This window comes from Pararge aegeria, assembly GCF_905163445.1.
Source record: "Pararge aegeria chromosome W unlocalized genomic scaffold, ilParAegt1.1 SUPER_W_unloc_3, whole genome shotgun sequence".
Lineage (NCBI taxonomy): Eukaryota > Metazoa > Arthropoda > Insecta > Lepidoptera > Nymphalidae > Pararge > Pararge aegeria.
The window spans coordinates 242978-387156 of NW_024396989.1; the positions used below are offsets into that span (position 1 = coordinate 242978).

General features: G+C 35.7%; 8 protein-coding genes across 10 annotated transcripts; 5 read left to right on the forward strand and 3 right to left on the reverse strand.

Annotated features, from left to right (window-relative positions):
* Positions 1-14515: 14515 nt before the first annotated feature.
* Positions 14516-17472, forward strand: LOC120636822. Of its 2 annotated transcripts, none has more exons than XM_039908386.1 (4): positions 14516-14678; positions 16378-16593; positions 16679-16762; positions 17211-17472. In XM_039908386.1, the coding sequence occupies exons 2-4, from the start codon at positions 16510-16512 to the stop codon at positions 17376-17378; spliced, it is 336 nt and encodes a 111-aa protein (XP_039764320.1). In that variant the 5' UTR covers positions 14516-14678; positions 16378-16509; the 3' UTR covers positions 17379-17472. The 2 variants fall into 2 exon arrangements, with proteins under 2 accessions (XP_039764320.1, XP_039764321.1); XM_039908387.1 differs by lacking the exon at positions 14516-14678 and adding an exon at positions 15972-16243.
* A 5717-nt stretch (positions 17473-23189) lies between these two features.
* LOC120636821 (protein ALP1-like) lies at positions 23190-25967 on the forward strand. Of its 2 annotated transcripts, XM_039908385.1 has the most exons (3): positions 23190-23636; positions 24975-25189; positions 25454-25967. In XM_039908385.1, the coding sequence occupies exons 1-3, from the start codon at positions 23338-23340 to the stop codon at positions 25861-25863; spliced, it is 924 nt and encodes a 307-aa protein (XP_039764319.1). In that variant the 5' UTR covers positions 23190-23337; the 3' UTR covers positions 25864-25967. The 2 variants fall into 2 exon arrangements, with proteins under 2 accessions (XP_039764319.1, XP_039764318.1); XM_039908384.1 differs by having other exon boundaries at positions 24975-25967.
* Positions 25968-32733: 6766 nt separating this feature from the next.
* LOC120636824 lies at positions 32734-36875 on the forward strand. Its single transcript, XM_039908388.1, has 2 exons — positions 32734-32985; positions 36783-36875. Exons 1-2 carry the CDS (start codon positions 32764-32766, stop codon positions 36870-36872), a joined length of 312 nt encoding a protein of 103 aa, XP_039764322.1. The 5' UTR covers positions 32734-32763; the 3' UTR covers positions 36873-36875.
* Positions 36876-44255: 7380 nt separating this feature from the next.
* Positions 44256-46777, forward strand: LOC120636828. Its single transcript, XM_039908393.1, has 2 exons — positions 44256-44674; positions 45986-46777. Exons 1-2 carry the CDS (start codon positions 44500-44502, stop codon positions 46762-46764), a joined length of 954 nt encoding a protein of 317 aa, XP_039764327.1. The 5' UTR covers positions 44256-44499; the 3' UTR covers positions 46765-46777.
* On the reverse strand, positions 44668-47822 carry LOC120636827 (protein ANTAGONIST OF LIKE HETEROCHROMATIN PROTEIN 1-like). Its single transcript, XM_039908392.1, has 2 exons — positions 47405-47822; positions 44668-45707 (listed from the first exon to the last, which is right to left on the reverse strand). Exons 1-2 carry the CDS (start codon positions 47686-47688, stop codon positions 44789-44791), a joined length of 1203 nt encoding a protein of 400 aa, XP_039764326.1. The 5' UTR covers positions 47689-47822; the 3' UTR covers positions 44668-44788.
* A 17-nt stretch (positions 47823-47839) lies between these two features.
* LOC120636815 lies at positions 47840-53176 on the forward strand. Its single transcript, XM_039908377.1, has 2 exons — positions 47840-49361; positions 49632-53176. Exons 1-2 carry the CDS (start codon positions 47840-47842, stop codon positions 53174-53176), a joined length of 5067 nt encoding a protein of 1688 aa, XP_039764311.1.
* Positions 53177-55785: 2609 nt separating this feature from the next.
* LOC120636830 (ankyrin repeat and zinc finger domain-containing protein 1-like) lies at positions 55786-70238 on the reverse strand. The gene is made up of 11 exons (XM_039908394.1): positions 69835-70238; positions 68824-69033; positions 67843-68009; positions 66113-66388; positions 64111-64333; positions 62766-62904; positions 61189-61495; positions 60042-60202; positions 58155-58296; positions 57686-57838; positions 55786-56320 (listed from the first exon to the last, which is right to left on the reverse strand). Exons 1-11 carry the CDS (start codon positions 69956-69958, stop codon positions 56177-56179), a joined length of 2046 nt encoding a protein of 681 aa, XP_039764328.1. The 5' UTR covers positions 69959-70238; the 3' UTR covers positions 55786-56176.
* A 2378-nt stretch (positions 70239-72616) lies between these two features.
* Positions 72617-80592, reverse strand: LOC120636816. The gene is made up of 4 exons (XM_039908378.1): positions 80367-80592; positions 79984-80300; positions 73966-74113; positions 72617-72843 (listed from the first exon to the last, which is right to left on the reverse strand). Exons 1-4 carry the CDS (start codon positions 80590-80592, stop codon positions 72650-72652), a joined length of 885 nt encoding a protein of 294 aa, XP_039764312.1. The 3' UTR covers positions 72617-72649.
* Positions 80593-144179: the final 63587 nt, after the last annotated feature.

Genomic DNA, 144179 nt, shown 5'->3' on the forward strand with positions numbered 1-144179 from the left:
TGTAAGTGGATAAAAATCAATACAGGATTTGCGACACTAAAACGATTGCAGTAAGAAGTTTTACTAAGACCGAAAGTTTTGTTTCGATACGCGAAATCGACTACGACTGCGAGCGTGCAAATGTGCTAAGGGTAAAAAGTCTTTCCCCATCAAATAAATAAATGAAAATATCATAATAATGTACTCAAGACTCCCCAGTAAACTGGTTAAAAGTAAAAGTCTTTTAAACTATAATAAACCACATCCGAGCATGTTCACATTGAAAATGCCTGGTCTCCCCGTCCTCCCGTGTCAAACGGATGGTAACCCCTTTAGACCCTGACCTATTACCCCCATCTCTCCCATCCCCCTTAATTCTTAAATCTAGACAGATTACGAGTCTTAGAATAAGTTTCAGGCAAATCCGCGTAACTATTACGCACCAACGCCAACATTAATAATCAATCAAATCCAACATATTCATTAAAATTAATTTTGGTCAGAACATTTCAATTATAAGTATAGGTATTAAAGAAAATGTAGATAGAGCGAAAGTACAATCTCATGTTAAATGTTTTTAAGGAGAAGTAGAAAGCTTCTGAAATCCATTGGTTGATATTATAGTGTATTCTTAAATCTAAGAAAAAAAAAAAAAAAAAAAAAATGCATTGATAACCTCTTCCTTTATTTGAAGTCGGTTAGAACTATGAAAGAAGAAATAACCTACCCTACCCAGTAATGCGGAAGCCACTTAGGAAGAATAAGTTAAAAGTAGTTAATAATTAGTATATACAGTGGCGTGCATTGCATATATGCAAATAAGCAGTGCATACCCTACCCTCAGGGTCTTAAAGAGCCTTCAGATAGGACCATTAAAGTTAAAAAAACACTTAAGTAAAAAATATATGAAAGCGCCATCTAGTAATGAGCGGCCAAACTTCTAGGTCAATTGTCGCTAGACAGGCGTCAGCGCAACCAGCGCGCGCGAGGCGCATAGCGTACAAAATAAAATCTTTAGCGTATATCTCTAAAAGCGTATTTTAATTTTTAACCGTAAATGCTAAACATTTACCTTTTAAAACACGTAAAAATCTCATGTTATCTATTGCAGGGTAAATCAATTATTATGAATCACTCGACATATGACGCCCTCTACTGTTGCATAGAAATATCAAATAAAATAAGCACGCCCAAAGAAAGAATCGTTCTGCTAGATGTGTGCGTGCAAGTTAGTAGTGTGTGTCGTGTAATGTTATAATCGTGCGCTTGTACTTACAAGATTAGCATCGGTCTTGTGTGAACAGTTTCATTCATAAATTCTCTATTCTCTAATTACGTGTTTCATTTTTTCTATGAATAAAATGATTTGCTTGGTTTGTTATTGTTGTTAAAGGTCATTATTCTTTTTTTAGAATTAAAAACATTATTCACAAATGTAAATACCTTTTAGTGTCTTTTAAGAAAATTAAGGATCTAATATTATCGAATTAGTCTTTCGTTTTGAAAATAATCTATGAAACCAAACGCTGTCTCAATTTTGAAAAATGAATAATTTAGGTTTTCCAGGAATCATTGGAGAGTGAGAGAGTTAACAATAAATATGGTTTCTATTTATTGTTTACATATCAAAATAAAATAGCGTTCGTACCCATACTTACAAAAAATTAAAGACATATTTTGACTAATTTCGATTGCAATATTATCATTAGCATATTCGATCGCCATTATTGTTTACCTTCGAACAATGCTGTATGGCGTTGGTGATAAATAAACGGTTCAAGTGCATAAATTCAGTAACATATAAAAGTTTGAGTAGTGATAGTTTAATGTGTTAAGGTTAATTTATAGTTTATTCATTCATTTTATAATGAAAGCATATTCGTGCGGTCTTTGTTTGGGTTCAGTGTGCCTGGAAAAAGTACTTAGAGAAAACTTTAATTTCTATCCCTACTTATATCGTAAAATTAGAAATCATTCGCAAAGGAAGGAGTGTACCAATGTTACAAATATCCCAAAAAAAGGTGATAAAGTAACGCGTATATTTAATAATAAATATTACGAAAACTATTCTTGGCTAAGCGGCTTTGTACACACCAATCGATTAATTTGCTTTCCTTTTGTTTTATTGTCCAATATACGTAAAGTGTGGAATGATAAAGGATATTGTGATCTTAATAATTTTCATAAAAACGCTAAAAACATGATATGTTGGAAAAATATTATCATCATCAGTGTGCTTAGAAAATGCTGCCAGGGTATGTACTTTTATTCAATTAGCAGTAGATAGACGATAGTATTAAATCAATCAAAAATATAACTTTCGTAAAGTAATTTGATTATAAACCGACATACCTATCTAAAATCTAAATTTTAATTTTACTTTATGTTTGTGTTGAACACCTTGTGCATACCCTGGGTCCAAGGGCTATGCACGCCACTGAGTATATACCTTCAAAGAAGATAGCGGGCGTGTAGTTGTCCTGCGTAGTAGTCATACATAGCGCATGCCACGGATCGACCGAACCGTGCACGTACGCGACCCGACCGGCGGGTATGTTTAAACCACCGAACTCTTCATTAGTCCACTCAGCACACGCGTTCACAAACACAGAGTCAAATCTGTAACGAAGAGAAAATAATATTAAAAATTGTTCAATGTACATACTTGTTTCAGTGTTTATTTTATAACTTAAGCTTATTTAAGCGATTATTTATGAACTATTTATGAAATTTATAGCTAATAAATCTAATAGGTTGGGGAAAAAGTCTTTTCGCAGTATAGTAAATCTCTTTGGCTATACTATTTGTATCTGGCTGGTTTTGGTATCAAATTAGGAAAATGTGTGAAGATGAGTGAATCTAATGAAGAAATTCCTCTTTACCTTTTAAAATTTTACTACAAAAAAGGTAAAAATGCAACGCAAGCCGCGAAAAAAATGTGGGTTTAGCGTTTTCAATCCGGAAATTTTGATGTCAAAGATGCACCTCGCTCTGGTTAGGAGGAGCCCTATGACGGATATAATGGATGCCATTTTTGAAAAAGTGGACCAAGATGGGCAAATCAGTAGGTACAATGTAGCTGAAGAACTGGGAATTGACCACAAAACAGTTTAGGCACATTTGAAAAAAACTGGGTACATAAAAAAGTTGGATATTTGGGTACCTCACGAGCTCACTGAAAGAAACCTAATGAACCGTGTACTCATTGATTAAGTGATTCTTTATTACGATGTAATGAAACCGAACCATTTTTGAAGAAGCTGATTAGAAGTGGATCATGTACGACAAGAAAGTGCGAAAAAGGTCACGGTCAAAGGCCGATCAGGCTTCACAGACTGTGGCGAAACCCGGGTTAACTCGCAACAAGGTGACGCTGTGTGTGTAGTAGTAGGATTGGAAGGGCATTATTCATTATAAGCTGTTACCACCAGGCAGGACCATCAATTCTGAATTCTACTGCGAACAACTGATGAGATTAAAGCAAGAAGTTTAGAGAAAGCGGCCGGAATTAATCAACAGAAGAGGTGTGGTTTTTCATCATGATAACGCTAGACCTAACACATCTTTAGCCACTCAGCTAAAATTAAGATAGTTTGGCTGGGAGGTGGTAATGCATCCGCTGTATAGTCCTGACCTTACACCTTCAGATTTCCACCTGTTTCGGTCTCTTCAGAATTCTTTAGGCAGTGTCAGGTTAACATCACGAGAGGACTGCCAAAACTACTTGTGGTTTTTTGATTTCAGAAACCCCAAAATTTCTATAGCAATGGGATTATGTCCCTACCTACCTATACCTAATTTATGCAAAGGAAGAAAATAAATTCCAAAAACTTTTGAATGATGATAGTACTTCTAGAAAAAGAGGTAGTATTTAGATTTTATTACAACGTTCTACATAGATACTAGTTTGCGAAAAGACTATTATTCCCGCAACCCACTTTTCCGCAAATTTCTCCCTATATCACATTTCAATTTGTATGTCCACTTAAACTAACTTTATAACATTACTATCAGCAGGTGGATCAACTGAATTCCAAACTTTTTTCTCCAAAAGTGACAGATACTCTACATTCATAGCTTTTTGCCACCAGAGGAGTTTGATAACTTTATTTCCTACACATATGTTTGTGGCTTCTCAAAAATTCTGGTCTACATACCTATTTTATAATCGCCATATTTCGTCGGCGGTGTACCACGTGTACTGCGCATGGATCGGCAGCTGACAGACTCCTCTGTACTAGTCGCCACTTCCCCTCCAACTATAGCGCCGCCGACGTCTCGCGTCGTTTTTTCTCTCTTCCGCCTTTCCTCAGCAGAAGACTCGGCATCAGTAGAGGCCTGCTCTACCTCACTGTTGTTGCAGCAGTCATCGCCAGACTCACCATCTGTTAATTCATATAAAAATCATGTGATTTATTTATATTATATAAGACGAGAATTACGATATTCATCAATGTCAGCACATTTATTTTCAATAAAAAGTACATTAGGAATGTGCTTTTTACTATACAGAATAACCTTCCTTGGATTTATTTAATGGTTCTATAAATCGGTAACGCTGAATAACCGACAAAAATGCACAACTTTCTCTTAGCGTTCAATTTATTATGTAGACTAGACTGCGGGATTAATGAATAGGCAATGCATCCAAAAACAAAGGTTTCCTTTACAAATAGTGTGTCGGGACCACACTTCCTCAGTGTTGCTTCTGGTATTCAAATACATCTGCTGAGTACAATGCGGTAAGGTAAGCTGGTGAGCTGTTCCCTTCTTCTCTAGGAAACACTTAACACTGCCCCTATGGTAATTCAAAATCAAAACCAATGTTATCAAAACGCAGGCATTTTATATGTTACGCACTTACGTAATAATTATTTGATAAAGCAATCTTACACTTCACACATTTTCTTGAATAAATATCTAAAGTTTTGAAGAGAAAAATTATTAGTAGTAAGGGCGAGTAAGTACCTTGCATTTCCACAGCTGGAGTCTCTCATAGGGCTCCACACGTCACTATGGATGAGTTCCAAGGGTCGGCCAACACGTTTCGTAGATCTTTTCGGAGCCCGGGCCACAGGCTTTCCTTCCAGGCAGGCGCAAACTTGTTGAAATCTTCTTTGTCATCCTGAAATGAACATACCTTTAAGACAATGATACCCTAACCGTCTATGCCATAAATCAGTATTCATGTTAAGTATTATTAGACTTAACTAACTTTGCAATATTGACTTCCTGCGCTTGATGTAGGACAGTCATCGATTGCTCTTTTGCAAAACAAAACATTCATTCTATCAGTGACGTGCATATGTAAAGTATATGCAAATGTTTATTTAATTTTCATTTTCATTAATTCTTCATTTTATATCATCTGCATACCCTGTACATAGCCTCAATGCACGCTACTGCATTCTATATACACCCACATAGATTAGCAGATATAACAGGCTGGTGTTGTATACTACAACTGTCATGGACAAAACACCCATCTACATTCATGATCACAACCATGCCTCTTTCACATAATTTAATAACAGAAAACAAATTTTGCAGACAACTACGGAACGTATTAAACATTGTTTAAGGTTTTATCAAAGTTATTTATGCTGTTTACATGAATATCTGTGCTCTGTCTCTGGCTATTCTGCGCCATCCTTTTGGCAGGTCATCTTCCCACCTTTTTTGTGGCCGTCCTTTTTTCCTCTTGCCAACTCTAGGGTACCAAGATATAATTTCTTTAGTCCATATTTCTTTCGAGGATCTAACCACATGGCCAGTCCAGCGCCATTTTAGCCTCTTAATCTTTCTGGGGACATCCATTACTCCTGTGGCCTTCCTAATTTTCCTTATGCTCCACTTGTCTTTCAGCTTAATATTCAACATGCTCCTTTCCATTCTATGTTGGCATACTTTGAGCTTCTGTTGGTGAGCTTTTGTCAATCCCCAGGTTTGACATCCATAAGTGAGGATTGGGAGAATACACATGTTATATACCTTGGATTTGGTTGGCATTAGAATATCTTTGCTTTTTAGTACTTCTTTGAGTGACCAGTATCGAGCCCAGCTGTTGTTCACTCGCCTTTGCAATTCCTTGTCCATCTGCATGTTTGGTGAGATTATTTGTCCTAAATAGACATATTCGTCCACATATTCTATCTCTTGGTTGTTTACTTTTATAGTTTGTTTATGCCTATTTGTCATAACCTTCGTTTTGGAAGTGTTGATGGTGAGACCTGCTTTCCGGCTTACTGATGCTAGTTGGTTTAGCATTTCTTGTAGAGTGTCTGGGTCATCGGTAAATAGCACTAAGTCGTCTGCGAATCTCAGTTTGCATCCATTTATATTAATTCCCAACTCTTCCCACTGTAGATTTCTAAAAATTTCTTCTAGCACAGCTAAGAAGAGTTTAGGAGACAAAGGATCTCCTTGCCTTACTCCTTTCTTTATTTTGAACTCCTCTCCAATTCTTTCCAACTTCACTTTTGCTGTGCTGTTGCTGTATATATTTCTAATGAGTCTGATATATTTATTTTCTATTCCTTGACTGGCAAGGGCTTTATATATGTAGTTGTGAGAAAGGGAATCGAATGCCTTATTGTAGTCTATAAATGATATATAGTATGATTTACCATACTCATTATATTTTTCAACAACTTGTTTCACTACATGTATGTGGTCTACTGTTGAAAAATCAGCTCTAAAACCCGCCTGTTCTCTAGGCCGTTCTTCGTCTAACCTTTTAGTGAGCCGGTCTAAGATGATTTTAGAAAATATTTTATAAATTGTTGTCATTAGGCTTATTGGTCTATAGTTGTCCATATTGTCTCTGTCCCCTTTTTTGTGAACTAGCACTATAGTTGACCTGGTCCATTGTTCTGGAACAACTTCCTTGTCCAAGATGTTATTGAATAGGTTAGTCAGTGGGCCAAGCAAAATGTCTAATATCCCCTTTAGCAACTCGCCGGTCATTCCGTCCTCACCAGGGGCTTTATAGTTTTTTTGAGATAGAATGGCTTTCATGGTTTCGCCTTCTATGTGGGACATCCTCCACGTTTGGGCCCTGGGCCGATATTGATAACTTGTTGAGCTATAAAGATCCCTGAAGAAGTCGGTGGCGATTTTGCAGATCAATGCTCTTTTTGACGTTTCCATTTCCTTGTTTCCTTTGTTTTTACCCTTCATTTTTGGTATCCAAGAAGAATGATTTTTAAGTTTATTCATTGCTCTCTTGATTCCTTGATTGTTTTTTCGATTTCAAAATGAATTCTGTTGAGACGTGTCTTCTTCTTATGGTGTCTTATACTTGATGTGATCTTTTTACTAATTTTTTATATCTTTTTGATGTTCTTTTTTCTATCTGTTAACAATTTTGTTCTTTCGTTTATTAATATCCTTGCGTTATGTCCTATTCTGTCCTTATTTGTCCGTTTCATGTTATGTGTTAATTCAGTTCTTAGTTTGGTTAGTATTTTTTCAAGTTCATTGTATTTTTCTTGGATGGAATAGTTCGATTTAAGGTTGTCTAGTTGTTCTTTAGCTTTATTTCGTATATTTTCTGGGATTGGAATAGGTATTTGATCCGATATGTTTTTTATGCGTTTTCTTGTTTTCCGCTTGTTAGTTATTTTTAAGGTGGCTCTAACCATCCTATGATTTGTACTAAAATTGAGTTGATTTATAATGCTAACATCATTAAATAAATGGCTTGTTAGTTAATATAAAATCTATTTCATTTTTATGTTTCCCATCCGGTGAGATCCATGTCCATTTCCTGTTTATTTTTTTCTTGTAGTAGGTGTTCATTATTCTTAAATTTGATTCAAGAGCAAGATCGATTAATTTTTGTCCGTTTTTATTAAGCTTGCCTTGGCTATAGAGACCAATGACATTGTTTTCTCCTTCTTGCTGGCAACCTATTTGGCTGTTGAAATCTCCCATTACAATTTTGTTTTTGTTGCTTTCTTCAATGGTGTCCAGTAGCGATGCATAAAATAAATCTTTATCTTCTTCCTTGGCTTGTTCTGTGGGTGCATACACTTGTATAATAGACCATGGATCTTTTCCTTCTTGTAAAGCCAAATCTAAAACGGCAATTCTTTCTGATTTACTTCTAAATTGTATAATTGATTCTTTTAGTTCCTTTTTGACCATAAAACCTACTCCATGTAGTCCTTTAGTTTCCCCTTTATAGTAAAATATATAATCCTTATACTCTCGCACTTCTTCACCTAACCGTCGAATTTCGCTCAATCCTAATATATCCCAGTTTATTTTTTCTAGTGCATTCTCTTTTCCTTTTATGGCGTTCAATATACATTTGGGTAAAGGTTTAGGTTTAAATGAATTTTCAAATTTTTCTAATTTTCCTAATTTTTGTAAGCATTCCAGAGGGTGTTGGTCGGACATCCCAAGGTGACCAGCCTGATTGGGATCATTTATTGTTGTTTTGTTTTTTCTTCTGTTTCTGACTTTTTAGTTTTCCGTTTGCGGTTGGTGTTACTTAGTTGCTAATTCTTGCTGCTGGTTCCACTAAATGAGAGCGATCTCGCTTTGTCAAAATAGTGAACTCTGCCCATTTTAGTCTTGTTGATGTTCAGTTTCTCGTCATTAGGTAAGTTTGGCGATGTTGTAGGTGACCTTTTCCGTTTTTCTTTGTTTTCTTTTATTATTAGTCGATCGTAGGAGATAAACCCTTCTTTGCCTTTTTCTAGTTCTTCTTTTAGTTTATTCTTTAATTCTTTCCTTTTCAATAGTACTTCTTTGGGATAATCTTCTGTTACATATAATTTTCTGGAAGATGCTTTTTATTCCTTAGAAGTTCCATTTTCCGCCAGTACAATGTGAGTGACATGCATATAGGACGTGTTTTACCATCATTCTTTTTCCCTATTCTTTGAACGTTACTTATCTCCCACTTATCCCAAGCTTCTATCCCTGTCTTCTCACTAACAACGTTCAGGGTTGTAATGACACAATTTAGTAGGTCAGTTAAAGTAGTTTCGGTTTCTTTAACACTGGGATAATTACATTATTTTTCCTTGATTGTCTTTCCAAGTGCTGTGTTTTGGCTTTCAGTGTTTCTACCTCCAGTTTCAACCCAACTATGTCTTTCACAAGAGGTTTTAGTTTTTCATCCATGGTTACATTCATACATTGATTTATATTAGCCGTTTGTTGACTCATCTCCTCCTTCATTTTATTCCATAACAGTTGAAATTGGGGGTCCATTGCTAATTAAAAACTACCAAATTAGTAGTAGTTTATTTATATCCGAGCAATGGCAACACTACCTCTGGATGTCAAGTGTCATGTTATGTCTAATAAAAGTCGTTGGTTGTTGGTTTCCTATAGACTGATGCAAGTCATTCATACATAGACAAACTTTCACCTCGATGTCCATAGATGGCGCTACTTGTATTAATTAACATTATATTTGATAATATTCTAACACCCCCACTTTATCAAAATAACAACACTTTCAAAGTATTACATACAGTGGAGAGGTAAAGCTACACAAAAAAAACTTTTAAACTCAATATACAATAACAAATACAGTATACAGTCCTGCCTTGGCTATTCTAAATTAACAATTCCAAAATCTTTCATGAACTTATAATGTTTAACAGCTGGCAGACCTTTGGTTAGCAAGTCAGCAGGCATGTCAGCTGTCGACAAATATCTAGCTTCAATTATATCATTTCTTAAAACTTCTCTGATGAAATGATACCTGACATCAATATGTTTGGACCGTTTATGTGACTGATCATTATTTGCTAACTTTAATGCACTCTGACTGTCATTGTACATAATAATTTTTACACAAATGTACAGGAACCAATTATTTCAAACTCTAACTTCTGTAAATATATTGCTTCTCGACATGCTTCCGACAAAGACATATATTCTGCTTCACAACTACTAAGAGCAACAGTTCTTTGTTTCTTGCTCTCCCAAGAAATTACAGCGCCTGATTTAGTGAAACAGAAACCAGTATATGAGCGTCTGCCAGTATTGGGCAAGTGATGCACTTGCCCAATCAGCATCCACAAAACCTACAAGCTCTGCACTTTCTTTAGAATATTTTAAACAATAGGTTTTAGTCTGTGATAAATATTTCAGAATTCTTTTTGCACAATTCCAGTGTACATAAGAATAACAGTTGTTAAACTGGCTTAAATAACTGACTGAAAATGAAATATCAGGACGAGTTAGGACAGCTAAGTACATTAAACTTCCTATTAATTTTTGATAAGGTAGCTTTTGTTCACATACATTAGACTTATCAACATTCAATTTACATTCTATAGGAGTTTCTACTGACATTCAGACATATAAAATTTTTCAAGTAACTGATTAATATACTGTTCTTGATCTAAAGTAATTACATTGGTGCTTTTGTTAATGTTAACTCTCATGCCCAAATAATTTCTTACTTGACCTAAATTCTTTATTTTAAATTCTCTATTAAATTATCAAATTCAGACTTACAATTTGAATATACTAGAAAATCATCGACATACAGTCCAACTATAGTTTTCTTATTATCACTATGATTTTTAACAAATACACAGGGTTCTAATTTACATTTTCTAAATCCTGATTTACATAGTATCTCCTCAACCCTTTTATACCATGCTAGAGGTGATTGTTTTAATCCATAAACAGCTTTTCTCAACTTTAAAACTTTATTTGAAATATTTATGGGAAAACCTTCAGGTAAATGCATAAATATGCTTTCTTTTAGATGACCATTAAGGAAAACTGTTTTCACATCTAGATGAGTGATATCCATGCCTAACTGGACATTTATGGCAAACAACAAACGCAGGGTTGAATCACTGGACTGAAGGTTTCTTGGTAATCAATACCAGCCTTCTGGGTTAAACCCTTGGCTACAAGCAGCGCACGATATGACACTTTATTGTCTGAGTCAAACTTTTTTTTAAACACCCACTTACATTGCACTACACTCGCGTTGCTGGGAGTATCGACGACTTCCCATGCTTGATTGTCTTGGAATGACTGCAGCTCCTCTGCCATGGCCTGCAACCACATCAGTCGCTCTGGCCCACTGATGGCCTCTGCATATGCCAGTTCATCTTCTCCTGTAGCTGTAGCACACATGTTGACAATACCGTATCTATCTGGCTTTCTCCTCTGACGCTTCTCTGTTACTTCTGAAACTGGTGTAGTAGAGTATGCGTGTGGTATATCTGAAGCTTCTTCTGTACTCTGTGGAGCTGAACTAGTCTGTTCAGAGTTCAGGTTTTCTCCACAAGCTTCTGACTCTAAACTTTCTTCTTCTTCAACATCCAAATAATCAGATTCTGAAGAACTTGATTTGTTTAGGGGTTCAAGTTTCACCACAGATTCCTCTACCAACTCCCCCACTGAATCTGTGCTTTCTAGAGAAACAGTTACTGTCTCTTGACGCTTGGGTTTTTCTTGTATTATAACATCCCTACTTGTGGTGACTTTGTTCTTTACTGGGTCATATATTCGGCAACTTTTGACATTATCACTATAACCAACAAGTATATGTTTTCTTGATTTTCTGTCCCACTTGGCTCTTTTTTCTTTTGGTGTGTGCACCATCACTGGACTCCCATATACACGTAAATGTTGTAAATCTGGTTTCCTAGCAAACCACATCTCATATGGAGTCTTTTCAATACCTGAAGCTGTAGACCTGTTTTTGAGATATACTGCAGTATTTGCAGCTTCTGCCCAAAATTTTTTATCTAATTCTGCTTCAAAAAGTAGGCATCTAGCTCTCTCCACAATGGTGTGATTGCTTCTTTTACTGAGTCCATTCTGCTCTGGTGTGTAAGCATTTGATTTTTGATGAATTACCCCTTCATGTTTCAAAAAATCTCTAAAATCATTGAAGTATATGAAGGTCATTCTGGTGAAGTCATCAATAAATAGCAAAAAATATCTTGCACCACCAATGGATTTGCACTCCATCGGTCCACAGATGTCTGAGTGCACAATCTGCAAGATTTCTGTAGCTTGTTACCTTTCGTAAATGGTAATCTTGATTGTTTGCCTTCACAGCAAATTTGACAGCTAGACTTACTTGTCACAAATTTGTCTGAGTAATCCATTCCATTGACTAAACCTTGCTTCATCTTGTTCATAGCTGTACTGTTTAAGTGTCCAAGCCTTCTATGCCATGTTTGTCCATCTACTGTTGATGATGATAACAAACAAGTCTCATTTTGCAAGATTAACTTGTATACATTATTTACAAGTTCAGCTTCCGCAACTAGATTGCCTAATCTGTTTTGTATGAGGCATCGGTTGGGTTCAAACACAACACTATTTCCATTTCTTATCAATTCACTGACTGATAGCAGGTTAGTCGCAAGAGTCGGTACGCACAACACGTTCTTCACTGTAACCTTGTAACCGAAACTCGTCGTGACATCTACGTCGCCGGCACATGAAATAAATAAACTTGACGAATTCGTCCTATTTGTCAACCAACTTTCGTTTGTAGTTATATGTGTACTGGCTCCCGAGTCAACATACCAGTCACATTTAATCAAGTTACCGCTCAGAAAAACAACACTAAATGCATTTGTTTGCTTTTTCTTCTCTTTTTTTTCGTTTCTAAATGGACATTGATACATGAAATGTCCTGATTGTTTGCATTTGTAGCATGTTATTGTTTTATTATTTCTGTCATTTGAGTTTGACATTGACGTACTCGGTGCATAGATATTCGGAGTGAGTCCGCCATTTTTGCTATTGCTGCCAACTTTACCAAGTTTCTTTTTCTGCCAACTTCGAGCAATAAATGCTGAGTTGTCATTTCCATTCACTTCAACAGAGCCGCCATTTTCCATACCTAACAATTTTGTTTTTATGGAATCTGCCGTGATCTGGAACCCGGAATGCTCTATTGCCATGATCATTGGCATAAACTTATCTGGTAAACCAGCTAGTAATAATGACCCAACCCAATCATCGTTTATAATAAATCCAGTACCGCTTAATCGTTGCGAAGTTTCCACAATCTGCGTAACGTAACTATATTATTATAATATTTGCACATGTTTCTAGTCTGATGGAGATTAAATGACGTAACAAAGTTATTCTTCTTGAAAATCCGCGTCATCAAATAGAGCTTTGAGTTTTGACCATAACTCCTTTGTTGTCTTCGTCTCCTTTATGCGCACAAACAATGATGTGTCAATAGTCAGGATCAATTTTGCGCGTGTTCTGGCATCTGCTACTGCCTGTGCTGCATCTGTCGCCGCTGCTTCTTGCTTGAGGTATTTGTCAGTGTCCTCAAGAACTAGCAAGTTTTGTACGGCGAACGCCCAGTCATCATAATTTTCACGACCCTTGAGCTTTGGCACACTCGCAATAAGACTTGTACGCGTAAAATAAACTAACAAACTAACAATAACTCTTCTAAAAACGCAATAACTTTAATTTACTTTACAAAATCTGAGTAGCCCATAACCTAATAAAAGTCGTTGGTTGTTGGTTTCCTATAGACTGATTTAATGCAAGTCATTCATACATAGACAATAGACAAACTTTCACCTCGATGTCCATAGATGGCGCTACTTGTATTAATTAACATTATATATGGAGGGTAGAGGTAAGGAGGATCATCTGTGTATATGAAAGTGTCGTCAAAATGTATTAAATTAGGATGGCGCCACATTTGCATCAAGGTAACTCTTAAAAGAAGCGCCAAACCAAATATTGTTAGAGTAGGCTTGAAAAATAAACAAGGAAGTAAGGTTATATTTACCACAATATTTTGTACAACGTAAGTTGTTGAAATTCTCAATAATTAACTACTTTAGTCGATAATGACATTAAATTTTTTAACTCGGCATACTTCAATTCATCTACGATTGCTACATTCATACCATACCCTGTGCATCCACCAGCGCCATTGTGGAGGATTTTTGAACTGTTATTTAGCGCATACACTGGACACTTTCAACTTTTCTCCCATATAAGATGACTCTCCTTACCTTTACCCTCCATCATGGAGTACCTCTATACTCCATGCCCTCCATACAACAAATGAATAATGCAATAGCAATCGTCACAGATTATAGATACATAAAGTCAAAGACTACAAACGTAACTTTTTTATTAAAGAGAGGCGAGTAAAGGATACTAAACATACAGCCATCTCGCGAGTTTATTAGTAGTTAACTCTTTAACCGGCAGCACTCTTATAATTCAAGCACATTCAACTAAATGCAAATAATTGTATGGTTTATACCAAAACAGAAAAAATCGAATGTCGATTTACAAGGGTGATATATCGATTCAGTGAATCGACACAGTACTTCATATCGATTTAAAAAAACGATATTTTCTGCATGAAAAATCGATTCTTCGATTAATCGATCTCAGATCGCCATCCCTAGTATAGTGTACAATCTATGGATACTGCAGTGGTAAAAATATGAGTTTCGTAATAAACACGTTAATGTTCTATTTTCTATTTATTCCGTAGTGAATCAAAAGCAGACATTAAAATCGATTAGTGGTATACCTTATTAGTTTGCTTGTGAAATTATATTGTGTTAACAACATGGAGTACCAAGACCAGGCAGATTACAATAATATTATTGATAAATAATAAGCACCTTTGGCGAAGTTTTAAGCAGAGACGTTATGAGAGATGTTATTATACAACATCGTTGAAAACTTTGGGGGAGACCGTAAGTAAAATTTATTTGCCATATTTTAAAAACGTATTGTGATACACACACTCGTGAATTACATCAAACTCATTTGGACGCATCCATCTGTGTGTTTGTAGGTGTGCATGTGTTTGTATACGTATTTGTGTACAGTACTGTATATGATACATATTGCGCGCCTCTTTCTATAAGGCTATCGTTAGGGCGCAAAGCTAAAAATCTGCTTAAAACAAGCCTTATGTGTATGCTTAAAAGGTTCAGTTTAATTTGCAGGTAAATTGTAAGCTCTTACTAATATTTTCCCGGGATGCAAACCCTGCATTGATTTATTTGGCGACTGCGCAGTATTGATTATTGCCGGTCAGACCGAAACACAAACATCCTTTGTTCTGCCCAGGGTATGGAATGGAGGGTAGAGGTAAGGAGAGTCATCTGTGTATATGAAAAAGTGTCGTCAAATGTATTAAATTAGGATGGCGCCACATTTGCATCAGGGTAACTCTTAAAAGAAGCGCCAAATATAAATATTGTTAGAGTAGGCTTGAAAAATAAACAAGGAAGTATGGAGATACAAGGAAGTAAGGTTATATTTACCACAATATTTTGTACAACGTAAGTTGTTGAAATTCTCAATAATTAACTACTTTAGTCGATAATGACATTAAATTTTTTAACTCGGCATACTTCAATTCATCTACGATTGCTACATTCATACCATACCCTGTGCATCCACCAGCGCCATTGTGGAGGATTTTTGAACTGTTATTTAGCGCAACAACTGGACACTTTTTCAACTTTTCTCCCATATAAGATGACTCTCCTTACCTCTACCCTCCATACCCAGGGGGTAACAACTTTGTATGAAGCTATGACAGACTGTATGTGGAAACATTTAGAATGAAATGGTAGATATACAAGAGGAAAAGAGAAAAAAAACAGTGGTGCTACCATTAGAAAAAAAGTCGATGGAAATTTAATAATCGATTTCATTAATCATCATTATCGACTTCAGTGAATATATTTTTGTTAAAAATAATAGTAAAACAATCATATTTCAAAATTTTACTACTCAAAACTATAGTTTGATAAACGTCATGTGTTAATTTGTTTAAAATAGTTAAAAATCTTTTTTACATAATCAATTTCAATCGATGTTTTCTCGTATTGCCAGCAATCGGTACTGGAATTTAGAGTAGTGGCAATAAAACAAGTGAATGTCGGAACCGGATATTATGTTCACAAGTTTACATGAAAATTAGTTTTCGTTTGGAGCGAACGGCAATTTTTCATGTTTTCTTTGTAAAAAGTTTTTCTGTTCCGAAGTGTTTCTACTTTTCTCTCCCTGTTTGCTTGAGGAAACTCGCAGCAGTGCGATTGAGCCTAATAGAACAAGACGACGGACTAATTTTATTGTGAGACAGGACTCTTTTATTATTGTGAGAAAGGACTCTATTCTATTGTTGTTTAACATGGCAGATAAATATAGAAAGTGTGTGAAGTGTGGTGTATCTGCTGCGCAAGACCCTACACTTACTTTTCATTCTTTCCCGAGAGCTGGAAAGGCATCTAATTTAGCAAGATAGGTAATATAGTTTATGTAATTATCACTTCGCCGTTTTATTAAATGACTAAAATATTTCCTAAAAACACCATTAATTTCTTTAACTTCTAAAGTGGTTTTGCTATATTACTTACTAGTGTTGTTATTTTGTTTCAGGGTTCGGCTTTGGGCTGAATATTGTTTTGAAAATATTGCTGAAGTGGAGTTGAAAGACCATAGGTTAATTATAGAGGCCATAAGTTATTGTGTAGTAAGCATTTTGATCGCAGTGCCTTCACAAATGAGACGATGAAAAGGTTAAATCCTAATGCTGTTCCAAATTTGTTGTTCCCACCATTATTAGCTGAATTGTCACAAATGGAAGATTCAACGGTATGATATTTAAAACTTTTTTGTTAATTTTATAAATTTTTTATTTAAAAAAGGGTTGTAATTTTTTCTGCATTTTTTATTTCAGACAACTTCAGTGTCTACTGTGTCTTCATCTTTTATACAATATCTGCCTAACTCGCCTCTAAAAGTTCAAGCACAGCAATTGGACGTAAGTATCATGCATCATCTATAGACTAAAACAGTACACTGCTGGACTAAAGCCCTCAAGAGGGAAGGGTATGTCTATAATCACCATGCTGGGCAGACGGGTTAGTGATTGCATTACTACGAATAGTTTTGCCCGCAGCTTCACTCACATTCAAATAGATAAATGTAAATAAAATTCAGGTTTTTTTTCTACTGGAAGAAATCTTGTTTTCTTCATTTGTGACAATTTGCATTCAAAATTTTCATGATGATCACTTGAACAGTGAGTGTGAAAGTGTAACAATCAATCTGTCATAATCTTCACCAACATCATCATGCATGCAACTTTCAGGCATGTGGGTTCCTTCACAATGTTACTCTTCACCATCAACACAAGTGACATGTAATTGCTAAACAAAGTAAAATATACAAACTGTAATATAAATTAAATGGATATTTCTGTATTCCAGATTACTTTTGTGACTCAACCTGTCAATTTGAAGAACACAAAAATTAACAAACATTTTAAAAGGTGCAAGAAGTATATTAATAAAATATACAGACTGAAGAAGATGTTAAAAAAAGGCAAAAATTCTGCAGCAAGTAGAAAATCACTATTAGACTCTCTCAAAGAGTGAGTACTTAGAAAAATTAAATGAAAATTTAAAACCTGCATTTGGTGTGCTTTTACAAAGCCAAATGGTTAATACACCTAGAAAATTAAATGGTCGTTGCTGGACTTTAAATGAAAAAATCATAGCACTGGCTATGTATAAAAAATCCAGTGCATGCTTTAGATTGCTCAGAAGATTGTTTTGCTTGCCAAACCCTGGTACTTTAAAAAGTCTTTTAAATAAAGTAAATTTACCTTGTGGAATTGACAGTAAAGTTATGGCAAATTTAAAGGAAATTACACTAACACAGTCAAAAACTGATAATTTGTGTACATTAATGTTTGACGAGATGGCAATTCGAAAAAATTTGTTATATAATCCAAGAACAGACAAGATTGAAGGATACCAGGATCATGGTTCCCAAGGTAGAAGCCAACAAATAGCATCACATGCATTGGTTTTTATGTTGGTAGGATTAAGAAAAAGGTGGAAGCAACCAATAGCCCACTATTTCTCAGGAGAATCGGTAACAGCTGATAGACTTCAAGCAATTATTAAAGACTTGCGTAGATAAACACTAATATTTTATAACTACTCCCTTTACTAAACTTTGTAGTTATTCCATATACAGTAGAAGTAGGGGTGAGAAGTATGATCAGCAAAATTTCAATTACCTTCTAAAAGATACCTTGAACAATTACTGTAATATTTTAACATATTAACTTTAAATAATATTAAACCTATACATAATAACCCTACCTATAAGCAGAGGAACAGATGGTGGAAAGTACCTTTGTATTATTCTATGCAGATACCTGTTTTATATTTATTTAATCACATTTTTTTTTATTTTAGGTATTGGCAGAATGTTACTTAGACAATTTAAAAGTTGTAGCAACAGTGTGTGACATGGATGGAGTAAATGTAAGAGCCATAAATTCCCTAGGGTCCACACTAGGGACACCTTATTTTCAACTTCAAGGAAATGAAATTGTGACTATTATGGATCCCCCACATCTCCTCAAGTGTTTTAGGAACAACTTTTTAAAACACAATATTGAATGTCCAGAAAATTTTTCAATACATGGAACAACAGGTACTATCTAAATTTATATATTATGATTAAATTGTATTCTGCAATAGTAAATAAGACAATAAAAAGTAAATTGGTAGGTACTGCAATGTTGTTTTACGATTTCAGGACTGGCAAAATGGAAGCATATCCAAGACTTTTTTAAAGTGGACAATAAAAATCCCAATTTCGTATTCACACCTGCACTCACAGAACAACATATTAATCCAAATGGGAAGCAAAAAATGAAAGTGAAGTTAGCAGCACAAGTTTTAAGTCATTCGGTTGCTGCAGGATTGTTTGCTAAAGTGTCTTCAAGTAAGTTGCTTATATATTAATGTGTATCTTGAGTTGCTACAAATAGGACAAGTCCTACATATCATAACAAAAGACCTTGAATTAAAAAAAACCATAAATGCACACCCTTTAGCATGGTAAAGCAACAGTGAGCAGCAGCAGTGTCTACATTATTATAGATTTTGAACTTATATATTCAGTAGTTACTTTAGTTTATCAGATATTTATAACAACCGAAAATTGTATGACAATTTAGTAAAGGAAATAAGCAGGCATAGAAATTTACTTTTCCTTTGTTCAGATTAATTTATGCTTATTAAAATTAAATTATGGTTAGTTTGATATTTTATTTCATTTTGTATCTTTCAGATCACATTTCCCCTGATGCTGTAGTTACAGCAACACTCATCAGCAAAATAGATTCTATTTTTGATGCATTAAATGCTGAAAGTCCAGATTTAAAAAGAGGGAAGAAATTTTCATCAAATCTCAGTAAATCAAGTGGACATTTAGAGCTATTCTCAGAATTAAAAACATTTTTTAAGAATGTTAAATTTATTGGGGCTTGTGTGTACCCCTCCTTCGGCCAATGGGTGGATACGAACAATTGGGGCTGTAGAAAGGCTTTGGCATAATTTGCAAAAATTAAAAATACTGGCAATTTCTACCCGAAGACTAAACCAAGACCCTTTAGTAAATCTCTTTGGTTGTATACGGGGCCACTGTGGTTCCAATCCTAACCCAAATGTGCAACAATTTATTGCTGGTTTGAAAACCAGCATTGTAAATAGTTTAAAATATAAATGTAATAGTAAAAATTGTGAAGATGATGCTAACACACTATTAACTAATATGACCACATATTTAAAAACTAGAACGCCTGTACCAGTGTCATCACCTAATCAGTTGTATGATATTGATGTTACTGACATTAATGAGGACACAGAGGATAATGCGGAGAACTAGGCATGTGCCTATGTATGTGGATTTGTATTTAAAAAACTTAAAAATAATACATGTATTAGTTGCAAAGAAATTATGCTATCGAATTCTATAGAACCAGTGCACATATTTAATAGTTTTAAGGCATATAATGAAAGAAAGTCTAGCTTGAACTATGTTACTGCTGAGTTCATACAATGCGTTGAGTTATGTGCAACTTACATTAATGAATTTTTGAATATGAATTCACATACGGGAGAGTTAAAAAAAACATTAAATATAAAATTAAAGGACAGAATATCCTTCAGCTGGTTAGATGGATGCATGACTCATAAAGTTGAAAACACTACTCATATTCTTAATAGTGTGTTAGCAATATGCATTAAAAGGTTTTGTATTTTAAAAAACAGAACTTTTGCGGCAGAAGCTAGTAAAAATTCATTACTAAGAAAAATAACTATTTTAAAACATGTATAAAAATAATAAAAGATATAACCAAATCCTATGTTGTTTTTTCTTCACTCTATCTGCATACGAAAAAATAAGTAAAAAGAACTATTTTGCAAACTACGATGGCTGGAATAAAAATATGTAAAACACCGAATTATTATTCTACGGTGTTTTAAATATTTTTATTTCAGCCATCACAGTTCACAAACTTCCAAAATTTCATTCAATAATTTCCCGCCACAATTTTCGTTGTGTGGAACTATTAAATAAATAATAAATAAATAAATATACTACGACAATACACACACCGCCATCCAGTCCCAAAGTAAGCGTAGCTTGTGTTATGGGTACTAAGATAACTGATGAATATTTTTATGAATAATATACATAAATATTTATAATATACATATAAACACCCAGACACTGAAAAGCATTCATGTTCTTCACACAAACATTTACCAGTTGTGGGAATCGAACCCACGGCCTTGGACTCAGAAAGCAGGGTCGCTGCCCACTGCGCCAATCGGCCGTCAAACTATTAATAGATGGCGTGGCGGCGAATAGTCTGCACATTTTTGTATGTAGTTGTACTTCTTCTCCTTGGAGTAATATTGTTCTGTGGTTCTGCCTTAGTTTGAATCTGAAGTTACATTTAGGTATGTGATTTAACCCACATTTAATGTATTTTACAATCTATTATGATCTATTATGTACTGCAGTGTTTTAGAATGTTAGTGTCTTTTATACAATATTGATTGATTTAAAGGTAATGATGTTTGTTGAATATCTGCTATTTTTGTTTTCAATGTAAGGCCTTGCTTTTGATCTGTGTTAGTTTAGTTATACAGTTAAACTTGATTTAGATGGTACCATAATTATTGATATGTCTTAAGTGTAAAGTGATGCTGCTATCCTATTGTAGTATGTTAGGGTATGTTTCTTTCATTATTTCTTCTTCTTTGCCACTGTAATCTGAATATTTTTAAAGTTATAGTTCTTTACACCTAATGCACCAAAAATTATGAAAATCAAAATCTTATTATATGGCTATTTCTTGAGTGTGTGTGTATGTCACTGAACTCCTAGATGGCTGGACCAATTTGAATGAATTTTTTGGTATACTTATGTTTGGGTGGCACCTTGGATGGTTTAGATTCACAAATTAGCCTGACAGATGGCGCTGGGGTCCGCTAGTATATATATATATATATAAATATCTGCAGCTATTTCTTGAGTGTGTGTGTATGTCACTGAACTCCTAGATGGCTGGACCAATTTGAATGAATTTTTTGGTATACCTACGTTTGGGTGGCACCTTGGATGGTTTAGATTCACAAATTAGCCTGACAGATGGCGCTGGGGTCCGCTAGTATATATATATATATATAAATATCTGCACTTATAATAAAACTGTAATGGGTCGAATTCTGTACACTGTACTGCACATTCTGTAATTTTTTTTTGGAGGGTACTCTATAACCTATATTGAACCCTAAACTGTAATATTTTTCTGTATCTGTGCCGCGCATCATGCTGTAACTACTGAATGAATTCAAATGGAACTGCACAATTTGAGTTCATACTACAAAGTAGGACATAGGATACTTTTTTTATCCTAAAACTCAAATCTGAAAGTGAAAGCTTTTTACAATTTTATAACCATAACTCTGTCAAATGTAAATCAATTTAAATAATTGTTTTGTATAGGATAGGTTGACATTCAACTTTGATAGTGAAATTGTTTGACAATTTGTCACCATAACTCTGTAAAATGTAAATCAATTTAAATATTTCTTTTGTATTGGATAGGTTAATCAGTTTAGTTTTGCTCAAATTTTGTGTAGATATGATGAATATGATTAGAGATACAGGACAGATCTCCTCAGCGGGCAGCAGAAAACCCCTCATTTAAGGCATAACAATACTGAATACATGAAGTGTAACCACATTTACGATGACTTCAGCGCTAGGACTAAATAAAAACTGTTAGAAATTTTCATGGTAAACTATTAGCATACAAATCAACTAACAATGCGAGTTTGTTTCTTTTAACGATTACTATTCCTTGTAATTGATAGGAGCTGAGACTAATGGATAACAAATTATCTTTCATACTTCCAAAGACGGGCACCCATCCATTTACTGACTTGGGTCATCATAGCTTACCAACTGCTATCGACTAATATGTAGTGCTGCTTTTATGCCAAACATTATTAATGCAGTCATTTGTTATGGGGAATTCAAAGTATTCAATGTATAATTTAATCATTTTAATAATCCTCAGGCCGGGCATTTGCGATTTAAAATAGTGGGTGCCTACAGCTCCAAGAGCAACTGCGAATTTCTTTAAATATGTTGAAATAGTATCTGTACTTAATATCATAGTTTTGAATATTAGATCCTTCCAGTACAATTGAACAAGAAATTTGTTTGGTATCTGATTTACTGATGTAGGTATAGAGTATATAGCAGTATGCTGCATCTTGTATTTTTCGCGGACGTCAAATCTAGTATAATAAACCGTGGGGTTACGGTAGATCAGAATACATTTGTTGTCCTCTGCCTTCGGATGTTTTACGGGGCGTCCAAGGGAATATAACAGGGATTGACCAGCAGCATTCCCCTCGTACTTCTACCATCTGCTGTCATCATTAACCCCATCTTTATGCATCAGATGACATAAAGCAAGTTGCTTTGGAACTCCCTTCAAAACACCTATTTCAGCAGTGGTATTCAGTGGGCTAAATTGATGATGATGATGATGATGTTACCTATTTTTGTTATAGTTACTGCACCACTCTTAATGATCATATATATATAGCTCGATGGTCAGAGGGCGCCACATAGCAGGATGTGTGCCTACACCTGCCATGCCCTGCATTCACCTGATGGTTTACCGTTTACCATTGGGTGGACCCTCTGCTAGCATTTAATACTTCTTTAATTACAATATAGCTTAGTAACATAACAATTAATAGCATGAATGCATGAATGAAGCTTTATTTCTTAATTTTTGACTGTTGTCCTGTCTTTGTGAGTATCTTTGAAAGAGCTGAAGTTTCTTAAAGGGCCGAAACACATAACGCAAACTGCTTATTTTTGCGGCGCCGCAACGCCAAAATCGGCAGTTGCGTTGCCGCGTTGCGGCGTCGCGAAACAGGGCATTATGGTAGGGTAACCATTTTCTCGTGATTTTTGAGTGTGGATAGACGTCTCTCTGCGATGGATCGTAATAAACTTATTGCTTATTTGTTATTAAGAAGACATTATTCTATCTTAAAAATACGGCAAAGAAGATACTGGATACATCCATTAAGTAAGGGTATGAATCCAAATGGCGAGTTCTTTTCTAAAAAATACGAAGCATTAAAGATAGACGAAAAAAAATTTGTTGCCTACTTTAGAATGAGTATATCATCATTTGAAGAGCTATTAAGCGAGTTATCAAAATATATACAGAAGAAAAAAAATAAAGGAAGGAAACCAGTTACTGCTTTGGAAATGCTGGGCTTAACTTTAAGGTAAAACAAATAGGTTTCTTATTTTTTTTTATTGATGTTTATGGCACTCGGAATCAAATGTTTAGTTTTATTTGTACCCCTGGCTTTATACACCTGTGGTACTAGCGGGGTGTCGATAAAAATTTTGCATCACTAGTGTTCATGGTTTGGGGGTACCTAGTGGTACAAAGCCAGGTTCAAATGAAACAAGACAGAATCAAATTAAGCTTTTTGCATTATACAATTTTCTTACTTTAAGAATACTTTAATAGGCCTTAAAAAATGTAATGATCAATTTAAGAAAAATCAAACTCCTCATCTTGTGAAACATAGGAAGTAGCTGACGTTTCGTCCAGTAAAAATGGTGAATTTATTGGACGTTGTTGGTTTGATGATGAGGTAGTCCTCTGTTCAGTAATCGAACTTCCAGGAGTAGAAGTGTGGTAGCCACTCTGAACCGTATTATCGTATCTCATAGTTGAATATCCTTGATTATAACCCTGATGCTGATATTCTTGATTATAGCCGTGATGTGTATTTTGATGAATTGAAGGTTGAAGAATGTCCGTTAATATTTGAAGCACCCGACTTTGAAATATCAATGTTTGATTCTCATTTAACGATTGTAGAGATGGTAAAATCCCCTTGAAAAAATGCAAATGTCTATTCTCCGGTGTTTTTAATATTGCCAATAAATCTTCTTCAATATCATCCTTATCATCTGCCTTTCGTTTTCGTGGTTGACTTTTATAACGAGGCAATGCCGTTATTTCATTCTCAATATCTCCTTCCGCTACACATAAACTGGAATCAGTTGCATTTTGTGAAACCTTTTTCAAAAACTGTAATTGTTTATTCAAGTGATATTCTTTAATTTTTGCAGCTCCAGCTCCTGATCGATTGGCATCTTTTAGTTTTTTTTGATATTTAGCAAAATTATCTTTTATGGCCTTCCACTTCTTGACTAAATCATTACCTGCAACAAATAACTTCACAAGTGAAAAATAGTAATAAAGACTAAAATTCCCTAGATTCCATTTATACTACATATAAAATTACATATAAAATTTGATATAACTTTCATAAGTACTTTCGGTCCATCCAATTTCATATAAATGGCTGGCCGCCGAAAAAGAACAATTTTCTGCTTTTTCTTGACTTAGGCAAGTTAAAAACTGATTGACTTTGCCTAGAACAACCATAATGTAAAATATTTCTTGAGTACTTCTTTGAAAAACTACCTGTCTATCTTTGAAAATCTATTCCTTTAGCAACACTATTACCTGCGCAGTTTGAGTTTGATTATACCTACATTTGTATTATTTTATTATTTGCCTACTAATTATTATTTCATTTTAGATTTCTAGCAACCGGCAGTGACTTTAAAACCATGCATACGAATTACTTCCGAGGAGCAAGTACAATAGCAAAAATTGTAAGGACAGTTTGTCGCGCCATATGGAAACATCTATCAAGTCAAAATATACCTCCTATAACAAAACAGGTTCTAGAAGATGTCGCTATTGAGTTTGACAAGAAAGCAAATTTTCCTAACTGCATAGGAGCTCTTGATGGTAAACATGTCCGTATTACATGTCCTGCGCACAGTGGATCACTGTTTTACAATTATAAGGGCTATAATTCAATAGTTTTATTAGCTCTTGTAGATTCTAGATATAGATTCATTTTTGTCGATATAGGAGCGTATGGCAAGGAAAGTGACTCCACCGTTTTCCAGAACTCTAAACTTTATGATTTGATTATGACACGCAAATTACCTATTCCTGTACCAAAGCCTTTACCAGGTTCTCAAAATGAAACTCCATTTGTTTTTGTAGGAGATGAAGCATTCTCAATTTCGAATAACGTCATGCGCCCTTACTCAGGGAAACATTTGTCGGTACAACAAAGAGTTTACAATTATCGACTGAGTCGTGCCCGAAGATATGTCGAGTGCGCTTTTGGCATCCTAGCCAATAAATGGCGCATATTTCATCGATCTATGAATGTGCAATACGAATTTGCGACAGACATTATCAAGGCATGTTGTGTAATGCACAACTTTGTTTTGAATCGAGATGGAGTACAAGCGACCGATGACATTATCTTTGATGATTCTGATCTGCAAATGTTGCATTTGCCCACAGCAAATGAAAATAATTTAAGCCCACATCTAATACGGAATGATTTTTGTAATTACTTTTCCAGTGATGTTGGCGCCCTAAGTTGGCAATTAAACAAAATATGAATGTTCGTATACCTACTCAGTTCAAAATACAAATAATACCTTAATACATTTGATTCAAACTATTTAACATGTTGTGAACTGCGAATAAACAATTTAAATGGCAATTTGGTTTTATTTATAGTATTTGTTTACCTTTTTGAATAAGAGCGCGAGAAAAAATATAATTTTAACTTAGAGAAAATCTTTTGCATAGGGCATTAAAATAAATGGTGTATTTCATATGATTAAAAAAAAAAAGATACATGCTACTTACATTAAACTACAATTTTTACAATTTAAACCGCGGATCAGATTTTTACGTTTTTACTACAGTAAAAATTGTAGTTTTATTGTGAATAGTGATCGCGTAAACCTAAGACAATACTATGTTACTACTTACCCAGTTTTGATTTTTCGGTTGAGTTTTTTTTCCTTGTAATCAACATAAACGATCTCACAAATGCTTTTCCATGCTTCTTGTTTTATAAATTTGTCTTTATAGGTTTCGTCACTAGTATCCCACAAACAACGGTGTTCCTGAACCGAAGATATAAACAGATCGACGTCAACGTCAGACATTTTAATTTTAAAACTGCTTCTCGGTTGACACGTGTTGTTTGCAAGAGTGTTAGAAACAAACTGCATCCTTGTCAACAAGTATGACGTCATAACGCTGGAATTCGCGTCGTGCGTTGCGGCGCCGCACCGCTATAGCGCACTGCCGATTTCAGCGGCGCGGCGCCGCAACGCGCTTATGTGTTTCGGCCCAAAAAATTGTTGTTGTTGTTTGTGATTCAAGAAGACGTTTCTTAAAGAACAATGGCGAAATCTTATTTGACTAAAATTTAAGCGCCTAGTGAACACACCTTTATCTATATTTTATCAAGCTATCGCCTAAAACAGTAAAAACCGGGTATTATTCGGCATGTGATGATGCACAGCATCTGTGAGAGTGCGTTCGTACTTCCCTTTTTGCTTTTACACCAATCAGAGCCAACTTTAACGTTTCAACCAATCAGGGCCTTGTTTGTCTTTGTTTATGTCACGTGATCACCGAGATGGTGGCGCTCGGCGCGCTTTCGTCATAGCGTCGTTACTTCTCGTACCATTAACACATTTATTTGAAGAAAAATTTGCAAAAGTGAAATTATTTTTGTGTTTTACCGAAAAATTGTGTTTACACATACATCTAAAGTGAAATATGGGGGATTCCGATGTGAACAACGGGGAATACTCCGATGGCACCGCCGCCGGTGCCGCCGTTGAAGCTGAGACGAACCGCAAGCGGCATCGTCAGGACGAGACGGATGACGAGTCAAACTCTGGATCGGGTGACGATGACAGCTCATCGAAATCAAGCGAGGTAAAAAAGAGGAAGATCGGTGAGTCATCCAAAGATTTGTATATACAGAGTTTAGTTAGTCAAGTCAGCACTTTGACCGACATTTTGAGAAGCAAGGCTTTTTCAGCCCCGCAGTCGTGTAGTGTTGACACGCACAATTTTGAATCGTTCGTTACGACTTTTGCGAGCACACTACCCACACGTTCGTTCGCCGCGGACGTAACCATACCTAACCCTAGTTATGTCGCGCGCCCTGTACCGCGTCATTTACTAGCTCATGGCATGCCCTCAACTCACGCTCTTTCGTCGCCTTCCGCGCCTTCCGCGCCAATAACTTCTGTGTCTGTTCCTATGTCAGCGCAGACGCAACCTACTACGGCTATGAGCCCTAATAACTTTTTGACGCGTCCAAGTAATATCGATCAACTAGATGAAATTCATCGTTTAGACTGAGGTCAGATTAACACTTTATTAAAAGATCCTAAAGTACCCCGCGCCGACTCTGAGCGCTTGAAACGGCTCGCAGATCTGCAGAAATTTTGTGATCCAGCATGGAAAGATATTCGTTACGTGGACGCCTTGAAACTTCACAACGCCTCGCCCGGTTTTGTTGAGCTTGAGGTCAACGATGAGCTTAGGCAGTTTATTAAGGGCAAGGACTACATCGCTGGGTCTGAACGGGCCATGGCAGCCGTTTGCAATGCTTTGTTGGCGCAACGGGAGCTATTAAAACAAAATCTGCAGCAATTTGTTGACTGGGCCGCTGCGCCCGATACGTCGCTAACCGCGGCAAATATTTTCGATAAAATATCTAATCTTTTTCAACCTTCTTCGAAATTCCATAAAAACAGTGAAGAAATTATGCAGATAGTGTGCGGCAAAAGGGCTGAATATGTTGAAACACGTCGTGACCGTATCTTGAACGAGTTGCCTAATAAAAACTTGCGAGAGGGTCTCCGTAAGATACCTCCGAGTTGCAAATGTCTTTTCGATGAAGATCAGTTGCGTTTGTATGTGCAACACACGGGGGGCATGGACAAATGGGTCCGACCTTGGTTTGCATTTGATAGGGACGGTAAGAAAAATCAAAAGCCAAACCCCAAGTCGAGCGGAGCGCGTGACGCTTTCACCCCTAGCCAGTCCTTTCGTGCTAAAGACCACAACACAAAAGGAAGAGGCGGCAAATTCAACGGTAATACAACCAGTGCCTCTAAACAAGACTCGTATAAGACAAAAAAGTCCTTTAAAAAGGACAACCAACCCAGCAAGAGAAGGTTTGACAAATGACTCGCGGCCATCTCAGCCCGAGTTTTACGGGGGCTGCCTCCGAGCGTATCGGAGGCAGTGGCAGTTGCTTCGGGCTCCGAAGGCTCTTCTCAATATGATTATGGGAATGCGGCTGCCATTTACCTCCAAACCTACCCTAGTCCAATCGTGCCCCCGGATCCTGCGTCGCTTCGAAACCCAGGAATCACCGCAGATGACAGACCAAATAGAAATACTATTGGCACAGGGTGTTCTAGAGATCCCAGATCAGAACAAGTTGGGGTCCAGCTTCTTTTCCACAATGTTTCTGACCAAGAAGAGCGATGGATCGGACAGACCTATTTTCAACCTGAAGCGTCTCAACGAACACATAGTGCCCAAGCCGTTCAGGCTGATTTCTCACCATCAAGTACCTCATTTCCTTCAGAAAAACGACTGGATGGTGAAACTGGATCTCTCATCAGCGTATTTCCACCTAAGCATCAGGGAGTGTCATCGGCGGTTCCTTCGACTATTTTACAAAGGACAAGTCCTACAAATGACAAGTTTACCCTTCGGGCTGTCATGCGCTCCAAAAAACTTCGCCACTCTGACCAACTGGGTCGTGCAAATCCTAAGGAACAGAGGATTAAGGGCAATCGTATACTTAGACGATTTTCTTCTTGCCAACCAATCGGTGAGTCAGCTTCAGGATCAGACCAGGATAGCCATCAGGGTGCTGGAAACATTAGGATGGACCATAAACTACACAAAGTCAGTTTTAAAGCCCACACAAGAGATAGAGTACTTGGGAATAATGTGGAACACAGGTCTCAATTTCAAGAGCTTACCTTCAAGAAAGGTCCAATCTATCAAGACCGGTGTGAGCCATGCCCTGACCAAGAGGAAATTATCCCTAAAAAGCACACAAATTATTTTAGGAATGATGAACTTCGCCAATTTTGTCATTCCCAGGGGGCGGTTACACTGTCGCCAACTACAATTACATGCACGTACATTGAGCCTCCTTCCGCCTTTGCAACCAGTGAGTATATCTCCACCCGTTGTTGCGGATCTCCAATGGTGGTTCGACATACTAGAAGGTCCTCAAGTGAAGAACACCTTACATCCGGAGCTAATGTCTCACTTCCTGACCACGGATGCGGCCGATTTCGGTTGGGGTGCGCAGATGGACGATTTCACGACGTCAGGCAAATGGCGGCCGGAACAACTAAACTGGCATTGCAACCGCAAGGAGATGTTTGCCATAATAGCGGCAGTGAGTCATTACAAGCATCGACTTCAAAACCAACATCTTGTTTTCCAAACGGACAATCGGACGGTAGTGTCTTACATCAGGAAAGAGGGGGGAACGAGATCGGTAACCCTTCTCAATCTAACTTACCAGTTGATGGGGATCTTGGACCGATGGAACATATCGATCACTGCCGAATACCTGCCAGGCAGATTCAACGATATCGCCGACGGATTATCTCGGGGAAAAAAGGCATCGGAGTGGCACTTGAAAAAACCAGCACTGAGGAAAATATTCAAGACGTTCGGAACGCCACAAATCGATCTGTTTGCCACCAAACAAACGAAAGTTGTGGAGAATTATGTCAGCAAGGATCACCTAGACTCATCAGCAACATTTTGCAACGCCTTCAGTCGGACATGGAATTATCAGTTGGCTTGGGTGTTTCCGCCACCGAGCTTGATACCCCGGGTACTTCATCATCTGAACTCAGCACAAGGAACATTCCTTGTAGTGGCTCCGATGTGGAACAGAGCGTTTTGGCTTCCAGACCTTCGCAGGCGAGCGTTGCGCAGACCACTGAGAATACCAGATCTGAAACATGTCTTAATAGATCAGATCACCGGTCTTGCCCCACCACGTGTACAAGAAATGCAGCTTTTTGTATGGAAAATTGGGGCTGGAGCCACGAAACCGAGCACTGGTCACAATCTGAAAAGGACTTGTTAAAACTAAGTTGGAGAAAATCAACCTTAAAAACCTACAAACCAGCCTGGGTACGCTGGGTCAATTGGTGCAGAGTAAATAGTTTTGACTATAAGTCACCTGATGGGAGTACACTGTCAAAATATTTAGCCTTCCTGTTCCTTGAAGAAAGATTAGCCTATCCCACTATCTTATTGCATAAATCGGTCGTGACAACTTTTGGTCAAACCAAGAACAATGAAAACTTAAGTTCACATTTCTTGGTTAAACATATGCTAAAGGCAATCTCTCTTCAAAGTCCAAGGGCAGAGAAATCTCCGATTTGGGACCCTAGCGACCTGATTGCCTGGTCGCAAAATAATCTTCCAAATAAAATAACTTTCTTTGAAGCGTCACGTAGACTGTCCTGTATCTTATTACTTGCATCTGGCAGACGCGTTCATGATCTCACGCTTTTAAAAGTTTCAACAGGTCATTACATAGACAGCGGTGACCAAATCATATTTTATCCCGAGTTTGGATCAAAAACCGACACTGCAACATATAGGCAATCAGGTTGGAGACTGTTAAAACATCCTAACATAAATGTATGTCCCGTTTATTGGACCAAAAAAGTGTTGGAGTTGAGCAAACACAGACGGGTAAGCCAAAAACACGATTCTTTGTTTATTACAGTAAAAGGTGAAACTCGTGTAGCATCTAGAACTGTCATTGGTAATTGGGTAAGATCCGTGCTAAAAGATGCCAACATACAGGCATCGCCCGGAAGTGTACGCTCAGCTGTAGCATCTTTGAATTGGTATGAAAACCTACCTATTGAAGACATTCTCTCTCGTGGCAATTGGCGCAGAGAGAATACCTTTGCGAAATTTTATTGTAAAGCAATTGTTGGCCGGTCAAATATAAGCCAGACATCTAATCTAGTAACAAATTTCGAGCCTGTATGATTTAATAATTATAACATTAGTCACTATTTGGCAGCTTTACTAATTGTTTGATTATGTGATTTTTGTAATTATTAGAAGAGTCTATTATAAGTTTACAATTTTTCTATTTGGCTATTGTTTTGCAGTTATTAATTAATTTAATAGTTTCTATATTCTCTTCACATAGCGTCGTTTTGTGATCACCAGGAGTTAATAGACAGGTCTCTCACAGATGCTGTGCATCATCACATGCCGAATAATAGTACAAGTTTTACAAAACAATAAAACTTGTATTATTTGAGCAGAGATGATGCACAGCATCCCAATAAGGCCTCCTGGTGAGAGACTCCTATGACGAAAGCGCGCCGAGCGCCACCATCTTGGTGATCACGTGACATAAACAAAGACAAACAAGGCCCTGATTGGTTGAAACGTTAAAGTTGGCTCTGATTGGTGTAAAAGCAAAAAGGGAAGTACGAACGCACTCTCACAGATGCTGTGCATCATCTCTGCTCAAATAATACAAGTTTTATTGTTTTGTAAAACTTGTACTATTAAAATTCATTTTATACAAAACTTAATTGACTAATAATTAGTTATCTATTTCCGATTTTGTAGTTTGTAGATACTTTATTTTGTTTGTAGAAATTCTGTTCGATATAATCACCCTTAAGCTCAATAGATCTATGAATGATTTTTTCTAAAACATCGTAAAAATATTTTTTATCCAAATGAGCCAAATTTTTTACCCCTTAAGTATTTTTTTAATTGAAGAACCAATAAAAATCACATGGGGCCGGATGGCCTCCTTCTATTTTTCTAGTATTGTTGCGTAGTATTCTCCGGTTATGGCCCTTCCTTTTTCCTTGTTATCAATCAGTATTATCCGCTTACAATCCCAATGCAATAACCATCGACTTTTCCGCCGACTCCGACACTTTGAATTTCTTTAGCGGTGGTTTTCCCTTTTTTTGCCATTGCATAGACTTGCTCTTGTTTGGACTCAGGCTCTAAGTGATGAACCCATGTCTCATGGCCGGTAACAATCCGCTCCAAAATCTGCGCAGGTTCGTCTCCACAGAACTAAAAGAATTGGTTTGACGTATCGACGCGTTGCCGTTCCTGAAGTGGCGTGAGCATTCTCGGTACCTATCTTTCACTGACTTTTATCACAGCAGGTTCAATTTTCTCCATAGTTTCACTTTTCTTCCGGATTGACTTGTAAAGCAGTCGAGTGTTCGTAAACGAATAACGCAATATAGCTGAAACTCAATTTATCATTTAAGACCCTATTTCGTATGACACTAAGCGAGTGCACCTATCCTCACTCCATCCCCTCTATTCCACGAACTTCCCCCCTCGTATATAATAATTAAAAATAAAGATATTTGTCTAATAATAATTTTTTAACGATTTTCCACAGTCAATTAGCAAAAAAACAAGCAGAAATGACAAAAGCAGGCAAAGAACCCGAAGTACCTGATTTCAAGAAATTTATGGATTTGGATTTTAAAAATAAAAAATTAGAAGAGTGGCGTAACAATCTGCCAGATGACCTAGCCGCCAGATTGACAAAGGAAAAATTATATAACCTATTCCAGGACGTTTCTTATGACATCTTATCTGAACTGCTTATGGCTCTTGATAATAATTTCCAAGAAACTGTTGAGGTAAGTAAATTTTTATAAAGTTTACTCATCTTGTGTGTTAATTTACAAGTAATAATATTTATTTAGGTAGATACTTGCTCACTACCATCGCTTAAAACTTTATTTGTAAATGTCAGTTTTATTTGACTTACCTTGGCTTCCCTATGTATTATAATTATGAAACAAAACGTCAATAATATTCGGTTGTTACTTATGATATTGGCATTTTGTCGTAACGGCCACTTTGACCTCAAGTGGTTACGTAAACGCTTTGGTTACGAATTCTAATTTAAAATTTATACAACTATTTACTCAATCTTTGGTGTTTTGAAACCCCTTTACTTCATTGGTTTTTTTCTCTTTTTCTTTGCTTTCACTCAGTTTACAAAATGAAACGAGTTTCCTTGGCACCAGTGCTGCAGAAACGGCTCGAAGGACTAATGTAATAAGTTTGACGGCGGTGTAGCAACAGAAAACACAGTGCGTTTTTGGTTCTAACGTTTTCGTTCTGGAAAGGAGAATGACCAGCATAGTATGGATCTTGGGCCACTTTCTAATATTTCTGTATCTGGATAAATGTTATCATAAAATATCTTGATTATCCTTATTTCAATTTTTTTTTTTTAATGGAACCCCAGATTCAGAGGAAAATTAAGGTTATCTTCAATGAGAGTCACAGGGCTCCAAAACACAACACTGCATTCGTTTATGCTTATACGTAGGAAATATAATTATTATCTCAACTCGACGTAAAAAACACAAACCTGCATAAGAGTGAAACTAATTAAATTCAATGCAGGCAATAATGACAGTGATATAAATACGGGTGCATTTTCGATACATCTCGGTCTTGGATAAGACTCAGACGATGCAAAGATACCTCCGGGTGTCTTAGATGTGACCGATTTTTTTTTTTTAGATTATATAAATATAGATTTTTTAGAGTTTTTTTTTTTTATTCTTATTGATTAAAGGGCTTTTATTTTGCACAAACATGATATAAGCGAAATAGGTCTAAATTTATTCGAGTTTCCTGCTTTAGGGATAGCAACCACCTGTATTCTACGCCACTGGCTAGGAATATAACCTGTCCTGAAGATGAAATTATACATTTTAAGTAAATATTCTTTAGCACATACAGGAAGATTATAAATCATAGAATATGTAACCCCATCGTCCCCTGGTGCAGTGTCCTTCTTTTTTAAACAGCACCGTGTTAAGTACTTAGGTATATGGTTGGATCGGTCGTTATTGTGGAGCAAACATATTAATGAGTTAAGTCAAAAAACAATGAAAATTTTGAATTTACTAAAAATTTTAACTGGTCCGTCTTAGGGGGTCCACCCGAAGCATTCAAGAAAACTTTATATATCTTTGCTCCGTAGTAGACTTGACTACGGGTGTTTTTTATATGACAATAGTGCAAAAAGTCACATACAAAAGTTAGACAGAATACAAAACCAGGCATTGCGAATAATTGGGGGTTTTATTAAGACCACACCCATTCATGTAATGGAGTCGGAGTTATGCCTACCGCCGCTGTATCTGAGAAGATATTATTTAGCAACTAAGTACTGCTTTAGAACTCTAAGCTTTTCTAAAAATACGACTATTGAACTGTTAAATAACTGTTATACACTCCGTCAAAATAGTAGGTATTGGCGGAGAAGAAAGACTCCATTAGTGCCTATAATTTATAATGAAATTAAGCATGAGAAGTTACATTCATGTAGTTCTCTGCAAATGTTCACATTGAATACTTGGGTCACAAATATTGACATTAATAAGGTCATAAGTACAGACTTGGATAGTATTAAACAGGCTAAAAGGTTTTATGAAATAAATTCGTTAAGAAATTGTATTGTACAGGAATTAAATAGCAAATATGGTGATTATCATATATTATATACGGATGGTTCTAAATCAGACGAAATTTCGGGAGCAGCGTTTCATGACTCCGGCTCTAATAACATTTTATTTAAAATAACTTCAAATGTTTGTATTATGTCAGTGGAATTATTTGCAATCTCAGAGGCTTTGGCATATGTGGAAGCGTCGAGATACAAAAATGTTGTGATATTTACTGACAGTAAAAGTGCCTTGCAGCATTTAGCTCGGTGCGCCTCTGGGCTCAGAGGTGTTCCGGTAGCGTATGCCATTTTGGCAAGGATTAATAACGTTTTGCAAAGTTTTGTCGAACTGAGACTGCAATGGATACCATCGCATATAGGTTTAAGAGGAAACGAGAAGGCTGACCTGTTAGCAAAAACTGCATGTTTGGAGGGAAGTGAGGTTTTTGTAATGCCAAACTACGCAGAGGTAACCGTGAAATATAAAAGTAAAATTTATGATATGTGGAAAGAATATTTTGATAGACGTCCTAAAGAAAACGGAATTTGGTATCGAACCATACAGAGTCAGCCTCCTCGAAAGCCTTGGTTCGAAGTTGGTAAGTTAAATAGGTCTATGATCAAGATAGCGCATAGGTTGCGTTCTGGGCACGTTCCATCCAATAAATTTTCATTTTTAATGCGGAAATCGGATTCTCCAAATTGTGATGTATGTGGGGTAGTGGAAGATGTACACCATTTGTTGATCGAATGTGCCCGTAATGATCAAGGTAGAAGGACATTAATAAGGGATTTAAAATTAAACCTTAGTGATATAGGTGTGTTTCATACCATCTTGTCTTCCCCAACTTCTGGGGAAGCCAAAATGATATATGATTTTTATAGAAGTAGTTATTAATAAGTTGTACAAGAATAGAAAGTTACGATAGGGCTGACATATTTTTGTAAAATAAAAGCCCTTTAATCAATAAGAATAAAAAAAAAAAATCTAAAAAATCTATATTTATATAATCTAAAAAAAAAAAAAATCGGTCACATCTAAGACACCCGGAGGTATCTTTGCATCGTCTGAGTCTTATCCAAGACCGAGATGTATCGAAAATGCACCCGTATTTATATCACTGTCATTATTGCCTGCATTGAATTTAATTAGTTTCACTCTCATGCAGGTTTGTGTTTTTTACGTCGAGTTGAGATAATAATTATATTTCCTACGTATAAGCATAAACGAATGCAGTGTTGTGTTTTGGAGCCCTGTGACTCTCATTGAAGATAACCTTAATTTTCCTCTGAATCTGGGGTTCCATTAAAAAAAAAAAATTGAAATAAGGATAATCAAGATATTTTATGATAACATTTATCCAGATACAGAAATATTAGAAAGTGGCCCAAGATCCATACTATGCTGGTCATTCTCCTTTCCAGAACGAAAACGTTAGAACCAAAAACGCACTGTGTTTTCTGTTGCTACACCGCCGTCAAACTTATTACATTAGTCCTTCGAGCCGTTTCTGCAGCACTGGTGCCAAGGAAACTCGTTTCATTTTGTAAACTGAGTGAAAGCAAAGAAAAAGAGAGACTCAAAAGGAAGATGTGAGTTAAAAGTAACTGCCATTCTCATAACAAACCTGCTACTATTTTTTACTACATCATCATGAGTGTTCAGATTAGGCTGAAGCAGCACTATTAGGCTTCTCTATATAATAACTTTATTAGCATAAACCTTTCATTCTGTATTTCATATATTATTGAATGTATTAATACAGTATAGTTTACATTTGGTATTTATACGAGGTATATCGGTGCATGTCTATGCATTGTTACTCTTCGTATCAGTAATTTCTTTAAGTGCCTACTTTTTTTTTTAAATATATTTAGCTGAAGAACATTTTTATGAATATAATACGTAATAAATATAATATACAGACACTCAAAAACATTTATGTTAATCACACAAACATTTTCTAGTTGTGGGAATCGAACCCACGGACTTGGACTCAGAAAGAAGGTACGCCCGTTGCGCCAGTCGGCCGTCGTACAGTCGCCAGCTCTACTTGAATTTTGCTCACAATCGAGGGCTTCTGGAAGAAAACTCTTTAGAGATAAGTTGTCCTTGTGTACGTCCTGTCCTGTTTGCGTTAATTTTTTAATTTTTGTTACTAAATAAATAAATAACTAGCACCTTTTATTTCGATCACCAACCCTTCCGTTAGGCAATTCCCAGCTGTGGACTGTTATAGGCTTTTATAGGTTGGTTTTAGGGAAAAATCTATGGATCGGAACCCCGAATACATATTCGTTTTTAACAAAACATGCTTCAACAATCACGCGACCGATGTACCGAGAGTGGAAAGTACGTCGGGTTTTCATATTTTCCTATTTCCGCCGAGCGATATGCCCGTCGCGAATTCGATGCAACGTTCCGTGTGATAGATTTTGCTTTAAAGTTTTCCATTGTTAACTATTTCTACCATTTTCTCATAGCAGACTCTTAATATATTTCTTGGCTTATAGAGTCTTATCTTCATCATCACATAGACCGATTGATGATTTATGTGATGATGATGATGATAATGATGAAACTGTGTAAGGCAAGCACTGCTAGACATAGGTCATTTCTAGGGGGTTCCCCGTGACTGTACCTTAGCCACGTTTTCACGTAGGATCGCTACTTCAGCACCTTGTGACGCCTACATCCATCGGTCATCGCGGAAAGTGATAATGCAGTCTCAGATGATAGCGACCTAACATGCTAGAGGCAGTGGCGTGCACAGGGTTTTCGACCAGGGTATGCATAAAGCAGGTACATGGCATGAAATGGAAAAAATCCCCTCCAATACGAGTTATATAAAATAATTTGGGTATGCAGTGCTTATGTGCATGTATGAAGTGCACGCCACTGGCTAGAGGCATTTATATTGAATAATACATTGAACTGGGACACTAAACCGCGTGGTGGAACGCATTCGTGGGTAGCATGGTAACTAGCTAGGACCGAATCCTTCTTATCACCAGATCAGACCGAAGAAAATTCAAAAATTTACCATTCCGAATTTTCCCGGGCATAGAACCCGTGACTTCCCTTTCATAAGGCCGCATAGCACACCACTGCGCCAGGGATGTCTAACAACTGTCCGCACACACACACACACACACAGCTTAGAAAGTGGGGTTCTTCTATGAGCGATAATAGCCGTCGGATATTCCATGCAATATATCAATATACTTATATTGTAATATGGATTATAATAAAGATTAGTTTTTTTATATAAATCGACAAAAAAAAACATTTTTAATAGATAGCAGTACCATCTGATTACAATATAGGGCCAAAAGAGATTGAAAAGTTGAGTAAGTATCATTTATTGAAAACTGAAGTCAGCCGTTTGTGGGATACTAAAACGACTGTTATTTCAATTGTTGTAGGTGCAACAGGTTTAATCGCTAAGAGTATTACAAAATATATAGATAAGTTAGGCACGAACATTCACATCAGCATTCTTCAAAAACAAGCAGTCATACATACGTCAATCATTCTCAGCAAAGTTCTAGGTGACACTGTGTTTTTACACAATACTCAACCAGACCAGCGCGTACAAAACACACAACAACCATCAATTACTCTAACATTAATTAAACACAAAACACGCGGAAGTCATCAAGCGGAATAAATAGATCTTACCCAAATCATACACAGACTCATCACAATAGACGACGACAGATAGGCAGAGGGAGGAGAAGAAGAAGTACAGAACACCATAATATAGTTACATAGAATTGGGATATAGATATCGTTTTTCCTGCGAGTTGCGGGACGCAATAATGTATAACAATAATTTATAACAGCCGACACAGGAAGTCGAGAAAGTGAAAATCACGAAGAAAACAAATAAGATTAGTTTTAAAGTCGTTCATTGTTAGGAATTTAATCTTTTACTCAAGACCTTCTTCCTGTTGTTTCTTGACTTGAAAGTTTACTTGGGTTAATACTATGACCTCTAAACGAAAGTAACATTGACCCATGAACTTCATCATTACCAAATGCTCACCTTATTAGTGTCCCTAGGGAAATAGGTTCTTCCTACTTTGAGGATAGCCGTAAAACACTGACCTCTATGAGCGTACTATCGTATAATAGAGGTCACTGCCGTAAATGTACCCAAACCAATCTGGCATGTTGTTGCATAGACCTTAGAATAAAATGTTTGCTTATTAATAGGGTGAATATATGTAACGAATAGTAACTCTTTCTGATAGTAAGTACCTATCTAAGTTTTGACTTTATGATTAGCTTACATTACTATTGCACTTTGCAAATTGCCGTTAAAAATTACAAAGTTACCTGAACTTTGTTTAAAGCAGATACCGTTTAGTTAAATAGAAGAAGAAGAAGAAAAAGAAGTCTTTATTGCACATACAAATAGAAAGCCAGGCACAAAGGCGGCCTTATCGCTAGAAGCGATGTCCTCCAGACAACCTTTGGTTTAAGAAACATTACATAAAACGGAATATTGCAATACCCGAATTTGCTAATTATATACATTACTTGTACAATGCATACTAATACTACATATATATAGTTAAAGCATATATATTTATATAAGCCACGTATAAGTCCAATGAGTGTGAGCGAGACAATGCGAGAAAACATGATCGTGTTTTGGCAGTCGACTACTGTTAGTAGTCAATGCCCACCAGTAAACAAAAAAAAAAATAAAAAAAACTTATTACTGTTCACACCTTTTAGTACTTTTATATAATTTTTCCTTTATGCACACCAAAGACACTCACATTATATTCTATTTTTGATTTTAGTTTTTCATGTTTAATAATTTTAGATTTTGTTTATTATTTACCTCTTTGATGCTTTTGTATTTCACGATGCCCTTCAGGGGTAAATAAGCTTGTGTTAATGTAAAAATATCTTTTGTTTGTTTATATGTTATTGTCCTTTTTTATGAATATTTTGTTATTTTTTAGTCGCGAGGATTCAGTGATAATGGGGCTGGCTGAAAACCAGTGCTGCGCGCTATAGTATGCAGCTATACTGAGCCAGCTCCTTTGTCACACATTTATTTTTATTTTTATTCTTTAACAATTTTTTTTTTTTATTATATAGACAAGTGCTTGACTGCAATCACACCTGATGGTAAGTGATGATGCAGCCTTCGATAAAGCGCGCTTGCCTAGAAGATGCCTATTCACTCTTGATTTGAAGGCACCCAGATTATAGGTATCGGGGAAGACGGAAGATGGGAGGGCATTCCAGGCCTTTGCGGTGCGGATGAGAAAGGAAGAAGCAAAACGCTTCGTACGTGTTGATGGTATTTCAACAACGTAACGGTGCAGATTCTTTCGGTACCTCGCAGTTCGATGGTAGAAAGGTGATGTTTTTATGATACAAATGTAACATTTTACACAAATGTGTGACAATAAAGACGATTTTTCTTTCTTTATTTCGGCGCGGCGCTTAATGTCATTCTATCGCGTTCTGGTTGCTACCACAGAGATGATAGTAACATATTAAATCAACGTAACAGAGTCTACCTGCCGGAGTACGTAGTGCTATACAATACTCTTTGTTCATACGTTATTGATTATAAAACGTGTACTTTTCCTCATTGCTATAGTCTGAATTATTTCATGAATTGCATTCTGAAATAAGTAGTCGAGCAGAATATTAAGAGATATTTATTGTAACTTGCCCGGCTTTTCGGCTTCTATGGTATTACCGCCATAGCTCCCAACGGGAGGGTTTGCCCACAGAATCGAGAACATACATTGAAGCATCGAAAACCACTCCATTTTAGGATGGTTTCTCGAACAAAAGGTTAGTCACTTCATACCATTGAGCAGAAGATGAGTTATTTTTATACCATTAATTTTCTAAGCGTTCACCATAAAATATGAAAATGTGAAAAAGTTTGTAAGCTAGCCACATTCCGCGGGTGTAAAGTAAGACGTGCGCGGGGCGTTTTCACTGTTTTCGGACACAATGCACTGCACACAATAATGTCTGAATGAGGATTCTGTATGTTTTTAACATGAAGAAAATCTCTTGCACGAGCTATAAATACTTAAGGGTAAAGCTTTTTATAACTTTTACAATGCCTATCCTTGAGTTTTTTATAACTCGTATTATATATCATCTGCATACCCTGTGCATACCCTCTATGTACGTCACAGGTGATCACAGTACTTAGATAGTATTAGTAGGATTTTGATGCCCGTTCACCGACACATTCCTTAGTCTCCCTGTACGATAACCGCGGTGGTGACAATTATACTCTGATCTGCCGTCTACACACGGCATCTTACCGACTGTCCTTACTCTGTAGATATTTATAGAAGTACTAGCTGTTGCCCGTTTTAAAAAGTAATTTTTCAATTTCTCCACAGTAACAATACCTTAAACAACTGTCTGATCAGTCTTAGCTCCTTCTTTCACTTACAAAGAATAGTAATCGTTAAAGAAAGAATCGAAATCGATGTGTTAGTTGATTATATGAATCAAAGGTAAAGGTTCACGAAGAACATTTTTAACATTTTTTATTTAGTCCTAGCACTGAAATCCTCATAAAAGTGGCAGCAATTATGTATTCAGTATCGCTAAGCCTTAAATGAGGGGGTTTGCTGCTGACCGCTGAGGAGTTCTGTCCTCTATCTCTTAATGTCGGGATAAAATATCCTATATTACTTCTAATACTTTCAAGAATATGTGAACAAAGTTTCATGAGGATCGGTTAAGTAGTGTGCTAATAGTAATAATCTTTATTTCAGTCATCATTTTTTTGTTAGTAAAAATACATTATTTCTGTAGAACTAAAAGATAATAAAAAAATGCATAATATTATTCGAAAAGCGCCGACCCAAAATAATGGGAAAAGAATAGAGCAAACAAAATAATATTATTTGAATATGCGAATCAGTGCCGCTCCAATCCATTTAATATAGCACACAGCTGCAGCAGTAACTCATATACCTGCTGTCCAGCTATCATCTCCAGGATGCTGTTGGTGTACCCACGCAACCTTCTCACCAGGGAGCCACATCCTTTGCGCATTGTGGCATAGAAGCAGTCGACTCTCGCTTCCGCAAACATCCCTGATGCGCTACAAAAGCTGGGCAGCTTCATCAACATTAAGAATGCATTAATATACTGTACTCGGAGAGCGTTGTAAGTTTTCAAATAGTCCTGGCCTACTTGAAAAAACGTGTAGCTTTTAGCCAAGGTTTTGTTTACTCCACCAATCCGCTCCAGGGTGGTGACTACCTGAAACCCTCCTCAATTATGGGAGGGATTATTGTTATGACGATGATGATGAACCAAGGTTTACATATGAAGAGCACTAGTAAATATATCACAGTCCTACTACAGTTATTTGCTGTTACTTTTTCACTTTCCCTTTTTTGACGGCCGTCTGGCGCAGTGGGAATCGACCATGCTTTCTGAGTCAAAGGCCGTGGAAAATGTGTGTGTGATGAACATTCATGTTTTTCCGTGTCTGGGTGTTTATCTGCATATTATAAGTATTTATGTGTATTATATTCATAAAGATAGTTATCAGCTATCTTAGTATCCATATGCACAAGCTACGCTTTTTTTGGGGCTAGATGGCGTTTTGTTTTGTCGTAGTAGATTTATTTATTTAGTTTATTTTAAAAACTTTAAGATAGGACCTACATCATTCTAGCCCTGTACCTTTCATATGTAAATCTAACTTCAAGTTTTAAATCTCACAAAAACTTCCTTCGCTCAATAAAACACATATATATCATGATAAAAATGTATTGCTATTACAGTTACATTGTAAATCATATTATTATCCCTCAAATAAGTTACTTATTGTATACAATAAAACATTATGCACTTTAAATTACAGACAACTGTAGAATGTACGACTGTGAAGGTTCAATTAAGGCTTTTACCTAAAGCCGCGGACTTTTTCATTACTTTATGTGATTAATTGTAAATGAAAAACCAAGATCATATCAGTGTGGCCAATGTCAAAGTCAAAACTTTTCTATAAAAGGCACTTTTGATGCGTGTTCAAATATTTTTCCTATTGAAAAAGACCTTATCTATTTTTATGTAACTCTCCTATAAGTGGGAAGACATAGCATTGGGACAAGCCCGCACTGCAAAAGAATACGTGCGATATTTTACCTCACGATTTATACTGCTGCGAATAAATTTAATTTAATTTGAGATTTTTGACAGTATTTAAAAAGTTCACGGCATATACAGAGTTATAAAATAGTATATTGTATGGGTATCTTTGTGTGATAGTAAAATATAGTGGTTGCGCCAAGTTATAATTAAGTCTTAAATAATAATTTAAAATTTCATTGGTGTTCCTATTCTCCCATATCCAACCTAAAACAGCACTGAACGATTCTCCGTGAAGAGACTGGCGCCCTCATACGCCTCAAAAACACTAGAACGCAGAGCTGTCACTTAAATTAACGGAAGCAAACGATTAAGACGTTTGCGGACGACTTGCTTTCCGATTGCGAAAAGTAACGGGCAATACGAGTTTACTGGCTGCCTGAAAATAAGCCATAAAATATCATAATATACCTTAGAAGTTTCAATGAGATCCTTTTAAGCATAATTCCTATATTTATGTGTGTGCCGAAATATAACATAAGTGGTGGTGTTCGAGAAGAGAGGACTTCGTGAGGAATATTTGGATCAACGGACGGCGTGCTCCTACCCATGAAAAATAAGGTCAAGTAAGTGCTGTCTTCCTTGTGCTCTGATTCCTTGTATCTTTCTTTTGTACACCAATTTACCGCAAAAAATACAGTCCACTCATTCGAAATAAAAATCTTAAATAACTTAATATAACTTGGCGCATACATATTTATTTGGTTCCGTCGAGACGGATATTTACAGCATTTCCTTCATATTAACGTATTGAAGCATTAGTTTCCTTGTTAGAATACTTCTATAGGCTCTAATAATTGAAATAATATAATTTTAAATAAAATAGGTCATTGCGTCATCTATTTTCTTTGTCGTAATACTGGCATAAGCGGCATTATAGCATTGAGCTAGCTATTTCCCCAGTTAGACATACTAATTATCTACACATATTTATGTATATTTCGATAAATATTAGTGTATTTAAATTGAATTAACAATTAAAACAAATCTTAAAACTTGCAATTATTAATTATTGTAGTACCTTCGGTTGTGAAACATTTACTCAAGAGTCGTAAGACCTAGCATATAAGGTCGAGATTTGTCTATACGAACCTCTGGTCGATCGAACATTCGATATAACCCGACCACGCGTAATATCGAACGAAGCGCGCTTGCGCATATTATCCGCACTCCGCGCGACCTACTTAATTTACCAGTATATGATTGGCTATTAACCTATCATACTCACATAAAAATATAGGTATTTCGTGATTGTTAGATAATTGTCTCACTTAGGGCGCTTTTAGTGTCACGCGGATTTGCTCACGCACGCGGGATTGGACCGCATGCGTAGCATCCGCAAAGAACAATTTCATATAGGTATCTATTGTAAAGCGTGATAAACGCACGCGGGACGCGGGGCGCTGTGCGGGGCGTCACCCCGGTGCGGGGTATCCGCATGCGTAAGCGCTGCCTACAACTTCAGTGCCCATTTTAGAGTCGAGCGGGGCGCACGCGCCGTATTGTACTACCGAAATGAAAATCGATACAGAACGAGTAATCATTGAAGTTCATCTGCGGCCCGTTTTGTGGGATAAACGCAATGAATTATACAAAAACAGGGACGCGAGGGAGGCTGCATGGAGAGATATTTTGAAGGAATTGGCACCTAACTACGAAAATTTGAGCGAAGAGGAAAGAAAAGAGGCGGGTATGTGTTTGGTTCATTATTTTATTTATACAAGCATCATTACTTTATTAATATAAGCATAATTATTTAATTCACAAATAACATCAAAAACCTTCTAAAACCTTTTGAGTTTAGTTAATTAATTATATATCGGTGTTGCCAGGAGACTTTTCCTTCATTGATAAAGTAATCTGCAAATATATCTCTGATATTACTTGCCGACGTATTACTACTTTCAGTCTGCTGCCTGGGTAGTGGTCCCGTAAAACCATTTGTGACAAATGTATGGCTGACCTTGTAGCCATCCCGTTTCCTTATGAAATTGTGAAGTACACATGCCGTCTTGACTATTAATTGTGCTAGATCTAACTTGACATTCATGGATCTGTGAAATATTCTAAATTTATTTGACATAATTCCAAAAGTGCATTCTATGTACCTTCTAGCTCTGGACAGACGGTAATTAAATATTTTCTTTTTGTAAGGTAAATTATCACGAGCATAAGGCCGCATCACATGTGATGATAAACCAAATGCCTCGTCTCCCACTATCACGAACGGCAACTTTGCTCTTACACTAGATGGATAAGCTACTTCGGGGCAAATAATAGGCAACTCTTGCGGGTCAGGGATACCCAACGTGTTACTTTCCAGTTTCGTATACAATTGACTCCTTCTAAAGATGGTTGAATCGGCGTTGCTTCCACTGGTACCGACATTAATATATGTAAAATTATAATCAGCATCACACATTGCGAGGAGCACTACAGAATAATATTTCTTATAATTAAAATATAGTGATCCACTGTGCGGCGGCCGAATCACTCTTATATGTTTTCCATCAATTGCACCCAAGCAATTAGGAAAATTTGTATATGTGAGAAATCCCTCTGCGATTTCTTTCCATTTGATCCCATTAAGCTGTGGAATACATTCAGACTTTAGTTCAATCCATATTATGTAACAAACTTGTCTTACTATTTCGCTAATTGTTGCAATTCCAATCACATAGGAATAGTGTAGATCAGTGAATGTATTACCAGTTGCCAAATATCTGAAAACAAAAACAATATATTAATAATATGATAACATAATATATTAATAATGCTGACATCAGACATAAGACAGCATGCACCGCTCGAATTTTACTTCAGAAGAAAAATAAATACCCTTAAGGTGAAAGGGCACGGAAGTAGCTAGCGCTAGAAGTTTTTAATTCGTTTTAACTACAGTACTATAGCTACGTTAGATTTTATTGGTACTGGTTTTGGGTAACTTGATCTGAAACTGTGTGTACTTTTGCCACTTACTTATTATATTTTGTCATTTCAGACAAGAAAATACAACAACGCTGGCGAACAGCAAGGGACACTTACCAGAAAGACAAGATATCTGAAAAAAATCAGCCATCCGGCTCTGGGAGTAAGAAGAAGAAGAAGAAATATTCTTACTATGACATTTTGACTTTCTTAGACAGTACAACGGAAACTGCTGGAGAAGAGTCACTCTGTGAAGAAATGTCTGAACAAAGTAATTTAGAAACACCTAATGAGTCCACGCAACCAGATACTTCACGTCAAGAAAGTTCTCACCCAACATCAAAACAAAAACAAGTAAAATCTAAAAAGCAAGCACCATCTGAATTTGAGGCACAGTTATTAGAATGCTTAAAGTCTAATCAACTGGAGCTAGAAAGTGAGGATTTGGCTTTCTTTCAGTCTCTGCAGCCTTCATTAAAAAGATTCACTAGATATCAAAAACTAATGTTCAGAACAAAAGTGTTAAATATAGTTATGGAAATGGAAAGTCAAACACAACCTGCATACTACAGTCCCATACCTACAACAAGTTCTAGTGGTTTTACTGAGCTTGACAGTTTGTCACCGATAAATCAAGATTACCAAACCAATAGTATAATCCAGGATACTTCGAGTCTTAACGACAATGCTATTAGTTCTGCTGCAGTGAATGACAATGAAACTCTTATTTCGACTGAAAGCGGCCTGTTTAATATCACGTCTTATGACGTAATTTATACCCCAGCAACAACATCATCTACAGGCGAAAGTAATGTCAACGCTCAGGATACAAATTTACAAAGAAATGAATGATGTAAAATTTGATTTTTTAATTTATGAATAAAACTCTTTTTATTAAAATGAGTACGATTAACTTTTTTTCTCCAGTTTCTCTCTAATTGTTTGTTTAGTCATATGAGTGCGGTTGTACACACGGCACAGATCAAGTTACTCAAATCCAGTATAAGCGGGACTCCGACGGGTTACCTAAGTATGATAATACGCAAGGCGCGAGTTCCATTTATGCTGGTTTTGGGTAACTTGATCTGTGGCCATGTGTACTTTATCAGATAAAAAAAAGGATTGTGTATGTAGGTTGAACGTACCAATCCCAAACCAATTAAGGACTTTTTTTGACTTTAAATTACTGTCATGTGCAAACCTATAACTTTTATCTATATTATAATAAGTAGCGTGTGATGAAAGGTAGGAATGATTCCACTTTAATGGCGACATTTTATGAGTGAAATAATCTTATTTAATGAAATTTCAACATGAAATTGAATGAAATTATGAACAATGAAATTTCAGAGTACATGACAAAATTTTTTTTTTGCACATGTAAATTTACACATGACAGTAATTTGAAGTCAAAAAACGTTTATCCTACCTGTTCAAATCCCTTTCCACTAAATCATAGCAGGAAATTAAATATTTAAAATTTAAAACTTACCTTAATGTAATAGCGAGCCTCTCAATCGGTTGTATTGTAATCCTTCGTAAACTGCTTTTTTGTAGCTTATTCTCAATTTTACACAACAGTTCATCAAAAGAACGAATGGACATTCGAAAGTAATTTTTAAATTTACGTTCATTATTTTGTAGTTTTCCAAAGCGTGTAACAAACGCCCCAGCAAGAAGCCTATTTTCAAGAAAGGGATCAACATGTACTCTTGTCTTCTTGTTTCGTCGTTTGTAAAGTATGTAAGCGACACATATTCTTCTGACATTGATCATTTTTGAACACGTCTATACCGTTACGCAGCCCGTAGAAAACTGAAACTCATGCTGCGTATGATCCGCAGCGTGAAATTTTACGCATGCGGTCCAATCCCGCGTGCGTGAGCAAATCCGCGTGACACTAAAAGCGCCCTTACACTTTAGTAAAATGCCTCCTAAAGTAGATTCTAAAACTAGCGAAAGTGATAAGGAGATTCAGGATACTAAACTGTCTATCTTAATTGCTAAACGTGAAGCTATATTCGGTATCATGCAAAATGTCTTTGACTTATCTCGTGAACCCGATGTTCATACGAACGTTGAAAAAAGAGAACATTTTCTAGACGAATCTTCACAAATTGATTCATTGCGTTTAAAGTTCGAGTCTATTGTAGACGATTATAATACACGTTTATTAAACTTAAATTCAGATGCAAAACCTGATTACAAAAGTCTGTATGCTTTTGAGACTTTGTATAATAGGGTCAAACGAACTCATACAAAATGCTCAACTTTAAATACGACACCAGAAATACATAATGCGACCTCCGCGCTGCTAAAAGCCAAGCCGAAGCTAGCTCCCATATCGATATTAGAATTCGATGGTGACATTAAATCTTTTCAGATGTTTTATACGACCTTTAAGTCAGTAGTAGATAATAATCCATCACTCACAGATGCAGAAAAGCTATTTTATCTGTTACCGAAGCTGACAGGGAAGGCAAAAAGCGCAATCGCTGGAATTTCTCCGTGTGCTGAGAATTATCAGCTCATTTTACAAACACTCGTCAATAGGTTCGATGATAAACGTATGTTGACTTCCGCGTACCTACATGAATTATTTCGCTATAAGGGTTTTCAGACTCCCTCTGCGACTAACTTTGAAGATTTCATAGACCGGTTCGCTGGCGCAGTAAGCGCTTTAAAAAACCTAAAGTTAGAGAACCTAGCTGATCTTATCATACTACATATAGCTACACAAAGGGTCGATACTGAGAGTGTACGCGCGTTTGAAATTAAATGCGGCAAGAATATACCTACTTTCGACGACTTTGTGGAATTTATCACAACACGCGCGAAGGTGTTTGAGCGTACGAATACGAATGTCACAAACCCTTCCAATACGCGTCATAATAAAAATATAAAACATTTGAATAACGGGACTTCTGGCAATGCGCCGAAGTATCAGGCCTATATAAGCACGGTTGATAAGCCTACGTCCAAGTGTCTATGTAGAAATATAACACATGCGCATTTATATAAATGTGTTGACTTTAATAAATTATTAACTCCTCGAGAACGTTTTAAGTGCGTCAAGGAGAAGAATGCCTGTGTGAACTGCCTGTCTATAAAACATAAAGTCGGGCAATGTGAAGTCTCCCCGCACTGTTCGTGTGGTCAGAAACATAACAAAAGGCTGCACTTTGACCAACGCGAGGAACATTCCCGCGCGCCTCAGTTGAATACCGTCATGCCGCCACCGAACGCACCTACCGTTACCGCGTCATCGCCCGTAGCGGATGATCGCGCCGACGTAGCACTGTGCGCTACGCGCGTAAGCCCGTCTACAAGCGCTACGCAGGTGTATAATAGCAATTTGATGAATCGTGTGGAAGACAAGCGAACTACTGTCTTATTGGCTACCGCACAAGTTGCTGTTTACGACTGTAATGGTGAACGGCAAGTTATACGTATATTGTTGGATTCTGCTTCGCAGGCCGATTTCCTCTCAAAAGAATGTTGTGATCGCTTGGGTTTGCAAACTAAATTCACAGAACGTACTATCGTGAAGGGGTTCGGTGGAATTGAGAAGGTTGTACAATCCAGCTCGGTTGACTTGACGTTTTATTCGCGTTTTGATGATAACGTTAGTTTTAATATCTCGCCACTTGTTGTTGATAAAGTGACAGACAAATTACCTACGGCTGTGATAGATACGGCAGTCCTATCACACCTTAAAGGTATTCCGCTTGCCGATGCGAGTTACGGCGTACCTGATAAAATTGATGCTTTAATAGGAGCTTCCCTATTTCCACATTTGCTTCTCCCCGACGACGTCCATACGTCACGTCGCGACCCGTCGGTGCCCGTTGCATTGCGCACGGTGTTAGGTCTGGTGTTCATGGGCAATGCGCCTACGATACCTACTATAAATACTCATACGGCCTTGACATGTTGTTTCGTTCAAGAGCCTCCTGCTATTGACTCTTTAGTCAAGCGTTTCTGGGAACTTGAAGAACTTCCTTCCGCTTCCATTCAGAATCCTGATGATAATGAATGCGAAGACTTCTACACTTCGACTACTGTCCGAGATCCCGATACGGGCAGATACGTTGTCGGGCTGCCATTTAAAGAGGATCTATATTCCCTAGGGAATTCTTTGGACATAGCTAAGAAACGTTTCATCTGCCTCGAAAGAAAGCTTGAAGCTTCGAATAAATTGAGGTCGGCATATGATGACGTCATAAAAGGTTATCTCGCGAAAGATTATATTTCTCCCGCGCCTTCATATGATTCTAAAGATCCTGTTCCGATTTACGTGATGCCACACACGGGGATTTTACGTGAAGACAAACTCTCGACGAGACTGAGATTAGTCGTCGATGCTTCTTGTCGTTCTAGTTCTGGAAAGGCACTGAACCATCTGCTACATTCCGGTCAAAATTTACAGGGAGATCTTTTTAAAATAATTTTGAATTTTCGTCTGCATGCAGTGGCAATGACAGCCGACTGCCGAGAACAGTTTCTACAAATCGTTATGCGCGAAGCTGATCGTCGCTATCAATGCTTCTTATACCGCTTTAATCCACAAGACCCTCTTGTGCTATACCAGTTCAATCGAGTCTGTTTCGGTCTCACTTCCAGTCCCTTCCATGCACTGCGCACGGTAAGACAGCTGGTGAATGACGACGGCGCAAAATATCCACGAGCGAATAGCATTGTGCTACCCGCGCTTTATATGGATGACGTAGCTTTCTCGCTTCCAAGCGAACTAGAGGCAGTCACTGTGTCGCTGCAGATGATCGATCTTTTTAAGGGTGCACAGTGGGAATTAGTTAAGTGGAACAGCAATTCTCGCGAGGTCTTAGATAACCTTCCTGCGTCCCACAAACTTCCGACTGAAGTGGAGTTTGACAAAACCATGCACCATAAAATACTTGGTCTGCATTGGTATACTGGAAATGACGCTTTCTATTTTAAAATTTCTGTGCCCGACGATGTGACATGCACTAAGCGCTCCATCTTGTCGACTGTTGCCCGTCTGTGGGACATAATGGGCTTCGTTGCTCCCACAGTCGTGTATGCCAAAATATTAATTAAAATGCTTTGGCAATTAAATCTTGATTGGGACACTGTAGCTCCACCACACATCATTAAGATGTGGAGACAGTTTTGCGATGAGTTGCCAGCTCTAAATAAGCTACACATACCGCGTCATGTGGGCGTGACAACAGACTGTGAGGTCACTCTCCTGGGACTATCAGATGCTAGTCTCGCAGCCTATGGTGCTGTCGTTTATTTACACGTTAGCTCCCCTACTGGTAACACTGTGCGTCTTGCTTGTGCGAAAAGTAAAGTTTCGCCGACGAAACCTCATTCAATTGCTCGTCTCGAACTATTAGGTGGCGTCCTACTGTCGAAATTGCTTCGTACAGTACATGACACTTACTCTGAGCGTATCCCAATCAAGGCTACATATGCATTTCTCGATTCCAAAGTCGCCCTATATTGGATAAAAAGTTCACCGCATAGATGGCAGACTTTTGTCGCGAATCGCGTTGTACAGATAACTGAGAATATCTCACCAGACAACTTTTATCATTGCCCTGGCACTGAGAACTCTGCTGATATTCTATCGAGAGGTGTAACTCCTGAGAAGCTTCTCTCACACCCTCTGTGGCTGCATGGTCCACCATGGGCATCAATGCATCCGTCTCAGTGGCCACTCAAAACTCTAGAGGGAGAGTCTATTGAAGACGTACCCGAGAAGAAGGTTCTTATACACACTGTGTGTAAACCTATACTCCCGAACGACTTACACGAGCTTGCTCTCCGTTTTTCTTCGTGGAGCAAACTTCTACGTATAATTGTATACATTTGTAGATTTGCTAAATTACTGCCTCGTCGCGGCACTAGTGCAGTTACCGCTGACGACTTAAATTTCGCAGAGAATAGAATGCTTCGCGCTCTGCAAAATCAGCATTTTGCTGAAGAATATTCTCTTATTAAAAATAATAAAACATGTTCACCGGCATTTAATCGCCTAAGACCATTTATTGATGATGGACTTATCCGCGTTGGTGGTCGTCTCGCCAACTCTGGACTTAGCTTTGAAAAAATACATCCGGTTATATTGCCTCGCAATGGCCACGTGGTAAATATAATCATTGATTATTACCACATTAAACATTTACATGCTGGACCCGAACTCCTAATGGCCCTGCTTCGTCAAAGGTACTGGATTCTGTCGGCACGCCGTATTGTCAGGCAAAGAGTACATATGTGCAATACTTGCTTTAGATTTAAACCGCGTCCAACCATTCCGCTGATGGCGGATCTTCCTGATATACGTACACGTCCAGCGTTGAAAGCCTTTAGTTTCACCGGCTGCGATTATGCAGGTCCTATACCATACGTTCCTGTACGCCGCCGTGGCGTACACAGTGAGAAAGCTTATATTGTGCTGTTCACGTGTCTCACTACGAGATCTACGCACATTGAGGTTGCTACCTCACTCAGCACCCCCAGTTTCCTCGCCGGGTTTAAAAGATTCCTATCACGTCGTGGTCCTGTTCAGGTGCTGCATAGCGACAATGCTAAAAACTTCCAGGGTGCTGCTTCTTACCTTCGGGACCTCTATAAATTTCTAAGAGAAGAATATTACCCGAAGCTAGAGCAGGAATGCGCTGAAAATCGCATAACTTGGAAATTCATCTGTCCCAATTCCCCACACTTTGGAGGTTCATGGGAAAGTATGATCAAGGTGACTAAGACGATCCTGTTCAAGGTCATAGGGCAACAGCTCCTTTCTTATGAGGAACTTTGCACTGTGCTCATTCAGGTCGAATGTCTTCTCAATTCGCGTCCGCTAACAATACTAAGCTCTGACCCTGCCGAACCTTCGGCTCTTACTCCAAGTCACTTCCTACATACTGCGCCTCTATTCTCCTTGCCTGCGCCTGATGTCAATCCAGACAAAATTAACTTGGTTGACAGGTACTCGTTAATAGATAAAATGGTCCAATCGTTTTGGAATCGTTGGAGGATGGAATATTTGCACGGATTGCAAGTTCGTTTGAAATGGAATACGCCTTCCGTACCTATTACGCCGGGAACTGTCGTCGTAGTTATAAATGACAACGTACCGCCTCTGGCTTGGCCTCTAGCAGTAGTAGAGAAAGTGCATCCCTCGAAAGACGGCGTCATACGCGTAGCGACCGTTAAAATTTCCGGGAGAACTTACGTCCGTCCGGTCGTTCGCTTATGCCCTCTTCCGACGCAATAAGCGTAACAATTATAGTTTCATAATTTAGTACTAAGTAGCTCATACGTTAAGACTTTATTCTCTTTTATAATAATTCTACAAATAATTAATATTTTTTAATATACTTTCGTAAATATACACATACTTATATGAAATACGCCCATGCGCAATACGCGTTCTTAAAAGAGGCAATTCTACCTCATACCTTATGAGAGCTTTTCTTAAAGGTGACCCTTTAAGGGCGGGTGGATGGTTGCGCCAAGTTATAATTAAGTCTTAAATAATAATTTAAAATTTCATTGGTGTTCCTATTCTCCCATATCCAACCTAAAACAGCACTGAACGATTCTCCGTGAAGAGACTGGCGCCCTCATACGCCTCAAAAACACTAGAACGCAGAGCTGTCACTTAAATTAACGGAAGCAAACGATTAAGACGTTTGCGGACGACTTGCTTTCCGATTGCGAAAAGTAACGGGCAATACGAGTTTACTGGCTGCCTGAAAATAAGCCATAAAATATCATAATATACCTTAGAAGTTTCAATGAGATCCTTTTAAGCATAATTCCTATATTTATGTGTGTGCCGAAATATAACATAAGTGGTGGTGTTCGAGAAGAGAGGACTTCGTGAGGAATATTTGGATCAACGGACGGCGTGCTCCTACCCATGAAAAATAAGGTCAAGTAAGTGCTGTCTTCCTTGTGCTCTGATTCCTTGTATCTTTCTTTTGTACACCAATTTACCGCAAAAAATACAGTCCACTCATTCGAAATAAAAATCTTAAATAACTTAATATAACTTGGCGCATACATATAGAATTGCAGAAAAAATATGCACGGTTTTGCAGTGCGTGCTAGTTCGTTGATTTTCCCCCATTGTGTCTCCTTAAATTTCCGAGTTTTCGAAATATCCCACTTCTAACACCAAATATTGCTAAGGGACGGCTAACTTGTCGAATTAGCGTTTTTTGTGTTGACCCAGGTCAATAGTCAGGATCTCTCTCATAAGAGAGTGAATTAGAATATTTATTGAATGGTCCAGTACTTTTGTAAGAATTCCAAATAAAAGAGCTGCCTTCCAATTTGCTCCACGGAATGAAAACAAATAGGTGTTTTATTGTGCGCTGATCAAGAAAATCACCGGATTTGCGCAATACAAATCCCAGCCGTCTGGTGATTCTGAGCTCAGATATGAGTATGAAAAAATTAATTTTATGTCAAAGGTGGCGATTACGCGATTCACACAAATACGTTGATGAAAGTCGCTCTGGGAAAATTGTCTTCAACCATCCTATATGAACGCAAAACAATTACTTCAAGACGTTAGTGATAATCGGGACAAGGCACGGGGGCTGAGTGACACCTATATTCAAATTTCCACCAATACTTATCTTGGCAGTAAAACATGGTAAATAATCAGTAAACCAATGGGACAGTTTTTAACATCGATGACTAACAATGAACAGATGCATGATGCGTTTCTGCACGCCAGCCTGCACGCCAACGCGTACGCATGTCGTCCGTCCGTAAAGTTTTGTTTTCAGAAGTGGGATAATCAAAAAAAAAAGTTGCTTGCAATGATTGGAAGTATCCGACCAGTAATAGAATTTCCTGCCTTCATTTACTGCACTTAAAATTGCGGATCATAGCGCACTAAAAACTACGCGAAACTTAATTGTTGCGTGACCTCAATAATAGCGTGATTTTAGTTATTTGAGATTGATCTTAGACATTAAGCAAAGTTGAATTACACGCGTTCTTTTTATTGTTTGATCTTCACTATATCTTAGTTTTAAACTTCGAAGTCTTAATCCTAATCTAGGGGCAGTACTTTAAAGTGGTCCCTTTTAATGAAGGCGAAGATGGATGAAGATCTTCGGAGATGGTGGACGGAACTTCTCAGTAAACCAAACATGTCACTCGCTATTGCAATTGTTCAGTTAAAGTTTTATACATCTTTCTAAGTAACCAGAAAAATCTTAACCTTCTTTTCTGGTCCCTACCCTTATCTCACACGGTCAGCAGAAAACGTCTGATGACACTAACTTCTATCAGCCGTCAACTCATTATTTATACTACTCCTCTAACACTTAATATTTTAATTTGTAACTATTAGAAGCGTCTTAAGCTATAATGCCGTTATTCACCGAAATCTTGTTCCAAGTTACGATTGTAAAACCAGGAAAAATAAAGTCTGTAAAGGTAGTCACTAACCAGTACTTATTTAAAAATTTGTGTCAAAAAGCCGTAATTTTACGACGGACCCAACAACCCCTCTGTAAGTACTTTTCAAAATATTTGACTTTCATTTTATGGTTAGGCATTATAGCTTAAGACCACAGGCTACTACAGCAAGTTGTCGTAACTATATTTTAATATTTATTAATATATAAATTAGAAACTTAACAACCCCCGACTTTCAATATGTGATTTTAGACTCTGAGATGGTGATAACAAAAAAAAAACCTGGCTAAGTTTGTTGTAGACCAGGGCGCGTTTGGAACCCTCCTAGCTTTAGTTTTAATTTAACAAATGCAGTTATCACCATCACTAACATTAAGATGTTAAATGTATGAACGCTTCATAAGTGCCTGTAATAAGGTCTACATGAATAAAATAATTTTGAATTTGAATTTGTACATTATTCTACAGGCCCTATGTTTGATTCACATATTGAGGAAGTTGAGAAAACAATAGTAATTTGCTATTTTACGGTGGCGGCCATCTTGGATTTGAAATTTGTCACAGTGCACAGTATCGTACTAGTTAAGCTCTTTAAATTGATACCCATATTTTGACAGTTGTAAAACAATATATTATCCGCCATCTTGGACCGATTTGCATCTTAGGACAGTTTCGACCAATTCACCATTGTAACAAATAAAACAAAACCAAAATCGATTCCACCGTTCTGGAAACACCATGCCACAAACAGACTCACGCACAGACACCTCAAAATCATAACAACTCGTCGTTTTGCGTCGGGGGTTAATAAAATGAATAAAAAAAAAATTTTTTTTTACGCGCTATTATGCAAAGGTCGTAAATTCCGATGGTTCTGTAAACACTTGATGGAGCAAAATGAATAGTTGTTGTACTCAAACGGAGGCCTTGGGAGCTTCGACCCGCATAGGAAGCATCTCATTATGAGATCAGCTCTTACCTGTAAAATATTTTTTTTTTGTATCATAAAAAAGTAAGTTATTATTGATCCGTATTCAGATTGGTCAGAAAATTGAAACACATCGCAGGGCAGGTGTTTATATTATTTCACTGTTGAAAATTAAAGAAAAGAAGTACATATATAAATAAATGATAGGTAAAATAGTAATAAAGCTGCATTTCATCATTACCGGCCCACTACGAGGCACGGGACTCCTCCCACAATGAAAAGGGGTTAAGGCCGTAGTCCACCACGCTGGCCCAGCGCGGTTTGGTGGACTCCAAACACATTTGAGAACAGTAACTCTGAGGCATGCAGATTTCCACACAGTTTATTCCTTCACCGTTGAAGCAAGTGATATTTTAATTTCTTAAAAAAACGCACATAACTTAGAAAACTTGGAGGTGCGTGATGGGGTTCGAACTCGCACAAGCTCCTACGCACTATCTGCTCCTACACTCCTGCGCTATCGCCCCTTACTTCATACGCTTATTCCATTTAAATTTACAAAATGTTTCAATTCTTCCAAACTACATGTGTTAGTTCTTTGTTAGTGTGATTTTTAATAAATCCTAAGTTAGTGTATGTTAGTCCTTATGTTAGATGAATCCCAAAGGATGGGTGAAAGCCTCCTCCATATCTTTCCACACTTTTCTGTCTTGGGCAGCTTTCATCCACTCCGTCCCGATATCTATATCCGATGTGGATTATATAAAAAGATGGGGTCATCTTTTCTGAGGTGTTGAGACTCATCAATATCATATAATAGTCAACTGCTGGACAAAAGACCTCTCCCACCGGGAGGGTTAGCTCATTATCACCACGCTGAGCAGAGATGGATAATTTTTCGCAAAAGATGGTATCGCTAGTATGATGGCAGTAAACAAAATACCTGTTGAAGGTTGCATTAGTATATTTCATAAGGAATGACTCTGTAAAAATATTAAATCAAAAGAAGCATGTTTATTTTTCCATACAAACTAGTTAAAATATTTACTTTTGACAACCCTATTGAAGATACAAAACCGACACGCGCATAGTATCTACGCTACGCGATACTACGATACTTCGATACGCGAGTGACTTGATTTTAATTTTGCATGTGATGGAAAGGATGTATGTATGTGTGTATTTGCGTAGTATATTTGTAATGATTTTCTTTCTTTCAGTAAAAACTCAAATATTATTAGCGTTTCGGTTTTACAGATAAGTCTCAGAGATAGTAAATAATGTACCTCTAAAATACTTTGAAGTAATATTTCGGTTTTCATGTACACGTTATGTGTGTATAGTTTCTATAGAAGTATTTATAAATTATTTGTAGAAGAATCGAGAATTCGAGTAAATAAAGCATTTTAGGTTTACCTTCTGAACATCAGTCATGTTCAGGAAATTATTTATCTTGTTCTTCTCAGCTTGTTTTTCCTTGTCCCGCTGTCTCTTTGCTTTCTTCTGCTGCGCTTTCCGCTCTTTCTCTTGCTCAAGCTGTTCCGGTGTGACAGGGCCGGGGATGTGAGACTAAAAAAGAGAGGGAGAAAGAAAGAGAAGTTTATTAAACGTAGTATATGTCTGTGGTAAGAGAAAGTTTCCGCTCTTTCTCTTGCTCAAGATGTTTCTGTGCGAGAGTGGAGAAATCTATACCAATATTATATCATCACAAGCTGGTGCCCGCGACTTTGTCCGCTTTTGTTTTTATTTAGTTTTTTAATACACTAACATTAGTGTAACATGTTAAATGTATGAACGCTTCATAAGTGCCTGTGATAAAGTCTACATGAATCAAACATTTTTGAATTTGAATTTGATACATATATATTAATTACATATAACTTACCTTATTGTAATTGTATTTATCCGGAAACTGAGCCTGAAACAAACGGAAGGCAATACGCGTGTCCTGGTGGGGAGATGCGGCGTATGGAGTTTGAAGCGCGTGGTTACGTATGCACGGGTCACCACCGGCGGTGAGGATTTGACTGTAAAAAACGAGAAATTTTGTCGTAGCTTTCCGTAGAAAGAGAACATCACCGCAGCTTCCAGAAAAAGAAGCATTCAAGCAAGCAAAGTGCTTATATTAGGCCTACTTTAAATAAATGAATTTTGAATTTTGAACTAGATGGCGCTGTTTAGATTCCACACAAATCTTAGATAGCTTTCACGCGATCAAATAGGTAGACTTATGTAAACTTACACCTGCGACTTAAGGCGAGTTAAGTACAGTACGAGTACCCAAAGGTTAATTGAAGTGAGTGGAAGGCGACGACGATATTGTTCCGGCCGATAGAAATCTTAATAACTTAATGGTGACGTGTTATGTACGCGTCACCTTGTCGTGTTAAACAAAACATTTGTAATATCTCTTAAAAATAGTCAAAACGGGTAATTCCACCTAGTCGCATGACTGTTTTAGTAGACTATTTTTACCAAAAATTTTAGTTTAAAATCTTTACACTGGCGACTTTTTTTTAATTCCTCAAGTTAGCCCTTGACCGCAATCTCACCAGCTGGCCAATTATGATGCAATTTAAGATGGTAACGGGCAGTTACCATTATGTAAGGGGTATAGCAGTTGTATTGCCATACCCCTAATCGGTTTCCGCGCGACATAGTACCGGAACGCTAAATCACTTAGCGGCACGTCTGTCTCGGTAGGGTTGTAACTAGCTACGGTCGAAGCCTCCCAACAGAACTTATAGTAGTTTTTAAACCACATTGCCAAATAAACAAATAACTTATGCACGACGTTGTGAAAAACAAGTGCAAGATTTTAAGTATTGAATACTTAAAATCTACTTCTTTCTGTATGTTTCTGTTTTTGTTATATTTTGTATATGTTAATGTTTTGGTATACAAATAAAGAGTTTAATAATAAAAATAATAATATAGTGATGTTGTGATATAGTGCTAGTATATCGATCAGTGCGCCGTGCAATCGTTGTTGACATAACTATTCCACATGACGATAATCTGGTGAAAGCTGAACAGGAAAATTATCTAAATACTTGGACCTTGCTCACGAGATTACCGCCATGTGGAATGTTGAGTCGACCGATATTGTTCCGATCGTCATTTCAGGTCAATGGTCTTCTCGCGAAAAGCTTCGACCGACATCTTAAGAAGCTTTCGCTTGGTTGTTGGATCTAGGGTCGGATACAGAAGGCAGTAGTCCTTGAAACGGCGCGTATTGTGACGAGGTTCCTCACTCTGGAGCCCTGACCGCCGCGCCGGTTGCTTGGGCATTCAAAAGCCCCGCAAGCGGAAGGTGGAAGTTTTTTATTTAATATTTAAGCATTGTTAATAATTTTAAAAAAATAAAGAAAAAGGATAAATTATAGAGTCAATAAAATAATAAAATACTAAATGCCATTTCTAGTGTATTGTTATTAAGATTTCTATGTTCTGGCCCAACTTAGCGTGGAATGAGAGCTTTAATAAAACAGTTATATTTGACGGCCGACTGGCGCAGTGGGCAGCGACACTGCTTTCTGAGTCCTAGGCCGTGGGTTCGATTCCCACAACTGGAAAATGTTTTGTGTGATAAACATGATTGTTTTTCAGTGTCTGGGTGTTTATCTGTATATTATAAGTATTTATATGTATTATATTCATAAAAATATTGATCAGTCATCTTAGTACCCATAACACAAGCTACGCTTACTTTGGGGCTAGATGGCGATGTGTGTATTGTCGTAGTAAAAAAAAAAAAAAATTATATACTCACGTCACCATTTCAGGTTTCTCCGCAATAGCCGCTTTGTGCAGTGCGGTGTTGCCATCCACTGGGTCTTGAGTGTTGCAAGCCGCTTCGAGTTCAGCTGCCTCGAAATCTTCCAGTATAGTCTCCAAGGAGTTTAGATCCTTGCCCGATATTATTTTCCACATCTGTGGAGAATCGTATCGTATTCTTTAAAACATAATAAAACCCTAACAATCACACCTTCATTAAATAAATATATTACATCAATGCACACATCGCCATCTAAACCAACCTTGTATTATGGGTCCTAAGATAATTTATAAACAATCTATACAACGTGTAACCGAACTGCGAAATAAATTTGAAGGATGCATAAGTATATTTCATAAGGAATCACCCTGTAAAATCGAATCGAAAGGAGCATATTTATTTTTACATACAAACGAACTCAAAACATTCTAAGTGTTTAATTATGACAACCCTATTGAAGATAAAAGACTGACACGCGCATAGTACCTACGTTGACGCGTACCTAATAAAGTGATAGGAGTCACATTATTTTAATTTTGCATGTGATGTTAGGGCTCTATCTTATTTCTTTATTTCAGTAAAAACTATGGCAGTGGTTTACTCAAAAACTATTAGGTTTTCGGTTTCTATAATGTACCTCTAAAGCCTGTGAAGTATTTTTACGATTTTCATTTTAAGCAAAAACTTTGTAAAACTTTTTATGAAAATTGCGCGGACGGAGAAGTGCGACATTTTGCCACACTTATAGGTTATGGAGAAAATACTTTTTTTTTATTACGGTTAATTAATGCATTAAATCAATAAAAAAACACACCCTACCACGTATTTAAAACCAACGCATGCACACCGCGCTAAAAGTGATGATGCAATCTAAGATGGTAGCGGCCTAACCTATTAGTGAGTATGGCAGTTTTATAAAAACCCACAACCCTTATCAGTTTCTACGCAACATCGTACCGGAACGCTAAATCGCTTAGCGGCACGTCTTTGTCGATAGAATTACTAGACCAGCCCAGAGGAAATTTAGAAATTATAAATTCCCAAATTACCCTGGCCAGGAATCGAACCGGTGACCTCCAACTTAAAACTATGGCGCTCACCGGTAGGTCATCAAAATATAGTACGAATGCTACTGACAAACCTGTTTAACATTCGCTGATATTTTCAACGGCGGCTTCTTGACCGTCTGTTTAACTTCTACCTTCTTTTTCTTTTGCACTTTTACATTATTTTCTTTTTTCACAGCCACGTTAGTCTGCTCACTATCGGAGGAGTTGTCAATCGCGCAGTCATTTAGGAGGTCTTTTCGAGAGTCAGTGATCACCCCGTTGGTGCTTTGCTCTGAAAGGGTCTTTATCCAACCCACTGGAGTCTCAGAGTCAATGAAACAAGGTCCTTCGTCTTCGCTTGATACGATTTGCGTGGGGAGTTCACGGGGTGTGCGTTCCCTGAAAAAAATAACTTTTACTGAAATATTTGTTACTGGAATAATGTTACTAATCGTAGATTACTGTTACTGGTAATATGAAGGCTTATTGGTGGCCGTGATAGGCCTATTTAAATAAAGAATTTTAGATTTGAATATATGTAACTAAAATATCCACAAGGTACTAAACATTTTACTGCAATAAGTAAATAAAATTGATGACTCTCAAGCAAGCTTTCTAGACTATATTATACATAATGACTAATTTTTGAAAAACTGCCCTATGATGTACGGAAGTATCTACACTATAAATAAATAAATATAATACGACAATAGACACATGTCCATCTAGCCCCAAAGTAAGCGTAGCTTGTGTTATGGGTACTAAGATGACTGATGAATATTTCTATGAATAATATACATACATACTTATAATATACAGATAAACACCCAGACACTGAAAAACTTTCATGTTCATCACATAAATATTTTCCAGCTGTGGTAATCGAACCCACGGCTTTGGACTCAGAAAGCAGGGTCGCTGCCCACTGCGCCAGTCGGCCACTAACCAACCAACTATCCAAAAAGTATCTTATTTTTGCAGAAATTAAAGGTTTTCTTGATACAAATTGCAAATTATATTTAAAAACGTATTTGCTGTCAAAACGCTGTCACGGCCGCACTCGTGACGCCATAGACAAATTAGACGTTGACTTAGTCCGTGTTCCAAAGCTAAAGATTATAAATTTTGGTATTAGCAACAAAAACTTCGCAACTTATAGTTCGAAATCACAAAATACTTGATATACGAAGAGATGTTCTAAACCCAAGCGGTGTAAAATTATGATTATATAGACGTGACGTCATAATTTTGAATTCAGCGTTTAGCCTGTCACGACAACGGCTCGTCAGATTTTGCAGTTTTATTTACTGAAAATAAATACCAATCTCACTTCGAATATAACAATACATTCTTTTTTTTTTTTTTTTGCCTCGGTTTGATGAGTCTTGATATATCATTAGATAAATACAATATTTAAGAGATTCTTTGTTACTGTTATCATGACTATTGGGGTTACCAAAATATAATCTAAAGTATACTTTAGATTACTTTATTACCAATATTTGCTATGTTACTGTTAAACTGTAGTAAAAAAAATTACATACAAAAAAACCGACTTCGGTTTAAATGGTATACCAACTAAAAATAAATTACATTTTAGTTTTAATTAAACTTGATTGCTATTGCTTTAAGGTACTCAGGTTAGAAGTAGATGGTTTAGGTTACTTACCTTGATTTAGCTCTATCGATCGGTTTGCTCTGACCCTTCTGCGTTTTCTTGTTACGATCAATGCACGTTTCAGAGCCCGTTTTAGTAGCTGGCTTGCTGGTCGAAGCGATCAATGCTTTTTGGAATAGCTCCATGGTATCTAAGCACACATATTTACAAGCATAAAATTTCATGTTTTTTTTTCACATTAAAAAAAAATACAAACATGAGCTTCACTATTAAAAGGCCAACAAACTTTAAAACATATTTTACTTTGACAATTTTTTTTTTCAAATCGAAAAGTATAGCTCCCGCCCTTATCTTATACAACGTGTTAATGAAAAACTAAATAAAACTTCACGTGCCTTAGAGGTATATTATATACTGTCTCTGAGACAGATACAATAAATATATTATTTACTGTCTCTGAGACGTATCTGTGAAGCCGCACCGCTAATAGTTTTAGAGCACTACTTTAGTTTTTACTGAAAGAAATCAGGTACAGTCCTAACATTACATGCCAAATTAAAATCATGCGACTCCTATCACTTTATAAGGTACGCGTCGCGTAGCTTAGGTACTATGCGTGGGTCGATCTTTTATGTTCAATAGGGTTGTCATAAGTAAACACTTACTGTTTTTTATGAATTAGTTTGTATGGAAAAATAAATGTGCTTCTTTAGATTTAATAATTGTACAGGATGAATCCTTAAGAAATACACTTGCATCCTTTAAATGGATTTCATAATTCGGTTACCCGTTTTTTATTTAAAAAAAGGTCCTCATTTTAGTTTAAACTAGATTTTTTGTCTACTTAAAAGTTATGTCATCCTTGTCGCAAATTAGCGATATTATATATTTACGAGTATATATATATATTATTACATTTTTGTTTTGTGGAACTGAAGACTAAACAGTGACGCAGAAGATAAACTTACAGCGAATAGGTCCTACGTCTGATATAATTAAAATTAATAATCAAATAAAAGTTTAGTTTCATCATGTCAACCCATTACCGGCCCGATGCAGGTCACGGGTCTCCTCTCACAATGAGAGGGTTTAGGCCGTAGTTCACCACGCTGGCCCATTATGCAAAACTCTCAGGCCATGAAGCTTTTGTCACAATGAAGCTTAATATTTTTAATATTTTCAGTTTTTACTACTAACACTTATTTGTTATTCTTAACCTAAACCGCCTAGTCGTCCGGATATTGTTTTTCTCCGAACCAGAGGTTTAGACCAATGGCAAAGCAAAACAGGCTGTAACTTTTTTGTGAATAAAGTTTTGTTTTTAATTCGATTAAAAGCCTCTGGTGTAGAACTCCAAGCATCCAGTAAGTACAAATAATTCTTGTTAATATCTCACCGTACACCTCCACGCTGGCAACTGTTTCATGGACCCTCTTCACTTCTTTATAAGTAGGTTTACGGGTTGGAAAAGGTAGCGCCCTCACACGAGGGTCCTCCCGGGTCAATGGGGAATTCTTGCCGAATAAAGCAGATTGGTTAAGCGAGCCGGAAGCGCGGTAGAGTATTAGGTAACAACCCCTCAGGTCTTCTATCCAACTGGCCATAATGTCTTGGACATGCTGAAAATGGAATATGAAATATGAGAGATAAAAATATGATTAATATTTGCTACTTCTGACAGCCCCCTTATTGCCACCGGTTAAAGTAACATTATTCCAATATTAATAAAGTTTTTTTAGTCTGTGGGAATTATAATCTGTAGTCTGTCGCCACCAACAGTGTACATATTTCTCATGTAATATAGGACATATTGATGCGTACAAAAAAATTTACACAGTTAAAGCAATACAATTTTTCTATTCTATTCTATTCTATTTATAATAATTATTTTAACCAATTGACTTCCACTGTTGGACATAGGTCTTCTGTAGGTAGTTCCACAATCCAAGGACTCGCCTGATATCGTCTGTCCACCTCGTTGGAGGCCGACCTGCGTTACACAAAAGGGGCTGGAATTTCGACCTTAATTCGAAATTCCAGCACCTTAAGGCCCCAACGTCCATCGGTTTTCCGAGCTATGTGCCCATTGCCACTTCAGCTTCGCGACTCGCTGGCTAGTTCTTCTACAGATCTCCTCATTTCTGATTCACGTAGAGATACTCCTAGCATAACTCTCTCCATAGCCCGCTAAGTGACTCTGAGCCATCTTATGTGGCCCAAATAAGCGACCACGTTCCGAGATCTCCCAAATTAACTGTCATTTAAAAATAATACTGCGTTAAGCAATGGAAGTAGGCCGCTAGATTCGGTACAGTTAATCTTTACTAATAATCTAGTTATTTCTATATCTTATCTATTATCGCGTAGTCTCTGGAACTAACAATCTGATTTGTAAAATCTTCATTGTATTTCATATCTCAATTCTTGGGCGAATTCAAAAGATTGTGGGCTATTTAAAATCACGTTGCAACAAAGCCGAGCTAAAATAAGAAAAGTTAGAAACGCTTAGTTATAAAGTCAAAGTCAAAGTCAAAAGTATCTTTATTCAAGTAGGCCCATAGGTGGCACTTTTGATGCGTACATAAGGATTACACGGTAGTGAGATGATGGCGATAACCACATTCGTAAACTTAAAACTAAAGCTACGAGGGTTCCAAACGCGTCCTGGTCTAAGAAGAAGCCCACAACAAACTTAGCCGGGTGTTTTTTTTTTGTTATCACCATCTCACAATTAAAATTCATTTTGTATTATTAGAAGAGCAACGTAGTTAGAGCAATAATTTACACCCAAGCTTTTTTATCGTTTACGTAGTCCTTTATACTATAATAGGACTTTTCTATAAGCTTACGTTTAATACAAACTGAACTTTTTAAGAGACATCTCCAAGATGTCAATTAATGTTAAAGGCGATGTGACACTGTGGGATGCATTAATATGTAGTTTATAGCTCTAACTAGTTTGCTCTTCTAATAATTTTAAATGACAATGTGAGATGGTGATAACAAAAAAGAACACCCGTTTGTTGTGGGCTTCTTCTTAGACCATACCCCGGACTACACCTTAGCCCTTTCTTGCAATCGCACATGGTGGTAAGTGAATTTGCAGGATAAGATGGTAGCGTGCTAGCCTGTTAGGGAGTATGGTAGACATACTCCTACTTGGTCTCTACGAGACATCACATCTGCACGCTTAGCGGCACGTCTTTGTCGGTAGGGTGGTAACTAGTCACGACCAAAGTCTCCAACCAGACCAGACCAGAAAAAATTCAGAAATTATGAATTCTAAATCCGCCCCCGCCGGGAACCGAATCCGGGATCTCCAACTTAAATTCACAGGCCGTTGCGCTAGGCAGGTCGTCAAAAAGGAGTCATAATGTTTAGAAAAATAAACAACTTACTTGTAAAAATTGCGCCTGATTGTACCTCCTTAAACTTGCACCAGAAGACCTTGGGGCATTGCCGTGCTGATCTCTATTAACTTGAGCCTGGCCTTGTCCCCTCCGAGTCACATACGAATGATGGGTCTTATGAACAACAGGAACTCCTCCGGAGAAGATGGCCCCAGCAAAGTGGCCACCGGAAACCATCAAGATCGCCCAGCGTTGATAGCCACCGATCGCGAGACGTTGGCAACGCTCAACCCACGCATCACCTCCATCTGTTGACAGCTCCTCCTACAAATTTGTGCAAATCTTGAGGAAATCTGTTGGTATAAATTAAAAACCTTTTGTGTAATATAGGAACCGAAATGCATTATGACAATGTACAAATGTACAGCTGGAGAGTGTTTTTGCGGTGAACATGAATGTTTTTCAGTGTTTGGGTTCATTGTATATAATAAGTACCCACAGGTACAGAATAAGAACGGTTTAGACCGTAGTCTATGCTGGCCAAGTGCGGATTGGTAGACTTCACATACCCTTGAGAACGTTATGGAAAGGGCTCAGACATGCAGGTTTCTTCACGATGTTTTCCTTCCCCGTTCAAAGGAAAAGAAATTAAGAAAGCAAATAACTTCAAAAAGTTAGTGGTGCATGCCAGAGCTCGAACTCTGTCTCCACGAAAGAAAAGTTGAAGCCCACAGTTACCCACTAGGCTATCGCCGCTTCTATTTGTTTATATCATCTATCTTCTATATTTATAAAAGAGAAAGTGTGTGGGTATGTTCCGTATAGGCTCCGAAACGGCTCGACCGATTTCAATGAAACTTTCAGGGAATCTCCGGATTGAATCTCTTGGCGAGTAATCCTGTAAAGTTTGGTGACGATCGGAGCACTCCTATTTTTGAACTGTCACACTGTCAAATAAAGCTTTTATTTACTATGATGATATTCTATTGTTGGGTGTACATGGGTGTAGATAATGATCTTCACCCGCTCGAGAAGAGAATAGAAGAGAATGAATACTGAGAGAAATAAATGATTTAATATATAATGAGACTTAAATTAAAAAATGAATGATGTAAGTTTATTGTTTAAATAATATAAAGCAAAATCTAGCCCGGCGAAGCTGGCTGGGTACACTAGTTCATAAATAAATATTCATCAGATATCTTAGTACAAATAACACAAGCTATGGTTTCTTTTTTTTTAATTTATTTATATTTATTTAGTGATAAACAATTGTAGACAGTAGAATGATCTAGTTTCTTAAAGGAAACAGAAACCAGTCCACTCAGACAGTCATATGTCTCAGTCATGAGCTTTGCGCCTTCAGAACATGCAAATTTAAGAAAATGTTACACACTCTTAGATTAATTTTAATATATCAGGAACTAAATGTAAAGCTGAGAAATTTGCTAGTGTTGTGAAATAGGCAATGTCAACTAACAGTTTATTAAGGATTTAATTTTAGTGCCTTGCTGGCCCAGTTGTTAGCTAGCAAGAAATGTCACTTTACAGGTTTGATTCCCAATTCAGGCCTTGTGTTAAAAAATTCTCAGTAGCAGATCAGGGTTCATATATTTATTGGCTTCGAATGTTAAGCCAATACTGATTAAATTATTATTTCTATCATGTGATAAGGATCACTATAGAAGCCATAATATATAGAAGCTAATAATCAAAATTATTTTCCAAAAACTGATTTCTACTTCCTACCAAGTGATAAAGTAAGCAAATATAAATACCTTCTTATGATGTAATATACACCTGTATACACAGAAAACCTTGCCCTTGTAATTGGTAAAGAACGCCTTACAATGCCTAGTGGCAGCCGCAAATAAGTTGCTTGCAGGATTATTGCTGCTGCTGCTCTCCGTCTCGGAATCAGTTCCTGAATCACTACACTCATCATCTGCAAGATACAATAAAATAAAATTAGTATGATGCCGCATAGACATTTGGTTATGAGTTTAAATGAAAAGCCCAATAAAAAGTTAATCCTCTACCATCTTCATCGTTACTTACCACCAGGTGAGATTGCATTCAATGGCTAACTAATAGGAAAATACAAAAAAAAAGCAGGTTAAGCAGGTAGCTGTTAAGTATTTTATGCAGTTTTTTTATCTATAATTAACCCTGTTTAAAAGTGGGACAGACTAGTAACAGAGTGGTTTTCAAATCACACTGTAATTTCACACAGGAGAATCAGTGATAACCCAGTGGTCAAGAGCTTGACTTCACTTTTGGTGGGCCAAATTCGAATCCCACCACACACATCTAACCTTTCAAAGTGTGTGGTTTTTTAAATAATTAAGATATAACCTGCTTCAATGGTAAAGGAAAACATTGTGAGGAAACCTGCATGCCTGAGATCTTTCCATAATGTTCTCAAAGATGTGAAGAGTCCACCAATCCGCACTGGACAAGCATGGTGGATTACAGCCTTAATCCCTTCTCATCGTCTGAGGAGACCCATGCCCTGTAGTGGGCCGGTAATGGGTTGATATGATGATGACAATGACTGTATTTTACTGTATATTGATTATTAATAAACTAGTTTCAAGCTTTGCAGCTGTTAAGAATTATTAGATAAGAATGTGATACAACATGAAGGAAAATTGTAGAATAGTGCTGTGTAGTAATACAAAAAAATGTAAAATACTGAGAGTTTAAGGTGAGCAGATGTAGAGAGATTCTTTCTCCTAATTAAATAATATTGTACGTACCATTTCTAGAACTAAACTGTCCTAAAGTCAGAGCAGCTTTTCCAAAGAGTTTCCTTTTCAAGTTATGGGTGTGCCAGTGGTGTTTATAATGGGCGGTTTGCTGGGATCTAGACGTAAATGGGCCAATTCCACAACATGAGCAGCAGTTGCCATCTGTAGCACCATTGATTGTCAAAGTGTTTAGACGTTTTAATACACTGGCTTCATCCACTGAAAATAGTTAATGTAAAATTATATTATATTCAACTAAACTTTTCCTCCTCTGAGACATGGACCCTGAGAGTGCCTGAGAAGAAAAGGAGAGGAGAAAGTTGGGAGTGAAAAAACTTAGCATCAAAAAGCCCCTACCTTGTTCAGTTCAAGCCTGAATTCACAGTTTCTTTGGACACATGTCCAGGCGTAATGAGATGTCCATTGAGTGCCTGGTGGTTCAAGGTAGAGTAAAAGGCACCAGAGCATGTGATAGGTCAGCGATTAGATGGACAGGCCAAGTGAAGGCCTCAATCGAGGCTCCTCTACATGAATTCTCATGAAAAGCTACGGTTAGGGAACAGTGGCATGGAATTGTAAAGCGAGCAACACACCCAGTTGTTGAAATTTTGTCTATCCTCAAAACTTTCAGTGTTACCCAAGTACATGCATGGCTGTTAGCAACCTAACTGTTACTCTACAATGTAACTCTCCATCCTTTTAACTTGTGGTGTGAAGGACAAACAAACACACTTTTGCATTAATCCCATTAGATAGAATTGTCTACATACAAAGTTAAATGGTAGGGTGTTGCTTTGTAAATTGGGCAAGTGTTTCTAAACAAGTTGTGAGTATATTCAACTTTTTTCATTACACTTTTTTTTAGTAAATCTTAAAATTGAATATATCCAACATTATTATTATTATTGTACATTAATTTATTAACCAAAATTGTACAAGTAGTGGTTATGGTGCAATCATAAATTCTTACCAATTTTACCATACACCAATATGGATGAAAAACAAGTGAGCATAACTTACCAATTTGATGTGATTCAGTTATCATACAAGCAGCCACCCTTATGCCTCTAAGCAACTTTTCATATTCATTTAAATCATACACTCTCACCATGTTCGTTTTAACTACATCCGTTTTCGGTGACATTGCGAAATAAGCTTCTACTACTTATTTTAGAAATATACGATAATGCCAAACACGTAACTCTTAAAAGATATTCCAAATTTGATTTTATATGTTATTTAATAATGTAAGCACACTGTATTCTAATATCACATGGCGGACTTCAGATTCCTATACTGTATAAGTCAGAACTTAGAGGGTTATTAAAAATTGTTGTGTAATATGTATTTTATTACTAAGCTTTATAAAACTAAGCACATTTTGTAAAAAAAGAAGTCAAACCTAACCATTTACCTACATTAATCAGTCGGCTGACTTTAGGTTTTGTCAGTTCTTCTGTCAAATCTTTTGACAGTTGCTGGACAGTTGCTACTTGGTTGCATGGCAGACCATCTCAAAAGAATTGTCAAGTTGACAACATCGATTAGGTAGGTATCTGCAAACATGACAGTTTGGCCCTACCAAATGGCAGTGATCTAAGCCATTGATATCGAGAATGAAAGACACTAGCTGACATTGGCTAATCTGTGTAAAGCCAGAAGAAAAAAAAGAATGAAAGATATCGAGTACATGTAAAAAGCTTGCTCTTCTTGTTTTGATTTATGGATTTTCGTAGTGCCAAAACAGCACAATGTACTTTGCCAGTATCAAGTAGCTTGGAATAGACACAAACTAGAGAGGTCAGTAAAAAAAAAAAAATGTCTGCTGCTATAGTAGTTGTTCGTGAAAAGCTTGCTATTTGACAAATATTATTTTTGATAGCCAGACTACAGATAAAATAAACTATATTTTTAAACTAGAACCAAGGCTGTAGGTACATTCTTGCTCTTTTAGCTCTCAATTACTTACAGACTATAAAAACGTTTCAAATAAGCCTACATATAATTCAGACTAAGACCTAGATTTTAAACAGACAATAAAAAGCGTTTCAAATAAGTCATCTCATAATATTCAGGACTAGGTTAGGTTCCTATTTTGTATTTTCAAGTTGTATTTATATTTTCAGTTACGCATATTTAATAAGTACCTATTTTTGGTTTTAAGTAATAACCACTCTTTATTTTTAAAGAGACTCGATATGTTAAAATATCGTATCAATACTGTTATTTGCACAGTAAATTTTGTTTGGTATACCTACTATTAATTTGCCTCCTTACACTGTTGTGTTTATATTCTCTTTGACTAGTACATTGCTAAACATGATGCACGTAATAGGCTTATTTCGAATTCTCGTAATAATAAATAATACAGTGACAGTAACATGAGCTATTAATTGTACTTACCTACCTATCGTACCTATTAAACCTTGCCGACGGTTGGGGATTTCCAAATATTTTACCGACAACGTTGACTTGTCTGTAGAACCTAACCTCCTAAATTAATCTTGATGATTGAATTTACTAATTATACTGTATTCTTCCCAGTAAGAGCTAGTTGACTACAATAGATAAAGTCCGCAAATCAGCATTGGATTAGGGTGGTGGGTCAATAAACACCATAGCCTAATTCCCCTTCCACATGGGGCAGTGTCCTATGTGGGAGGATAAGAGAGTGTGGAGTTCGTCTGGTAGTAAGAAGTTGGGAAACTAGCGGAGAAAATATTAATGCATTACACTGCAACTAAAAAAGTTTGCCCTTGCCTACAATCTCACCTGATAGTACTCGTAAGTGATGATGCAGTTTCTACGCGACATCGTACCGGAACACTAAATCGCTTAATGGCACGTCTTTGTCGGTAGGGTGGTAACTGGCCACGGCCGAAGCTTCCCACCGGACCAGATCAGAGAAAATTCAGATATTATAAATTCCCAAGTTGCGGTAATCGAACCTCGTACTTAAATCCATAGCGCTCACTGTTGCGCAAAGCTCGTCAGGTCTGGTGGAAGGCTAAGGCATGGTTGGTTACTAGTTACCATTTTACCATAAAAGACGTGCCGCCATGTGATTTGCCATAGGTTACAATACCGTGTGGAAACCATAGGGATATTGGTTTAGTATAACTGACATACCTTTATACTAAACCAATTATAACAGGTTAACAGGTTAATTGAAACAGGTTAACCCGTTACCGTCAAAAGCTGTGGGTTCGATTTCCACAACTGGAAAATGTATGTGCGATGAATGTTTTCAGTGTCTGGGTGCTTATTAGTATATTATAAGTATTTATCAGTGATGACTTACGGTCCAGAAACTTGGTCGCAAACTATGGGCCTCATAAGAAGGCTCAAAGTCACTCAGAGAGCGATGAAAAGAGCTATGTTAGGAGTATTTCTACGTGATCAAATCAGAAATGAGGAGATCCGTAGAACAACCAAAGTTACCGACACAGCTCAATAAGTCGCTTAGCTGCAGTGGCAATGGGCGGGGCACATAGGTCGGAGAGCCGATGAACGTTGGAGTTGGTAAACGCAGCGTTGGTCGACCCCCAACCAGGTCGACATCAAGCGAGTAGGTAGCCGCTGGATACAAGCGGCCTTCAAAACACCTATGTCCAGTGGACGTCAATCAGTTGATTTGATGATGAAGTATTTAACTATATTATTTATAAAAATATTCATAAGTCACAAGCTACGCTTACTTTGGGACTAGTTGGCGATGCGTGTATTGTCATAGTATATATTTATATTTATAAAAGCAATTTGAAACTTCAACTCTATCTTCAACTCTAGCGACGGTCTTCACTATCGAGTTCAAGAAAGCACAAGAGTTTTTTTACTATTTCCTTCCCATAAACTTGGGACGGCCATATCGGAACTCGCTAACAAATCTGAAGTTCTTCAGTATGGCCCTGAATTTCCCCTTTTTCTTCAAACGGCCCATGTGCTGCAGAGTCCTGATTGCGGGCATAAAGCGATACACTGCGTTTATCTCGTCACCCATACAGAATAGGAACGAGGATTCCACGTAAGCTAGAAAAGAAAATAAAAATCGTTTCGAAAATTTTCATCATCTCATCATTCTCAGCGAATAATTAATGATTCCACTTCTAGATACAGACCTTTCATAGGAGAAAAGATTTAAAAGCTGATTTAATCACGCCAGGGTGATTACGACACATGCTTGCGATAGGCGTAAATGTTGCCATCTTTGCTGTCAAACGTTACTTTTGCATATTAATTGTATGCAAAATTGATGTATGGCAGCAATAATCGCAAGATTGAAGCCCGTCTCAAGCCTTTTATGAGGTACGATTTCAATCTGCCTTAAGTAAATTTTCAATATTTAATCTATCCGTGATCCGATTTATTACTTAGCAACGTTGTTGTTAGCGGTGATAGCGCATTGGGCACGGGAATTCGAGTTCGAATCCCAGCACGTCTAACTTTTATAAGTTATGTGCGTTTTAAGTACCTAATTAAAATAGCACTTGCATCAACGGTAAAGGGAAACAGCGTGAGGAAACCTGCATGCCTGAGAGTTCTACATAATGTTCTCAAAGGTGTGTGGATTCCACCAATTCCTACTGGGCCAGCGTGGTGGACTACGGCCTTACCCCGTTCTCATTGTGGGAGGAGACCAGTGACCAGTGTAGTGGGCCGGTAATGGGTTGATGTGATGGTGATCATGAACGTTGTTATTTTCAAAAAATATATAAGTATATTAAATTTTTTTAACAAATAACTACTTGGCTAAGCAACTTATCATCATATTACAGATAAATAAAAAAAAAATATAAATATACTACGACAATACACACATCGCCATCTAGCGCCAAAGTAAGCGCAGCTTGTGTTATGGGTACTAAGATAACTGATGAATATTTTTTATGAATGATATGCATAAATACTTATAATATATAGATAAACACCTAGACACTGAAAAACATTCATGTTCATCACACAAATATTGTTCAGTGGGAATCGAACCCACGGCCTTGGACTCAGAAAGCAGGGTCGCTGCCCACTGCGCCAAACGGCGGTCAGATAGATTGAATGTAGAAAACGGACGTTAAACGAGACCCCAATTAAGGCCGTAGTTCCTATCTACTTAATATGTAAGAAACTTACAGGACCCCTTTGTAAAAAACTTACAGGAGCTATGTGAGGTACTGCTCTTATTTTCCCAGAACATCTTGCACTGTGCCACGTCCATGAAGCAATGGTTCTGGAACATTAGAAACGGCTCTCGAGCTACCACACCAGGAACACCGCAGACAGGGGCGTAAGTGTCTGGACATTTCTGTATAATAAATGCATATTTAGCTTCATTATGGCCATTATCAACCCACTATCGGTAACAACAGAGCATCCTCAGTATCAGAATTAGGTTTAGGCCGAAGTCCATCGCGCCCGCCAAGTGTGGGTTTGTAGACTTCACAACCCTTTGAACATGTTTAGTAGTAGTAGAAAGCTTTTTGTGACAGAGCTCGTCGTTGAAGTACTACAGCCGAGCTTATGTCTGCCGCTAAGCCGCATTATTGCAATGCTGTGATCTGGTCTGTAGAGCGTGGTTACCGTTTTAATTACATGAGGGTGAGGCACAGAAAGAAAGAGTGGCATTCCTTGCTGTTGCCTTGTTTATATGAGATGGTGTACCACAACACATCTGCTTGGTTCGGTAACTATAATTAAAAAAAAAAACATCATGGAGAACTCTCAGTTTTTATCATGATATTTTCCTTCACGGTTAATGCAATTGATATTGAATTGTGTAAAACGCGCTTAACTCAGAAAAGTAGAGCTGGAGATTGAAATCCGTCCCCCCTGTAAGGGAGTCTAAATTTCTAACTACCAAGGCTATTAACGAATTTTTTTGCTTTAAACGAATGTTACCATTTGCCACCTACCTACGCTCCGCCATATTACAAGTTGTGACGTCATGCATCATAACAAAATTCATTCTTATAGAATTACTTAACTAGTAATAACTTGCTTTTTATAATTCGTAACAACACTATCTAATTATTTTATGTTTAACTAATATCGTAAAATATTGTTGTTTAACCGGTGACTGAGCCGTATAAAAGTAGAAGCATTGCATTGTCAAACATTCATTCTGTATCACGTACTTTATGGGGAATCTCTGGCGGTAATAGATCAAATGTAATAAGTGAAAACGAGTATTATTCAAGTCTTATCCCTACGTTCTCCAACACGTACTTATTCGTACTCCGCGATAGTTGATACCTTTAATCTGTCGGTCCCGGTTGTTATTTTTAGTTAGAACGCTACAACCCCCGCAACCCCCAATTCTTGAGAGTCTACCCTCTTATCCTTTAATCCCATGACAGAGGAGGTATTTGTCCGGAATTTTGACATTGATTCCACTACAAGTCAGCCATTATCTCATGTCTGTAATCTTACCAAAACAATGGTGTAAGTTATGATGCAGTCCGAGATAGTGGAGGAATTGCCTATTAGGGTAGGGGCAGATATATCTAGCTCGTACCCAGTGGCATGCATAGAGGGTATGCACAGGGTATGCAGACGATATAAAATAAAGAAAATCTCCAGAATGAGTTATAAAAACTTAAGGGTAGGCTTTTTATAACTCTTACAATGCCTATCCTTAAGTTTTTTACAACTCGTACTGGAGATTCTTTTCATTTTATATCATCTGCATACTCTGTGCATACCCTCTATGCACGCCACTGCTCGTTACCTTTAATTGATCTCTACGCGGCATCGTACCGATCGCTTGGCGGTAGGCTAGTTAGTTAGGACAGTAACTAGCTACAAGAGAAAGTAATTTTGAGAGATCATGTTCTGAAAACCTTCTCCTCGCCCAGTGGCATGTAATAGATTTTTATCAATTTAGGTAGGAAGGCCTTTGATATATGATCTTATATAAACGAATGGACTATTATTCTTCTGATTGAAGTAATAATTAAACCCAAATTAAATGAGATAGAAATAAAACAAGGAACACTCCGTTAAAGTATGATGGTAATATATTTCACATTAATCTTTTCTTTAATATTTTCTTTTTAAACTACTACCACTTCGGAAGGGGTCATATGTCATAGAGAAGAAGTGGCGAAAGAAACTCCAGAGCAACCCTTCTTTTTAAATATCACATTTACAATATTTCATTATAATTATTTATTATATATCGTATGAAAAGTAATTAAATGATACAGTAATTGTGCAAAGTACTTAACTTTAGTATTTCGGCCAGCGTGGTGGCCTGAGTAACCCACGTGAAGGACCAACTGTTTGCTGGCAAAACAGAGACTGCCCCTTTTTTGACAAGGCACATTAGTTTTATACTTTTCGACATCACGTGTTTTACTAATATCCATTTCCGGAAAGCTTTAATTTTAAAGTATAGTGACACAATTGTATAATGACAATTGTATGAACAAATATTAATACTTAAAGTATAATAACATCATTGTATGATGACTTTAACAACAATGGTTTTATATTAATTTCACTTACTCTAAATATTATTTTTAAAATACAATTACAAAACTGTATAATGACAGTTGTGTATTAACAGCGGTATAGTGACACCTTTATTAATTCTTCAAGTATAGTGACATCACTGAATGTTGACTAATAAAAATGGTCTTTATATTTAATGTGAGGATATTAATATTAACTTTGAAATATACTTTTACAATAAATCATAATTAAATATGATAAATATCAAGTTGTTATTTTATGATATTCTAACACGGCCATACTGACACGTACTTCGTCCCGAAGTACATCATTAAGTACAATTACATACACTCGAAATTTTTACAGTTTATAAATCATTGACTCAGCTTTATCTTGGTTAAAAGTTTAGTAACACTTGATAGTTTGGAATTTCATGGGAATCAATTATTTAAAATTGAAATTTTTCGATTATTGTAATATAATAACTTTGCATCAATGCAAATCATAAATTATAAATATGTTTACGACCTTTGTATACAAACATTAATACGTAATTTCTTTTTTTTTTTTTTTTCTTAATTGTACATCTTAACATGTACAAACTTTGTTAAAATAATTCCATTTCAATTTTTATTCTCAAAATTCTTTGAGTTCTGCCTCTACTCCAGATTATATATTATATATTACATAGATATATATATATATATATCCATCCATATATATATATCTATATATCTATCTATATCTCAAAATTACTTTGTTGAAAATAGTAAAAGGACGGGCATTATAAAAGTCACAGTTAAAGTCAGTCACTGTAAACCTTAAGTATCCCAAAGCAATTTGAACAACGTGTAATACGTGTCTCAACAGCACCTCACTCGCAGACGCTGAAGCTTAATCAGCCGCGAGTAAGATCCTGATGCATTAGGTATAATTAAGTAATTATTATATCAACATCATCACTCACTGGTGATATCCACCACTCCATCACTCACTGGTGATATCCACAACTCCATCACTCACTGGTGATATCCACAACTCCATCACTCTAGGTGATACCATAAATCATCACTCAAGGTGATACCATAAAATCATCACTCAAGGTGATACCATAAAATCATCATTCAAGGTGATACCATAAATCATCACTCAAGGTGATACCATAAAATCATCACTCAAGGTGATACCATAAAATCATCACTCAAGGTGATACCATAAAATCATCACTCAAGGTGATACCATAAAATCATCACTCAAGGTGATATCCATCATGTCAGTTACGTCAAAGTCCAACTATAGTCATATAATAAACATAGGTAACAAAAACAATAAACAAATAGTAACTCAATTAACATAATAATAGTAAAATAAACATAAAATATTCTGGAAGAGTTCTATTTCATAATAGGCAAGGGCCATAATGTCTGTCGTATTTATTTTCTTAATTATTTGTTTTATAAAGTGATTCCCATAAAATTTATATATTATCTATCCAACTCTAAATGTATTCATAATGAAACATACATATTCTATTATAGTAAATTCTTTACACTTTAATCATATTCATTTTCTAATACCATATCTCGGCCAGACTGACCTGTACTTCGCTCTCGAAGTACTCCTTTTTTTTTAAAAGGCTACTGACCTCTAATGCTATCCTCCCACGGCTGGACGTGGAATCTAGACTACATCAGATCCGTAACCCACCAGCAATATTATACTTTGATATTTCCGGCCTCTGTGCGAAAAGGACCACACACCACAACAGTCATTTTCTTTTAATATTTTTTTTTTATGTATACGCTAACCTAACCTAACAAACAAAGATTTAATCTATTCTTTTTAGATAACAACAATTTCATCATCAAAAATACTGTTTATGTCAGTATACCCTCATTACTAAAATAATGACAGCTATAATATATTCCTTATTTTAGTTTGACTTGGACCTTTAAATAAAAAAAAAATTATGATCTGCGTCTAAAGTTACATTTATCCCAAAAAAAATTTTTTTTTTTCTTTTTTTTTTTTCTTTTCTTATATTCACTTTTAAGTTTAGTAAATAAAAAATCTAAATAATATTTATCTCGGCCCTCCTGAACAGTACTTTGTCCTCAAAGTAGGTAGGTGGTTTTAACTACATTTCGTTCGGCTAACCTGACTATTGTTTTTTTTTTACGAGGTTTAAATCAAATAAAGGCACAATTTTGACGACCCTTTGGCGCTGCGATCTTATAAGTTGTACTATCTGTGAGTGTGTATTATTCAAATATCTCTAAAGTGAGCGAATTTATTCAAAACAATACTTTGTTAGTTTCTCTATTTTCGTTTCAACAAAATAAACAAGAACCATATGGCCTTACCGGTGTTAAGTGTTACCACTCTAAAGAATAGCGTCCACGGGTGATGCATAACACCAATTGCTCTGGTCAGGGTCCTCGATGACATTTTACAAAGCCCGACGGCTTTGTCTGTTGTTGTTATTGTTTTGGGTCAAATCTCCTTACATAAACAAGGCGTTACTGGAAAAAAACATTAAATTGCATTAGAAATAGAAACAAAACGGGTAAAAATCTCCACTTCTGATAATAGATTTTTATCAATTTAGGTAGGAAGGCCTTTGATATATGATCTTATATAAACGAATGGACTATTATTCTTCTGATTGAAGTAATAATTAAACCCAAATTAAATGAGATAGAAATAAAACAAGGAACACTCCGTTAAAGTATGATGGTAATATATTTCACATTAATCTTTTCTTTAATATTTTCTTTTTAAACTACTACCACTTCGGAAGGGGTCATATGTCATAGAGAAGAAGTGGCGAAAGAAACTCCAGAGCAACCCTTCTTTTTAAATATCACATTTACAATATTTCATTATAATTATTTATAATATATCGTATGAAAAGTAATTAAATGATACAGTAATTGTGCAAAGTACTTAACTTTAGTATTTCGGCCAGCGTGGTGGCCTGAGTAACCCACGTGAAGGACCAACTGTTTGCTGGCAAAACAGAGACTGCCCCTTTTTTGACAAGGCACATTAGTTTTATACTTTTCGACATCACGTGTTTTACTAATATCCATTTCCGGAAAGCTTTAATTTTAAAGTATAGTGACACAATTGTATAATGACAATTGTATGAACAAATATTAATACTTAAAGTATAATAACATCATTGTATGATGACTTTAACAACAATGGTTTTATATTAATTTCACTTACTCTAAATATTATTTTTAAAATACAATTACAAAACTGTATAATGACAGTTGTGTATTAACAGCGGTATAGTGACACCTTTATTAATTCTTCAAGTATAGTGACATCACTGAATGTTGACTAATAAAAATGGTCTTTATATTTAATGTGAGGATATTAATATTAACTTTGAAATATACTTTTACAATAAATCATAATTAAATATGATAAATATCAAGTTGTTATTTTATGATATTCTAACACATGCATACAGAGTATACGCAGTTAATGCACTAAGCGGATAATATAAATGGAAATAGTAAGAGTTATAAAAAGCCTACCATTAAGTTTTTATAACTCTCTCTGATTTTCTTTCATTTTATATCATCTGAATACCCTGGGCATACCCTCTATGCACGTCATGGTTATCTCGTAAGGCCTTCGCCCAGCAATGGGATAATGAAAACTGCTAATTATAACAAGAGATTAATAAAATTAAACGGATCAAAAACTTACAAAAGGACATTTATGGTAGCACGAAGAAAGAGTTGGCCTGCAAAAAGTATCGTTGCTGATGTTTTCCGGCTTTGAAATCCAGGGTACAAATACTTGTACCGGCCCCGCATATTTCAGCAACTTCCTTCTAGTATTCAAAGGAACTTCCTTTAAAGGCAAATCAAATACGTGCGACGCATCAAATAATGTATCTATGGAATCGTTTATATTGTCGTAATGTCCGAACATTTTACTGTTTACTACAACCAAACTTTCTTTGATTCCTTCTTTATTCCCTTCACTACTTTGCTTATAGGTTTGGTTTTCTTCTCCAACGGCTATAGTCTTGCTGAGTTCAAACACATTTTTGGTAAACGCTTTTTTACTTTTTATATCTTCTTTACTATTATTAAACTCAGCTTTACATACAAAAAGATCTGTTATTGTAAATGGCAGATCATTGTTACAATTGTACTTAGTCAATTCGCAATTATTTTCAAAAAGTCTTATCTTATAGCCAATACCATCATGCCTTAATCCACATATCTCAGTGTAATCACATATAACACCACATTGATCTGCTTTTTTTAATTCAACGAGAGCATTTATATTTCCTTCACTAATTTTCATGTAATCATCAGATATATTGTAATCTGTTCCAAATAATTGATCACAGTATTCCGTATTAATTAATCCGTAAGCTGAAAGAAAGGTGCATTTTAATCACAGTCATAATTACGATACCGTTTTTAATCATAATCTAAATGACGACGATTAATTGATTCCCAGCTTGTTACATTAACGGCTGTCAGTATATAATTATATTTTATAATCTGCCCATGCGTTGACGCTTAAAATTAAATTTTCGCCAACTGTGCGAAATTAACGCGTTGTATACCTACAAGCGTTACTAAAAATAAATGTTAATAAATTACTACCTTAACGAGGCAGTTTTTAAAACATTGACGTTGTTTTTCAAAGGGTGTATTTAACTCTCTTGCTGCGAAAACAAACAAACAATGGCACCTATTAAAATTAAAAATCCAATAAACGCTGAATTTAATAACGCGAAAAACATAATTAAAACATTACACCTCACTGGTCAAAGGAGTTCGCTCGAAAATGAATACGTATCAATTATTAGGTGCACTGACTATGCAATATGAAATTTTACCAATCATAAAATCACGAATAAATATTGAATATTTCGGTGCAGTGTGTGTAAATCAGTGTACTTGAGCGTGGGGCGTAATGAAGTGCATCGAGGCAGAGGGTGGTGTACGTTACATTTTTACCCTCCATTTTAGTTAGGGCTGGCGGATCACTCTGAATACCGAATGTCTATCCCAGATTTATCCTACCTGGAAACGTGCAATTACTATAGTTATACTTTATTTTATAATTTGTTTTTTTAATATTTGATTGGTTTCAAGCAGTATTAATGTCTTGAACACTATGCTTACACGAACATAGGTACCTACCTATGTTTTTGTTCCTACGAGAAAAACCTGCGACTTCCCAATATCGTATCGATAATTTATGAGAGACAAAGAGATTTACTCACTGATTCATTGACATACCGACCTACTATTCACGAAATCCCAGAAGCGAATAAGTCTACGAATTTGTGACTTAATAATTAAGTTCGTTTTAGGGTGTTCAGTGAAAAAGTAAGCGTCAAAAGACACCGACGCTCGTGGACAAAAAAACCTGCAGATTTTTTTTAAACAATATGCCGTGCGATAGCGGCAGATCAAAATACGTTTGTCACCACCCCACTTCTCCGGCGGGTGTCGTTCGAGGCGTTAAAGGAACGGAATTTTGGGCTTTCAGTGTGGTGTGGTGTAGATGTTATTAATTAAGCCGTCAGATATGTTTGGTTTTATCATATTATAGCAAATTAAGCTTAATTCATTGTTTAGCGGTAGATTTTTAGATTTTTTTGTCCCAATGCTGGGCACAGGACCCACCACGCTGAACCAATGCGAGTTGGTGGGTTCACGAATATTATCGCAAGTGATGTTAACCGGGACCGACGGTTTAATGTGCTCTTCGTGGCACGGTGGTTAACGCAGCTAATTTTCTAACTTAATGTTCTCAGAAAATAAACAATACCTCAAAAATTTTGTTCCGACCCGGCATTCAAACCTAGAACTTCAGCTGGATCAAAGAGAACATCATAAGAAAGGATTTTATGAAAATCCACGCAGCCCTAAGGCATAAAAATTGCATAAAAGTTGGATGAAAATTGATAAAATATGTTTACCGTTCGCCTCGTCAACATTGCATCCGTACTTCAACAATTCGCATTCGTTTTGAAATACTTTCAGACGGAATCCTTGCCCCTCGGCCCGCAGTCCGCAAGTCTTACTAATATGTCCGCTCTGGCAGTTCAATCTTGAGCAAAATTCAATTTTCTCCACATCTATAACATTGTTAACCTAGACCAATAAAGAAATTGGATTGCAAAATTGATAACTTTCATTTCAATATATTTATGTTTATTGTCTGGATATTAAATATACATGTTGGAATCTCAAAGTCTGTATCATATTAAACTACTGTAAAAATGATTTGTATATTTTTCTTGGTGCACCAATATCGAGTAATATTTCATATTCTTCATATTTCACTTTTAGTAGGTACAGACTACGGATAATAATCTAGAACAATTTAAAACAAATCCTTGGTGTTTTTTTCAACTAACCAAGTAACGTGAATATAGAATTGAAATACTCGTAGTTAAAGGAGAACAAAAACTCAACACACACAAACCAAAACGACCGCGCTAGTACGTCCGTATTAAAACCTATAAAATATTATAAAAAAAGTCGGAGTAGTTATGAAGCATTTTTAAACACTTCAACTGAAAAATTGATTAAAAGGTCACAGCGCGCAGCGTGAAATAACACATCTTAATTATTCCGACCTTATGCCACGTTTGTTTTCGTCAGCAGGCTAGTCCTGTGTAGACTCAGTTACAATAAAACCCCTTTATTTTACTATGTAACAATAAATACGCATACAATTGATTTTGACATAGTCCTAATCAAGATGAGGGCAACGTAAATAGGTATAGCGATTAATGTTATAAGCGATGCTAGCCCATTAGGTTAGGACTTCGGCTTCACTTTCGTACAGATACTGGGAAACATGGCAGAGCTCGATTCACTGCTCATAATTTCTGAGGTATCATTAGGTTTCTTTAAAAGTGGTACACATTAATTATCGAACAAACAAAGAAAAACGATCAAACTTCATTCGTTTCCTTTTTTAGGGTCAACTAAAAAACTAAATAGGTAAATTCATAGTTTTAAAAGTAAGTATTTATAATTTCTGAATTTTCTCTGGTCTGGTGGCAGGCTTTGGCCGTGGCTAGTTACCACCCTACCGACAAAGACTTGCCGCTGAGCGATTTAGTTTTCCGGTGCGATGTGGCGTGGAAAACGATTAGAGATCACTACCACGATTAGAGATTAGCATGACTACCATACTCCAAAAAATAATAACGAAGTAAGATATTCATATAAAAAAGAATGTGATTGTTCAAAATTAGACATATTTTTTTCTTATTTTACTACTAGTTTAACCCTTTGTCTGTAATTGCTGGTGGAAAGTGATGTACTCTCCACTGCACCAGGGAAGTTGCCAAAACGCTAACACCCGAAGTATATTTTATAGCCAAATGACTTTTTAATACTGTGTTGTAAAGTCAACATCTCCTGGGGATGCTTTGTGGCCGTTTTCACTCACGAAGAACAAGGCAGTCCCTTTATAATCGGGAATTGGTGTCGGTTTAAATTTAGTAGCCAGTTATCTATTTAGGTTTAAAGCCAACAAGAGGGGCATGCCGTAGTGGGTTTAGTTTGGGTATACCCCTTTCAGAGGTCCCACATAACCTCCGTCCTGCCCAAGGGTCCTGCCCATATATATAATAGGAATCTTGGAATCAGCTCCTACGATTTTCATGAAATTTAGTATACAGGGGGTTTCGGGGGCGATAAATCGATCTAGCTAGGATTTATTTATATTGGAATCTCGGAATCATTTATATTGGACATATGACTATTTTTTTAAGTCGACTCATTCGCGGACGAAGTCCGAAGTAGTAGTAAGTAGTAGTCCGAAGGACCGCTAGTAGTGTTGACGGCCGATTGGCGCAGTGGGCAGCGACCTGGCTTTCTGAGTCCAAGGCCGTGGGTTCGATTCCCACAACTGGAAAATGTTTATGTGATAAACATGAATGTTTTTCAGTGTCTGGGTGTTTATATGTATATTATAAGTATTTATGTATATAGTATGTGTGGGTACTAAGATAACTGATGAGTATTCATTAAAATATTCATCAGTTATCTTAGTACCCACACAACACAAGCTACGCTTACTTTGGGACTAGATGGCGGTGTGTGTATTGTCATAGTATATTTATTTATTTATTTATTGGCGGACCAAGCGTATGGCCCACCTGATGGTTGGTGGAATACCATCGCCCATAAACATAGCAAGACTTCGTAGGGCATGCTGGGAACACGTCTTGCAACGTGCCGCCCAGTGCCCATAAACCTGAGGCGTGAGTGTTAAACCTCAAAAGCCTGTAATTAATTGTGAGGTGATATTAAACCACGGTCTAAGCAAAATAGAAAACACCTGCTTCTTATAATATGATGGCTCATTTTAATAATGAACCCCTAATAAATTCGTTGGTGAATTCATTTTAGTATTACATTTGAATGACGAAACCCAAAATATGTAGGCACAATGTATGAACACCAAAACCGTGAATATTTCGGCCGTCGGTGAATGTATTTCGGTAACATCAGGTATTGATTTTCGGCTTTGTGTGATTTACATTGTTCCGTGTACCTGCGGATGGCTGAATGCTCTACGTATTTCAGGTATATACTACGGCAGTCAGCACTGATAATTATCAGTAAGAGGCGTGGCTACATCAAGTATCTTGCTTCCGATTGGTAGGTATAGTTCGTATTGATTTATAAACTGGTTAACACCCACCCATGTTTTTTCAGGGTTCCGTTACCATACAAGAAAACCCTGTAAACAATTGCTCACAATGCAAACCTTTCCATAAATTTAAAGCATGCATTCGTTGAAAAATTTGCCCGCGACTTTTTTTCGACGTCATAACATCAGTTTAGCTGCGAAGCCGTGGTTGTTTAACAAAGGTTTTTTTTAATAAAGAGTAAAGCTTTTGCAGCCTTCTTTGTAGAATCTGCCGTCCGAATCGGTGGTAGAGTAAAGCCTGTAAGTATATTTGGCGTTTTAAAATTGTTTATAAAGTAAGCCTAATTGATTTAAATAATTTTATGAAATAATGAATGAAGGATCGTGCGCTCTTTGGCAGTTTAAGTAAGCGTAAATTGTGAAGGAAGAAGGGAACTTCGTACCTCCGGGCTGCTACTGAAAACTTTCGAACAAATACCAAACAACTTTTGGCGCGACCCTAAAAAACCGATATCAAGCTAAAACAGGTTTTCAAGTATCTAGGTCTATGGCAGTGTAAATAAGAGCAAAGGCTCTGAAATGAAATTAACCAATGTCTATCTCCGGGCTTTTCTAATTTTCACTCCAACACTCAGCAAATTCAGGAAGGCACGAGAAAAAAATAAACCGACATAGAGCTTAAAACATAAACCCAAATATCTATTACTAAACGTGGCATCACGTTGAAATAGTTACACAGTGCTTTTCCACGCTCTGACATCAAAAGGTTTTCCCAATTGAAGTATAAGAAAACACTGCATAACTAGCCGCATATTCCTAAACCGACCTCAAGCTAAAACCCACCAACGCGCATTGATACGGCTTGGTGGATCTGCTTTAAACCCTTATATATAAATAATAACGATAATATTAATAATATAAGTTTAATATAAGTTTTTAATTACGGTGCGTGGATCAGAAAATGCTTTGTAACTTCCAGATATTTTAATAAATTGATGACAAATGTGCTAAATATTATATTTTAATTGGTGAATTGTAATATCAAGAAATCATTAAAATTATATTTGATTCACAGGCAATTATCATCACTTAGTGTCGGTGGGTATTTTAATAACGGGTACATTTTCGATACGCTTCAGTCTTATGTGAGATTCGGACGATGAAAAGATACATCATGGTGCCTTAGTCGTTATAAATTGTTAAAAATTATAACCACTATACCAACGAGGTACTCGAAAAATCATTGAAAAAAATAAACCATTTCTACCGGACATCGAGCAAGAAGGGGTGAGTCCCCCTATCGAATCGGGGGCAGTGAATTTGCGTTTTATGCTATGTAATTTACGTAAACATGTTTGATACCACAGAATTTAATTAAAACAGACTGACATACCTTTGACGAACCTTCAGAACACAAGGTGTGCTATGGCATAATAAGTGAAGGTCCTAGGTTCAAGCAGGGGCAAGTTGGGAATTTATAATTACTGTACTCTATTCTGGCCAAGACATATGATAAACCGATTTCTCTTTCCAGTACGAAATCGCGTAGAAACAAAGTGCTCCCACTCTAACGAGATGGGGATTGGGATAGCTTGAACTCTGCCTGAGGCAGTAGAAAAGCTTTTATAATGAAAGGTAGCTACCCGTCACTATACAAGCGGCGGCGACCGCCTCAACAGGGAAGCTGACAAATCGCTGTATGTACTCTTGACAGGTAGGCCGCTAACATTTTAGATAGCATCACCAGGTGAGATTGCAGTGAAGAGCTGAATATTCATGAATTAAAAAAATTAAAGACCGATATAACCCTGCTTAGTGCTTTAATGCGAATGTCTTATGTCTGTAATGTTTGTTTATCCGCTACGAATGGTGCGCGTATTAACCCACTTGTACTATTTGCGTGTAATTATATTATACGTGTGCACATCGTCCACCCCTACAATCTTTTAAATCTGTATATTTATTCATGGTAGCGACGGCGTAAACTGCGTTCGTAAACTTAAAACTAACTTTAACGTATACAAAACGTGTTTTTACTTAATAAAAAGCTCTCATAAACTTCGCCTGACGATCTTTTTTTTATCAACGTCTCACGTTTTCGTTTCTGCACGACATAGTACCGGAACGCTATGACTTAGCGTGCCGGTACGAATAATTAACGTCCCAGCAGTGGGACGTTAGTATGCTATTGATTAAGCCCATAATATGAGGCTTGCTTAGATTACCGTGACTTTTCAGGGATTCATAATATTATTACGACTTTCTAAAAAAGCTTTTAATGACTTTCCTTACTTTTTTCTTACTTACCTGATTAACGCAGAAAATAGATTAATTACAGAATGATCGAGAAAATACAACTTGTTTTTCGTGTTTAGCTTTACAAATACACCTCTTACGTTTTTAACGCCAAGCTCCTATTGTCATTATAATGAGTTGTTTTTATACCTTTCGAAGGGCAGGTATCAAAGGTTACGTAATTGAGGAAAATTCTCGGGAAAATTGTAATGGAAATAAAAGACGTCTATTTGTTTGGTAATTAATTATGTTGACATGGATTGGATCTAATTATTTACTCCTTTAATTGGTCGACCTCCTTGGCGCGCTGGTGAGTGCGGTAGGATATGGCCTTATAAGTGGGAGATCCCGGGTTTGATTCCCGGTGGGGTATTTGGATCTTTTTTTAAATTTTGGTCTCCACCGTACCGACCATGACGTGTCGCCAAGTGAGCGTTAAGCGTTCCGGTACGATGTCTTGTAGAAACCAAAAGGCAAAGATCATCATTTAAGATGAGATGAAAGTCACGAGCTAGTTTCGAGTGGAGTAGCAAATAATAAAATTTAGGTACTGTTACAGTAATTTTATAAAGTGGGTAACTTTTGATAACTTTAAATTCATATTGGCCAGATTTTTTATAATTTTTTTAGGTTTTTTTATAAATACGCTATTATTATTATTATTTAGTAAAAAAATAGTATTCAAGAAACAATTAAAATTATATTTGTCTGTATGTCAGGAATTTATGTTGTACAATAAAAAATCATGACATTGAGTAATGAGTTGGTGGGTATTTTGATATAAATACGACATTATCGATACACCGTCAGTTCTGCATGGACTCGAACCATACAAAGATACCTCCATGTCTCTTAGTCGTTATCAGTAGTGAGATCTAAGAGTTGAATACTAGCTTTTACCGATGACTTCGCTTGCGTTACTACAGTGTTTTGTCAATTTATGATTTATCTAGTCCTTTTCTAAGTTAAAACGTGTAAACAAGAATTCATGACGATGGGCGTAGTAGTTAAGTAAGACGTGAAAGTTTGATTAACAAAGTCACTTATTAGTTAGTCATTCTGTCTCAGTTATAAAAGGGCCTAGAACCCACAGTCCAGCCGTGCAGTAGGACTGCAGATATTTGTAAAAAAAACGGTTAGCCTCGCACAGCTAGAATGTTTCTCTGAATTCATATTCTCAATTCATAATCTTAAATTTTAACAACTTGCATTTCGGTTTTCATTTACACGTTGTATCTATCTATCTACATATATATATATAAAAGAGAAAGTGTGTGGGTATGTTCCGTTTAGGCTCCGAAACGGCTGAACCGATTTCAATGAAACTTTCAGGGAATCTCCGGATTGACCTGGCGAGTAATCCTGTAAAGTTTGGTGACGATCGGAGCACTCCGATTTTTGAACTGTCAAATACAGCTTTTATTTACTATAATGAAAACTATTGTTGGGTGTACATGAGTGTAGATAATGATCTTCACCCGCTCGAGAAGAGAATAGAAGAGAATGAATACGGGGAGAAATAAATGTTTAAATATATTAAGAGACATAAATTAAAAATTTAATGATGTAAGTTTATTGTTTAAATAAAATGAACTACTATTTCTCTCGGGAAACACGATAAGCTTTGTTAGAAATAAAAGGAGTACTATTACAACTCTGACAAAAGCCACTGCAATGTATATTTTACCCTTTCAATATCTTTGGTACAGAACAATGGCAGCGCCATTATGAGCGTTGACATGAGCGGATAAGATTTCAGTATGCAACACAACATTGAATTGACAGCCGGTTGGCGCAGTGGGCAACGTCTGTCTGTCTGCATCTAAGGCCGTGGGTTCGATTCCCAGAAATGTTTGTGTGAATGTTGTCATGAATGTTTTTCAGTGTCTAGGTGTTTATAAGTATTTATGTGTATTATATTCACAAAAAATATTCATCAGCTATCATAGAACGCATAATACAAGCTACGCTTACTTTGGGGCTAGAGGGTGATGTGTGTATTGTCGTAGTATATTTATTTTATTATTTATTCATTTATTAAGCGTTATAAATTCAAACAATTGATTTTTTGTTTCCAATTTACCTTAGATTAAGAAAGCAGAGTCGCTGCCCACTGCGCCAATCGGCCGTCAAATGTGTATGTGTGTATGTGTTACTATATATAACAACTCCAATCTTCCTGCAACATTTTAGTTCGACTTTTATTTATAAAAGTTATAATTTAAATTTATCCCTACTAATATTATTAATGTCAATGTAAGTTTGTTTGTTACGTGTTCACGCAAAACTACTTAACCGATCTTCATGAAACTTTGTACACATATTTTTGGAAGTGTTACAAATAATATAGGATACTTTCTATCCCGTCATTAACCTCGGTTCCTTTGTTGAAAGTGGTTGACGATTTTACACCATACCTCCGACAAATTATAACCTATTTATATAATTATTTTTGTACTATAGAGGTTATAATATGTGTTTAATTTTGCTTAAACTGCGTAGATCTGATGAATGTGGTTGGAGATAGAGGACAGAACTCCTCAGCGGACAGCAGCAAATTTAAGGCGCTACTGAATACATTAATTTTTTTTAGAACTACAACTAAATTGAATGCCACATCAAAAAACAAAATCAAACGCAGACGAAGTCGCGGGCGGGCAACAGCTAGTATAAAATAAAATTTATAAAAACACACGTTTCTTTTTAAAGTTCTTTCTATATATTTTCTATACATACTTTACTAAAAAGGTATGACTAGTTGATTTACATTGTGAGACAAGAGTAAAAAAATTGAGTGTACTAAATTTAGAAGGGCGCGTTAAAATTAAAATAATTACTGCATCGCTACGAGATGTTCATTTCAGAACGCATAGGGTTACATATGCAATTAGCAGCACCTACCAACATCAAAGGTCTGCCGTCGACAGGCTCGTTCAATCAATATCGAATATGCTGCCCCAGGCGCTTGTCAATATGTCCGTAACGTCCACTTGCACCGGAAGCTTGTTTCAGTATCATGTTCGGACGTGTTTATAAACAGGATACATATATATAATACCTTTAAACGCAAACAGTTCTTGTATACATCAAAAACATATATGTTTTTTTTTCTTTGTTCCAATACTAGTTAGCCCTTGATCGCAATGACGTTAACGGGCTAACCTGTTAGGGGAAATGGTACCGCTGCGTTGGGAGGTCGTCAAAATGTATAGAAATAAACTAGCGGACCCCAGCGCAAACTGCCGGGCTGATTTGTGAATATAAACCATCCAGGGTGCCCATACCAAAAAATCGTTCAAATCGGTCCAGCCGTTAAGGAGGAGTTCAGTGACATACACACGCACACAAGAAATATATATATAAAGATATACCAAAACAATACACATGTCGCCATCTTATCCTCAAGTAAGCGTCGCTTGTCGTACCTACTAAGTGGAGAGATGAATATTTTTATGAATATTAGATATATTTACATAAATACTTATTAGGTATATACAAATAAACACCCAGACAATGAGAAACATTCATATTCATCACACACACATCTTCCATTTGTGGGTATCAAACCCAGCAGCCTTGGAATTAAATATGTAATATTATGTATAATATATATATATATATATATATGTATATATATACACATATATATAGGGGTTTTTACATAATATAATACAGGGGTTTCGCGGGCGATAAATCGATATTGCTAGGTAATACGTCGTTTTACCCGTGTTTTCAGGAAATGATCCGTGTTTTCGTGACAATATCATTAGCTCGGGTGGAAAATCGGGCGGTCCCCAAACCACAAGAATCACTGTTGAACTAAAGGGTTGTCACAACGAGCGGATTTCGCAATTATCACGCTGGGCAGTCGGGTTGATTTCGAGTCCAGATTATTGTTTTTTTTCCCTCTTTTTGCTCGGTATTTTTTTCCTGATTCACCGAAAAGAAATGTGTAGCAAAAGCGTGGCCGCGCTGAACATCTGAATTTTGTTAGATTTTTTTTATTTAATGAAATCATCAATCAACCAATTGAGGGCTTTTAGAAAAAAACCCACGGTCCTGTGCGGCTTGTTTCCAGCGGCTCCCAACAACTCGCTTGATGTCGTCTGTCCACCTCGTCGGCGGTCAAGCTGCGTTTACCGGTGCGGGATCGCCATTTCATCACCTTTGGACTCCAACGTCCATCGGCTATGCTCGGAGCTAACTTGCCACGACTCGTTGAACTATGTCGATAACTCTATAAATAGTGTCGGTAACTCTTCTTTGACAAAATACGTAAAAATATTAATGTTCCTTGGCTCGATGAGAGGATACCTGAAGCCTTAACAACTAGGCTATCACTTTTTATTAGACATGTAAATATTTTATTATATCTAAAATAGTTAATTTATTTTGGAAACGTTTCATTTTTTGTTTGTGCTTGGATCCATGAAGGAGCTTACAGCTAAGTATGAACGGGCGTGTTCAAAACTGCATAAACCGACCGACCGATGGGAAAACACGCGTACTAAGCTTCTTAATATATACAATGCTGCGAAATGTAATGCTCGGAATTTGGTGAAGACACAGATCTGCTGAAAAATGTAGTTACCACCTATACAAAGTATTAGTAGATATAGGTAAGTAGTGTTTTGTTGGAATTTAGTCGGACTTAGTGCTTACACGTCGGCGGTTTCCAACGCGCACCTGTATAGGAAATATTATTTTCCCGTCATCACAAAGCATTCTGTAATGCGCTTAAATGAATGCGAAACCGTATGAAATACAGAAATTGCTTTCAAATTATTTGAACCGTTCCCCTCACATTCGCTGCATTACGAAACTCGCAAGCTCTCAAAATTGTGCACGTAAAATACCTGAGCTGTTTATGAAGCTTAATTTAATAACACATTATTATTGCGTAATATTGCAGTTTTATTAAAAGTCAACTTTTTATCGGTTTATTTTAACAGGGCACGGGTCTTTTCTCAGCATGAAAATTGTTTAGGCCGTAGCCCACCACGTTGCCCAAGGTCGAGTTGTTCGACTTCACTCGTCTTTGAGAACGTTATGCGGAACGCTCAGGCTTCCTCACGCTGATTCCTTCACTGTCAAAGCAAGTGGTATTTAAATAGCTCAAAGTAAAATAATACACAAATAAAATCTTATATACCTCCTGCCACACTGAGAAGTTAAGGCCGTAGTCCACCACGCTGGCCCAGTGCAGAATGGTGAACTCCACACACCTTAGGTAACATTATGCAGAACTCTCAGTTATGCAGGTTTCCTCAAGATGTTTTCCTTCACCGTTGAAGAAAGTAACATTTTAATTGCTTAAAATGCACGTAACTTAGAAACTGCGCTATCGCCTATACCTACCAAATCACTGCTGGACCAAAGGGCTGTCGCAACGAGAGGGTTTAGCAATTATCACGCTGGGCAGTCGGGTTGATAACCGCAGTTAATGGTAGCATTAGCAGAGATGACGTTGCTCTCCGTCACATTCCTTTAGTCGCCTCGTACGAGACCAGCGGGAACAAGAGGGGTAGTGACAACTTTATTCAGATCTACCTTCACCACACGGCACAAAGTTTCAAATTCATTGAAATACTCATTATTCATTGCTGAAGCGGTGTCATCTAGCTACAGCGCCATCTAGCTACGTTGTTAAAATATTTGGTTGAAATGGGTTGTTACATTCGACAGAAATCTGATGGTAAAAGGAAAATGAAAGCGGACGAAATAAAAACAGAAAAATTTAAGCCCGTTCACGTCTAGCTTGGCTTTTTGGAGTACCATAATAATTCCTCGGTGTACGAGGATTTTTTTTATTAGATTATCCAGCGTGTGTGAAATGCAATTAGGTCCGAGCGCGTCGGTGGATGGGGTGTCTGTCTATTAAGGATCATGATGTGATGAGAGTCGTAAACAAACTGATTTGCATGGGTCTTTTAGTACCTATTGTTTATTTACACTGTACTCTTTTACAGATTTAACAACAGATTTCTTCGAGATATAATGTTAGTGTAGATTAGTGATTTGCTTTAAAAGGAAGGCAATTTTTGTAAAGTTACTTAACCGTGGTTCTGTTACTATAGCCCGTTAATTCAACTAGCTTGAAACTTAATTATCGGTGCACCTCGATGGGCTTTTTTATCAGTTTAACTGCATTCAGGCGGAGGAAATGTAGTTACGTACGAGAGGGCGTTTTGGAGTGACCTTTCGTAGCGGCTAATGAGTCGAGTGGGAAACGCGTAGCATTTTAAAAGGTTTCACATGTGATATTTTGAGAATCGATACAGTGCCTGTATCGTATGCAGAGATGTTAATACTTACTAATATTATGCGAAAGTGTGTCTGTTTGGTTTGTCCTCAATCAACTTGATTTTTGGCATGGAGTAAGTTGAAAAGACGGAGAGTAACATAAGCTACTTTTATGCCCGAATAATAAATGGATTCCGTGGGATTTGTAAAAGAATAACGCATTTCCTGATGGACATGTGTTATTATTACCTGAGGCGTAGGTCTTAATCACTGTAATTACATCCTTCAGACCAGTTGCGTGCACTTCATACATGCACAAAAGCACTGCCTACCGTAAAATTTATATATAACTCGTTTAGAACATAAGAGGTAAAATAATAACTGTCAACTGCTAAATGGGGTGAATAAACTAACCAACTGTTCGAGAAACACAACTAAAGTGGAGTGGTTTTTGATGCTTTAATATTAGTAGTGAACACGGTTTCTGTATGTTCATCATTCTGTGCTGTATCCCTAATCGATTATGAAGTCATCGTTTCGCTTAGGCGGTATAATACATAATCCGCTGTCGGCACGTCTTTAATAATAATAAATATACGGTTAATATATGGTTGTTGGATCAAGGGTCGGATACAGAAGGCAGTAGTCTTTGAAACGGCACGTATTGTGAGGAGGTTCCTCACTCTGGAGCCTTGATTGCCGGTTGATTGGACATTCAAAAAAACATGTTTTTTCTTATAAATTTTTAAGTGCTTTTTTTTTCAAGCATTGTTAGAATTAAAAAAAAAATTAAAATCAATAAATGATAGAAAGTTATAAATATACTGCGATAAAACACACTTCGCCAATTAGTTCCAACGTAAGGGTAGCTTGTGTTACAAGTACTAAGATAACTGATGAATATTTTTTTGTGTAATATACCTTGCACTATCCCGTTATCTCGTATGTTATATGTTTCTTCAAACAAAGGTTGTCTGGAGGAGATCTTTTTAAGCGATTATTTTGTTGACCTGGCTTTCTATTTATTTGTATGTGCAATAAAGACTTCTTCTTCTAGACACTGAAAAGCATACTTATTCGTCACACAAACATTTTACAGTCGTGGGAATTGAACTTACGTTCTTGGAAGCAGAAAGCAGGGTCGCTGCCCACTGCGCCAGTCGAGCGCCAAACCCTAGGAAGACCTAGAAAATTCAGTAAATTAATAATTTCTCAATTTTTAATGCCACGCCGGTGTTCGTACCTTGGACTTCCCACTTAAATCCACAGCGCTTACAACAGGGAGGTGGTTAAAAAGAGTTCTGTCTCTCGATTATTTTTCGCCCTTCGCCCGCCCTAGCCCACTGACATAATACACCCTCTCCGGCTGCCGATGAGTATTTCATTAAAGCTAGACATCTATAATTGTATGTATCGTTTCGTATTTTTATGAAGGGTAAAGGTTTAGATCAATAGTGTTCTCGATATGTCTCATACAAAACCTCACTGTATGTTGTTTAACTAAATCGATTACGAGGTTTCGATTCCTAAAACTTTTTTGATTGGGTTTATTCACGGCTAAGTTTGTGAGTGTGGAGTTGGTTAGGTCCATAATAATATACACAAACCTAACTGAGAATGGGTGCTCAAGTATCGGTCAATCTAAACTTAATACCGATCTTAAAATGTTCACACGGCAGCTTGAATTTTACCTTTCGTTCGCACGTTTGTATAAGATTAAAGCATTATCCGATGATGCATCCAGAAAATAATAACTAATATCTCAAAATCTGTTGATCGACAAAGTTGTATTACGAAGAAAAGTTACCCAAACTGCATTTGAAGACACATTTACAGCTTTGACTAGAAAAGTTTAGTTAAAAAACTGTACACTTAAACTGCCCATTTTTATTTAAATTCAAATCTAAAAGTTTTGAAATCTCTAGTACCGACGGCGGCGTGATAAATATCGGGGTCTCGAGGTGCATAACTGGAAGTTCCAGCATTGGTTAACCACTCCAGTAGGTTAGTACGCCCTAGTTGATATCAAGACTCGCAAGGAGTCTCTCTTGACAAGTAGCTCAAAACTGTGGAGTATGAGATGTTATAACTTTAGTTTTCAAAACTATCAGATTTAAATTGTGCAAAAATGGGCAATTTAAGCCTTAAGTGGGGTAACTAAATATTTATAGTGGATGTTTTAAATGTGTCTTTACTTGCAGCCAGTTTGAGTAACATTTCTTCGTAATACAACTCAGTCAATCAACATAATGTGAAAGTTTAATCGTTATTATCTGGATTGCATCATCTCATGCCAACGTGCACGGCTGTGTGGCAGGCCTAGTAGCAGCCTAGAGTTTAGAGTTACAAGTTAAATTTAGATTGGCCGATACTTGAGAACCTGTTTTAAGTTCGATGTAGTCTTATTAATACGGATTTATTTAATCCATTTTTGAGATGCAATCGATTGAAATTCGCTTTTAACCTGGAGCTCTCTAAATTAGTAATGGAAAACTAAAACCTCTTCCCGTGCAAGCGCGAAGACAAAATTCCATAGTACGATAGATCTTAGGATGCAAATTAAGGAGTAACCTAATTAAAAAACAACAGGTGGGGTCTCAAGGTGCTAGAGTGGTGCATGACTGGAAAGCTTAAAGCATAGGTTTACCACCATAGTAAAAGAAAAGGCGAGTTTAAAATTTGCAGGGAGTGTTCTCAAGTCGCTGTTCACAACCAACACAAGAGTGAAGTCTATGAATAGCATATATACTGAAGATACTATAAGATTATCTGACTTTGCGCTACCGATAAAGCCGTGCCACTAAGCGATAAACCGGCATCGCCAGTACGATGCCGCTTAGGAACTTACTAGTATGGGATTAATATGAATGCCATACCTCTAAGAGGTTAGGCTCTAGGTTGGAACTTGGCCTGAAACACAGCCGTGTACGTTGGTTGGAGATAAACGCATGCCCGGTGTATTCCAGAAAATAACGAATTAAATTTAACACCCAAACAGACTGCATTTGAAGGCAAATTGAAAACTTTAACTGGAGATTTTTAGTTACATCACGCTTCACTGAAATTGCCCACTTTTGTTAAATTTAAGTTTTAAAAGTTTTGAAAACGCTTGTACCGACGGCGGCGTGTAGATAAATTGGCCTACCAATATTAAAACACCTAATGCGATAACCGTTGGGCTCCGAAGGTGCAGGAGTGGTGAATAACTGGAAAGCCCAGCATTGGTTCACCACCGTAGTGACGACAAAGGACGACATTAAAAGTCCACATAAGACTGTGGAGTGTATGAGTGGCATATATATTTGACATCTCAGTGTCAAAATTAGCGCTGTGGTATTATAAAAGGCAGGTTCCAGGTTCTACCTCCGGCAGGAGCAGGCATACAGTGCCAACACTAAAACGGAAAATGGTTCTTATTTTCAATATTTTTGTTGTTGAGTTATATGGAATTTTTAATTAGCTGAGAAATTATTCAGTTAGGTCAGTATGGTATCAAAACTGGATACCGATCATAAAATAGCGTGAAAGGTTGCATACTGCATTCTCTGGGTTGAAACTTTGCCCGACATACTGCCGTCCACGCCAGTATGAGATGAAAGCATGTTTCGATGATGTATTCCAGAAATTAAAGTTGAAAGTTGCATAGTTATACGAAAAAAAGTTATACAAACTGACTGCATTTGAAGTTTCATTAAAAAAATTCACTAGAAAATTTTAGTAACGCAACTGGAAATGTTTAGTTACACCACTTTTCACTTAAATTGCCCATTTCGCTTAAATTTAAGTCATAAAACTTTTTAAGATCATGTTCCGACGGCGGCGTGTAGGTAAATTGGCCTACCAATATCACACATCTAGAAAATGAGATAAACTATTGGGTCTCAAGGTGCAGAAGTAATGCTCGACTGGAAATCCTCATACATCTAGTAGATGGACAATGGATATCAATAGTCGCAGAGAGTCGCTGTTCACAACCGGCACGAGTTTGTGGAGTATATGAGTAGCATATAACATATGGGGCAAACTTTGTGAGTCAGAGGTGAGCGCTGTGGTTTTATAAGTGGTGGGTTCCGGGATTTATCTCTGGCAGGGGCAGGCGTCTAGCGCCAGCAGGTAAGATCTATTGCTGTCCCAAATAATATCTTCATACTTACACAAAAAAGCATAAATCAATAGTTTCACTGTGTCAAGTCCATAAGGCGATTTCTACATGAAATAAATAAATAATAATTATTATTTTAATATTTCTACTTTTAAGTCAGTGAGTTACGCAGTTTCATACTTTTACAGTGATCATCGTTTCATTCATTAGCGGTTAAGTTATGTTATTGTTCACAAATAAATAAATAAAATATAAAAAAATACGGAATTTTCAATCATGTCAGAAATGGTTTGGTTTGGTCCGTATTAAAAAACCGGAATCGGACTAAGAAAAAGTTCTCAAGTATCCATCAATCAAAACTTGATACCAACCTTAAAAAGCAAATGTCTGGAAAATTATTATGATCTCTGAATTTTCTCTGGTTTTGTCTGAGTGGGAGGCTTCGGTCGTGGCTATATTTTGTCAACCTACCAACAAAATCGTGTCGCCAACCGACTAAGCGTTCCGTTATGCTTCACGTATAAACTGATTAGGGGTATAGAATTAATTCAACTGCCATACCTCTAACAGATTAGGGTCTAGGTTAGAACTTGGCCTGCAACACTGCCGTCGTTATGAGATAAAAGCATGCCCCGATGATGTATTCCAGAAAATAATGAATGAAATCTCTTATCCTGTTGATTAAATAAGGTTGTAATACAAAGAAAAGTTACCCAAACCGACTGCATTTGAAGATTAATTGAAAAGTTTTACTGAAAAAGTTTAGCTACACCGCTCTTCACTTAAATTTCCCAGTTTTCTTATATTTAAGAGAGAGAGATGAGTTCGCAAAACTTTTAAAGTTTTGCGAACTCATCTCCCGACGGCGGCGTGAAGACAAATTGGCCTACATCTAGTGCGATAAACGTTCGGGTCAAAAGGTGCAGGAGTGGTGCATAACTGAAAAGCCGAGCATTGGGTCACCACCATAGTGGGTGGAAAGTCATGTTCCAAATTCGCAAGCAGTTTCTCGCACTTTATATCCGACAGATAACTGTGGACTGTATGAGAAATATAATACGTATAACTTTTGTAGGCTTAAACAAATAAAACTAAAAAAAAAAAAAAGTAATAAAAAACAAACCAATATGTTTACAATTCATGCGAGCTTGCCATCTGTAATCATAAATCTGTTTCTTTACTTACATCTCTGCAAAGTTGTAGCACTCTGCTTGACAAATGTAAGAAATAAAATATTTTTTTCATAATTTAACTCGACACTGTTACAGTATATTGTATTATCTTACACTATATTCTTTGATATGATATGTAAATTGATTTTTTAAAGAAAATATCCTAGATCGTATCCAATCACAGCTATTGCCTGCATTTATACACGCATGTGGTGGAGATTTTGGTATGAGGTAAAAGCATTTCACGATGATGGATTTCAGGAACTAACGAATAACATATGTTGAAATTTGTGTAAGGAAGAAAAATTATCCAAATAGACTGCATTCGAAGGCACGACATAAAAAATTGACTACATTACACAACTGTTCATTTAAATTGCCCCTTTTGCTTAAATTAAGGTCTTTAAAGTTTTGTAAACTTATGCACCGACGGCGGCCTGTAGATAAAGTAGCATTAAACAACTATAGTGTGATGAACGTTGGGATCCCAAGGTGCAGGAGTGGCCCACGACTGGGAATCCCAACATTGGTTAACCACCCCAGTAGATGGACATCAAGAGCCGCATGGAGTCGCTGTTCACAACCAACACTAGACTATGAAGTGTAACCTTTGTGATGCAGAGGAGAGCGCTGTGATGTTATAAGTGGGAAGTTCTGGGTTCTATCTCCGGCCAGTGCAGTCAGAGAATTTATAATTTCTGTATTTTCTCAGGTTTCGTCTTGGTGGGAGGCTTCGGCCGTGGCAAGTTATCACAGTGTTCCGGCACGATGCCGCGTAGTAATTGATTAGGGGTGTAGAATAAATAAAACTGCCATACTTCTAATCGATTAGGAAATCAAAACTTGGCCTGAAACACTGCCGTACACGTCGGTATGAAATAAACGTATTTCCAAATAATCCACTTAAGAAATAAATGAATACTTTATAACTAAAAACCATATTTTGTTTATTGACAAAGTACAAAGAAAAGTTACCCAATCTGACTGAATTTGAAGACAGTTTTACTACGTTTTACTATGTCCACTGACATGCAGCCGAGATGATGATGCTGATGTTGAAATTAGGTATAAATTATCAATATATCACATATACCCGTCTGTAGGGTTAAACAGAACGTATTATTATGCCCAGCACTGACATGATGATGATCAAAAGTAACGATATAGAAATTGGGTATATATTATCAATAACTGTAAACGGCTGTGTCCTAACTGACAGACAGACAACCTACAACACAAAAAGGGAACTTCAACCTAGGAATTTGAAATTCTGAGACAAAATTCCAAATTCAAAATTCATTTATTTCAAGTAGGCCTAATATAAGCACCTTTTAAACGTCAAGTCTGTCTGTGTGTAGTGACTCTACTACCGGTTTGGAAGGCTTCTACCGAGAAGAAGCCGGCAAGAAACTCAGCAGTTGCTCTTTTCCAACATCAAAAATTTACATTTTACATTTTAACATTCATTTTTCTATCTTGTGAGTGATGAAAGCGGAGCCTGATGCTTCCAAGCAACCTTGTCATTAAGAAACTCATCAGTTGTATAATAACCTCGCTGTAATAAATGTTTTTTAACACATTCAAAGTCAAAGTCAAAGTCAAAGTCAAAAATATCTTTATTCAAGTAGGCCCACAGGTGGCACTTTTGATGCGTACATAAGAATTACACGGTAGTGAGATGATGGCGATAACCACATTCGTAAACTTAAAACTAAAGCTACGAGGGTTCCAAACGCGTCCCGGTCTAAGAAGAAGCCCACAACAAACTTAGCCGGGTGTTTTTTTTTTTTTTTTGTTATCGCCATCTCACAATGTCATTTTAAATTATTAGAAGAGCAACCTGGTTAGAGCAATAATTTACACCCAAGCTTTTTTATCGTTGACGTAGTCCTTTATACTATAATAGGACTTTTCTATAAGCTTACGTTTAATACAAACTTTGAACTTTTTAAGAGACATCTCCAAGATGTCAATTGGTAGTTTATTGTAAAATTGTATGCAATTTCCTTTAAACGAATTATGAATTTTATGTAACCTAGTATATTGCACTGTAAGTTTATTCTTACTTCTAATGTTTAAATTATTGCAGTCACATTTTTTCTTAAATTTAGAAATGTTTTTATGGACGTACATTAAATTTTCAAATATGTACTGACTATACACTGTCATTATTTTAAAATCTTTAAATTTATCTCTCAATGACTCTCTCGGACCCATTTTGTAGATAGAACGAACAGCCCTCTTCTGCAGCACGAAAATAGTGCTAATATCAGCAGCATTACCCCAAAGTAAAATTCCATATGACATAATGCTGTGAAAGTAACTAAAATATACCAGTCTAGCAGTTTCTACGTCGGTCATATGGCGTATCTTCTTTACCGCATAGGCAGCAGAACTAAGCCTGTTCGATAAATTATTTACATGAGGGCCCCATTGAAGTTTAGAATCTAACGTTATTCCTAGAAAAACTGTCGTATCCTCCAGTTTCAGTTCCTCATTATTAAGTAGTACAGTGGTTTTCACGTGTTTAACATTAGGTAAAGTGAATTTTATACACTTGGTTTTTTTTCCGTTAAGAACCAAATTATTAGCTTCAAACCACTGTACCACTTTAGCGAGAGAGTTGTTTACGTCGTCAAAAGCTAGTTCACGTCGATTTATTTTAAAATTCTTTAAACTTATGCATTGGTAGGTCCAAAATTACCTTAGGAATAAATCGAAATAGTTCCTAAGCTTACCCAACACCCTCCATATTATATTGTAACGCATACACTTCCTTTAGCCCTAAGGAGTTCGGTGGTAGAAACTTAGAAAGGTCAGGGTAGATGCAAATAGTTCCTGAAAACACTTTCCAAATTGTATTGTAACGGATACTCTATATCTCTTGATCCTTGTAGAGCTATCGAAAACAAATTGTAAGGAAAACTCCATTTTACTTAACCTGTTCTTATTACAAACGTTTCTTTGTTTGCATTACTTAGTATGACAAATTGTGAAATATTTAAATAAACAAACAAACGTTTTGTGTGCTAAAATAAATAAGAATAATAAGGGGATTTTTTTATATGTTTTCTGTTATTGAAGTTGAATATAGTTAATATTGTCGTAGTAAATTATTTATTTAATGCAAAAAATTGTTTGTATAATAAGACAACTAAATAAAAAAGGGTTCAGTGTAAAATAAACTACTATATATTAAAACGCACATAAATGAATCCGGCGGCGTATCGACAAATTGGCCTAGAAAAGTTTAGTTGAACTTCAGGAAAAGCGGGGAACTTCGGGGAAGCGAGGGAAAGCGATGGAGAGCGAGGGGAAGCGAGATGAAGTGCCGGAAAACGCCCCCCCCCCTTCATTGGGCGGATAGTCGTATAGGGTGCCGCCCACCTAGCCAGCCGGAGAGCAGCCGAGAGCAGTCGTTAAGAGAGCTTCGAACGAGTAACTCGTCTCACTAACTAAAAGCACACTAGCTCACCTAGTTATATATAATATATATATTATGCAAATAATTTATATGAATATCAATAGTCAAGAATTTTAATGAATTGAGAAAATTTTAATAAGTGATGTTTCTAAAAGTTAAGTTCGTGTTTCATCAAGAGGACTGCGGTAAGTACAACATATTATATATACACTACTATGTCTATTTATGTATGTTTATATAAATATATATGTTCTAATTAAACTATAGTGTTTTTATTATTTTTTTTTTAAGTATATGTGCACTTTTTTTTTAATTTTTAATTTTGATAATTTTGTTTTTAAAGTTTTATTTTTATTTTATGCACTTTAAACGTTATTTATTTTTCTTTTATTGTACAATGCTGAGTTTTATATTTATATTTCGATCAAAAAAATGGTTGTGTTTAAATTGTTTGCTAACCGCTGCATAATGTTGCAGAATACGTTGCTATCGGAAAACTTCACTTTCAAGAACCACGGTGCGATAAGTGAACATCGGAAACAGACAGAAAATACCGGAAGAGCATAACGGGACAATAAATCTGCAGTATCTTTTGCAAGCAATAAGTAATGAAAATGCTCAGTTATCGGAATGAACAATTTCGCATTTTTTGGAAATCCCTTGTTTACTGCAGCGGCATATTTACTTCAAGAATCAGCAGGACAGCGGCGCTTGAAAATTTTTATTCTTTAATCAACCCGTTAAAAAGGTAATTATTATTTACGTTATTAATTATTTCTTAATATATTCGAATATTTTAAAACTTGATTAGTTTCCTTTTTGTTTTAAATTGATCTTTGCGCCGTATAAATTGTGACATTTTTAAATTAAAGTATAAGTACTTCGGAAACGGTATTTTATTCGTAACAAAAACTAAATTAATTTGTGTTACAGGTCTTTCTTTTCCTGGGATATGAAGGTCAGTAGTAGTATAACAGCTATATTACAGCAGCTGCGGAGACTTCGGAGAAAAATATAACTTTATTTTTTTTTCCTAACGTGGTTTGAACTCTGCGATGCAGATATTATAAGCCTATTTGCATTCATCGATTGCCTGCGAAAACTACAAGGTGTAATTTAAAATACACTGAAGCACAGAAATCAAAAATGAATCCACAGTTTGTTATTCATCGAGACGCAGTTCAATATGTAAAACTACAGTTAGACGACGTGAAAATTTTCTAGCTGCCACCGGAATCGCGCGTGCGCTATCAGCAAATGTAATTTTATTTACGAGTATCATCCAAGCAGATTTTACTCACCTGAATCATCTAACCACACCGACCGAACGGCCGCTGGCCCGTCTTCTTTCGTCCAAAGATTGCGCGTAATTTAGATAGGATATAGGATATTGAGACGGATTTAGAGTTTTTTTTCTACTAGGAACACAGCACGCGGTCTAGTATGCCTGGTCTGCAGTAAGTCACGGATGGTTGCGAAGATACTATACTATAGTTTTTAGGAATTCAATTGTAGTTTTTAGCAGTTTAAGTTGGCAGTAATGCACGCGAAACATTATGCGAAAACTCCTCGGAAAGCGAACACTGACCACGATGATGTTTGTGGGAACTGTATTATTTGTAAAATAACTAGGCAAATTTTGTGTAAGCGGTCGCCCTTTGGCGTTTCAGCCAAATGTTTTATCGGGGGATGCTTTATAATCGATACTGAGTCCAAAACTGTTTTTTATTTAATTTTTGTCCGTCTGTCTGTCTGTCTGTCTGTCTGTCTGTCTGTCTGTCTGTCTGTCTGTCTGTCTGTCTGTCTGTCTGTCTGTCTGTCTGTCTGTCTGTCTGTCTGTCTGTCTGTCTGTCTGTCTGTCTGTCTGTCTGTCTGTCTGTCTGTCTGTCTGTCTGTCTGTCTGTCTGTCTGTCTGTCTGTCTGTCTGTCTGTCTGTCTGTCTGTCTGTCTGTCTGTCTGTCTGTCTGTCTGTCTGTCTGTCTGTCTGTCTGTCTGTCTGTCTGTCTGTCTGTCTGTCTGTCTGTCTGTCTGTCTGTCTGTCTGTCTGTCTGTCTGTCTGTCTGTCTGTCTGTCTGTCTGTCTGTCTGTCTGTCTGTCTGTCTGTCTGTCTGTCTGTCTGTCTGTCTGTCTGTCTGTCTGTCTGTCTGTCTGTCTGTCTGTCTGTCTGTCTGTCTGTCTGTCTGTCTGTCTGTCTGTCTGTCTGTCTGTCTGTCTGTCTGTCTGTCTGTCTGTCTGTCTGTCTGTCTGTCTGTCTGTCTGTCTGTCTGTCTGTCTGTCTGTCTGTCTGTCTGTCTGTCTGTCTGTCTGTCTGTCTGTCTGTCTGTCTGTCTGTCTGTCTGTCTGTCTGTCTGTCTGTCTGTCTGTCTGTCTGTCTGTCTGTCTGTCTGTCTGTCTGTCTGTCTGTCTGTCTGTCTGTCTGTCTGTCTGTCTGTCTGTCTGTCTGTCTGTCTGTCTGTCTGTCTGTCTGTCTGTCTGTCTGTCTGTCTGTCTGTCTGTCTGTCTGTCTGTCTGTCTGTCTGTCTGTCTGTCTGTCTGTCTGTCTGTCTGTCTGTCTGTCTGTCTGTCTGTCTGTCTGTCTGTCTGTCTGTCTGTCTGTCTGTCTGTCTGTCTGTCTGTCTGTCTGTCTGTCTGTCTGTCTGTCTGTCTGTCTGTCTGTCTGTCTGTCTGTCTGTCTGTCTGTCTGTCTGTCTGTCTGTCTGTCTGTCTGTCTGTCTGTCTGTCTGTCTGTCTGTCTGTCTGTCTGTCTGTCTGTCTGTCTGTCTGTCTGTCTGTCTGTCTGTCTGTCTGTCTGTCTGTCTGTCTGTCTGTCTGTCTGTCTGTCTGTCTGTCTGTCTGTCTGTCTGTCTGTCTGTCTGTCTGTCTGTCTGTCTGTCTGTCTGTCTGTCTGTCTGTCTGTCTGTCTGTCTGTCTGTCTGTCTGTCTGTCTGTCTGTCTGTCTGTCTGTCTGTCTGTCTGTCTGTCTGTCTGTCTGTCTGTCTGTCTGTCTGTCTGTCTGTCTGTCTGTCTGTCTGTCTGTCTGTCTGTCTGTCTGTCTGTCTGTCTGTCTGTCTGTCTGTCTGTCTGTCTGTCTGTCTGTCTGTCTGTCTGTCTGTCTGTCTGTCTGTCTGTCTGTCTGTCTGTCTGTCTGTCTGTCTGTCTGTCTGTCTGTCTGTCTGTCTGTCTGTGTTGGTTGAACGCGCTAATCTCAGAAAATGCTTTTTCAATTTTTATTCTTTTTTTGGATTGGTAGTAACAATTATGGCTATACAACATCACGCTACGACCAATGGCTAATATCATTAATGAAAAATGTTGCATCCTTTTCGAGAGATTCTCATGCGTGCGATGCGTGAACGGTAAACGTTACGCCAAACGACGGAAGTATGAAGTAAATACATCAGAATTGTCGGAATTGTTGTTTCTTTAAAGTTTTATAAAACAGTCCGCGACAACTTACGACAATTTTTTAAGTCGACTCATTCGCGGACGAAGTCGCGCGGGTCCGCTAGTGTTTAAATAAATTAAATTTTATCTATGTCCAGTCTGTCTTACTGGAGTAGTGGTAGCACTGTGGTCTTCCAAGTGGGTTCGATCGAGCAAAAACAACTAGCCAATTTAAATTTTTGTAAATTATTCTTCGTTCGGTTAGTTAGGGGCCTTCGGCAGTGCCTAGTTGCTACCCTATTGACATAGATGTGCCACTAAGCGATTTAACTTTCCAATACGTTACCGCATAGAAACCAAATAAGGCTGTGCGTTTAATTTAACTGCCTTACTATTAACAGTTTATTTTTATCAAGGGCTAGCATGTAGGGGAAAAAGATATTCCATAAATTATATTAAAGTGACGGCACTTTAATTGCTTTTTCGGGCTTTAAGCACAAACATATTGACTTTTAGTTAAACTAAAGGATATTATATTGCGTGAAATCTTATTTTTCAGTCATTTTTAGACTATTTACAGCACATATCTAGTTCTTTATTGATCGAAAGTTATGTTTTGTACATTTTTAACTAAACTTTCCTTGCGAATTTATTATATAGGTATTGGAAAATACTCACTGTAATTTTATTAGTATTAATAGTATATGGACAATGCATTTATTCTATACTTATAGGCGAATGTCAAATGCGGGTGATTAATAAAATTAATTTGTATATCTACATTTGATATTGGATACAATCTTATGTGAAAATGTAATTTACCCAATACCAGAAATAATGAGCTTCTTCGCTTTTAACACTACTGTTTGTTCTATTTAATTGCTGTGTGTATAGAACAAAGGTGATTCCTTTGTTCACAATAATATTATCGGAAAATTTATTCAATTTCTATCATGACTGCTAGTTATTTTAACAAAAGAAAAGTCTTTAGGCCAAGTGGGACATTAACTAAATATGAAATACCATTCTTCGAGTTTCCTCTTAATATTGATATCATTATATTCTTTACTACCATCTATTATTTGATAGTTAATATGGGCGACTTCAACCAAGTACCAACTATTTTAGGTATATAGATACCAAGAAAGTGCTAGCTTGGTTTTGTGTCGGATGCTCGTCATGCAGATAAACGTATTTGTAGTTCCGGACAAATAGGGCTGTCTCTATCCTGGAAATTGGATGATGTAATATTTTTTCGTATAAAGTACCTACCATTCTAACATTTACCAGAACTCGTGTAAATTTTTCTGTGCGATCATTGCATTTATAGGCCGTCAATGATGAATGGTGAATAGGCTGTAGGTACATCCAACGAAGTAAAAATCTTTGCGTTCGTATACTTTTAACTACAACCGCCTTTATATTGGTCTAAGTCTACATACTTTGTTCTTCAATCGGTCTACAAATGTAAATATTCCGTAATTAAGTCTTTTGACTTATTAAAGTTATTATCATTCAATTGAGAAAGTCTATTCTTAGTAACACCAAGATGAGGTGATATCAGGGCTGGCTGCCAATACCGTGGAACGCCTCAACGGCTAAGAGGACTTGTTTAAGTATTCAAATTTGATAGTCCATTTTTAGTTCAACGGGATTGGCTCCTGGCCAGTAATCTCCTTAACGGCGAAGAGCGTGGACATGAAATTTTGTACACGCATTCAATTTTGATAGTCCATCCCAAGTTCCGACGACGCATAGCTGCTTCACTGGGGGTTTGATCACGACAAGGAGATACACCTCAACGGCTAACAACACAGAAAGGATTGTTTATCCCACGCAATGTAATGTGATACTCCATCCTTCCATGACACGGCTACTGCCCTCAGGATTGGCTCCTAATAAGTGATCTCCTCAACGGCTAAGAGCGCAGGCACGTAATTTTGTACACGCTTTGTGATAGTCCATTGCAGTCCGCTGCATAACTGCTCCACTGGCTCCCGATGAGGAGAAACTCCTCAAATTTAAACTTCAAATGAGATACTATGTGATACTATAACTATGACATAGCTGCTTCTCTTAGGTTTGGCTCCCGGTGCTAACTCCTCAATTTCTAAGAGGGGGTTGGCTATCGATAAGACAAACTCCTCAACAACTTACAGCTCCGTCGGGATTTTCCAACATACGCATTTAAATGTAAAACTCTATTCTATGCCATGGCTGCTGAACTCAGAGCTGGCTCTCCTATTAATGTCACAATAGAGTGAACGGTCCGTAGAACTAGGCTAGGAAAAGTCCGACAATCATCCAATTTTATTCTAAATAACAACGATTCTTTCTGTATAAAAATATTACCCTTAAACTTAAATTTACTGCAGGTCTTGTATTTATTTATATAAATCATTACAGTTTTTGGTTGGTCATAAATAAAAATAACCTGAAGTTAACTTAGCTGAGGGTCATTAGTCGACCGCATCGTTGCCGTGTGGTGACGGCAGATCAGAATACAATTGTCACCACCCCAACTCTTCCCGCGGGTGTCGTACGAGGCGACTAAGGGAATATAACGGGAAGCGAGCAGCAGCTTCCTCAATACTGTTATCTATTGCAATCACTTACCCTTCCGCCCAGATTGGTGATTATGGGCAAACCCTCCTGTCGGGAGATACTTAAGGGTAAAATATAATAGCGCTCGGAGCCAACTGGGTGGTAACTGGATTTTACTTGTCGTATATTGCAATTTACATCCAAATGGTTATTGAGATTGAGCTTACAACGGTAAAATATTAAATCAATGGTTATCGAACTGTCAACTTTTTAATTCTTGACAAGAAAATGATCATATTTTTTCTTTAGTTTTGTACATAAATATCTACATACGATATAGCAAAATGTAAATTACACACACAATCAATACAACACATATCATATTATACAGTCAGATAATCCTATCCTAACTAGTAGCTTTACTCAGTATCTAATATTATAAATGCAAATGCGAATTTCAAGAACGGGATAGTGCCAAGAGTGTTGATACATAAATACCAAAATGTAAAGATACAAATATAATTTAAATAAAGATACGTAATATATGAATTCTACATAATAAATATAAAGATATAACAAACATAATATATATAAGTAGATTTTAACACACAATTTAAAATATATTTATATAAAGATATAACAAACATAATATATATAAGTAGATTTTAACACACAATTTAAAAGAAAGAATATAATGAATCTACTTCAAATTTCATCACTCAAAGAGAGGTAGTAGTCCTTCAGACGACTCTTACATATCGGAAGGGAACTACTTCCACGGATTTCAGCAGGCAGATTGTTTCAGAGCATAATTGCCTTAAAGGTGAAAGAATTACTGAAGAACTTCGTACAAATTAACATGTGCATCGCTAGCCTAGCATGCTTGTATTCCCCAGCCGTCCGGTCCCAATCAGGCCTCAGCACGGCTAACTAGGTACGAGACAAAAATTATATCCCTCGATTATATCATCAGGCAAGGGAAAAAATTAACATATCCACCAGCCAAAGCATGGCAACGTGGACTAGGAGAAGTTTTAACCAGTTTTTTATTACACGTATACTATAATGTGGAAGAAATAATTATGAATCCTTTCCCCGGGGAGAAAAAGTTCCCTGTCCATGCTAGGGTTTTGACATCGTGATGGGGACCGGAGGAATGGGAGTTGTGGACCTGGACTGGTGATTTCGTTCGAATAACAGCTGTGCGTTTGCATGTATACCACCCATACTTTTTTAACATACTAGTAAAATAATAATTATTATATTATGCTTCGTACAATATAACAGACGTATTATATCATTCTTTATTTGAAAAGACACACTTTCCAGGTGATCCCATTTAAATTTAATCAAAATCGGTCGAGCTGTTATTAAAAAATCAACAATAATGTAACTCAAAGTAGCAGATTTTCGCTTATAAAGTTCACTATTTGGCATGCGCTGTATCAACAAATATGTACTACATGATGAAAGCACTCATAATTACCTACAAAAACGTCCGCGAATAAATATATCGTTTTATTAACTGATGGGCCGACCTCCAGCGATCATACTTTCACTTGTGATTCGTTAAGATATGTTCGTATATATATAAAACGAAAGATTATCTTCGAGAATTAAGGTATTACTTCACACAGTTACACTTACAGTGTTTTATCGGTCATACTGTCACTTGGGTATTCCGTTAAGGAATGTTAATACACTTTAGATTGTCCTTTACATTTAACGTATCACTTATTACTTTTCATGATCATTCAATCGTTTCATCTGCATGGGTAACGCTATTTTTTTCCGAATGACGTATGTTAAAAATGCAGAGTAGAATGTTGCTAGCCATTCTTATACCGAGGGTGTCGTAAGAGGCGGCTAGCGGGAAAGATCAGAGAACCAATAATGAAATTTAGAAATGTCCAGCCAAAATATAATAATTACTTAATTTATTTTTTGTTTTAATAATAGTAATCCAATAACATCGAAAAGAACAAGTATGTGCTTTTATCCGCAAGCAGATGTGTAATAAATGTAAATAAATAACCATTTATAAGGAAATGACATTACTTAATTCATGGTTATTTACTAATTAAGTATCAATTACTTAATAAATAATCATTAGGATTTCGCTTCTCGTAAGTTTTTTTTAAACTCATTTTGATTACATTATTTTTTTTCCAATTTATCACAGTGTTACTAATTCATGTAGGGGTATAGGTTTAAGCAAGGCATGTAATTATGCTCCCTTAAAGAACCTTTGATTTAGACTATGGAAAACGAATAGCTATAACACAAGCTATCCGGCGGTTTCCACTGCTAAATCTAGGTTTTGCTGGACAATGAGTCCTTTAAGCAGCAAAAGTAATCACACTTAATGTATATATTAAAATATATACATAAGAAAAGACTTAAAACAAAAGTTATGATATACAATAAGATACAATAACATACTGTAAATTAATCCAAAAGTTTGAAAAACTAGAAAAAAAAAATATAAAACTACAAAAAGACAAAAAAGAAAAAAGTTTTAAATAAAAATAAGTAGACTAAAGTATCGCATCGTATACTTAGATCATAGATATATTATAATAAATGAAGGAATAAGTTTAAAAGGTAGTAGCTTTAAAGTGTAATATATAAGTAATACGTACGAAGTATAGTCATTAATAGAATAGTTTAAAATAAATAATATGCTAATCAGTTGAAAAAGTAAATTAAAAAAACAAAATGAAAAAGAAAAAAAAACAATAATCAAGTTTTAACTAATAGTCAAGTATTAAAACTTGAATGTTAAAACATTATCATACATTTAATGCATTTTCAAGTAGATTTTATATAAAAATACAAAAAAAATATAAAAAAATGCCTAGAAGTTAGTTAGACTAAGGTATAAACAGCCAGATTATAACAATTATAATATATTATATAAATAAGTTTGGAAGGTAGTCGCTTTAAAATTAAATATATAAATAATACTTATGTTGTATAGTCTTTCATATAATAATTTTAAATGAATAATATGCTAGAATAGGACACTTTAAATAAGTCCAAAAGTTTCAATAAGTAGATGAAAAAAAAACTGAAAAAATACAATATAAAAAAAGAAAAAAAAACAATAATTAAGTTTTAATTAATATTCAAGTATGAGAACTTGAATATTAGTTAAAACATTAACTTACATTTAAGGCATTTTAAACTAGGTTTAATATAAAAAAACAAAAAAAAATATATATCAAAAAAATGCCCAGAAGTTAGACTAAGGTATATACAGTTGCATCATAAACATTATAATATCTTACATGAATAAGTTTAGAAGGTAGTAACTTTAAAATTAAATGTATAAACAATACTTATGGTTAAAAAAGACATGCTAGATTAAGTAATTATTAATGGTTCCTTGCATAATATGAGAACTGAAATCAGGGATTTAGTAGATGTTTCTGAGTCTCCTAGACACCAAATAACAGCATGAAATCATCCATTTAATTTGTGTCTTTTCTAAGTGGGCATTAAATAAAATTGCAAAGCAATTCTTTAGCAGGCCGATGCTATTACTGGCTCCCTCTCTCTGGACCTTAAAGCTCCGATATCCCTCATGAACTCAGCATAGGTTCCTATTTAGGTACGCTGATTCAGTATCGATGCGTACTTAGGTCGGGGAGCGTTGAAATAGCATTGTTCGCGATACACAGCTACTTAAAAACTATTATGTCACGTTACGTTATAATTAAAATGTTCATTTTACCAATATAATGTTTATTAAACTGTAAAGATGAAAACAATGCTGAAAGGAATAAACGGAATTGCTATCAAGGATGCACCTCGATGAAAGTTTCATGTCCGAAAGTCACAATTTGACCAGAACCGCTATAAAAATCTTATGGAAAGAGTTATCAACTCATCAGGGATCTAAATGCCGGCAGACATATTTCTTGGGACAACAATAAGTTTCAAGTTTGAATAAAATGATAAAACAAAAAAAAATACCAAAACATGTTTCAAAAATAAAATAACTAAAACAAATAGTAAATAAAAAGTACTAATAAAATATGAACACAAGTCTTAGTTTCATAATGTTTTCTATGAAAATATAGATACATTTAGACATGTCAATTTAGTTCAATTTGGAGATTTATGTTATTATAGATTCTAAAAACTATTTAGTCATGATTACTTAAAAATAAATTAGAACTAATATAGTTTTAGTTTTTTTTAAGTTTTTTTTGTTTTTTTTTATTGGCATTCAGCCAAAAAATATTTAAAAATACAAAAAAAATATAATATATTAAATATATTACGACAACGCACACATCGCCATCTAGCCCCAATGTAAGCATAGCTTGTTTTATGGGTACTAAGATGACTAATGAATAATTATATGAATAATATACACAAACATTGTCCAGTTGTGGGAATCGAACCCACGGCCTTGGCTCAGAAAGCAGGGTCGCTGCCCAGTGCGCTAATCGGTCGTCAAAAAAAAACAAATATTAGGAATTAAAGTTATTATAGTTCAAAATATAATTATTCTAACATATTTATTATAATGCTATATTACTATATTAAATGAGGTAAAAAAATAGAAAAATAAAAAAAGCCCAAAAAAATGATAAAACTTGTAAAAAATAAAAAAAAAACAAAATTTGGTAAAATAAAAAAAAAGTATGTGCGCAATTTTAAAATAAGTTTTAACGCAGCAAAAATAAAATAATAAAAAAAAAAAAGACAGAAAATAGAAATAAAAACACAAAAACCGTAAAACAAAAAAAAAGGAGTTCTTGTAAAATAAAATAAAATAAAACTAAGTATTATTAAGGGTACTATTAAGATAAAAAAGTGTACATAAATCTCTTAACGAAACTTATTTGACAGGTCTAAAAAGGCCGAAAGTAACACTATCCTTTTCACAACGTTCTCTTTAGGATAGCTCTACTTTTAGATCGAACACTATATAATTTTTGATGAAACTACAGTTTTATTAAGCATAATAAATATACAAATTAGTTAGTTTAATGTTACTATCAGTATTAAAATGTAAAATTTCAAAATGAAAAAAAGTAGGTTATTATTAAAATAGTAACAAAATTACTAAATAACCTCGTAATAAAGATTTTAAAATATGGAAATTAACTATTTTGTCTGCCAGCACTTATTTCCCGAGATTTTCATCCCGATAGCTTTCATCGAGGGCATTTTATCAACGACTGAGCGTTGTTACAGCACGCAGTAAAAAGTTCTAATCTCACAATCGAGTTTAAAAGCTTTGACAACCTCCCAGGCGCAGTTTTTTTTTGTAAGTCGGAGGGATCAATTTCCGGCAGGGGCAATTTAGGAATTTATAATTATTGAATTTTCTCTGGTCTAGTCTGGTCGGAGGATTCGGTCGAGGCTAATTAACGCTCTTCCATGGAATGCGTCGTTAGAAGTCCAAAACCTCATAACAATGCGTATAGGTTTTATAAGCTCTTGTCAATATAATTTGAGTCCTTTAGGAGGAATGCTTGAAATTTGACATAAATGATTTATGACTATGAAACGAATAAATTCCTTAGTAATTTACCTTTTACGTGTTAGTGTTTTGATAATTGAAAACTCAATCATATTCTCCACTGAGGATCCGAGGAGGATTTTTTGTATCTTAATCTCTAGTAGAGTGGAATAGCCAATCACATCAAGTGGCAGTAGTGGGTCGTGCCATGAAGAATAACATGATAATTATTTCACTCGACGCGCGTTTTACAGCTTTGCTTTAAAATGCGTTCTATAAGCATGTCCAGGTTTTATTATATAGCTGTTGTCACATCTTGTGGCTTGGTTGGACTGAAGTTAAACCATACAGGTCCACATTCAGGCTACGAAATAATCGGGAAGTTGTAACTACTACTAACAGTAAGCTTATAATATTACGACTGCAGAAACTGTACACATTCGAGTATCACAACACTGTAACGCCAAAGTAGAATACAAACTTAAGTAATAAATTTGGGAACTAAAAACCAATGACACTATTGCGAGCTTGTTAGTTTAAGGCTACTTACTAGATCTCGTTAATTTAAAGACCTCAGTAAATGTTTTATTTTTGATTTAAAATAATATTTTGAGGTAAAATCCTGAAGGATCGGCAATTACTTAAAAATCTAATAAGACGGGTTATTGACTGCACCAGGGTTCTAAGTTCTTAAATACTTCAGCAAACAATTAATTTGGTAATTCTGAGGACCAATGGTGCGAGGATATTTGACACAATATCTGTGGGATTTCGAATAACATCTAATAAAGTCTGCAATACTTATGATGTTCAAATATCTTAAATATCAATAAAATGATTTAAAGCAGTATAAAATACAAAAAAAATTGAAATAGACATTACACCTAGACAGACGTCCACCATAATAATATAATAAGATCCCATATCATACTACATTATTATTATAGTGCGTCATTGACAATATTATCAATATTATTAGACATTCTAAAATGGATAAAATACAAAATAAAAAAAAAACAAAAAATTACAAAAAACTTTGATAAAATAAATAAGTTAATTGATATCTCTATCTCACTATCTTATTATGTGTTAGGAAACATTTGCTGATTAGTTTAATATTTTAATAATGTTCTTTGTTAATTTGTTTAACGTGCTATGTATTCCATATTACATATTACTAATGAAATCATAAAATAAAGAAAAAAAAGAGAAAATCGAAAATCCAAAAAAAGACCCTAGTACATATTTAATTTAGGTAAGCATTTTAGTAAATATAAATATAATTAATTAATGCGTAATCAATAATAATGGTTATAAAAAAATTGTAAAAAAATAACAAAAGAAAAAAATAATAAAAAAAAAACTTCATTTAGGTATCCTATAATTAATATCACAACCCTAGATTAAAATTATATTATGAAATCATAAAATAAAGAAAAATAAAAAAAGGAAAAATCAAAAATCCAAAAAAAGTTTCTAGTTCATATTTAATTTAGGTAAGCATTTTAGTAAATATAAATACAATTAAGTAATGCGTTATCAATAATAATGGTTATAAAAAAATTGTAAAAAAATAACAAAATTAAAAAAAAACATTTAGGTATCCTATTATTAATATCACCACCCTAGATTAAAATTTTATTATAAGTGCTCTAGTTATAGGTCTTTATTTTGTCATATAATTGTAATAATTGATCAACCGTCATTATTTTCATAATTATTTATAAATATTACACGATTGGCGGTTCGATTCCCGGCAACAGGGTCATTTTGGGAATTAATAATTTCTGATTTTTATTCTCGTCTGGTCTGGTGGAAAGCTTCGGTTTGGGCTAGTTGCCACTAAACGAGAAAGACGCGCCGCTTTAAGAAATTTTTAGCCGATTTGGGATATGGGTTTTATATAACTGCTAAACTCACAAACAGTTTAGCCCGCTATCATCTTAGATTGCATTATTACTTACCACCAGGTGAGATTGGCTAACTGGAAGGGCTACTTGTAGTGAAATAAAAAAACCAATACTTACTAAAATTAAAAAAGATTTCATCCTTAAAGTTGTTATATTCAACTGTAGTGTCTCATATTGTTCAAGAAATCTAGCATCATTGCCCCTTTGAATATCCAAACTAATTAATATTTGGCTTAGGTAGTTGCCACTCCATGGTTCCTCAATACTATTCAACTCAATAAAATAAGAAATAAAAAAATTAGACCAAAATATTATTAGAAAAATAAATTCTTATTTGACATGCTATTTGACGGTTTCTGTTATATTTCTATTATTTAAGTATTCTCCAGTCATCTGGAAAATACTTAAAATACCAAAAGCAATTTATTTAAAACTATGTTTGTTGTTGAATAACGCAAGATATCTATTAGTTTAGAAATTGAATAGGTTCATATCCAACCAGAAACATTAAAAGAAGCGAACGGACTTCTAACAAATTGTCCATGAATTGAATAGCTGATTAATACAACGATACGATCGTAGACAACATATAGTAGAAAAACCGCTAAGAAGGTAGTCAAGAGTAACAAGACTCTTCTCCTATCTAGGGAACATGATGGTCATGAGACAAAATGCATATCTAATTGTTTTACCCATTTTTTCACGGAACACATCAAAATATATTATTTATTTCTCAAATTGTTCTATAGTACTTACATATTTAACAATTAACATCAAACATCGAACATCAAACTGGCAATACGAATAATTATTGGAATGGAGCAATGGAGCAATTTGGCAAAAATAAGAAGTGAGCTCAGGTGAAACCTTTGATTTTGGTTTTATGAAATAAATGGAGAATAAATTACTCATTTTGTCCGATGGCTATAGCAATGAACACTATATTTGGAAAAAAAAAATATTTCATACACTACCCACATTTCATGCAATTATAGCCTTTTAATATATAAACAAAATTATATCCGTAATCATTGATTTAATATATTACCTAGTAAGGCACCTATTTGGGTCATTTATTAATCACGGAGAATCTGTATTATGTTACAGTTATACAAAACAAACAACTATTTTTTTGTTTATCACTAAGTTTTTACTAAGCTATCCGCACAATTTAAAAATATTTCTATAAAAAATTCAAGATCATGTAATAGATAACTTCATGACTACTTAACATGGGTTTTTTATAAAATAATCCATGTTAAGTAGTCATGGATCCTCGGGGTAGCCTAAATCCCTAGAGGACGCGTCCCCAGGTGGCGGATAGGAGGATGCTCGATGGAGAGTCAAACCTCCATAGGGTAGGAGGGAAATAAAATACCTCCCGCGGACCAAAAGGCCGGAGATGGATACTCCGTTATCAAACCCCGCACGCAGGCTTCTTCAACATTTATAGGCTGCGTGCGTGCTGGGTGCTCAGGATGGAGTGCTCAGAAGGGACGGCAGCGGATGAGCCCCTAGCGGGCCAACGGTGCCCGAGTCTCGAAGTGAGTTACATCCTTGGCGTTAGGTGGCAACCGGCTGTGCAACAAAAACCAACAAAAGCTTTAACATGATGATCTTGAAAAAACAATAAGTACGTAAACAACTAAAGAATTACTAGCTCGTGCCTCCTAAGCGACGTCGGGTATCCCCCAAAGGCGACAGCAGAGCTAATTAGTAAAGCAACAATGATCGAATCACGTGTTATTAGCTGGAAGATTGGTACGAAGACATTACGCAGTGCTTAATTAAGAATAACGTCGTATCGACATCTGCTATGTGCTAAAAACAAAATAGAAAGAGGGAAAGGGATTTAAATAATAGTACTTGAAGTGGAAAAGATGCTGTTTTAACCAAAAAGTTATAAAAATGAATAAAGCCAGTGTCTCTTGCAGCTTCACAGACATCTAGCCTCGGATAACCTTTTTTTGTATCTACGCGCCACTAATCGTATGACCTGAAACAGATAAACAAGTTTTCTAGGAAAAATTGAAGATCCTTTGGCTTTGGCGTTGTTATTCCACATATCTGTCTCTCAGATGTCAGACAAAGACAAGGAGAAACACCTCAACGGCTAACATCATAGAAAGGATTGATTATCCTACGCATTGAAATGTGATACTCCATCTTTCCATGACACGGCTACTGCGCTCAAAATTGACTCCTAATGAGTGATCTCTTCAACGGCTAAGAGAGCAGGCACGTAATTTTGTACACGCTTTGTGATAGTCCATTGCAGTCCGCTGTATAACTGCTCCACTGAGGGTTGGCTCCCGATGAGGAGAAACTCCTCAAATTCAAACTTCAAATGAGATACTATGTGATACTATAACTATGACATAGCTGCTTCTCTTAGGTTTGGCTCCCGGTGCTAACTCCTCAATTTCTAAGAGGGGGTTGGCTATCGATAAGACAAACTCCTCAACAACTTACAGGTCCGTCGGGATTTTCCAACATACGCATTTAAATGTAAAACTCTATTCTATGCCATGGCTGCTGAACTCAGAGCTGGCTCTCCTATTAATGTCACAATAGAGTGAACGGTCCGTAGAACTAGGCTAGGAAAAGTCCGACAATCATCCAATTTTATTCTAAATAACAACGATTCTTTCTGTATAAAAATATTACCCTCAAACTTAAATTTACTGCAGGTCTTGTATTTATTTATATAAATCATTACAGTTTTTGGTTGGTCATAAATAAAAATAACCTGAAGTTAACTTAGCTGAGGGTCATTAGTCGACCGCATCGTTGCCGTGTGGTGACGGCAGATCAGAATACAATTGTCACCACCCCAACTCTTCCCGCGGGTGTCGTACGAGGCGACTAAGGGAATATAACGGAAAGCGAGCAGCAGCTTCCTCAATACTACTACTGTTATCTATTGCAATCACTTACCCTTCCGCCCAGATTGGTGATTATGGGCAAACCCTCCTGTCGGGAGGTCTCTAATCCACCAATGGAATTATATAAGCTATTAAGGATCTGGTATCCAGAAGTCGTCCTCTACTGAAATAGTCTGAAGGGTAGATACTTAAGGGTAAAATATAATAGCGCTCGGAGCCAACTGGGTGGTAACTGGATATTATCTTGTCGTATATTGCAATTTACATCCAAATGGACATTATTGAGATACATTATTGAGATTGAGCTTACAACGGTAAAATATTAAATCAATGGTTATCGAACTGTCAACTTTTTAATTCTTGACAAGAAAATGATCATATTTTTTCTTTAGTTTTGTACATAAATATCTACATACGATATAGCAAAATGTAAATTACACACAATCAATACAACACATATCATATTATACAGTCAGATAATCCTATCCTAACTAGTAGCTGTACTCAGTATCTAATATTATAAATGCAAATGCGAATTTCGAGAACGGGATAGTGCCAAGAGTGTTGATACATAAATACCAAAATGTAAAGATACAAATATAATTTAAATAAAGATACGTAATATATGAATTCTACATAATAAATATAAAGATATAACAAACATAATATATATAAGTAGATTTTAACACACAATTTAAAAGAAAGAATATAATGAATCTACTTCAAATTTCATCACTCAAAGAGAGGTAGTAGTCCTTCAGACGACTCTTACATATCGGAAGACAGAAGAAGAAGAAGAAGACATTTTACTATCGGATTTGCACATAAAGTATGTAGACATTGTAGGAGAGCGGGATAGACTTCAGTTGCTGGTAAATAGGTTTGATGAGTGCCGTGCTGAGTACGAGGAGGCTCTGAGCCAGATTACTACTCTGCAGCGGGAGCTAAGTGATGCCCACCACCATATCACCGAACTGGAAGATGCTGCACAGTACACAACAGCAATACACACTCAAAGCCTATATGAAGAATTAGTTGATAGGGCCCCGCAGTTGGTTACTGCCGCTGCTGACATGTCTACTGTTAATACTGACTTATCCAAATTATTGATAGTAAACTCAGATACAACAGTGGTCCATACCTGCAGCAGTAGGAAGCTAAAAAAGTATATAAAATTAAACCGTTACATAAGAAAAACCCAGAAGCTGTTAAAAATTCATAAAAAATCTGCTAAGTCTCTAAGACCAAAAAAGGAACGTTTAGAGTTATTAAATGAAATTAAAATGTATTGTTCACAGTTAGAAAATAATAGATTAAGTTATGAATCTGACACACAGATCTTAGAAGCACAAATAGCCAGATTACAGACCTCTTTGCGTACACTGGCAGCTAAGTATGACATATATAAAAGGAAAATGATATCTGAGTACACGCAGACTTCAGATGAACTTAGAAATCAGCCTGAACACAACAGTGGTAAAGCCACTTCATTATGCACCCATAGTTTTCATAGTAAATGTAGTCATCCACAGTCTGTGTCACCAGTATCATCACCATCTTGTGTAAGGAATATGTGTGTCAGGTTAAGTAACTCAAAACCAAATATAAATATTAATAATTCCTTTATTCCATCTGTTACTCATAGTACCAACTCAACAAAAACATTTATGTACAGCGATGAAATTGGATGTAACATGGGCTTATATCTTAACTCACAGTTAAACGGACACACAGTTTTGAACTTCTGTTTACCCAAATCAGATTTTAAAAGTATTGTAGCTGCTATTTGTAAAAATAGGAATTTGTATGATACTAAAACTAATTTAATTATCCTAATAGGAAATAGAGGAAATGTCAACAAACCCGATCTAATTAAACTTTTTGATTCTCTAAATACTTTAAATGTAAATAGTATAGTATTGTACACATTTCCTTATTGTGATAGTTTGCCACACCAAGAAAATACTATTAGATATAATTTAAACATGACTTTGTACAACTTATGTACATATAATAAAAAATTTCATATTATTGACTTTAGCAAGTGTGTCCTTCTTATAATTTGTACCGAGATAGGTATTACCTATCACACTATTTTAAACGACAGATAGCTGTTTCGCTATCATATTTTTTTACAATTACAGCCAAGAACTTGGCTAAACAAGCTGCTTTTATTGAGCAGTGTAATAATTCTGACATTAACACCTTGGAAATCATTCCAAGTCATTCTACTTTAAACTAGTTAAGGAGACAACAGAGGTTTCCTCTTGCTTAGATAAACAGACAACTGAGACTATCTCTGGCATATACAATATAAATTATATTAAGGCATTGCACAATTTAAAAGTAAACCAAAAAATATACAAAAAATCTAATTCTAATCATATCAACTTGGTTCACCAAAATATTCAATGTATTAAAGGAAAGGACTTAGAGATTGAATTATTTTTGAATGATTTCAACATTAATATTTTATGTATAACTGAACACTGGTTGAAGACTCATGAATACTTGTTTAATTTTGGTAACCACCAGGTTGGTAGTTCGTTCACCAGAGTTACTGCAATTCATGGAGGCTCTTTAATACTATTAAATAAAAATTTAAAATTTAAAAACAGAAATGATATTGTGAGCCTGTCTGTTGAACGGACAATAGAGCTAGCCTCGGTCGAATTAGAGCAATTAATAATTGTCACTGTATATAGACCACCCTTGTCTAACTTTGAACTTTTTGAAAAGGTAATGGATGAAGTGTTATTTAAAATATCAAAGTCAAATAAAAAGTTAATAGTTTGCGGAGACTTTAATGTAAACATCTTAGAACGTAATTGTTTAAGTGTTAATTTATTAAATTTATTTAAAACATACAATCTTACAAATATGTTCATGGAACCAACAAGAATTACTGCCACTAGCGCCACATGTTTGGATAACATTTTTACGAATATAATTCCAATAAGTAAACACATAATTAATAAATTAGATTCTGATCATTGTGGTCAATTAATTCAATTTGAAAATGTGAAGAAAAATGTCTCCAAACATAAAATTACTTTTGTACCAGTGACATCAAACCGCATAGAAAAAATGAGAACTAGCCTCGTCAAAGACCTCCCGTTCTTACAATCGGGGACAAGTCCGAATGAGATGTACAGCTGTTTTTTCAACACGTTTCAACGACTATTTAATTCTATATTCACTAGTAAGTCGGTTGTGGTGACTGATGCTTTAGTTTTTAGTGAGTGGGCATCAATTGAACTGCATAAGAGTAGGCAAAAAATGTACGAACTTTATGCAGAACGTCAATACAATACTGATGCTGAGTTTAGAGATTGTGTTAAATTATGTTCCAGTAGTTTTAAACGCGATTGCTTCTTGGAAAAGTCCCGATACATACAGAATAAAATAAAAAATAGCAATAACGTAATCAAAACTACTTGGAAAATAATTAATGAGGAGACGGGAAGAGTACCACCGCGGCATAATAACTTTAAACTTAATGTAGATAATAAAGACTTAACATCTGATTTCGAAGTGGCTACTGCTTTTGAAATCTTTTTTACTAACATTCCTATCTCCACCACTAAATCATTGAACTCTTCACCAGATATTGCTCTCTCTCTATTGAAGAATAACGTGCCCGAGTGTAAAAACGCTTTTAAATTCAGCCATGTTAGTGGCTCTGACGTTATTAGCCGTTAAATTATTAAATAATAAAAAAACAAGTGACTTGTGGGGCATTTCCGTTGAAGTTCTCAAATCACTAATTGATATCGTTGCACCCGATTTAGCATTAATATTTAATAACTGTATAGATTGTGGTGTGTTTCCTGACTTAATGAAACATAGTAAAATAGTTCCTTTGTTTAAATCGGGTAGTACTTCTGACCCCACTAACTTCAGACCAATATCAGTACTGCCCACTTTCAGTAAAATTTTTGAAAAACTTATTTTAAATCAGTTACTTGCCTATTTTCATAAGTATGATTTACTCCACGTTAAACAATTTGGTTTTACACGGGGTCGCTCAACTATCGACGCTGGTGTTGAGCTAATACATAATATATTTGAAGCTTGGGAGGAGTCACATGATGCACTTGGTGTGTTCTGTGATTTGTCTAAGGCGTTTGATTGTGTTGTACATGAAACGTTAGTCAGAAAACTACACCACTATGGAATTCAGGGTGTAGCTCTCGACTTGATTAGTTACTACTTGCGTGATAGGGTGCAAATGGTAGACGTTAATGGAAAGCGGTCTAATGGGTCATTTGTGAAAATTGGTGTTCCACAGGGTTCTATATTAGGACCTTTTCTATTCCTTATTTACATTAATGACCTGCCTTACCTTGTTAAGGACAATCACGGGATAGTATTGTTTGCTGATGATACATCACTTATGTTCAAAATTAAGAGACGTGAATTAGCTTTAGACGATGTAAACAACTATCTCGCTAAAGTAGTACAATGGTTTGAAGCTAATAATTTGGTTTTAAATGAAAATAAAACTAAGTGCATAAAATTCACATTACCAAATGTTAAACATGTAAAAACCACTATACTACTTAATAATGAGGAATTGAACCCGGTGGATACAACAGTTTTTCTAGGAATAACGTTAGATGCTAAACTTCAATGGGGCCCTCATGTAAATAATTTATCGAACAGGCTTAGTTCTGCTGCCTATGCAGTAAAGAAGATACGCCACCTGACAGACATAGAAACTGCTAGGCTAGTCTATTTTAGTTACTTTCACAGCATTATGTCATATGGAATTTTACTATGGGGTAATGCTGCTGATATTGGCACTATTTTCGTGCTGCAGAAGAAGGCTGTTCGTGCGATCTATAAAATGGGTCCGAGAGAGTCATTGAAAGATAAATTTAAAGATGTTAAAATAATGACACTCTATAGCCAATACATATTTGAAAATTTAATGTATGTTCACAAAAATATATCAAAATTTAAAAGAAAATGTGACTGCAATAATTTGAACGTTAGAAGCAAAAATAAACTTGCAGTGCAGTACACTAGACTACACAAAATAAGCAATTCATTTAAAGGAAATTGTATACAATTTTACAATAAATTACCGGTTGATATCTTGGGGATGTCACTAAAGAAGTTCAAAGTTTGTATTAAGCGAAAGCTTATAGAAAAGTCCTATTATAGTATAAAGGATTACGTAAACGATAAAAAAGCTTGGGTGTAAACAATTGCTCTAACCAGGTTGCTTCTTAAATATTTCCTAATGACAATGTGAGATGGTGATAACAAAAAGAACACCCGGCTAAGTTTGTTGTGGGCTTCTTCTTAGACCAGGGCGCGATTGGAACCCTCGTAGCTTTAGTTTTAAGTTTACGATTGTAGTTATCGCCATCACTACTCACTGCTATGTACACATTTTGTATATAATAACGCATCAAAAGTGCCATCTATGTGCCTATTTGAATAAAGATATATTTGACTTTGACTTTGACTTTGAAGGGAACTACTTCCACGGATTTCAGCAGGCAGATTGTTCCAGAACATAATTGCCTTAAAGGTGAAAGAATTACTGAAGAACTTCGTACAAATTAACATGTGCATCGCTAGCCTAGCATGCTTGTATTCCCCAGCCCTCCGGTCCCAATCAGGCCTCAGCACGGCTAAATAGGTACGAGACAAAAATTATATCCCTCGATTATATCATCAGGCAAGGGAAAACATTAACATATCCACCAGCCAAAGCATGGCAACGTGGACTAGGAGAAGTTTTAACCAGTTTTTTATTACACGTATACTATAATGTGGAAGAAAATAATTTTGAATCCTTTCCCCGGGGAGAAAAAGTTCCCTGTCCATGCTAGGGTTTTGACATCGTGATGGGGACCGGGACTGGTGATTTCGTTCGAATAACAGCTGTGCGTTTGCATGTATACCACCCATACTTTTTTAACATACTAGTAAAATAATAATTATTATATTATGCTTCGTACAATATAACAGACGTATTATATCATTCTTTATATTATAAATGCGGAAATGTGTTTGTTTGTTTGTTCTTATTTCACGCTCTTACGAAGCAAGCCTGTCGTGAGATATTGTATCATTCTACCGGCTTCTTGCACTCGACATTGGCCGAGGATGGCAGAGTGAGTGCTTTATTAACCGACTTAAAAAAGGAGAAGGTTCTCAACTCGTCGAAATATTTTTTTTTATCTATGTTACCCGATTACTCGAAGACGCCGAAACCGATTTTAAAAATTCTTTCTTTGTTTAAAAGGGCACACTTTCCAGGTGATCCCATTTAAATTTTATCAAAAAGCGGTCGAGCTGTTATTAAAAAATCAACAATAATGTAACCCAAAGTAGCAGATTTTTGCTTATAAAATTCACTATTTGGCATGCGCTGTATCAACAAATAGGTACTACATGATGAAAGCACTCATAATTACCTACAAAAACGTCCGCGAATAAATATATGGTTTTATTAACTAATGGGCCGACCTCCAGCGATCATACTTTCACTTGTGATTCGTTAAGATATGTTCGTATATATATAAAACGAAAGATTATCTTCTAGAATTAAGGTATTACTTCACACAGTTACACTTACAGTGTTTTATCGGTCATACTGTCACTTGCGTATTCCGTTAAAGAATGTTAACACGCTTTAGATTGTCCTTTACATTTAACGTATCACTTATTACTTTTCATGATCATTCAATCGTTTCATCTGCATGGGTAACGCTATTTTTTTCCGAATGACGTATGTTAAAAATGCTGAGTAGAATGTTGCTAGCCATTCTTATACCGAGGGTGTCGTAAGAGGCGGCTAGCGGGAAAGATCAGAGAACCAATAATGAAATTTAGAAATGTCCAGCCAAAATATAATAATTACTTAATTTATTTTTTGTTTTAATAATAGTAATCCAATAACATCGAAAAGAACAAGTATGTGCTTATATCCGCAAGCAGATGTGTAATAAATGTAAATAAATAACCATTTATAAGGAAATGACATTACTTAATTAATGGTTATTTACTAATTAAGTATCATATTACTTAACAACATATAATATTACTTAATAAATAATCATTAGGATTTCGCTTCTCGTAAGTTTTTTTTAAACTCATTTTGATTACATTATTTTTTTTCCAATTTATCACAGTGTTAATAATTCATGTAGGTATAGGTTTAAGCAAGGCATGTAATTATGCTCCCTTAAAGAACCTTTGATTTAGACTATGGAAAACGAATAGCTATAACACAAGCTATCCGGCGGTTTTTAAAGGACAATGAGTCCTTTAAGCAGCAAAAGTAATCACACAATGTATATATTAAAATATAGAATAATTAGAAAAGACTTAAAACAAAAGTTATGATATACAATAAGATACAATAACATACTGTAAATTAATCCAAAAGTTTGAAAAACTAGAAAAAAAAAAATATAAAACTAAAAAAGACAAAAAAGAAAAAAGTTTTAAATAAAAATAAGTTAAATATAGATTTAATGCATTCGTTTTTATATGAAATACAAAAAAATATTTAAAAAAATGCTTAGAAAGTAGACTAAAGTATCGCATCGTATACTTAGATCATAGACATTATAATAAATGAAGGAATAAGTTTAAAAGGTAGTAGCTTTAAAGTGTAATATATAAATAATACGTACAAAGTATAGTCATTAATAGAATAGTTTAAAATAAATAATATGCTAATTAGTTGAAAAAGTAAATTAAAAAAACTAAATAAAAAAAACAAAATGAAAAAGAAAAAAAAAACCATAATCAAGTTTTAACTAATAGTCTAGTATTAAAACTTGAATATTAGTTAAAACTTTAACATACATTTAATGCATTTTCAAGTAGATTTTATATAAAAATACAAAAAAAATATAAATAAATGCCTAGAAGTTAGTTAGACTAAGGTATAAACAGCCAGATTATAACCATTATAATATATTATGTAAATAAGTTTGAGAGGTAGTCGCTTTAAAATTAAATATATAAATAATGCTTATGTTGTATAGTCTTTCATATAATAATTTTACATGAATAATATGCTAGAATAGGACACTTTAAATAAGTCCAAAAGTTTCAATAAGTAGATGAAAAAAAAAAACTGAAAAAATACAATATTAAAAAAGAAAAAAAAACAATAATTAAGTTTTAATTAATATTCAAGTATGAGAACTTCAATATTAGTTAAGATACACAGCTACTTAAAATCTATTATGTCACGTTACGTTATAGTTAAAATGTACATTTTACCAATATAATTTTTATTAAACTGTAAAGATGAAAACAATGCTGAAAGGAATAAACGGAATTGCTATCAAGGATGCACCTCGATGAAAGTTTCATGTCCGAAAGTCCAAATTTGACCAGAACCGCTTTAAAAATCTTATGGAAAGAGTTAACAACTCAACCAGGGATCTAAATGCCGGCAGACATATTTCTTGGGAAAACAATAAGTTTCAAGTTTGAATAAAATGATAAAACAATAAAAAAAATACCAAAACATGTTTCCAAAATAAAATAATTAAAACAAATAGTAAATCAAAAGTACTAATAAAATATGAACACAAGTCTTAATTTCATAATGTTTTCTATGAAAATATAGATACATTTAGACATGTCAATTTAGTTCAATTTGGAGATTTATGTGTTGTGGGAATCGAACCCACGGCCTTGGCTCAGAAAGCAGGGTCGCTGCCCACTTGCCAATCGATCGTCAAAAAAAAACAAATATTAGGAATTAAAGTTATTATAGTTCAAAATATAATTAATCTAACATATTTATTATAATGCTATATTACTATATTGAAGAAAGAAAAAAAACAGAAAAATAAATAAAGCCCAAAAGAATGATAAAATTTGGTAAAATAAAAAAAAAAGTATGTGCGCCATTTTAAAATAAGTTTTGACGCAGCAAAAATGAAATAATAAAAAAAAAAACAAAAGATAGAAAATAAAAAAAAAACACAAAAACCGTAAAACAAAAAAAAAGGTGTTCTTGTAAAATAAAATAAAACTAAGTATTTTTAAGGGTACTATTAAGATAAAAAAGTGTACATAAATCTCTTAACGAAACTTATTTGACAGGTCTAAAAAGGCTGAAAGTAAGACTATACTTTTCACAACGTTCTCTTTAGGATAGCTATACTTTTAGATCGAACACTATATAATTTTTAATGAAACTACAGTTTTATTAAGCATAATAAATATACAAATTAGTTAGTTTAATGTTACTATCAGTATTAAAACGTAAAATTTCAAAATGAAAAAAAGTAAGTTATGATTAAAATAGTAACAAAATTACTAAATAGCCTCGTAATAAAGATTTTAAAATATGGAAATGAATTATTTTGTCTGCCAGCACTTATTTGCCAAGATTGCCATCCCGATAGCTTTCATCGAGGGCATTTTATCAACGACTGAGCGTTGTTACAGCACGCAGTAAAAAGTTCTAATCTCACAATCGAGTTTAAAAGCTTTGACGACCTTCCATGCGCAGTTTTTTTTGGTAAGTCGGAGGGATCAATTTCCGGCAGGGGCAATTTAGGAATTTATAATTTTTGAATTTTCTCTGGCCTAGTCTGGTCGGAGGATTCGGTCGAGGCTAATTGACGCTCTACCATGGAATGCGTCGTTAGAAGTCCAAAGCCTCAAACAATGCGTATAGGTTTTATAAGCTCTTGTCAATATAATTTGAGTCCTTTTGGAGGAATGCTTGAAATTTGACATAAATGATTTATGACTAAGAAACCAATAAATCCCTTAGTAATTTACCTTTTACGTGTTAGTGTTTTGATAATTGAAAACTCAATCATATTCTCCACTGAGGATCCGACTATTTCAGGCTCCTCAAAAGATAAGGTGCAGAAAAGACACAATACATGTATATTTTTTGTATCTTAATCTCTAGTAGAGTGGAATAGCCAATCACATCAAGTGGCAGTAGTGGGTCGTGCCATGAAGAATAATATGATAATTATTTCACTCGACGCGCGTTTTACAGCTTTGCTTTAAAATGCGTTCTATAAGCATGTCCAGGTTTTATTATATAGCTGTTGTCACATCTTGTGGCTCGGTTGGACCGAAGTTAAACCATACAGGTCCACATTCAGGCTACGAAATAATCGGAAAGTTGTAACTACTACTAACAGTAAGCTTATAATATTACGACTGCAGAAACTGTACACATTCGAGTATCACAACACTGTAACGCCAAAGTAGAATACAAACTTAAGTAATAAATTTGGGAACTAAAAACCAATGATACTATTGCGAGCTTGTTAGTTTAAGGCTACTTACCAGATCTCGTAAATTTAAAGACCTCAGTAAATGTTTTATTTTTGATGTAAAATAATATTTTGAGGTAAAATCCTGGAGGATCGGCAATTACTTAATAAGACGGGTTATTGACTGCACCAGGGTTCTAAGTTCTTAAATACTTCAGCAAACAATTAATTTGGTAATTCTGAGGACCAATGGTGCGAGGATGTTTGACACAATATCTGTGGAATTTCGAATAACATCTAATAAAGTCTGCAATACTTATGATGTTCAAATATCTTAAATATCAATAAAATGATTTAAAGAAGTATAAAATACAAAAAAATAGACATTACACTTAGACAGACGTCCACCATAATAATCTAATAAGATCCCATATCATACTACATTATTATTATAGTGCGTCATTGACAATATTATCAATATTATTAGACATTCTAAAATGGATAAAATACAAAAAAAAAAAAATTAAAAAAAAACTTTGATAAAATAAATAAGTTAATTGATATCTCTAGATCTCATTATGGGTTAGGAAACATTTGCCGATTAGTTTACTATTTTAATTATCTTCTTTGTTAATTTGTTTAACGTGCTATGTATTCCATATTACATATTATTAATGAAATCATAAAATAAAGAAAAAAAAGAGAAAATCGAAAATCCAAAAAAAGACCCTTATACATATTTAATTTAGGTAAGCATTTTAGTAAATATAAATATAATTAATTAATGCGTAATCAATAATAATGGTTATAAAAAAAATTGTAAAAAAATAACAAAAGAAAAAAATAATAAAAAAAAAACTTCATTTAGGTATCCTATAATTAATATCACCACGCTAGATTAAAATTTTATTATAAGTACTATAGTTATAGGTCTTCATTTTGTCATATAATTGTAATAATTGATCAACCGTCATTATTTTCATAATTATTTATTACACGATTGGCGGTTCGATTCCCGGCAACAGGGTCATTTTGGGAATTAATAATTTCTGATTTTTATTCTCGTCTGGTCTGGTGGAAAGCTTCGGTTTGGGCTAGATGCCACTTAACGCGCCGCTTTAAGAAATTTTTAGCCGATTTGGGATATGGGTTTCATATAACTGCTAAACTCACAAACAGTTTAGCCCGCTATCATCTTAGATTGCATGATTACTTACCACCAGGTGAGGTTGGCTAACTGGAAGGGCTACTTGTAGTGAAATAAAAAAACCAATACTTACTAAAATTAAAAAAGATTTCATCCTTAAAGTTGTTATTGTTCAAGAAATCTAGCATCATTGCCCCTTTGAATATCCAAACTAATTCATATTTGGCTTAGGTAGTTGCCACTCCATGGTTCCTCAATACTATTCAACTCAATAAAATAAGAAATAAAAAAATTAGACCAAAATATTATTAGAAAAATAAATTCTTATTTGACATGCTATTTGACGGTTTCTGTTATATTTCTATTATTTAAGTATTCTCCAGTCATCTGGAAAATACTTAAAATACCAAAAGCAATTTATTTAAAACTATGTTTGTTGTTGAATAACGCAAGATATCTATTAGTTTAGAAATTGAATAGGTTCATATCCAACCAGAAACATTAAAAGAAGCGAACGGACTTCTAACAAATTGTCCATGAATTGAATAGCTGATTAATACAACGATACGATCGTAGACAACATATAGTAGAAAAACCGCTAAGAAGGTAGTCAAGAGTAACAAGACTCTTCTCCTATCTATGGAACATGATGGTCATGAGACAAAATGCATATCTAATTGTTTTACCCATTTTTTCACGGAACACATCAAAATATATTATTTATTTCTCAAATTGTTCTATAGTACCTTCATATTTAACAATTAACATCAAACATCGAACATCAAACTGGCAATACGAATAATTATTGGAATGGAGCAATGGAGCAATTTGGAAAAATAAGAAGTGAGCTCAGGTGAAACCTTTGATTTTGGTTTTATGAAATAAATGGAGAATAAATTACTCATTTTTTCCGATGATTATAGCAATGAACACTATATTTGGAAAAAAACATAGTTCACACACTACCCACATTTCATGCAATTATAGCCTTTTAATATATAAACAAAAGTATATCCGTAATCATTGATTTAATATATTACCTTGTAAGGCACCTACGTTATTTGGGTCATTTATTAATCACGGGGAATCTGTATTATGTTACAGTTATACAAAACAAACAACTATTTTTTTGTTTATCACTAAGTTTTTACTAAGCTAACCGCACAATTTAAAAATATTTCTATAAAAAATTCAAGATCATGTAATAGATAACTTCATGACTACTTAACATGGGTTTTTTATTAAATAATCCATGTTAAGTAGTCATGGATCCTCGGGGTAGCCTAAATCCCTAGAGGACGCGTCCCCAGGTGGCGGATAGGAGGATGCTCGATGGAGAGTCAAACCTCCATAGGGTAGGAGGGAAATAAAATACCTCCCGCGGACCAAAAGGCCGGAGATGGATACTCCGTTATCAAACCCCGCACGCAGGCTTCTTCAACATATAGGCGGCTTGCGTGCTGGGTGCTCAGGATGGAGTGCTTAGAAGGGACGGCAGCGGATGAGCCCCTAGCGGGCCAACGGTGCCTGAGTCTCGAAGTGAGTAACATCCTTGGCGTTAGGTGGCAACCGGCTGTGCAACAAAAGCCAACAAAAGCTTTAACATGATGATCTTGAAAAAACAATAAGTACGTAAAGAACTAAATAATTACTAGCTCGTGCCTCCTAAGCGACGTCGGGTATCCCCCAAAGGCGACAGCAGAGCTAATCAGTAAAGCACCGAAACAATGATCGAATCACGTGCAGCTGGAACATTGGCACGAAGCCATAACGCAGTGCTTAATTAAGAACAACGTCGTACCGACATCTGCTATGTGCTAAAAACAAAATAGAAAGAGGGAAAGGGATTTAAATAATAGTACTTGAAGTGGAAAAGATGCTGTTTTAACCAAAAAGTTATAAAAATAAATAGAGCCAGTGTCTATTGCAGCTTCACAGACATCTAGCCTCGGATAACCTTTTTTTGTATCTACGCGCCACTGATCGTATGACCTGAAACAGATAAACAAGTTTTCTAGGAAAAATTTAAGATCCCAAATGGTGGAATAACAACGCCAAAGCCCAGCGGCTTTGCCGTTGTTATTCCATATCTGTCTCTCAGATATCTTTCGGATAACAGACAAAGACAAGGAGAAACACCTCAACGGCTAACATCACAGAAAGGATTGTTTATCCTACGCATTGAAATGTGATACTCCATCTTTCCATGACACGGCTACTGCCCTCAGGATTGACTCCTAATGAGTGATCTCCTCAACGGCTAAGAGAGCAGGCACGTAATTTTGTACACGCTTTGTGATAGTCCATTGCAGTCCGCTGTATAACTGCTTCTCTTAGGTTTGGCTCCCGGTGCTAGCTCCTTAACTTCTAAGAGTCGCATTCAATTCTGAGAGTCCATCTCAGTCCGTTGCTTAACTGCTTTACTGAGGGTTGGCTATCGATGAGACAAACTCCTCAACAACTTACAGCTCCGTCGGGATTTTCCAACTTACGCATTTAAATGTAAAACTCTATTCTATGCCAGGCCGCATAACTCAGAGCTGGCTCTCATATTAATGTCACAATGGAGTGAACGGTCCGTAGAACTAGGCTGTTGGAAAAGTCCGACAATCATCCAATTTTATTCTAAATAACAACGATTCTTTCTGGACGGCCATATAAATATAATACCCTCAGACTTAAATTGACTGCAGGTCTTGTATTTCTTTGATTTTAAATCGTTACAGTTTTTGGTTGGTTTAAATAAAAATAACCTGAAGTTAACTTATCTGAGGCTCATTAGTCGACCGCATCGTTGCCGTGTGGTGACGGCAGATCAGAATACAATTGTCACCACCCCAACTCTTCCCACGGGTGTCGTACGAGGCGACTAAGGGAATATAACGGGAAGCGAGCAGCAGCTTCCTCAATCCTACTACTGTTATCTATTGCGATGCTTACCCTTCCGCTTAGAGTGGTGATTATGGGCAAACACTCCTGTCGGGAGGTCTCTAATCCAGCAGTGGAATTATATAGGCTATTGAGGATCTGGTATCCAGAAGTCGTCCTCTGAGAGAGAGAGAGTGAGCTTACAACGGTAAAATATTAAATCAATGGTTATTGAACTGTCAACTTTTTAATTCTTGACAAGAAAATGTTCATATTATTTCTTCAGTTTTGCACATAAATATTTACATACGATATAGCAAAATGTAAATTACACACACAATCAATACAACACATATCATATTAAACAGGCAGTATCTTATATTATAAATGCAAATGCGAATTTCTTTGGTAATTTTTTTACGCTTTTACGCCTTAACTCAACAGGCCATCTTGAAACTATATAAATCTTACTGCATCCAGGAGATGGATATCGAATTATTATTACAGACTTCTAGTAACCTACACATATAACATATATAATTTCTAATATAGAAAGTAAAGTTATATGTAAAATAAAACAAAGAAGAAACGCTTAATTGCACGTATAACATACAGGAAAAGAAACAGTAAGGAGTATATAGTACACAATATAGACATGCAAAGGCGGCCTTATTGCTGCAAGCAATCTCTTACAGGCAACCTATGTAGATAGGACTAACAGCAAGAGAACGGGATAGTGCCAAGATTGTTGATACATAAATACCAAAATGTAAAGATACAAATACATATATAATATATTATATAGTTATTATATATATAATATATAGTTATATAAATTCTACATAATTTATATAACGATATAACAAACATAATATATATATATGTAGATTTTAACACACAATTTAAAAGAAAGAATATAATGAATCTACATCAAATTCCATCACTCAGAGAGAGATAGTAGTCCTTCAGACGACTCTTACATATCGGAAGGGAACTACTTCCACGGATTTCAGCAGGCAGATTGTTCCAGAGCATAATTGCCTTAAAGGTGAAATAATTACTGAAGAACTTCGTACAAATTAACATGTGTATCGCTAACCTAGCATGCTTGTATTCCCCAGTCCTCCGGTCCCAATCAGGCCTCAGCACGGCTAACTAGGTAGGAGACAAAAATTATATCCCTCGATTATATCCACCAGCCAAAGCATGGCAACGTGGACTAGGAGAAGTTTTAACCAGTTTTTTTATTATAATGTTGAAAAAAATAATTTTTAATCCTTTCCCCGGGGAGAAAAAGTTCCCTGTCCATGCTAGGGTTTTGACATTGTGATGGGGACCGGAGGAATGGGAGTTGTGGACCTGGACTGGTGATTTCGTTTGAATAACAGCTGTGCGTTTGCTTGTATATCACCCATACTTTTTTAACATACTAGTACAATAATAATTATTATATTATGCTTCGTACAATATAACGAAAGATTATCTTCGAGAATTAAGGTCACACAGTTACAGTGTTTTATCGGTCATACTGTCACTTGCGTATCTGTTAAGGAATGTTAACACACTTTAGAGTGTCCTTTAAATTTAACGTATCACTTAGTACTTTTCATGATCATTCAATCGTTTCATCTGCATGGGTAACGCAATTTTTTTCCGAATGACGTATGTTAAAAATGCAGAGTAGAATGTTGCTAGCCATTCTTATACCGAGGGTGTCGTAAGAGGCGGCTAGCGGGAAAGATCAGAGAACCAATAAAGGAATTTAGAAATGTCCAGCCATAATATAATAATTACTTAATTTATTTTTTGTTTTAATAATAGTAATCCAATAACATCGAAAAGAACAAGTATGTGCTTATATCCGCAAGCAGATGTGTAATAAATGTAAACAAATAACCATTTATAAGGAAATTACATTACTTAATTAATGGTTATTTACTAATTAAGTATCAATTACTTAATAAATAATCATTAAGATTTCGCTTCTCGTAAGTTTTTTTTAAACTAATATTGATTACATTATTTTTTTTCCAATTTATCACAGTAGTTACTAATTTATGTAGGTATAGGTTTAAGCAAGGCATGTAATTATGCTCTCTTAACGAGCCTTTGATTTAGGGTATGGAAAACGAATAGCTATAACACAAGCTATCCGGCGGTTTCCACTGCTAAATCTAGGTTTTGCTGCTTAAAGGACAATGAGTCCTTTAAGCAGCAAAAGTAATCACACAATGTATATATTAAAATATAGAATAATAAGAAAATACCATTATAATATATTATATAAATAAGTTTGGAAGGTAGTCGCTTTAAAATTAAATATGTAAATAATACTTATGTTGTATAGTCTTTCATATAATAATTTTACATGAATAATATGCTAGAATAGAACACTTTAAATAAGTCCAAAAGTTTCAATAAGTAGATGAAAAAAAAAACTGAAAAAATACAATATAAAAAAAGAAAAAAAAACAATAATTAAGTTTTAATTAATATTCAAGTATGAGAACTTCAATATTAGTTAAAACATTAACATACATTTAATGCATTTTCAAGTAGATTTTATATAAAAATACAAAAAAAATATAAATAAATGCCTAGAAGTTAGTAAGACTAAGGTATAAACAGCCAGATTATAACGATTATAATATATTATATAAATAAGTTTGGAAGGTAGTCGCTTTAAAATTAAATATATAAATAATACTTATGTTGTATAGTCTTTCATATAACAATTTTACATGAATAATTTGCTAGAATAGGACACTTTAAATAAGTCCAAAAGTTTTAATAAGTAGATGAAAAAAAAAACTGAAAAAATACAATATAAAAAAAGAAAAAAAAACAATTATTACGTTTTAATTAATATTCAAGTATGAGAACTTCAATATTAGTTAAAACATTAACTTACATTTAAGGCATTTTAAACTAGGTTTAATATAAAATACAAAAAATATATATATATATAAAAAAATTGCCCAGAAGTTAGACTAAGGTATATACAGTTGCATTATAAACATTATAATATCTTACATGAATAAGTTTAGAAGGTAGTAACTTTAAAATTAAATGTATATACAATACTTATGGTTAAAAAAGACATGATAGATTAAGTAATTATTAATGGTTCCTTGCATAAAATGAGAACTGAAATCAGGGATTTAGTAGATGTTTCGGAGTCTCCTAGACACCAAATAACATCATGAAATCATCCATTTGATTTGTGTCTTTTCTAAGTGGGCATTAAATAAAATTGCAAAGCAATTCTTTAGCGGGCCCCCTCTCTCTGGACCTTTAAGCTCCGATATCCCTCATGAACTCAGCATAGGTTCCTATTTAGGTACGCTGATTCAGTATCGATGCGTACTTAGGTCGGGGAGCGTTGAAATAGCATTGTTCGCGATACACAGCTACTTAAAAACTATTATGTCACGTTACGTTATAATTAAAATGTTCATTTTACCAATATAATGTTTATTAAACTGTAAAGATGAAAACAATGCTGAAAGGAATAAACGGAATTGCTATCAAGGATGCACCTCGATGAAAGTTTCATGTCCGAAAGTCCAAATTTGACCAGAACCGCTTTAAAAATCTTATGGAAAGAGTTAACAACTCAACCAGGGATCTGAATGCCGGCAGACATATTTCTTGGGAAAACAATAAGTTTCAAGTTTGAATAAAATGATAAAACAATAAAAAAAATACCAAAACATGTTTCCAAAATAAAATAATTAAAACAAATAGTAAATCAAAAGTACTAATAAAATATGAACACAAGTCTTAATTTCATAATGTTTTCTATGAAAATATAGATACATTTAGACATGTCAATTTAGTTCAATTTGGAGATTTATGTTCAAAGTATATCTAATAATTAAGTAGATTCTAAAAACTATTTAGTCATGATTACTTAAAAATAAATTAGAACTAATATAGTTTTAGTTTTGTTTAAGTTTTTTTTTGTTTTTTTTATTGGCATTTAGCCAAAAAATATTTAAAAATACAAAAAAAATATAATATAATAAATATATTACAACAATGCACACATCGCCATCTAGCCCCAAAGTAAGCATAGCTTGTTTTATGGGTACTAAGATGACTAATGAATAATTATATGAATAATATACAAAAACATTGTCCAGTTGTGGGAATCGAACCCACGGCCTTGGCTCAGAAAGCAGGGTCGCTGCCCACTGCAATCGGTCGTCAAAAAAAAACAAATATTAGGAATTAAAGTTATCATAGTTCAAAATATAATTATTCTACCATATTTATTATAATGCTATATTACTATATTAAAGAAGGAAAAAAAACAGAAAAATAAAAAAAGCCCAAAAAAATTATAAAACTTGTAAAAAATATAAAAAAATACAAATTTTGGTAAAATAAAAAAAAAAGTATTTTAAAATAAGTTTTGACGCAGCAAAAATAAAATAATAAAAAAAAAACAAAAGATAGAAAATAAAAAAAAAACACAAAAACCGACTATTTCAGGCTCCTCAAAAGATAAGGTGCAGAAAAGACACAATACATGTATATTTTTTGTATCTTAATCTCTAGTAGAGTGGAATAGCCAATCACATCAAGTGGCAGTAGTGGGTCGTGCCATGAAGAATAATATGATAATTATTTCACTCGACGCGCGTTTTACAGCTTTGCTTTAAAATGCGTTCTATAAGCATGTCCAGGTTTTATTATATAGCTGTTGTCACATCTTGTGGCTCGGTTGGACCGAAGTTAAACCATACAGGTCCACATTCAGGCTACGAAATAATCGGAAAGTTGTAACTACTACTAACAGTAAGCTTATAATATTACGACTGCAGAAACTGTACACATTCGAGTATCACAACACTGTAACGCCAAAGTAGAATACAAACTTAAGTAATAAATTTGGGAACTAAAAACCAATGATACTATTGCGAGCTTGTTAGTTTAAGGCTACTTACCAGATCTCGTAAATTTAAAGACCTCAGTAAATGTTTTATTTTTGATGTAAAATAATATTTTGAGGTAAAATCCTGGAGGATCGGCAATTACTTAATAAGACGGGTTATTGACTGCACCAGGGTTCTAAGTTCTTAAATACTTCAGCAAACAATTAATTTGGTAATTCTGAGGACCAATGGTGCGAGGATGTTTGACACAATATCTGTGGAATTTCGAATAACATCTAATAAAGTCTGCAATACTTATGATGTTCAAATATCTTAAATATCAATAAAATGATTTAAAGAAGTATAAAATACAAAAAAATAGACATTACACTTAGACAGACGTCCACCATAATAATCTAATAAGATCCCATATCATACTACATTATTATTATAGTGCGTCATTGACAATATTATCAATATTATTAGACATTCTAAAATGGATAAAATACAAAAAAAAAAAAATTAAAAAAAAACTTTGATAAAATAAATAAGTTAATTGATATCTCTAGATCTCATTATGGGTTAGGAAACATTTGCCGATTAGTTTACTATTTTAATTATCTTCTTTGTTAATTTGTTTAACGTGCTATGTATTCCATATTACATATTATTAATGAAATCATAAAATAAAGAAAAAAAAGAGAAAATCGAAAATCCAAAAAAAGACCCTTATACATATTTAATTTAGGTAAGCATTTTAGTAAATATAAATATAATTAATTAATGCGTAATCAATAATAATGGTTATAAAAAAAATTGTAAAAAAATAACAAAAGAAAAAAATAATAAAAAAAAAACTTCATTTAGGTATCCTATAATTAATATCACCACGCTAGATTAAAATTTTATTATAAGTACTATAGTTATAGGTCTTCATTTTGTCATATAATTGTAATAATTGATCAACCGTCATTATTTTCATAATTATTTATTACACGATTGGCGGTTCGATTCCCGGCAACAGGGTCATTTTGGGAATTAATAATTTCTGATTTTTATTCTCGTCTGGTCTGGTGGAAAGCTTCGGTTTGGGCTAGATGCCACTAAACGAGAAAGACGCGCCGCTTTAAGAAATTTTTAGCCGATTTGGGATATGGGTTTCATATAACTGCTAAACTCACAAACAGTTTAGCCCGCTATCATCTTAGATTGCATGATTACTTACCACCAGGTGAGGTTGGCTAACTGGAAGGGCTACTTGTAGTGAAATAAAAAAACCAATACTTACTAAAATTAAAAAAGATTTCATCCTTAAAGTTGTTATTGTTCAAGAAATCTAGCATCATTGCCCCTTTGAATATCCAAACTAATTCATATTTGGCTTAGGTAGTTGCCACTCCATGGTTCCTCAATACTATTCAACTCAATAAAATAAGAAATAAAAAAATTAGACCAAAATATTATTAGAAAAATAGATTCTTATTTGACATGCTATTTGACGGTTTCTGTTATATTTCTATATATATCTTAGTATTTAAGTATTCTCCAGTGATCTGGGAAATACTTAAAATACCAAAAGCAATTTATTTAAAACTATGTTTATTGTTGAATAACGCAAGATATCTATTAGTTTAGAAATTGAATAGGTTCGTATCCAACCAGAAACATTAAAAGAAGCGAACGGACTTCTAACAAATTGTCCATGAATTGAATCGCTGATTAATACAACGATACGATCGTAGACAACATATTGTAGAAAAACCGCTAAGAAGGTAGTCAAGAGTAACAAGACTCTTCTCTTATCTATGGAACATGATGGTCATGAGACAAAATGCATATCTAATTGTTTTACCCATTTTTTCACGGAACACATCAAAATATATTATTTCTTTCTCAAATTGTTCTATAGTATTTACATATTTAACAATTAACATCAAACATCGCACATCAAACTGGCAATACGAATAATTATTGGAATGGAGCAATGGAGCAATTTGGGAAAATAAGAAGTGAGCTCAGGTGAAACCTTTGATTTTGGTTTTATGAAATAAATGGAGAATAAATTATTCATTTTGTCCGATGACTATAGCAATGAACACTATATTTGGAAAAAAAAATTTTTTTTCACACACTACCCACATTTCATGCAATTATAGCCTTTTAATATACAAACAAAAGTATATCCGTAATCATTGATTTAATATATTACCTAGTAAGGCACCTACGTTTTTTGGGTCATTTATTAACCACGGGGAATCTGTATTATGTTACAGTTATACAAAACAAACAACTATTTTTTTGTTTATCACTAAGTTTTTACTAAGCTAACCGCACAATTTAAAAATATTTCTATAAAAAAGTCAAGATCATGTAATAGATAACTTCATGACTACGTAACATGGGGTTTTTTATTAAATAATCCATGTTAAGTAGTCATGGATCCTCGGGGTAGCCTAAATCCCTAGAGGACGCGTCCCCAGGTGGCGGATAGGAGGATGCTCGATGGAGAGTCAAACCTCCATAGGGTAGGAGGATACTCCGTTATCAAACCCCGCACGCAGGCTTCTTCAACATATAGGCTGCGTGCGTGCTGGGTGCTCAGGATGGAGTGCTCAGAAGGGACGGCAGCGGATGAGCCCCTAGCGGGCCAACGGTGCCCGAGTCTCGAAGTGAGTTACATCCTTGGCGTTAGGTGGCAACCGGCTGTGCAACAAAAGCTTTAACATGATGATCTTGAAAAAACAATAAGTACGTAAAGAACTAAAGAATTACTAGCTCGTGCCTCCTAAGCGACGTCGGGTATCCCCCAAAGGCGACAGCAGAGCTAATCAGTAAAGCACCGTAACAATGATCGAATCATGTGTTATTAGCTGGAACATTTGCACGAAGACATTACGCAGTGTTTAATTAAGAACAACGTCGTATCGACATCTGCTATGTGCTAAAAACAAAATAGAAAGAGGGAAAGGGATTTAAATAATAATACTTGAAGTGGAAAAGATGCTGTTTAAACCAGAAAGTTATTAAATTAAATAGAGCGAGTGTCTATTGCAGTTTCACAGACATCTAGCCTCGGATACCCTTTTTTGTATCTACGCGCCACTGATCGTATGACCTGAAACAGATAAACAAGTTTTCTAGGAAAAATTGTGGACATGAATCATTTACCTGTAACAGATCAGAGAATTATCGGATGAAATCTTATAGGACATGTGGGCATTGGCACTGATGTATTTGTAGATCATCATGGGGGCTTTGATTATTGATCGTAAAATAAACTTTTATTTAAAAATATTTTGCAGCAAATCGAAATCTAGTGTAAGTAAAAAATATTTTAAGAGGATCACGTTATTACCTGAAAAGGTGGGAAATCTAAAACACAAATTGACTTTATAAAGACATACAAATAATTTCAAACACATTAAACTGGAAAGCTATTCCAGTCGAATCATTAAAATTGCAACATTGGCTTACTATTAGCAACTTTACAGCTCACGACAATAAGAATAAGAAATCTAGAGTAGAGGATTAAATGTCAGGAACAAAGCACTGAAAAGGGAAGCACTTTTAAGAATAATATACTAGAGGTAGCGACTTGTCATTAGACGACTCGCACACGGTAAAATTGTCTAAATTTAATGATGCCTGTACGCCCAAGTAAAAACTAGGCTGGGTATCTTCTAGAGTTCTCTGCATAACGAGAAAGATTCCAAATGGTGGAATAACAACGCCAAAGCCCAGTTGCTTTGCCGTTATTCCATCTCTATCTCTCGTATGTCGGATACAGTTATCCGAAAGAAACAAAGATAAGAAAATAAGTTAGAGTAAAAAGGCGAGTAAAAGATTGCAAGAAGATCATTGTGATAGAAAAGGAAAATGCAGAGATGGGCCTTTAACAGCAACTAAAACTAGCTTCTGACGGATATACCTATTTAAAATAGCTAAACAAAGGCCAGTGGCGTGCATAGGGTTTTCGGTCAGGGTATGCATAAAAAAAAATAGGTACTGAACATGCTATTTTGATGTTACTGTATAATTTTATTTGTGAGTAGGTACCTAACCTAAAATTGTTTGTGATACCCATGTAGATCTTCTCATCATCTCCTATTTCCAATAGGTATAGTAAGCTCTGAGACGACCGACTAGCGAGTTTTTAAAATTGTCTGCCATTGCGGCAATTACATTAAATAATGTTTTTTAGTGTAAACAATAAACAAACATAGGTATTATTATAAATAAATAATGAAACAAAACATTGATCACTGCTATTCGCCTGTTTCTGTAAGTCAGTCAGAGCTCTTTTTACGTGCCGCTCCTTGTAGGTGCATTCCTTCCTTTACGAATAATCTCAATTAAACGTTAGTTAAGAATTAGCTCTAAACTTACCTACATTTTCCAAGCACACTGAACCATCAATTCACACGCCGAATATAAGAACTTTCTTACACTAAGAATATTCCTCACAATCATTTACAAACAGTACACTGTCACAAAGGTTAATGTTAACAATAATAATTGTAACTATTTACAAACAACCGTACAGCAAACGAAAAAAACAGTAATTAATTCTAATTCGGTGAATATAAGTTGTTATGACAGAAGGTAAAAGGTAAACAATAATGGCGCTGAGCGATCGCCAGCGATAATGAGAATATCATAGTCAAAATATGTCCGTAATATTTTCTTAGTACACAAATGCTATTAAAAGTTGTCATTTGAAGAATATTACTTCATCAGTTACCAATGGCACCTGGTATACGTTAATAATTTATTTAACATAATTCGGCAACTTTTAATTTGGTTATTTTAATATACTTTTTGAACAATTTAGGTACTTATAAATTTCTAAAGACCTTGAATGTAATAAAATTCATTGATAAATTTTTTAACTACAAAAAAGAATTATTGCCGTTTAAAACAATAACAAACAAAGCAAATTACTTGTGCTTATAAAAAAACAAAGCATACATTTGGATTTCAAATTTCCGTAAGCAGTGCTTTTAAGATTTGCACACAAGCGAAACCCCTATACTGGAAACCTGGAAAACTCGCACACATAGAAAGAGCCAAATATTGTGTAAGCACGCACGCGATTATATCACTACACACCAGAACTTCCTTGTGTGCTGGTGCACACAAGTAACGACAGATGCATTCAATCGCCGTGCTTCTATGGAGACCGCGGCGGCGCGGCGCATTAATTCGAGCGACGAATAAACGATTTGCCCGGCAATGGATACTTAATCGTGAAAACCCCAGCTAATTTTATGAGATTTAAATTATATTTAAAGCGTTATTTTTTATTTAGGGATACTGTTTACAACTCAAAATTAAAATATAGTCGAAATATTATGCAGTTTGTCTATTTTAGTTCTAAACCATGACACGGGACTTGTCCATTGATTTACATAGAAGTGCGGCCGGTTTTAACTAGATGGCGCTTTTATAGTTTTCTATAAATTGTTTAATTTTTTTTCAATCTTTAAATTTTAAGTCGTCCTTATGGTCTGAGAGGCCCTGAGGTCAGGGTATGCACTGCTTATTTGCATCTATGAGATGCACGCCACTGACAAAGGCATACTAATATGAAGGATTTTAAAACTACTCAAGACATCAAAGAAAAAAGGCACCCTAATCACATTACGTGAATAGGTGGTTCGAATGCATTGCAAATTGCAGAGTTCCTTAGACTGTCTGAGTTTGAAGAAACAAGCTTACAAAGATCGGAATCAAATCACAATCAAGGAAGTCAAATAGACTACTTTCATGATCAAAAAATCTAAAAGCCTGATGACAGTGACAGATGTAGTCTGTTTAACTAGTTTTTTTAATAATATCCTCACAGGTGAAGTAATACCTGATGCTCGAAGAAACCCACACTTTTTCCCTTTTATAAAAATAGGGAGGACCTAAGAGTGTGCGGAATCTTCCGGGGGATGAAACTCACTTCAGAAACTCCTTCTGAAAAAATCTCTGAATGAGTGCCCAGTGAACGTATATAATCACGTTAACGGAAAACTAATTTGGTTTCACAGCGGGAAGAGAAACCATGTATATTTCATGCCGTAAGACTGGTAATGGAAATGGCGAAAGAATACTGTCAAATCAGTTTAACCGAGTGCCGAGTACTGTGAATTAGTGCAAGAATACTGGTTTAGACATCTTGGTGGATAAAAAGTATCGTTTTGCAAGTTCGACTTTCAAAAGAAAACCCTGAAAGTACGTACGAAAACGGCTGGTTCTAAGGACCATTAATAAGATATTTGACATCTACAAAGCTTGAATCATGATACATCAATCGTCACCATCATCATCAGCAATCCGTGGACGTCCACTGCTGGATAAAGTCCTATTGTACGGGTGTTAACATTTCACGATACTTTGTAAGGATGCTTAAACACATGGACATCCAAGTCACAATGTATATCGGTAGTTACATTGGTATCTCAGATGTGATAACGATAGATAATTTTACGAAGTTTAATCAAAGTGGTGAATCTATAGCCTGCTTATACTGGCTTTATTGGATATTAACATATTTCCCGATATTTGCCTTAAAACCATTTCAATACTTTTATAAGTTTAGTCTTAAAGAACTTGGACGTAACCCGTTGAACAGTTTCATGATGCCAATGAGTGATGAGACCAATTGAACCGCAGACGTCACTGTTCGTCGAAACCGTTTATAGTAAAAGCCGTGTGGCACCGGTAGAG

Coding starts and splice junctions, on each gene's coding strand:
- LOC120636822 (XM_039908386.1), top strand. CDS start 16,510: ATGAAAAGGTTAAATCCTAATGCTGTTCCAAATTTGTTGTTCCCACCA. Junction 16,594..16,678: donor CACAAATGGAAGATTCAACG/GTATGATATTTA, acceptor TTTTTATTTCAG/ACAACTTCAGTGTCTACTGT. Junction 16,763..17,210: donor TTCAAGCACAGCAATTGGAC/GTAAGTATCATG, acceptor TCTGTATTCCAG/ATTACTTTTGTGACTCAACC.
- LOC120636821 (XM_039908384.1), top strand. CDS start 23,338: ATGGATCGTAATAAACTTATTGCTTATTTGTTATTAAGAAGACATTAT. Junction 23,637..24,974: donor ATGCTGGGCTTAACTTTAAG/GTAAAACAAATA, acceptor ATTTCATTTTAG/ATTTCTAGCAACCGGCAGTG.
- LOC120636824 (XM_039908388.1), top strand. CDS start 32,764: ATGACAAAAGCAGGCAAAGAACCCGAAGTACCTGATTTCAAGAAATTT. Junction 32,986..36,782: donor ATTTCCAAGAAACTGTTGAG/GTAAGTAAATTT, acceptor AACATTTTCTAG/TTGTGGGAATCGAACCCACG.
- LOC120636828 (XM_039908393.1), top strand. CDS start 44,500: ATGAAAATCGATACAGAACGAGTAATCATTGAAGTTCATCTGCGGCCC. Junction 44,675..45,985: donor AGAGGAAAGAAAAGAGGCGG/GTATGTGTTTGG, acceptor TTGTCATTTCAG/ACAAGAAAATACAACAACGC.
- LOC120636827 (XM_039908392.1), bottom strand. CDS start 47,688: ATGATCAATGTCAGAAGAATATGTGTCGCTTACATACTTTACAAACGA. Junction 45,708..47,404: donor AGGCTCGCTATTACATTAAG/GTAAGTTTTAAA, acceptor TTTTGTTTTCAG/ATATTTGGCAACTGGTAATA.
- LOC120636815 (XM_039908377.1), top strand. CDS start 47,840: ATGCCTCCTAAAGTAGATTCTAAAACTAGCGAAAGTGATAAGGAGATT. Junction 49,362..49,631: donor TGGTGAACGGCAAGTTATAC/GTATATTGTTGG, acceptor CACACCTTAAAG/GTATTCCGCTTGCCGATGCG.
- LOC120636830 (XM_039908394.1), bottom strand. CDS start 69,958: ATGTCACCGAAAACGGATGTAGTTAAAACGAACATGGTGAGAGTGTAT. Junction 66,389..67,842: donor GTATATTACATCATAAGAAG/GTATTTATATTT, acceptor ACAAATTTGTAG/GAGGAGCTGTCAACAGATGG. Junction 57,839..58,154: donor ATAAATACAATTACAATAAG/GTAAGTTATATG, acceptor TCTCTTTTTTAG/TCTCACATCCCCGGCCCTGT.
- LOC120636816 (XM_039908378.1), bottom strand. CDS start 80,592: ATGAAAATTAGTGAAGGAAATATAAATGCTCTCGTTGAATTAAAAAAA. Junction 80,301..80,366: donor TAAAGCTGAGTTTAATAATA/GTAAAGAAGATA, acceptor GCAAGACTATAG/CCGTTGGAGAAGAAAACCAA. Junction 72,844..73,965: donor CAGTACCTCACATAGCTCCT/GTAAGTTTTTTA, acceptor TTTCTTTTCTAG/CTTACGTGGAATCCTCGTTC.